The sequence below is a fragment of the Clytia hemisphaerica genome, unplaced genomic scaffold (genome assembly GCF_902728285.1).
Source record: "Clytia hemisphaerica strain Z4C2 unplaced genomic scaffold, Clytia hemisphaerica genome assembly, whole genome shotgun sequence".
NCBI lineage: Eukaryota > Metazoa > Cnidaria > Hydrozoa > Leptothecata > Clytiidae > Clytia > Clytia hemisphaerica.
The window spans coordinates 1,604,375-1,748,553 of record NW_027103286.1 but is presented as its reverse complement, the minus strand read 5'-3'; the positions used below and the strand labels follow the sequence as shown (position 1 = coordinate 1,748,553).

The window sequence follows — 144,179 nt, the reverse complement described above, 5'->3', positions numbered from 1 at the left end:
AAAGTAAATGAGATAAGATAAGATAAAACCTTAAAATCAACCAGAATTTACAACCTTTCGTCCAAAGCAAAAGACATGCTTTTCTCGCCGCCATCTTGAATTTAAAATGAGAATTCTAGAGAATTCCATTCGTTTCCAGCTCCCGTGGTCTTTTTTCATCTAATCAGATCGCGCGATTTCACTTTCGCTTTCTCTTGTCCAATAAGACTGCGGGATTTGAGTCATGTGACTTATCTATTAAAAAACCCGCGCGAAATACAGGGGTCACAAATAGAAATACAGGGGGTCACACTACTGGCTACAGGAACTGAAAGCAAGCAATTAAGGCCAATATTTTTGGTTTTTCTGAAGGACAAAAGGTATAGGAAGCTTTACTGAAGAGGGATAAGGCTGGGACAATCTATTAAAAGATATGGACATAAAAAAAGGCACTTTTTTGGGTGATAATTAAGATTTTACTTAGAAACTTTATTTCTCTTACCCCGTCGCGGGCCCCCCTGATATGAGCAGGGAACCATGATGGCCACCCCTACTGAAAAATTCAGATCAAACAAAACAAGGAATTAATTCCTTAACTCGAAGAAAATTGAAAAAACTGGTTTTTGACTGTTTCTGATCCTAAAGTGCTATTTTTTGGTAAAAGCTATACAATTTATGTTTGGATTTCTAGAAAGCTTACCCATTCATTGTTAATACATTTTTTATTTGAAAGTAATCTCTTCATGGAATAAAAAGATATAGTCAAATCTTGTAGGGTCATTTTCAAATTTTTTTTTGCCAAATTCGATTTTCGCATTTCGCCATTTTACCCTACGCAAACGCACGTGAAAANATTTTTGCAGCTTCCCAACGTCCAAGCTCTCAAACATCACAAGCCGAATGAAATTACTTTCGATTTCCCGTAGAAATTATGCAATTAACAATCCGCATCCGGGCACCGGGGCGGGGTCAATGAATCGACGATCGAACGCAATATCGAACATCAGTCGAACGCAATCGAATATCAATCGAATCTGAAAATTGCGGTAATATTCGATTGAGATTCGATTGCGTTCGACAATCAATTTTAAAACAATTTCAATCGGTCGATTGCGTTCGATTTGGTTCGATCGGCGATTCCGTTCGATTGAGTGAGATCGTCACAGAGAGTGTAGAGTGCAGTGATGATGTGATGATCTAAGATTGAAAAATCATCCTAGAATTTTCCTTGTTTTGACCACTACCATACAACAAAGACACTCTTACTTCACTCACAATTCATCTTTACCTGTTGTTGGGATTCCTTCATTTGGTGTTGTCAGATACCCAAAAAAAATGAAAATACCACTTAAAATTTGGCGCCATTTTGTTTTGTTTTGGCTGACCTGACAGTGATCCTCATACTTTTGGTAGCGCTCGCTGACCCGGGCGGGTGATAGCGGCGTGGCGGGGCGGGTCGGGGCGGAATGTGCTAAATGATTTCGCAAGTAACTGAGCGCACGCTGAGAGTAGACTGGAGTCGTTTATAATGCGTGTAATACTAATAATACCAATACTAATAATAATAAACCAGCTGCGCTGGAAGGTCAGCCCAATAAGCCTAAAACGATGAGAAGGAAGTACAATCAAGAAACCTTATTCGATGTTAAAGCCAAAGAGGTTAAAAAGCTCATTTTGGTTGAACTTCAGACAAAAAAAAAGTTTAACACAAAGTTGAATTTGTCCAAAGCAGACAGAGATGTGATCGGATTATTTCATCCTTGGAATTTCACATAAATCTTTTCGTTAGTATGTCTTAAACCTGCTCTTTATTCTCTGAGAAAGTATCCGAGGCGGCCGCTTTATGATATGTTCACTGCGGCTTTCGTCAGTTTTGTTCACTTTTGGCATTTTTATGTTGATTTATGGCGTGTTGAACTTAGTATAATGTGAATGAATAGGGGCATTTTATATTGAGGAAGCTGCTTAGGAAATTCCGTCCAGTTTCGATAACGCAATCAAAAGTTAGACGATTCTAAGTTTATGTTACGCCACACTTTGACGTTCCTTTCTTACATACAAAAACTCTCCAGACAAGAAAGCCTCAAAACCAATCATAAAAAACTTTCTTTTACACCCTCTATTTATTTACAATACAATAGCTTCTTTCAATTTATTGAATAAACAAAAAAAAATCGTTTTTCACTTTCTTCTTTTTAATTATAGTGTTCTTTTATTATTATGCGCAAATCTTTTAATGAAGTTATGTGTTTCTTTTCTCTTCCAAGAAAAAATATTTTTCGCGCCAAAGTTTTCCCGATAACTTGTTTTCCGAAAATAATCCGAAATCGGATTCAAACTTGAAAGTCTTGACGACGACCTCCGGGAAAAAAATCGTGAAAGGGATTTGAAGGGTCACCGGGGCTGACCAATAATACGGGATTTAGTTTGCATAAACGACTGGAAGAATCCGGTGTTCCAGCCTTATAGATACCCCGGCTAGCTACGCAGAAACTTGCGTAGCGAGAAAACAATTTATCAAGCAACAACAAACTCTCAAAACGAAATCAACTCAAATGAAAAACTTTCAATACACAAATCCACACATATTTTTTTTCTCAAGAATTATTTTGAGCAGGAAAAAATTATAATTGTAATGTTGACACTTTTCTTTTGTTTGGAGTTAGTGCACAAAGGTTTCTAGACGACTAAAATTGTTCCATTCATTACTTTTTGCTTTATTTCTACTATGTATAAATAGTGATCAAGACTGAGATTGATTGAATGTCAATGTGAATATGAGATGCCAGATGCCCTAGATGTTTAATAGAATGTCTAATAAAAACAATAAAATCATCATCAATATTATAAGACTAAGAGTTATATTCAAATCAAAAGAATAAGCAACGATTTTCGATTTCGTTTTATTTTAAATAATAGTTTTTCTTTAAAAATCTTATGGCATTCAATTTCAGTTAGTTCACTGAGTTCATTTGGCATTTTATTCCAAGTTTCCACAGCCTGGTGTGAAAAGGATTTAAGTCCTGTTTCGCGCAACAGAAATGTGTTGCTTTCTACTTCTAGAGGTTAATTGATCATCATCACGAGTGAACATTGATCCGAAGCCCACTGTTGATGGTAAACTCTGTGCATCATACACAGTCAAGGACACCTTCAAATTAGCCTATCATAGGCTGATTAGCCTATCATAGGCTATTTAGACTATTTTATATAGGTTATTTAGCCGAAAATCGATAAAAACCTCAATTTCTGACGAAATATAAATAGTCGCGTCTATTTTTCACCATTACTTCATTGTCCAAAGCCAAAAGAATCTTTTTCACTTAAACTGATATAATATTCAATTTTGGAAACAGAAATATGAATAAATTTATTATCCATCGGCTAACTAAAGTCTGTCCATATATAATTGGCAGTGGAAACAAGAATGCCTGTAACTTTTGATAGTCAAATATAATTATGGAATTTTTTTTTGCTTGTTTTAGAGAATCAAAGGTGCTGTATTTGAATGTATTTTTGGTTGAAAAATTCGCGATTTTTAGCGGTTAAATTTGCGATTGCAAAAATTGAGCTTTTTTTCTACTTATGCTATAACGTTCATTTTTACACCAGTGGTAGTTCAACCTTAGGTTAAGAAGTTTGTTAAATTTCAAGGCAAACAAAAAAGTCCTTCAGAAGATATGGTACCCGAAATACCCCTTGGTAGCACTTTTCTGTGAAATATCAAACTCCAACTTATTACTAAAGTCTGTTCACGATAAGTGTGCACTCTTTTTTCTTTTACCTATAACTTTTGAAGGAATTCTTCAATCTTTATAAGTTTGGTATCATTGGAAAGATGTTAGTAAGTGGAACAATTTGAAATAAAAATGTCTTTAAAAAAATTCTAAAAACGAAGATGAAAATGAAGAAGAAAAAAAGGAAGATCTTGTAGAGAAGTGCTATAACTTTCATTTTTACTGGAGAGATTCTTTGATCTTAGGAGATCATCACTGTGAAGAAATTTCACTAAAATATTTATTCAATATAAAGTTATGATACAAAGTTAATAAGTGATTGACCCCAAAAAACAGCAGAAAACAGCAGAAAACAGCGTTTTTAGACGTCAATCAGCTTATAACTTTGCTTGATATCTTTTGACTGAATGATTATTTTTGAGAAATTTTTTCCCAGTGATGATGTTCGATAATCAAGGATTCACTTCAGTGAAAATGATAGCTATAGCACCTTTCTACAAGATCTTCATTTTTTTCTTCTTCATTTTCATCTTCATTTTTAGAATTTGTTTAAAGATTTTTTTATTTCAAATTGATCCACTCACTAATATCTTTCCAATGATACCAAATTTATAAAGATTGAAGAATTCCTTCAAAAGTTATAGGTAAATGAAAAAAGAGTGCACACTTATCGTGAATAGACTTTAAAAACGGGGGTTATGTTATCTTTTTTGAACAGTGCAATTAAAAGTTGGAAAATGTTAAGTGTTGGTGCATTGGTACTATTGCTATTGGTATCATTTATTATTTCGAAACGAAGTGAAATCACAGTATAATTGTTTTTATTGTTTTTATTGAAAAGATAAGCATGCACTTATATTGCCTTTGTTATTTTTAAGTCTAAAGAACTTTGCTAATTCCCAAAACACTAAACACAGTTTGGCTATGAGGTCATTAAAGAGATCGTAAAATGTGTTATGATCGATAAAACTGTTTTATCAATCATATCACTACCCCCGTTTTAAGTAATAAGTTGGAGATTTGATATTTCACAGAAAAGTGCTACCAAGGGGTATTTCGGGTCCCATATCTTCCGAAGGACTTATCTGTTTGCCTTGAAATTTAACAAACTTCTTAACCTAAGGTTGAACTACCACTGGTGTAAAAATGAACGGTATAGCATAAGTAAAAAAGCTCATTTTTGCATCGCAAATTTAACCGCTTAAAATCGCGAATTTTTCAACCAAAAATACATTCAAATATAGCGCTTTTGATTCTCTAAAACAAGCAAAAAAAATTTCCATAATTATATTTGACTATCAAAAGTTACAGGCATTCTTGTTTCCACTGCCAATTATATCTGGACAGACTTTTTTTTAACCGATTATAGGCTAATTTTCTGATAATAAAGTGCCGTGTACAAAAACACAACATGTTTGTTAAAAAAAATTTTTTTTTTCAAAAAGCCCGATTTCCTTACCCTGCGCATGCGCACGCAGTGGAATATTTCCTAAACCAAAATTGACCCAAAGTCAAAATTTGTCATGAACATTTCTCTGACAATGAGAAACCATATATTCCTTTAGAGAAGATGCGAAGAAGACTATTTATATTTCGTCAGAAATCAAGGTTTTTATCGATTTTCGGCTAAATAGCCTATATAAATTCTAAATAGCCTATGATAGGCTAATTTGAAGGTTGTCCTTGATGTACACAGTAGACGATGTTATCGTCCGCTACAGTGAAAGCAAAGGCGGGGAAAAATGACGGTATGGCATTATGGCGGTATACGGAAAAAGATCAGCGGTAGAGTTTCGAAGAAACGGATGATAACTCTTTGGCATAAAAAAGGTTTTGCAGTTTTGCTTGGACTAACCAGTGAAACTGGTTATTAGTCACTCCGTGGTGAAAACCGTTTAAAGGCCGAGCTTTGGTTCAAACGATCAAAAACACGCTGGTAGAAGAAGACACAAGACGAAAATTACTGTGGTTTTTCTGTGAAAATCCACCTCATTATGGATTCTTTCTTCTTCTTGGTTTATTTGTTTTATTGAGATAACTTAGTTAAAGTAGTTTCCTCAAGTATGCTTCTTCACAAGCTGTTTTAAAATGATTTTGACTGCTTTTGTATTTTTTTGCGCAAAAACCGTATATTCTAATAAGAATGGCAACTTTACCGACTGTAAACCCAGTTTGCAGAGTGTGGCACGTTTGCTCGAGATCTCGAGTGAGTGCACAACTCGGAAAAGGCACCTTGTCCATAGACCAAAATTTATCAGGTGTGCTCTTCCAGTGCAGAACTTGGTATTTCCGAATTTTTTCTTCAAGTGCAGCCTTGCCGCCTTGTCATACTCTGCAAACTGCACAGGAAAAATTTTTCGATTTCCAAGGTTGGAAATTTCAAGTTTTCTTAGTTGGAAAAAAGATAGAATCCAATGGAAAATCCAACCTGAAAATGTGGGACATTCTCCAAGGTTGGAAATTTTGCATTTTCCATGGCTTGGATTTTCGTAATCTAGGTTAAAAAAGCAAAAATCCAAATTTAACAAGGTTGGAATTTTTTAAATTCAGTTGGAAAAAATCCAAATCAAAGCTTAAACAAGTTGGAATTTCGAAAATCAGGTTGAAAAAGCCAATCCAAATTAACCAAGGTTGGATATTTTTAAATTCAGTTGGAAAAACCAAAATCCAAGCTTAAACAAGGTTGGAATTTTCGAAAATGTTGGCAAAGCCAAAAGCCAAAAACAAGGTGGAATTTTCGTAAATCCTAGTCTGAATGAACCTCAAACACAGGTAGTAAAGGATTGCCAATCCTAGTAATCCAGTTGTCAGCCAAAGCCGTACAAGGTTGGAATTTTTTAAATCAGTTGAAAAAAGCCAAAATCAAATTAAACAAGGTTGGAATTTTTAAATCGAAAATCAAGGTTTTCAAAAAGGTTTTGTTTAATATTTGGGAATTTTCGTTGGAAAAAGCCAAAATCAAAATTTAACAAGGTTGGATTTTCGAAAGTCCAAGAGGTGGGAAAAAGCCAAAATCCAAATTTTCCATGGTTGGAATTTTCAAAAATCCCAGGTGAAAAAAGCAAAAATCCAATATTTAACAAGGGGAATTTTTTAAAATTCAGTTGGGAAAAAAGCCAAAAGCAAATTAACAAGGTTGAATTTCAAAAATCCAGGTGGAAAAAGCCAATCCAACCAAACAGGTGGAATTTCGAAAATCCAGGTGGAAAAAGCCGAATGCAAGGTTGGAATTTTTGTAGTCAGTTGGAAAAAGCCAAAAATCAAGCTAAACAAGGTTGGAAATTTTGAAAATCAAGTTGAAAAAGCCAAAATCCTAAAAGTGATGCAGAATGTGGAAAAGATCTTAAACAAGGTTTTTGTTTTTGAACAGTCACGCGCTAGCTAGGCTCGATGGCTCCCGGTCAATCTCTCTTATTGTTCGCACAGATAGTGGTTGATCACTCACACAGCTCAGCAGGGCGCTATTTGAAACTATGACACAAGTACCCTATGTGCTTCACTGTGCGAACTCACTGCGATTGACCGAGGCCGCTCCGAAGAGACGCATCACCTGACGGAAACTTAACAGCGACTGCTCAATTATAGGCTAATATCTGGTTGCTATACATCAAAACAGTTTTGAGCGAAAAACGCTGTGGTTTTCCCAAGGACATGCGCAGAATGGTTAGAAAAACGTAATTTTCACATGATTTTTAAACGTTTTCCAAACTGTTTGAGAGAACACAAATTTCCAACCCAAAAGTCTAGTTTTCCAATCGAAAGAGTTTCATTTCACAAAAATTTAATTTCCACTAAATTTTTAACGTTTTCCAAACTGTTTGGAGAACACAAATTTCCAACCCAAAAAGTCTTTTTCCAAGGAAGGTCTCATCTAGAAAAATGTAATTTCCACATGGATTTTTAACGTTTTCCAAACTGTTTGGGAGAAACACAAATTTCCGACCCAAAAGTCGGTTTTCAACTTGAGGTATCAAATTTACTAAAATATGTATTTTCAATCGATTTGATCTTTTTTTAAATCCCAAACTGTTTGGAAATAAAAATTCCCACCCAAAAAGTCATGTTTTCCAACCAGCCTTGGAAAATTGTCATTTCTACATGGTTTTTTTTTCACTTGATTTTTCAAGGGCATTGGTTTATTCTACAAAACCTATGAGTAATTTACGTTTTCCAAATCAGCTAAAGGTAATCGCTCAAATTTCCAACCTTCAATTATAAAACCAAAATTTTCAACCCAAAAATATTGAATTTCCAACCTTGGAAATCGAAAATTTTTTCCTGTGCTGGCTGCAAACTCTTTTCGCCAATAAAAAATGGTTGGAAAATTTTCGAAATTTTAATAAACGGGGGGGGACCAAATTGCCGGGAGGGTCGGAAATTGTACTCCTGAAAACCCCAAAATAAGGTAAATATAGGCTAAAATCAGGCTTTTTGGAGCAAAATAAGGGGACTTCTTTTTTTTCTGAAAATGTTCTTAAAAATTACTAAACGGGGGGGGGGGGGGCACCCAAGAGTAGACTACTACTACATAATATGAGACTACTACCAGAGCTATAATTGGGGGAGGGGTCACTTCGCAGGGAACCAATTAGTGAAGTGCGCCCGCCAACACACCATCAACGGAATATCAGATATCACTCCTTTCAACTATTGGGCTCTTCCAGAAAAAATCCGTTCATGGAGGGTGGAGGATATATTTTTTTTTTCAAGAATTACCCCTGGACATTTTGATTTTTAACCCCCTGGACACGGGTTTTACCCCTGGACAAACATCAAATCGACCCTGTGGACACAAAAAATTACCCCTAGACATTGGAATTTACCCCCTGGACATTTCAATATTTTGGTGTTTTTTCAATACCCCTGGAAAATCCTCATCCTCCGCCCCCCATGAACGGATTTTTTCTGGAAGAGCCCAATGCAGTTTTGAAGAGTTTTTTTAAATGTGCGAGGTGCACTTCTGGTATACTGATTGAGAAACGACAGAATATGGCCGAATATGGGAGGGAACAGCATCCTCTTTCCCTGCGTATTATCAGCTTTTTGAGGCTTACTGATAGCGCTAGATAATTCTCTGGCGTCTATAAGTAACGTAAATAAAAACCTGGGATACACGAGGACAAGGTTGAGGGAACAGTTTCGGGATTACGGTATGATGTTTGCTTGAAAAGTAGGTCCCTCAGAGATAAAGGGGTGTGAAAGAGTGGTGGGCGGATGCGAGGGCGGATGTATGTGTAACCTAACAAACACTTTTGCACGCATGAACAAGTTTATCATGCAGCAGATAGTAGATCTATCAAATTTCTATAGCTGATTTCAAACAACAGCTCTGTTCAAAAATCATTTTTCAGCTAAAGTAAAAATACTGGATACTGAAGTAAAAAGTGTTTGAATTATATTTTGTTGTTTCAGAATTTTCTATCAGAAGATTCATATGTTGAAAGAAGAGGTTACGTCAAATCTTCTCGCTCCGAGCATGAAACCCCTTCAGCTTCAGGTTTAAAAGGAGCCTGGAACTATCTAGATAGTGAACCATTTTGTGGGTATTTTTGTGCGTTTTTCTGAGAAAATGGGTTTTTAGAGTTTAAAAAGCCTTAAAATGTTCATATCATGTTCTTAATATTTTTGCAGTCGAAACCTGATGTTCTTATTATTGTTTGTTCTTATAAAAACGTGTATATTTTGATTTATTCAACCAAGATATAGAGTGAGAAGCCTTCATTGCAAATTCATTATCCAAATTATTTTTATGTTTTCAGAGGCTGTTTTGTCTGAATGGACACCAGGAAGATAAAAAGGAAGAAAACTTCATTTTCATTCAAATCTTTTGACAATCATTTCATAAACTTTTGTCGATTCTTGATTAATTAGAAGGATCCTACGATGATGGGCTTTATTATGAAAGCAATGAAATTTTTTGTTTTGTATTGCGGGCTTGATGAACGAAGGTCCGGTTAGAAACACCTTTGGAAATTACATTCTAGTAATACGTCTTTTATCATTTTTCTTGAAAAGTTCCATATCAACACCAGTATAATAAACTTCTTAGATGGTTAACATTCGAATACACGCCTTTATTTTTTATAAGAATATCTTCTATAAGAATATCAGGGTGAAAATTGGCCAAATCGTAAGAATACCCTAAGAATACTTAAGAATGGGGTAAATTTCACAGAATTTGATAAGAATACGCAGTCATTTTGTATTTGGTTAACAGAAGAAAACTGCTTCCTTTGTTAGAGATAAATTGAAGCTTTGAGGAAGAAATGTAATTTTAACCCAAATGTTCATACCGTGAAAAGCACAGCTCAAAATCATATATTTACGCTGTGCCGACGAATCGAGATTCTATTCATCGCGCAATCAGCGAAGACAAAAGTAACCATGACGACCATCCAAGATCTTGGATGAGCGTCATAGTCGATATTTTTATTCCCGTCGTTGAAAACACAACTTACAAAAAGTCATCAATGCTTTGTAAAAAGAGTCAGTGATAGAGAATCATAACATAAAGTCTGTCTATTATTTCGATTCAATTAAAGTGACATTTCCATAATTAAAAGTTTAGTAATTACTGTTATACATTTGGGGATCATGTAAAAGATTTCTTTCGAAATAAACTCATTTCAACTACACTTGGAGGTTTCTGGGGAATTCGTAAATAGTAAACTGCATACTGATACAGTCTGCTAGACATTAATATGGTAATATTTGCTCTTCATCTTTGATTTTTTCTACAGTGATTAGATTGACACATGCGCGATAAAATTTCTATTATTTGTCTTCAGAGGTTACTATTTTCTTTGAAAACTTAACATCTGATACTCAGGGTAAAATGTTCACTCAACGAAAGTCCAAAACTCTCAAATTTATCATTTCTCATGTTTGTAAAAAAGACAAATCTAAAAAACTAAGAATACGTTAAGAATATTTCACCCTCAATTTTGGCACTTTCTTAAGAATACTTGACCCTCATCCAAAGTAAACTATTCTTATAAAATAAGCGTGTATAATGAAGTCAAATGAAATTCTTTTTTGACGAGTTAGTGGAAAAAGTGAAAGCGAATTTTTCTTCCATTGTAAAATGAACGAAGTTTGAAGTGGATTGGTGCGTATCTGTTCAAGAAGAAGTTATTCACACAGTCGAGGCGTTGAGGGCTAGCCAGCGAGTTTACAAGACAGTTAGAAGATGAAATTTTTTGCGCTTTGATTTCATTTTCATGCAAATTATCCTGTCACTTTGTACGGTAAACCGGGGGGGGGGTACTCAAGGTAAATGACCTACCAGACGTTCGGCCCTTAAGGGTAGGTTTTTCATAGTTCAGCTAGTGCACTGTAGTAAGGGTAGGAATTTACGAAACTGTACTAAACTGCACTGTAAGGGTAGGACATTGTGATGAAAGGCCAATTTTTTGGTAAAATTGGCACAAAATTGGTCAATTTTGGAGGAAAAATTCTACATTTTCTTGGAAAATTGCAAAAATTTTCGCCCTTTCCGGCGAGAAATTTTGAAAAAGTGCACTGTAAGGGTATGATTTTTCATGGAAATTCACTGCACTGTAAGGGTCCGATTTTAGAAGCCAATTTTGGGCCGAACGCATGGTCATTTTCAGATCGAGTGCCCCCCCCCCTCCCCGGGGCGGCAAACAACACTCACCCGCCCAGGGATGTTTTTATTATTTGCGAAGAATTTACGAAATCAAGAAAAAAGAACAATAATAAAATAATTCAAACTTTTTCAAAATTTTTGACGGAAATCTTGAATTTTGAAGACTACTTTTTTAATCACGTTACACCCGTTCGTCCAAACTTTTTTCTCAACGCAAGCAAAATATATACACGTTTTTTTATATAAGAACAATTTTTGAAGCCTTGGGATGTTCTTAACTTTTTGGGTTTCAAGTATAAAAATGTTCTTAAAATGTTCTTATTTACACCATTTCGTGAGCATGTTTACCCATTTTCTTAAGAAAACGGGTGTTTTTGAGTCCACAAAGCCTTAAAAATGTTCCTAACTTGTTCTTTTGTATGTTCTTATACAGTTTGTTGGTTTGTTTTTATAAAAAAACGTGTATTTTACAGACTGACCATAAAAGCTTTTGTGTATAAAACAAATCCTTAGTCTCGTTGTCTCGTCTGAACGAATGTTTGATCGATGACAGTTATTGTTGGTTTTAGCTCTCAGATTGATTTCAGAATATACAAACGCTCTTTAAGTTAACACGATTTCTGTAAATAATCGAAACACTTTAAATTTTATTAAACTGGATGAATGGTTCGCGATTAAGTCGGAGTGAAGTAGGTTTGTTATGCTGCCAATTGTAAGGTTTTGTTTGATATTTTTCAGTACCGATAGATTCCGCGTAAAATTGAAACATTCGTTATAATGGAGAAAACGATAAGGATATTGGTATCGGAGATTTGATAATTTCGAGTATCAGGCAATCAGACTGGTCACACGGAGAACTGCTGACAGGGTAATTGTGGTTGATTTTGTCTTTTTTAATGAGACTCAGATGTTTTCATTTTTCGGCAAAATTAGTTACAGCAGCACATAGTCTACATGTAGAACTTGTAGACAGCTCTAGACTTTTAGGCCTTAGGAGTTTCTTATACTCGAAACGAAACATCCCTGTGTTTCACAGATCCGCTGGGACGTTCGCAAAATTTTGTCCACGAGAAAAGATAGAGATGAGAAAAATAGCCTACAATTTCGGCCCACTAGGAGTTGAACCTAGATTTCATTCCCATTCGAAATTCAATCTAAAAGATTTGCTCTCCAAAAACATCCCTGCTTGATATTTTAAGATTGAATCAATAGAATTTCTATCCCCATTGGGATTTCATCGAAGTTCCTACCCCTTGTGTGGGAAAACTTCCACCGGGGCTGTGGAAGAGGGCGTAACGAAAGAAGATATGACGTACCTACAGGAGCAACCCTGACAGGAGAGTATTTATTTGAACTAATTTGACCTTTTACACGTTTTTTTATAAAAACAAACTATATAAAAATATAATTCTTCGATGGCCAAAATGCTAAGAACAAGCTAAGAACATTTTAAGGCTTTACAGACTCTAAAACATCAAATTTCTTAGGAAAATGGACTAAAATAATGGCGAAATTAAGAACATATTAAGAACATTTTTAGGCTTAAAACTCTCTAAAAAATGTTAAGAACATCCAAAGGCTTCAAAAAATTTGAATGTTCTTATAAAAACACGTGTACTTAAACTAATTTGACCCCTTTAATTGCCTAAAATAAAATCTACTATTTCAGTTTTTTATCAGGCCTAGCCAGGGTTGTTCTTCCTCTTGAATACATGTCCTCTTATCCCCTACAGCTTCTTGTTTTACGAAATCAAATGAACGATATAACGGACCATAAAGATTATTATATGGATTTAAAAAAGTTGAATATCTTCCTGTCAATATTTGGTTTTGATTAAAAGATGATTTCATATTATAATATTCATATATGTTCGTATGGTTATCAGTTTATTGAGAAAATGAGAAATAAAACCGATCCCTATACACCATAAAGCGTGCTCAAAGCCTAAGCAAACATTGAATACATATACTAAACTAGTAGACTAGTAAATTAAATTCTTCTACACTTTCCGGCCCTTTCTTAACCAAAAAACATAATCGTGGTTACATCTTGGCTGTGAACTAAGGAGCTAAGTTTTGACGAGATGAAAATGTTTTTGGGATAAAGTAAGGGGTAAGAATTTTAATTGTTATTGATAAACCTGACCTGAAAGCAGAGCACTTGTTGTTTTGTTTGTCGTTTGCTACGAATAAGGTTTCGGGTTATGTGGGCTATCGCTTGTGTGTTGAATCTGATTTCTAAAATTTCCTCTTTTTGGATACTAGGGGTGTCAATATCTAGATGATATGGGCGGTCGTGGGTGGGCGGTGTTCCAAATTGCCCACTAATCTTTTGTCTTAGCATCTTAATTACATGTTCTTTTATAAGAACAAACTATATAAGAACATGAGGCTTCGATGGCCAAAATGTTAAAAACAAGTTAAGAACATTTTAAGACTTTTTGGACTCGAGAACACTCAACTTCTTAGGAAAATGGGTAAATATGATCAAGATATTGTGAAAATAAGAAAAAAAGTTAAGAACATCCCAAGGCTTCAAAGATTTTTGATGTTCTTATAAAAAAACGTGTATTCTCGTCAACTAACGTCAATCAGTATGATTATACGGTGATGTCATTTAGTATGAAACTGAACAATTAATTTCCATCATTAATTGAATAAACATATAGACAAAAAATGATAATTGACGAAAGCATCGCAGAACAATTACCTCAGGACATTTAAAATATTTTGGGAAGTTGAAATTCTCTTTATGAATAACGGAAAGAAAATTGAGGAAAATTCTGATATTCAGGAAAGAAAGAATTTAGATGTGTGTTACTGTAAAGTATTAGAGCAGATTTGTTAAGGATTTCTGTGGCGACACTTTTGAAAATTAGTTTTTTAATTCTTTTTGTGTTATTTCAGTGATTTTTCTAAATTGAGCTTCATTTAGTGATTTGTTCGATTAAAAGAAATATTACGTGGGATAAATTCAGATACTGTAGAGATTTATAAAACATTTTGTGATGGAGAGGGTTGATTTCTTTATAAGGAACCTCATGGGAGCATGAAAACTACACCCTTCCTCTTTCATAAACATTGAGATCTTCAATCTGTCCATAATTCGAATATCGAATTTGGCTTGAGGGTTAAAATGGAAAATTATGAACAAAACTCAAGATTTGTAACGGCTTTCATAGGCTTTCGTAAGCAATTTTCGAAAGTAAGTTTTATTAGAGAATTTTTCCTTTTGTTGGTTTTTTCTAAATTGATTTAATTTTCTTCGCAAAGATTTTGTCATAGAAATGAAGTGTACAGTCAATATCTCGAAAATATTTGTTTTTATGAAATGGTTTTCGAGACATCATTTCATTTGGACACGATATATATACTCTTTATTCCAACAGAATTGGTTCCATGATGCTTTTGTATAGTCAAAGTTCAGCATGGGTCTTTGAAGAGATATAAATTAAGAGGAAGTCAATTTAAACATTCATGCGCAATTCTCTCTTAAACTGATTGACATGTTTGGTAAATAGGGCTTTGGTCAGTAGTGAGATTTGAACAGAAAGCAATGTATTGCGTAGACCTATAAAGTCTATATTTCGACTTTACGAGCATTTCAAAAAGTGTCAAGCATGATGAAAAAAGAATATTCTTGGTGTGGTGGCGTAATGAGAGAATATTTTCGGCGTGATTCAACAGGGGCCTCGTAGAAGGAAGAAACCCCTTCTCACAGACCCACTGAAAAATTTGGAGAAAATATCGTCCCCAGTGGAAAATTATGCTCTAATTTTTGTCCCGCTGAAAATAACAAGATAAGCAAATGCTCAAAATATTATGTTATTTTTTCCATCCGCACTGAATTTTTTTGCTATAAAACAATAAAATTCCCATCGCGTTTCGGTCCGTTATCTTTACCCCCACTGACTGATAAAATCCCACCGGGTCTGTGAAAAGGGGACAAATAAGACTTTGGAATTATTCAAAATATTTTGATGAAAAAAGTCGAGCTACTTTAAAGTATCGAATAAAGTTCTCCAAAATTCAACTAACAAACATCTTACTTTTCTGTCCACAGAGTCAAAATACACAACAAAAAGAAAATTGAAGAAGAAGAAGAAGAATGGCAAATGAAGTGGTTATCATTCTTATTTTCACCTCTATCTTGGTAGCATTTCTAAACTTATTTTGCTTGACTATTATGATATACACCAAGCGGCTCCACAAGGCCACTCACATGGCCATCAGTAGCCTGTTGGTCGCTCATTTCTTGCAAGGCATTCTGGTCATCCCGTCATACGCTGTCAAAAGAGCTAAAATATCTACTGATCATCGGATATGTGATGTTTTTCGGTTCACGTACTTTTTAACAAATTATGCATCATGTTTAAGTCTACTAGTCATTTCGCTGGATAGATGTTTTGGCGTGCTGCTACCTTTGAAGTATAAAGTTTTCATCACTCAAAAGCGAATGTTAATTTGGTTATGTGCTGTATGGTGTTATGTGCTCGCCTTATGTTTGATCCCATTCGCACCTAACGACAAGACGAAATGCAAATACCACCCAACAAAGTCCTGGACACTAGCCATGCTTCTTGGACACACCATGGTTCCTTTCTTTATAATCCTATGTTGTTACGTCATCATTTTTAGTAAGATTAAAGATGTTTTACAACAGCGGCGAACGCAATCAGAGCGTTGCATGAGAACGTTAGCGAGACGTAAGCAATGGGATAAATCAAAGACCACAATCATTATTGTAGCTTTTTACATCGTGTGTTGGGGGCCTAGTTTTGTTTATTATACAGCGTTGATGTTGTGTCCGGATAACATGTGTTTCACTGAGAAATATTTGAAATCGGACGCGGAAGAATATGTAACTTTCGTGATGAAACTGTTGACTTTTATTGATGGTATCATCGCCCCTTTACTTTATTGCTTCAATAATGCAAGTTTCAGTAATGCTCGTAAACGATTTGTTCGACAAATGAAATCGAAACTTTTACCAAAAAGTTGGATAAAAAATGATGAACCTTTTGGTGTAACAACTGCTACACCGTTAGGTAATCGTAGACATGTAACTATGGCAACTGAGATGACGTCAGAATCACCCATAGCGACGCATGATAGGAAGGTGATTTTGTCACCAGTCAATAGAGCATATGTACAATCTTCACCTAAAACGTGAACCGATTGACTCATCATACAGTATTTGCGACTGCCAATATTCTCAAAGATTTTACAACTCAGATGTGATGTCATCGAAAATATGTCATTGTAGCAGAATTTCTGTGAACCTTGCATTGACGATTATTGATCGTGATGGCATCTTCGCTTTGTTAATAAACGGAAGATTAGCATTCAGAATGGATGGTAGAGCTGTTATATTCAGTCTATGAAAATTCTAAATTTTAACCTGAAAGCCTTTTTTAAACATTGTGAATAAAAAAAGAAAAAGGAAAGAAACTAGGAACAACATAATCACTTATCTGACTTGCAATTCCTTATTATAAGTCCCTATTACAGCCCCTTCTCACAGACCCGGTAGGATTTCATCAGCCAGGGGGGTAAAAGATAACGGACCAAAACTTGATGGGGATTGATATTCCCATGTTTGTTATGGCTGGGGATTTGAATTCCTTTGTTTTTTAGCTAGAAAATTCAATGGGGATGGAAAGAATAGCAATTTTTAGCAAAATAGTTTGCTTATCTGATTATTTTCAGCGGGGACAAGGTAATCTTCCACTGGGGATGAAATTTTGGCCAATTTTTCCAGTGGGAAGGTCCCTATTAGTCCTGTTATGCTTCCAGACCAAACTTCAAAGTATTTTGCTTTCCCTTAGTTTCCGAAATATTTAACCAGAAAGTTAAGAGAACTGCATAGAAAAAGATTTCCATGGATTTAAAACAAACATAAATTAATATTTCTGCAATGTAAAATATATGATATATACAATCTTAATAAACAAAAAGGGTTAATTTAATAAAAAAACCTGCTTCAAACAAACCTCCCTCTGTGAATCATATTGTGTTCTTGACAATGTGGGCTGCTTCGACGACAGTTTTTTGCGCTGGTTGTCCTTGGACACGAGCATCAACAACTGGTACTCCCAACCTGGCAATGAAAGAAATATAACGATGATCAGAAATGTTTCCTAAACCCGGTCTAAATATTTGTCCTCTACGGGGTCACCCATATAGTAAATAAGCAAAAATTTTCCAAAATATTTGACCCCCCCCCCCCTATTGTACATAGAGAACATTAAAAATGAAGTCATTCAAACAATAGACATACATCTTCTAAACCCCCCCTTTACTTCACTTCATAGATGGTCTATGTTCATTGATGCACTAATGGATTCTCTCGATGACATTGATTCCATTTGGTACCCACAATGCATCAACAATCCACAACAAAATAATCAGATATTGGGTTTTTCGATTTGAGAGGGGTTTATTGGCTTCGAAAACCATATTGGACCTACACTAATATAAAGTCTACTTCTGACTCAACTTTGATATTCAATTATTTTTGAAGATGCTTGATGAGTTTAGTCCTTAATCGCACTATCAAGTCTATAAAAAGCAACAGGAGCAGTGAGACGCTAGAAATCTAATTATTACTGTTGTAAATGGAACAGACACTAGAAACCACTAAGCAGTCAGCTTTCTAAAGTTTCCAAAAATGCTGCATGCAATAAAATAAACGTAAATTTCTTACGTAATGTTGGTTTTGTTGTTGACGATGAAGAGAGGATTGGTTTCGCTCAAAATCTCGTCGCTCACTGAAATTCCTATGCAGTAAAGAGAAACAATTTAATAAAGTTCAACAATATTAAGCTAACTGTCAAGGATGCTGACCAATGAAGTGTACGCCCGAAGGGCTAGAATCGAATCTCCTTGGTAGGATTTGAAGCCAACAAATCCTACCAAAGTTGCGCAGCCTTGAGCGGCTCGCCTGTTTTTTAAACAATCTTAAAACTGAACAGGGCACTGAGACAGGCGTGCTACAAAATAATTCAAAAGCTGCAACAGGGCACTGAAATAGTGATGCTGAAACAGAATTGGCCCCGAAGGGAAAATACAGAAAATATCCTACAATTTCAGCCCCCACTGGGTAGGGAAATTGACTTTGATTTCATCCTCATTTGAAATTCAGTGGAAAAAATGACATTCCACTGGATTTTTGAGCTGGAAACAATAATAGACTTTCCATCCCCACTTTGGGAAAAAGTTTCAACGGGGTACTGACTCACTACTCAGTGAGACAGGGATGTAAATTCTAAAAGAAGAGGTCTTCCATCACAATAAATCTGCACATTGCATTGGTAACACGGAAACTCTCTTGAGCTTCTCTGAGTCTTATAGTTAGTCAGCTTAGATTATTTATTTTGAGGAAAGCCAGCGAGCTTGAAAATCAAGTTTTTGGTAATATGAGATGTGAAAAATTAATTTTTACAAAATCGTATACAAGAAAATACCGTTGTGGTGGGTTTATATCTAACATATCGTTCAATCATGAAAATTGCTAAGAAAATTCGAGTTAAGTTGTCAATCAAACTGAAAAACTGTCAATCAATCTCACGATGTAAATTTTATTTATAAGAATGTCTACTTATGAAAAATACCACGACAGCAGATAGTTTTGTCATCTTGATCTTGATAATTGTGTCAGTCTTACATTTTAGATTACTTGTTACTACAAGTCAATTATCCAATACCTGCTGTTCTAATGAAAACTTCCTGTAGAAACCAGGAGAAGCATTCTTATAAAAGAAATGAAAAAAGACCTACCATCCAAGTATTGTTTCAAAACAGAACGAAGCTGCTGATTTTCTTGAAGAAGATTACCATTCTCTTGATTCAAAGCCAGTTTATCCAACATGACCTGAATGGAGAAAAATGAAAAGTTATGACCACGATGGGACTCGAACCCACAATCTTCCGATTCGAAGTCGGACGCCTTATCCGTTGGGCCAAAAATTTTTTCGGTTCGTCTACCACATTCGGGGAAAGAATAAAATTATTCGGGGAAAGAATAGTGGGTAATGGACCAGTAAAGGCGGTTATTTGACAATGGCGTCTGAAATTTTCGCCGTGGTTTCGAAGGCGCGAAACTACCAATAATGGTACCAAGCAAGATCTGAAGACCAAGGCTGTCCAAACTTGTAGAGTCTAAAGTCTCAGACTAAGCTACATAATTTGGTGTCTGAAGCTTGATCTTTCAGAAACGCCTTCGAGGGCCATTAGCAATTAAAGCAAATACAGAAATTCAGACACTTATGCTTTGTCTAATAACCACTTGTGGCTAATATTCGGCAAGGGGATTTACCTATTGATGCGGGGAAGTTTTGGAAAGACGGACTTTATATTATTTATATTGTTATTTTTTTGTGAATTCTTTTATTAATCTACTGCATAACACCACAAGTAATCATTAAGCATGAATGGTCCATTAAGATAGAAAATAAGATATCATTAGCAGTTAGCCCGGGGGGGGGGGGTACTAGGGCAAAATGGGTTACGGGGATGCTCCGCTGGTCAGGGTACCTTTTTTAACCTCCACGAATCCCAGGTAGGGTCGCAAAAACACCAAAATATAAAAATCAGTCCCTCGTAGGGTGCCTATTTTTGGATAATTTGGGGAAAAGTAGAAAAGAAAATTTGAGAAAATTTTGGAATTTCAGTCCCATTCAGGGTCACCTTTTTCGCAAATTTCGAGTCCCACGTAGGGTCCATTTTTCGAACCTCAGCGGAGCACCCCCGTTGGTCGACAAGGGTAGTACCCCCCCCCCCCCCCGGGGCAGTTAGAAAGAGCTGTTCACTGCCCCATTATGTCGAGAGTATATCTCAGACTCCAGAGTATATCTCAGACTCCAATCTGTCGAGTAGTCTGATTAGATATCTTGCTTAGTCTTCTAAGGCCACGAATACAACGAAAATGAAAAGAACAGTAAAGCTCAGTTATATAAGACAATTAATCAAGGGAATTACTGTAGCCAATTTTTTTTTAGAAGTGATAGATTTTTAACAACAAAGGTTTCCTAATGTTTTTGGAGATTCAAAATAGTAGTTTTTCCTTTGTCTGCAAAGAAAAACACCAAAAGTTGGATGAAAAATATTAGAGAATCAAAGCATGTACATGTAATTGAATGGGTTTATTTTGAACTTAAGAAAATATAATTTATTAGCAATAAAACAGATTCAAAAATTTATTAATTGGCTGATGGCTATCAGATCCCCCAAAAACTTAACTTTTTTTGCATTCTCAGCCATAGCCAGCCATAATGAAACAAAAATATTCCAAGCATTTATAAATTTTCACATGAATTCTTTATTCTAGTACCATATTGAATTCCAGTAACAGTTTGTATATATGAAAAAAGTGATATGTCAAGTTGTCAAAAATTAAAACCACAACCGACAAAACGCCATAAGTCCAGAAAGGATCATTTTCATCCATATCATCATGAAAAATGTTCCAATTTTCTTCAAATTTACACATGAATTGCATTTTAGTATGCTCTAATGAATTCCAGTAACAGTTTGTACAGAAAAAATCTGTGTCAAGTTTGAAAAATCAAAGCGACAACCGACAAAACGCCATAAGTCCAGAAAGGATCATTTTCATTCATATCACCATGAAAAATGCTCCAATTTACTTCAAATTTACACATTGACTGCATTTAAGTATGCTCTAATGAATTCCAGTAACAGTTTGTACAGAAAAAATCTGTGTCAAGTTTGAAAAATCAAAGCGACAACCGACAAAACGCCATAAGTCCAGAAAGGATCAGTTTCATTCATATCACCATGAAAAATGCTCCAATTTACTTCAAATTTACACATTGACTGCATTTAAGTATGCTCTAATGAATTCCAGTAACAGTTTGTACAGAAAAAATCTGTGTCAAGTTTGAAAAATCAAAGCGACAACCGACAAAACGCCATAAGTCCAGAAAGGATCATTTTCATCCATATCATCATGAAAAATGCTCCAATTTACTTCAAATTTACACATTGACTGCATTTAAGTATGCTCTAATGAATTCCAGTAACAGTTTGTACAGAAAAAATCTGTGTCAAGTTTGAAAAATCAAAGCGACAACCGACAAAACGCCATAAGTCCAGAAAGGATCATATTCATCCATATCATCATGAAAAATGCTCCAATTTACTTCAAATTTACACATTGACTGCATTTAAGTATGCTCTAATGAATTCCAGTAACAGTTTGTACAGAAAAAATCTGTGTCAAGTTTCAAAAATCAAAACAACAACCGCCAAAATTGCCAAAGTCAAAAAAGGACAATTTTCATCCATAGCATCATGAAAAATGATCCAATTTTCTTTAAATTCGCAGAGGAGTCATATTTTATGATACAAAGTCTGATTTCATCGTTGGTTCGCTCTAAGGAAGCTCCAATCCTTCTGTAAAATTCAAAGTTTTGGTTTTATGCATCTGGTAGGATAGCCAACTATATGTATGTTTTCAACATGATTAAGAGCAGAAATACTCTTAAAAGTTCCTTCCAAAGCTTTCCATATCAATTAAGAAACATTATTCACCATATACATCGTATATTATGTCCAATATCACCAAGAAATTACCAGTTTTCAGCTCAAATTTAGAGTGTTTTTTTGCTAAGCAGCTTTGCTCCTGTCTGTCGCTTCGGGTAGCCATTTTGTTTCAAAAACGCTTTCGTTTTCTCAGCCAATCAAATCGCAGGATAGTCTCAAATTTCGCACCGACCAATAAGATTGCAGTATAGTCCCAAATTGAAATCAAGCACCAATCAGATTGCAGTATAGTCCCAAATTTGAAATCAGACAATAATTTGACACAGCTCTATTGTTCTAGCAGTCAAATTTGGGAAAATTTGACACAATACGGCAATCTGATTGGACGAGAGTCCCAAATTGAACAAAAGCGCTATTGTTCAAATCGGTCAAATTATGGTAGTCGCATGCGGGGAATATAGGGCCACGCGGCCTTATCACGACGATGACAGCTCTTGTATTGATGACATGATGTCAAAACAACCTTACTTTGATTGACAGGAAGAGATATCCAGTCAGTAGACAGTATCCATGCATCTTAAACAGGGGGGGGGGGGGTCGGTAGTAAAATCTCAGACATAATGACGTTTACTACGGTGGTGGTGTGACGAAAAATCGAAAAAAAATTTTACTATCCAGGGTAGTTAAATACTAAAATGGGTGGTATCTATGTGTTAAATGTTGAAAAAATTTTACTACCTGGGTAGTTAAAACTGGTAAAATTAGCAAATTTTAGCTATTTTTTGTAATTCTTTTAATTTTCTGGATGACTTTTCTTAAAAAATCTGAAAATTTTTATAATTTGAAAAAATTTTCTGTTGGAAAGTTGTTTGCTGCAAACAAAAAATTCTCGAAATTTTTTGTCAATATAAAAAGACTTTAATTCTAAGGGAAAAACATTAATTTTGGCACTACGTGAAAAATGTGTCACAGAAATAATCATTTTTTAGCTTTTTTTGCAAAATCAGTCCGAAAAGCAACCAAAAAATAGGTGGTCTCCATGACAAATTGTCCCAAAAGCTTTTTACTACCAGGGTAGTAAAATACCTCTTCCAAGAGTCTGGGTGGTGGTATGTAAAAATTCGTAAAAATCCTTTTACTACTCATATATGTCTGAGACTTTACTACCGACCCCCCCTGTCTCAAACGTTCGTTTAATGATAGATTGAAACTTAAAGATGAACGCTGTGTACAGAGGCTGGGTATCTCTAGAGGAAGTTTCTGTTACAGCTGATGCTCTAGATTCTTATTGAATAAAGGGAGCGTATCGAATAGTAGAATTAGAGCCATTAGATAGCGTCAAAACTGTAGAAAGGATTTGATGAATAAAGGGAATAAATACCTTGTTGTAGCGTTTCCAAAAGTTTTCCAAAGCTGTATATTCTTGAAAGAGCTGAAAAAGAAGCGGAAAAAAATAAGATTGAATTAGTAAATTGCAAAACTCCTTTCACTCCTTTCTCCCGTCTCATTAACATTCTCCCGGTTAGAAAATTGGCTATAACACGTATCGGTATCCTTGCAGTTCTGGATCTTTCAGGTTGGTACAATCTACACATCAGATAGATCCAGGTAACAAATCACTCTTGTTTGAAACTCATCACATCCCCGCTGGCATACAACGTTGTTTCAATGTTCATCTAACGTTATATGGACGTTGTGAACATTAGATAAACGTTGAAACGACGTTGTGTGCCAGCTGGGAATCATCGAACACCCTGTGATGTAAGATACGTACCTCAGCAAGTGGTTGTTCAGGAGGTTCTTTGATGGCTTGATCAACTTCTCGTTTTTCTAACAAGCTCAATGACGAGGCGTAGAATGGTAACACCTGAATTGAGAATCGCATTGTTTTTATTTGAAAATATGAGCTGGTTCTTTCAAAAAGCACCCTTTTCTCAAAATATTATCTTTTGAGAAGTGGATAAATCTAGGGAAATGAGTGGCGTCCTCTTTGGATAGATAGTTATAGAATACAGCTTATTTCTTCAGCTATCTACCCAAAGATAGGACTATTCCTTCCCATAGATTTCTCCATTTATCAATAGGTAATATTTCTTAAGGCTTTGTCATAATTTACGTAAAAAACACCCCTGTGTCACAAAATTGCACTCCAAACCCATCCCAACTAGATTTTTTAGCCTTGGAATAATAGAATATCTATCCCCATTGGGAATTTTCATCCACACTGAGGAAAAAATGTTCAACGGGGCTGTGAGACAACAGCTCACCGACTTTTGAAATGGCCATCAAGGTATTCATATCACACATGAGAACCTTGCCCTAATTTATTTGAATAAATAGATTGTTGACGGTATTACCTTCTCATCTTCAGTTTCAAACTTTCGACACATCTCAGCCAACTTTAAAATCTTCTCGCCCTGAAAGAGAGAGAGAGGGACAATGGAGTTGAAAAAGTTTGTGGATACTCATCTTATCTTCGTAGAAACGCACTCAATTATTATTCCAAGAAACTAGAAAAAGTCTAACACGAGGAAACTAAATAAGTTCAGTATATACTTTAATCGGATCAATTTAGGCGAGCCAAGAAATTTTCGTTTATTTTCGTGAATTTCGTGTTTAGAAAAATAATTATGCGTGGATCTCTGATGGATCTAATTTCCTGAATTAGCCAAATAAAGTAAAAAGTTGCACTGAAGAGGCCAAAAAAATCGTTAATTTACATCCCATTTTACACAAAAAAAAAATCTGATTTTGAAAATGTCGCGCTGATTTCATTTTGCAAGTCAGCAATCTCATTCGACTTTGAGTTTTACTTTAACAAAGACGGCAAAAACGGCGAAAACCCGAAATTAAATCTTACGAAAATTGATCCGATTGAACTATACAAGTCATCTGTAAAGTACAATTTCGCCCTCAAACCTTACCTTTTCTTTCTTGCGTTGCAATTCTTTGATACTTTTATTACTCTGTAACGTTAGCGTGGTCAAACGACCCCTGATAAAAAGAAAGAGAGCGTGGTCATTACGTATGGCAGGTCCAAAACCAGTTGAAAAACACATCATAACGCGCCCATGGACATACATACCAGAGAGAAAATGGCTTTCTTATTGACTCTGTCTAGAAATTATTGACTGTCTGTTCTTACTTTAGCCCCTATGTTCACTTCAGGCAGTAAAATAGGCTGTTTTAAAACAGATTAGTAGAGGAAAAGACACAACTTAGCTGTTATAACCGCACGGTTTGGTCACATTTTTGCATTCGAATGTTGATTGAGTTGTAACCAACCTTTCTTGTTCTCTTTGTTTGTTCATCTCGTGTTTCAGATTGTGAAACTGCACTGCAATGCCTTCACGTTCCTGAAGATGAAGATTTTAGAATGTCAATTGGATAATAAAGCTGGTCTGGTTGTCGAGTTGTTTTGGATTTTGATATCAATCATGTGATCAAAATAAAATGAAGCTCATCCTTTTTACCCGGGCTTCTTGACCAGGTTGATATTCAATTGGCGTTGTTTTTAAAATATTGTTCTCAATAAGAAGAAATTTTGTTCAATACTACAGACCCTCTTTTCTCTCAGTGCTGTCTACAAACATCACTGAAGATTCTGTGCATTTATATAGACCATGTTCAGACATTACGGTTCCGTATCGTTCCGAAACGAAACGGTTCCGAAACAAGTGTGAGCGTCAAAATTCGAAACGTCAAAAAAGAAGAGACGTTATAAAGTAAAACAGATCGAAACGGTTTCGCTTCAATATTCTCATCGGAACGGAGCTGCTCCGTTTTCTTGCTCCGAAACGTTCCGAAACCAATATGAACACTCTCGAGTCGTAACGGAAACCGTAACGTCTGAGCATGGTCTTAGTATACCAGCTAACTAATACCCCCTAGATAGTGGCCATTCAATAGGTTAAGCAAAAAAGCAACAACAATAAATCTCATCCTTCATAAAGAAAAAGCTCTTAGATAAGCACTACACTTTGAAAAATTTTGATTGTTGACCCTCTACCTCCTTGATGATTCGATTCTTCTCGTCGTATTCTTTGGAGTTTGCAACCATTTTGGATTTCAATTGAGAAATTTTGTCCTGCAAATAACAAGAGAATATGAGCCACATTCTACAAATCTACCAAGCATTTTACAACAGTGAAATATTTTAGCCCGAAAGCACGAAGGTCATTACAATGTTGCGGTAAGACAGACTAGTGTATACGTATAAAATTGCGAAACGATCCAGGCAAGTTACTAAGACAGAAAATAAATCTCATAAAACTTCTATTAATGACACCCCTGTCTCATTAAGTCTTTCACGTCACCAAAAGCAGACCAAAAGCAGACCAAACTTCTGACAAAAATGTTAATACCAACCCTATTGTTCCCAAATAGCAATTGCCCATCATAGTGTCATGGAGTATACTCTCCCCCTCCAGCCTGAACATACGACTGAGTTTATGTATGTGTGTTTTCTGCGATGGAGACGGTAAGGTTCTAATTTGACTAGATCCTGACCAACTGAGGACGACGGTAAATCAGCACTTTTACCGTCCTCAATTTTGCGGGACAGAACTACGGATTTTTCCAGATCGCTTATCCAGTCCCTTTACCTTCCTCAAAAGTGCAAATACATAAACTCGCTATAGTTTCAAACTTGCTGACCTGAATTCGTTGCAACTTTCTCATTTGCATTTCAATTTCTTTGGCGCTCTTTTCATCTTTTGTTTTCAACGTTTCAAACGCCATCTTTCTTTCCTCTGTGGTCTCGTTATAATTCTTCAAAGCCTTCGAGTTCAAAAAAGAAGAATCATGTTAAAAACCATTGTTTTTTCTAAAACAATGATTTCTTGAATTGCTTAAAGGAAAATACACTGGACTTTTGCCGACTTAGAATTCGCCGGGATTAATTTTTAACTTGGCAGTCTATCAAAAGCAAAGCAAAAACCCTGCCATAAGAATAACTATCAAAGAATATTTACCGCCTGAAATTGTTTCCAGAGGTCTTCTACTTGGCTTTCCAACTGAATTCGTAGAGCATGTTTGTCTTCCAAATTCTAAATGAGAGATAAAAACGTTTTCTTCCTTTTATTTGATGTAATGGGCAATTGGGCTATGTTGAGATCTTTTTTAAAAAAGGTGACCCCCTAGATTTTTTTTCAAATTTTTCAGGACCCCCTTGGATTTTTTCTCCCATTTCTTTGGACCACCCTGGATGGATTTTCCAGACCACCATAGGCGTCACACCTCCTCAACATAGGGGGTACAGACTATTTCTAGAAAAGCCGCCCAATGTTGATTGGAGTATCATCTAATAACTTTCTTCTTCTAACTCTAGGAGGAATCTTTTGGGTTTCATCAAAGCTAAGGGCGGTTTATTGCAAGTCTTTCAATGTATTTCGTCTGAAAACTGCTAAGGAATTAGATTTATCTAATTTAAAAATCAATCAACTCAATTTAGTGAAGTTCTAAATGAAGCATAAAAATGACACAGAATTTGGCCAAACGTTAATATCAGAGGAGATGCAGTTTTTATAAGATACTTTAATCATTGTTCATTTGAAGTAATAAAAATGACGTGTTCTTTAGAAAAAGTAACAAAATTGTTTTACTACTGGTTAACGACCAACCAAATCAAATGAAAGGTTGTAAAAACTCCATCTGGTTCTGTTAATATTGCAAACAGCTATTGAATGAACATAAGAAGAGCTGGAAATTTTCGATCCAAAACACCAAACTCCCCTATTCTGGGGGGGGGGGTGCAGACTATGAACATGAGAAGACGAACCTTATTTTTAATTTCATCACGTAAAGAATGGAATTCTTGTCTGGCATCGGCCTCCGCTTCTTCAAATTGTTGTTCCATGGCAAACATGATGTCTTCTATCTCATTCATCTCCTTATGGTGTTGTTGAACTATCAAACTCCTGCAAAATAAATGGATCAATAATTCTCACCTTGTTAGACCACCACAGTTACTAAGTACATGTTTTTTTATAAGAACATTGAGGTTTAAGCCTAAAGATGTTCTTAACATGTTCTTATTTTGACCATTTTGTGAATATTTGTGACCATTTTCCTAAGGAATTGAGTGTTTTTGGACCACAAAGCTTTAAAATGTTCTTAACTTGTTCTTAACATTTTGGCCAGCGAAGCCTTATGTTCTTATATAGTTTGTTCTTATAAAAAAACGTGTAATACACAGTTGTAACATTATGTAACTTATAATTTGGCCAAACAAAAATTTATCATTAAGGAATTACTGATCCACACCAACACTCTGTAAATCAAGCATAAAAAAAGACTTTTTCATTTCCAAAACGTTAACAGACAGACAGCCAATGATTTTAGTAACCAGATTTCTTGAAGAAGCGAGTTAGGATAAAATAGATGTTTAACAAAATAGTTTCGGAAACTTTCAAGACATCCCTGCTGTTAATTTGTTTGAATACATTGTTAATGTATCTTTAAAGTCGAATATAAACAAATGTGTACTAGCTTTAAAAGCTTATAAAAATTAGCTTATGGAAATTTAGGATGGACAGTGATATTTCTTCGAAAATTGGCCGATGAAAAAAGGAGTTTTCAACATTCTTTTACTTTAAAGGCTCAAAACATTTGGGACTCCTAAAAGTGAGGTGAAAGACACGTTAATAATCATGGCCGTGGGGGGGGGGGGGGCAGCCAGGCAAATTAACCGACAGGTATGTGTGGCGGTTAAAGGTATGTTTTCAAAATAGCAGAAATGCACTGTAAGGGTGGACTTCTGATAAATGCACTGTATGGGTGGAAATTTCAGCAAATCTAGGAAAAATTGCTTTTTGCTCTAAAAGATTTTAAAATTTTAAAAAATGCACTGTAAGGGTATAAATTTCACCGATTTTTTCCTGCACTATAAGGATGCGATTCTAAAAGCCGTTTCTTTTGCCGCACATACCGTCAGTTTTGTAAACCCACTGCCCCCTCCCCCCTCGATCATGGCCTGTTCTGGAAGAGATTGAAATATAAACCAAACCAGTTAAAGATTTCATCATTTTACAAACCGTTCGGTATCAAATTCATCTGTGATAGAATCCATTTCCTCATTATATTCGTTGTCAGCTTTTTGTAACCTTTCTTCTTGAAAATCTGTAAGAATAAAAACAAGAAACAAAAATCAAATAACATGCATGATCACCGTAAAGGAAAATGGCTCAAAATTTGAAAAGGAAGCTCATAAAAAGATGCATACGCAGAAAACAAAATAAAAGTATTATGTATGTCCCATTCCTTCTTCTTGAGGGATATTTTTGCTCGCCCCTGTAGAAAAAATTCTTTAGTTGTTCTTTGAGGGTGCCCTTGGTTGGGTTCAAACTATAAATTTACATTGTTATTGGAAAAAGATTAATCAAAACAAGTCCAGATTCAATTTTTTGAAGAGTTTGCTCCCTTTTTACTTTTATTTATGACGTTAATAAACAAGTCTCTAAAAATTCATACATACAACTCTCATTCAACTCATACTTACATACCTAACAGTTTGCGTAAATTTTGTAAATGAGATTTGATAGCAGTTTGATACTGTTCCTCAGCTTCATCCAAGTCCTTCACCAGAGATTTTAAAACCGCATCTTTGCTGTCAATCACCCGCTCAAAGGTTTGACTCAAAATCTCGATGTCTTTACGTAATTCACTTGATTTGGCTAAAAGAAAGCCATATAAGTCCATAGGTATTATTATGAATTCACTGAATTAGTGAGGATCATTTTCAAAGTGAAAAAACATTTTAGCTGATAAACAATAATTTGTTTCATAAGTTTATCTTGAAGGCTTTATACTGAAAATCACAGTTACAGTTAGAGTTAGAGAATTATGATATGAAAATGAACATTATGAACGTGATAGCATAAAAGCAGAGATTGTTTCCACAAAACACAGGTACTAGCCAAAGAGTTTTAAAATTTTATCGCTATTTTGCATAAGATTCCACTTTCGGCACTAAAATTCCACTGTCACTTTTCGATCGGAAAAAGACTAAGACTACAGGTAGTTGAGCAATGAGCTTCGATAAGTTAGGCAGTTGCGTAAGTAAACACAAGATTTCCCATATCTTTAGAAAAAACCCTTTCCAATCTCATACTGGTTACTCCAGAAAAAATAGTACAAAAGTCACGTAAATCTTAGTGCGAGAAGTGGAATCTCATGTAAAACGACGATAGATACAGGAGCGTTCTTTTACTGACCTTCTCTCATCATTACTCTCCATTGGTTCTGTAGTTTCGTTGTATTAAATTTTGTATTACGCTCTTCTTTCCCCAATTTATCTTTCAAGAATTGAGTTAACATTTCTTCCTTTCTACGTCTCATTTCTTCTTCTTCAAGTAGTTTTTGCTCTGCTCGAAGAAGCTTTTCTTCTTCAGTCAACTTGGTTTTCTTCTTCCCACTTTTTTGAGGCATCTTGTATTTTGATTAAACTTGTTTTTAATTTCTATAATATATAAAATAATTTTCATAACATTAATGGTGTACCCAAAGATTTGGCCGATTCATTAGAAATGGAGAGCCAATTGGGGCCCCAAATGGGCTACTTATTGGGGTACCCCTTTTTGCCCTAAATTTTACAAACTGATGCTTGAGTTCATAATAAATTGATACTAAAACCTTCGGATGATCATTTACAAAAATCAGATCTAAGATTGCTATAAGACTCAAGTCGCAAAGCTCTATTGCATACACCATGTGCTTTGAACACATGGTAATATGTACCTTTGAATATCTTCTGCATCATACAATATTTTTTAAATTCAAAACTCCAGGCTTAGCAGATGACTTTCCTTCACAAATTTTCGGTTATTTAATTCTGGTCTGTAAATGAAATGGGTATCCTAATAAGTAGCCCCCAATTTGGGTACCCTACCTTTTAGGAACACCCATCAATGACTAATGACTCTGTCATCAAAGTTTGGGCCAATGTTATAGTCATTTGGGAGAACGCGACGACCTATTGACTCAGTTTTGCATATTAAAGTACTTCATCATTTTGGGCTGGGAATTATCTGCTCGGTATTACAGAAATAAAACCCTAATACTCGAGCTTACTTTATAGGACTTATATGTTATAGCCAATTTGAATAAAACTTATTTATAGGTAATATCTAATTTCCCGCTCGTTTTTGATTACTTTCGATCATATTGACCTTTGATTGTATTGAATATTATGTTTCCTGTAGCAGCGAGTTGGAATCTGAGACCAAGTTTTTCTCGCCTAATACAAACGGGTAAAACCACTTTTGTTTTCTTCAACCAATCAGAATGCACGATATGAGTTACTTGAGGAAACCCAGGGTGAACGTACACAAAATGGCAGGTTAATTACTAAATGTCACTCTTAAAGGGATAATCAGATGGTCGCCAAGATTGAGATATTTCACTACTACAGGAATTAACAAACTGCATTTTCCTTACCCAAAACATTGATAATGTTTCTTAATCTCCAACTCAATTTCTCGGTTTTTAAAATATCTCAAAAAGCAGTTGCCCTGTTTTTTTATGGAGCTCGCACCACACTTTCCAATTTGTTATTGTATACCGAGTTGGCTTACAAACTCAGAAAATTCCGAGAGACAATTGCTTTCACTTTTGCTTCTTTGTTTATGTGGACCGTTGAGGGGCCAATTTTAAGTATCATTGCCATTTAAACGGTTCCGAAGAAAACTTTACTGTCAGGGGGTTTTTAGTGTGTGAATTCCAGCAAAGCATTTGTAAATTATTTCCTTGAATGGGTAACACTTTTATACTTTATTTTATTTTCCTTTTTATGATGTGAACATATAACTATGGTGATTCCTATTTTGAGTCAAGAATGTCCAGTATACATTGCCAATTGCCTTTGAGAAGATTCTACAAGACCCACTGAAATATAACTCTCCTTCGACTAGTCAAACAGACTTCTCTGGGACTTGAAATAAAACAGTGGGACCTCTCATGGACCTCTCATGTTGGAAAGAGCTCAGAAATTGAAATTTTAAAGCGAAATACCACCAGACGGTGTCAATCAAAAAAGTTTAAACGAAAATCACGATCGAACCAATCAAATGTAATTGAATAATTGGAATTGAATTGTCTACCAATTGTAATCAAATATCAATCGAATAGCCAATTCCTGGGTAATATTCTAATCTGAGACGTGGTGGCAAGGATAACATGACTCGTTCATGATCATTGATGATTCGTCCACCAGTCAAGGATGGGATGAGTCTGTGTCGAACTGCTTCATCAACTCTCTTCAGTTCGTTGCTGATTGATGGGATGGTGCGAAGGAAGTATGTCAGCTTGTGTTGGTAGCTGCTAACGTAGGCTGAGTAAGCAGCTTGAGGATACGTTGCTGCAATTTCAGCTAGGAGGTTGATTTCTTGCGTCCAGTCGTCGATCTTCTTGTTGATGTACTGACTTTTATTTTCATCAGTGCCAATCACTGCACCAAGATGTTGTTCGCCTTCTGATGTGATTTTGATCTGAGTTCGAGCAAAGGTTTGACGTGCTTGGTCAAGTTGATCAGAATTGACGATCAGCCATGACTTGGTTGGTTGAGGAAGTAGCCATACGACGGACCGATTTCGAGGAGGTGATCCCACCATTGCTTTAACGCTTCCAAAGTTCCAGCTGCTGTGATATCGTCAGCGAAGGCAACCATTCGATTGTGCTGATTGTTAATACGAAACAGAAGGATGTTCAACATCGGCGTTACACCCAAAGCGTAGATGGCCATACCAAGCGGGTCGCCTTGAGTTGTGCCTTCTTGAGATGATATTTCAAGACCACCAATGACGAAGAGTCTTGCAGGATTCGCGTAGCAATTCGAAACGTATGTTGCGATTTTGGGGCAAGCATACTTTATGTTGTGGATCAGTGCTTCTCTATTAATGTTGTTGAAGGCATTGGCTGCGTCCACAAGGATGACTGCTTCAGTTGAGTCGTTTGAATACATTCGTCTCATTGCATGGATTGCTGCCTCGCTTCCCGAACTTCGACCACACATTTGCGCGTCAGATGATCCACGTACCACATCTTCTGAAAAAGCCGCCATGACGACTTTTCCCATACTTCTTCGTAACACTTCTCCCACTCCTATCGGTCAGAGTCCTGGGTTTTTGTTGAGGGGTACGAGTCGTGAAGCTAAAAGTGGCGCCAGTGATGTGTCTTCAATCTCGACGGTGCATACTTTTCTGATGAGTAATGCGATTGCTTTTCGGAGGTCAGTTCCGGTTTCTCTGTAGTCTCTGGAAACAAGAATTCGTCTCCAGCCATCAGCGTCCAAGCCTGAAGGTCCAGACCCACCACAAGTGATCTTTGCAGCTTCCAAAACCATCAAGTCGACAATGACGTCAAATATAACATTTTCGACGTTTTGGAGTGGACCTTTCATCTTAACGTCTTCTTGAGCTTTACGACCTTCCGGATGTTTGACTTTGAGCAACTCTTTCGTTTGATCGTTTAGCGGCAAAATACCTCCCTCCATTTTCACCATTTTTTGAGTATTTTCTGTCCATTTTCCTAAGAAATTGGGCATTTTTGGGTCCGCAAAGCCTTAAAATGTTCTTAACTTGTTCTTTAACATTTTGAGCATTGAAGTCCTATGTTCTTATATAATAGTTTGTTCTTATAAAAAAACATATACATATGATTGAGATTTGATTATGCTTGATTAGTTTGATTACACTCATATTCGATAATATTGAGTGCAATTGAATTAGCCCACTCCTTTAGATCTTTAGATAGAGCTTTAGTGTGGACAACTGCTAATACGCCATTGGAAAATCAGATAAAGCGAGTGTTTTATTTTAGGCCGATCCTAAAAAATATAAAGTTTCCCGTCCACCGGCTGGGTGAAAAATTTTTTCGCCGTCACCTGGCCGCATTATTTTTTTCGAACTTTTCAACTTTTCCAATTTTTCCAATTTTCCCATTTTAACAAATTCTACACTCAAGTGATCTAAAACAATCGTTCGACAGTCTTCATTCCGCGTTGCGCACTGCTTCAATCCCTGATTTTACCGGTTTCGCTTTTCGAATTTAAATCAGAATTCATAAACATAAAAAATGGTAGACTTGGTGGCGTAATGGGGCTTGCTGTTATGCGTCTATGCAATACATGAATTGAAGTTTTTTAATAACGTTGGTTTTGGCTTTGTTTTTTGAAAGCTTGTTCGTACCTATTCTACTTTGTTTGTACATAAAGTTTACATTTTTATTCATATAAAAGAAGAACTTTATTTACTTAAAGGCAGCTTTAATTTGTGACTGGCTGTATAGTCAGTGCGTCACAAACAGCAATATTTCGATCGCACGGAAGCGTTTCAAAACACCAGCTTTTTTCGAGTTTTGTCTCATTTACCCAAACGCTTCAATCTCGCATAGGCTTAGGGGTCATAACTAGTACCCCCAATACGAAACATTTGCCTGACCGAAAAAAAATCATCAGCATCAATTTTGTTAATTGTCAGAATTGTTTACTCACTGGAAATACGCAAGTTTCGTTTTTTCTCAGTTGTGCTTCATTTTAAAAATAACAAAGAGGAAAAGTTACCATCAATCCTGCGAGTAAAAGAAGGTGTTCCGACTAGTCTACAAAAAGTGCGCTTGCACGGAATAGATTATCTCCCAAATTATTTTATGCATAAAACTGACAAAATCCTTTCTTTTTTATGCTTAAGTGACTTTACCATCGATCCTGACTTGACAATGGAGAACCAAATTTGTCAATGCATAATTATAACAAGCGGCCGGGAAAGTTTGTGTGACGCAAAAATTGCGCGATAAATGAAGCGCTAGAAAAACGCCCACTGAATTTATCCACACTAGGAATTTATTGAATATTTCACTAATGAAGTATCAAACTTTTTGTTTTTTGCAATTATTATAAATTCATCATAGTTTTAAATACTATTTTTTGAATGTCAAAGGACAATTGAAGTGAATTTAAGATGATTGGGTGGATATTGGGCGGACGGGCATTTTGTACTTTTCGAGATTGGAAATCAGACAAGAGTAAAAACATGGGAGTCTTAGTATGTAATATTAATTATTTTTTTATTTTTTTGCAAATGTAAAATGAATTTTTGATTTTTGAATTAAGGAAATATAATATGATATATTATATTTGATTGTCAATGCCAAAATATATTTTCTTTAATTTACGAATATTCTGCTGTGTTGCTTTGCCACTTACCCCCGGATTGTTTTAGTTGAACCCGACTGTGGACTGAACGAAACTGCAATGACATAAATTATTGTGGAAGTGAACGCTTAAGACAAATGTTTGGGAAATCAAAAAGACAACTTTTGTAAGAATGTTGAGTTTTGTTTATATGGCACATTGCGATGGACCAGAGGAATGTAAAGAGATGGAAAACAGCTTCTTGAAAACAATGGAAAAACGGCTCGTCATATACCAGGTCTCTTGCCCTTAAGGGAGTTTATGTCGAGTAAATAGGTTTCTTTTGTTGTTGCTATAAAAAATCTGCATAGTTAGCGTGTTGTGACAAAATTCTTTTGTTTCAAGCCTGATTATGCACAAACTTTTAGGGCCTATATTTTGGGTACACCTCTCCTATACGAAAAGGTACCTCTATATCTTCTTGCTCAGAATTTCCTATCAATTCTTCTGATATAACCACATCATTACCACACCATAATATGGAAAGCTAGAGCTCGAGAAAATTATAACTTCATCTTGATTTTACTCGACTTCTGACAGTTTCACAAGGACCACAATTTAATATCATTGCGTTAAGAATTTCTTTTGCTATACATATTGGTAATAATATTGCTACTATCCTTACTCTTAAAAATTGAACTAGTAATCAGCAAAAAAGGAAAAACAAATTTTCATTTTTATCGTCAAATCATGTAGAAACCTTCCGATTTGAATGGCGAGCCATCTTTTCTGGACACGACCCTCAACATGGCCCGAGAATTCTCAGGCCTCTTCGGGCCATGTTCGGGCCATATGTTATATTAAATGTTAAATTGATTCAGCATGTCCAGTCAAACAAAATAGTACAAAATAAGATTTGTCTGTTATGTTTATATCGCTCAAAAAAACTTTACAAGCTTCCCGTGGACACGCTTCAGTTTAAAACCAGGACCAGTTTACTAGCAAATATTTCCACCCTAAGTATATTTATAACTATGTTTTCATACCAAATAAGACATTTAATATTTATATGAATTTACAACATTCATATATATTTACAGTAATATAAATAAGAGAAACCAAGTTTTTCTCAAAGAAAATGTTAAAAAAATTCAGTCCTGAAATTACACGCCTGTTTAAATCATGTTTTAAAAAATTGGCCCGCGTGTGGCCCGAACACGGCTCGAATTCTCAGGCCAGCTCAGGTCATACTCGGGCTTTACGCGAATTCCAATAAAAGTTTTGGCCCGAGAATTCTCAGGCCATGTCGAGGGTTGTTTCTGGACTTTCATTTAATGACCTAATCAACGTTTTTACAATAGAATTTTCAATAGAAGTGATCGTTGAACTTTGAGTAATCAGAATTAAGCTGTTTTCCCATCTCTTTACATAGACCTTTTTTCAAAGAGGCCACCCTGTTGAATAATTATGTAGTCCAGCAGAAAAACAATGATAAAACCATGCATAATTATTACAATATGCATGATACAGTAATTATGCATGGCTCTATTTCTATTTCTATCTCTATTTGGTTGAGTTGCAGGAGGCTTTGAGGCCTAATTTCGCAACTATAGATGCTTTCAATGAGCGCCCCATCAGCACCTTGGACTGCACCTCTGGCAACAAAAATTTGAAAAAAGTTCTATTCCTCTGGATGGACTGTTTATAGTTTTGATTCCCATTGAAGAATCATATTCTGGTTTTCATGTTATTATAAGCTGTTTTAGAGCTTTAGCTAGAGCTAGCCTGACTAGTTTGGATCGGCCCAAACATCATTAGCAACTCCAGAAGATTTTTCAAGTTTTAATTTTTTTTTCAAAATCTATCCTATCTTGTAGAGCTTTGAAAAAGAAAGAAAATGAGGGGTCATAGGCCTCCAGAGGATTATTGGTTGTAAAGATATTCAAATTTTAGTGTCAAAAATTTGACTAAAAATGTCAAAAAAAAGGTTAGGAAAATAGCTTGGAAAAATAGACCTTTTTTCAAAGAGGACGTCCTGTTGAATAATTATGTAGTCCAGCCATAAAAACAATGATAGAGCCATGAATAATTACTGTATCATGCATATTGTAATAATTATGCATGGTTTTATCATTGTTTTTCTGCTGGACTACATAATTATTCAACAGGGTGGACTCTTTGAAAAAAGGTCTATTCGAAAAATGTGTCAAAACTGGTCAAAATAGAAAAAAAAGAAATTTTCCAGTCATGCTTCTTAAATTTTGCATATCTCTTTTTCTAGTGTAGCTAGAGACCTCAAATTAGGAGGGAGAATTCTTTGATGGTGTTAAAATATTATTATATAAAAATATTTGTAAAATATTTAGTATATTTATCAAAATAACGAAAGATATATCTTTTTTTAAAAAAAGAAGACATTGCATTGTTTTATTTTTGTTTTTGAAGAAAATAGCTTGGAAAAGGTTGAAATGAGTCAAAAAAGGTGGTAGGACCCATTTTCAAGGGGCCTCTGGAAATGGAGGAACAAAAACTTATGAGTAAAGAATAAGTTTTTCTGAAAGGAGAAACCCCAAATGAAAAGAAAATCCATTTCGGCAAAAATAAAAACTTTTTTTTGGGACATTCCCATGTTAAAGAAGCAAAAAAGTTAAAAAAACTACATGAAAATGAAAGAACTAGAATTAGCGATTGTGATTTTTGAATTCCTCACCCTTTTTCTGATAAACATACAAAGTTTCAGCCTCCAAATACATTTTCCTCTGTTTCCAGACACATTTGTTCTTCGATAGTTGCCAATTTTTTTTCTCCCGTCGGCAAACAATTTTCAAAATGTTGCAAAACGTTCGGCATTTTACCAATTTGCCGTCTAGCCCGTGTCCACAGTGTTATATACCGCTGGAAAGCTAAGATCACGGGCTTTCATTTAGTAAAAACCGGAACGCTTTAGCATACATAGAAAAGAAGTTCCAAGGGTTCAAAGTTCACGGAAAAATGAAACATTTGGTTTGACGTCAACGAAAGTTGCATGACTTCTGGAGTCGCTAAATCATGCTGATATGACCCAAAAAAGGTGGCAGCCCTATCTATTAAATCATGAATTACAAGAAAAACACAATGAATAATAGTATTGCTAACATAAAATTTCAAAAACAAGAAAGCATAGTCAATAAAATAATATGAAACACACCTTTCTTTACCTTTTTTTCTGGCTGAGGATTTTGAAGTTCTTGGCTCTGATTTCTCGATTCACCTCTGGCAACAAAAATTTGAAAAAAGGTCTATTCCTCTGGATGGACTGTTTATAGTTTTGATTCCCGTTGAAGAATCATATTCTGGTTTTCATGTTATTATAAGCTGTTTTAGAGCTTTAGCTAGAGCTAGCCTGACTAGTTTGGATCGGCCCAAACATCATGCTGATATGACCCAAAAAAGGTGGCAGCCCTATCTATTAAATCATGAATTACAAGAAAAACACAATGAATAATAGTATTGCTAACATAAAATTTCAAAAACAAGAAAGCATAGTCAATAAAATAATATGAAACACACCTTTCTTTACCTTTTTTTCTGGCTGAGGATTTTGAAGTTCTTGGCTCTGATTTCTCGATTCACCTCTGGCAACAAAAATTTGAAAAAAGGTCTATTCCTCTGGATGGACTGTTTATAGTTTTGATTCCCGTTGAAGAATCATATTCTGGTTTTCATGTTATTATAAGCTGTTTTAGAGCTTTAGCTAGAGCTAGCCTGACTAGTTTGGATCGGCCCAAACATCATGCTGATATGACCCAAAAAAGGTGGCAGCCCTATCTATTAAATCATGAATTACAAGAAAAACACAATGAATAATAGTATGGCTAACATAAAATTTCAAAAACAAGAAAGCATAGTCAATAAAATAACATGAAACACACCTTTCTTTACCTTTTTTTCTGGCTGAGGATTTTGAAGTTCTTGGCTCCGATTTCTCGATTCACCTCTGGCAACAAAAATTTGTTTACATTTTTGGGAAATCGGGAAAAAATCGGGAAAAAGGGTAGCACGAAGAACAAGTTTCTATGAAAAAGGCCGTGTCGCGGTCCGTGGCCCAGGCCGTAGGTCTGGCTTTTATTTATCTGCCAGCGCGAAGAAAGGACAGCACACATGCAAAATTATGAAAATGGAGAATTCAACACGAACCAAAAAGTCAAAAACATCCAATGAGTGGTATTATTTTTGATTATTTGCATTTCATTTTGGTTTTGATTTAATTTCGGGCATATGAATTACGTATCTTCTATATCAAATTAAAAGAAGAGACTTTGATTTATCTCCTGGGAAAGAAATTACTCTTAAAGTTATGGATGTTCCTCAAGCTTCAAAACAAAGTCAGATCTTACTGGCGCATATTCAATCTGTATCGCGGAGCTACTCTCAAATGGAAAAGATCCAGTGTGTTTAAAGGTTAAAAAGGAAAGGGAGATTCTGGAAGGTATCGCTAGTTTCATGGAGTGTGGGGAGCCTTTTATCAATTTATTTGAAAAACGACAAAACATTCCTCGGGAAAAGGTATGTTTTTCATGGTAAGAGCCACTGCATTGTTATTGTCTTGAGCCTGATTACGGAGAGACCATGAAGGAATGTGAAAAGTTTCGAATCTGGTACCACGATGAATGTGAAAGATTAATATCAGATTCAGAGGGGAAAATCACATGCAAAAGATGTAGTAGATTGAAGACGTCAAAAACAACCAACGATAAAGCTTTTATTTTAGCTGAAAGTCGTGATTCAAGACAAAATGCAACTGAAAATGAGCTCGAAATCACTTCCCAACACCAACAAAACCTACAGGAAGCCCTAAGAAGGAGTAAAGAACAATTTGAAATCGAAACGGCATTCATGGAAAGTATAAAAATAATCATGAGGGAAAGAAACTTTAAGGTGACAGATGTCACTCCAGATCAGTCAGGACCTCATTTCACTTTATCGATATTACGCAAACGGCAGTGTGCGCTAAATAATCTTGGTTTCGCTTTCGATTTCAAGGAAAGGTCTTAGCAACAGGGCGCGCGTACATAGCAACGGGGCTGGGTAGAAAAATCTAAACATAGAATTAAAAAAAAATACCGATCATCGTATAGAGCACTAAAAAATACCCCCTTTCTATGTTTAGTTTGTTCTACCTTGGATTATAACTGAAAATATCTTCAAAAAAACCTTCGTCCGCTATCAGCCGCGCGGTAATCTTTGCCCGCTTCAATTCTTAGATAATGAATAAGAGAGTCGGCTTAGCTAAGTCGTGCTCGCGGGCGATAAATTTATGTTTACTTATCTTGTATATTTTAGTGGTATTTATCCAATGAAAAGGATGTTGACAAAATATGCACGGCGCTGACAAAATATGCACGGCATTGATTATGACATCATTAAATATGTCAATGTCGATTCAACGCCCGTTAAAGAAAATAATTCGTAGATAGTTTTTTATATCTTGAAATTTAGAAATACGAGCCAAAAAAGATCAAATTTATTATTTGTTTCCTATCTAGATTATATTAGCGTTAGATTACGGTAAATTTTCACGAAAAATATTTGGCGATGGCGGTACGCCCAATCGCGCCCACGGGAAAGTTCCAATTTTTAATTATCGGGAAATCGGGGAAACCGGTTCACCACGTGGATAAAAACGTACGGAATGAAACCTGACTGAAGGTTTTCAACCAGATTTATTCAGATAAGGATATAAGAGGTTCATTACTTGTGGATTTTAAAACCTACATAACCAAAAACGAAAGTTGTTGGGAAGGAAAGAGTAAACGCAAGACAGAAGGTTTGGTTGTGTTGATCAGGTATGTTTTTATTCTATCCGAACTAATGTTAAAAAAGACCAAAGAGGTCCTGACTGCTCCAGATGGTAACTGTTTTTTCTATGCTCTGTCACTAGAAATGTATGGTACGATTAGGGAAGCTTTTGACAGTGAGGATCTTATCGCGATTCTCAGATTTACGGAAAACACCAGCTTTTTGCTGATTTTTGCCTCGATTGCCCAAAACCCGTAACCTTTTTAGCTTGAGGGAAGAAAAAAATTAGAGTTTTTGGCTTTGCCAAAAAAACGCCTAGTCAAAATTTTTTCATCTTCGCAGGATCCATTCCCAACCTCAAAATACATCTTTTTGTCTAGGGGTTTGTTTGGCAAATTCTTCCTTCGAAGAATATCGATCACTTTCGTTTTCCCCTGAAGACCGCGAGAAAAAAAATATTAGGGCCCGCGCTCTAGGTGGACGGCCTAGACTCGCTTTCGTTTTGTATAATTTTATAATGACGTATAAGGTAGCGTAATTCATGCAAATTAGCATTTCTAGAATTTTGATAATGAAAACTTAAATATATAATGAAGCAAAAAACAAACCATTTCAATTTTATTTATAAGTTTAACCCCCGGAAAAATTATGTATTACCTATTACATAACTTTACATTTTCCGACTCGCTAACTCCCAGAGGAATTCCGATTGTAAACCCGATTGGTTAATTTCGGAACATCTTCATAATGGCAGATAGTTTAGAAGTGTCTAGTGGAAAGGTCGTGTGAATTTTCAGATGTCAGTGGTAATTTTGTTGGTTGATGGCTTGTTGAATCTGGGAAGAAAAAAGTAAACAGGTATAGCTTTTTCTAACCAAGGATCTGAAGGATTTGAGCCACACTGTTTGATTAATCAGCAAATGAAGTAAATACAAGGCCAAACCATGGATGAAGTTGTTCAATCTTTGGAGACTAATAAAACATGGGCCGATAACATGGCTATCGAAGCAGCATCTGATGCTCTGTCAGTCACAATTGAGATTGTAAACTCAGACTGTGTTAGTTATGGCGGTAAAAGAATTGTCATTCCTAGTATATACTGGTAAGAAGTCAGAAAAATATGTGGTTTTAGGTCAACTTGGACAAGCTCACTATGTGGCTGCTCGTCCATTTTTCCAAATTGATTTTCCTAAAAGGGGTGGAGATGTCTATGGACGGAAATTGAAAAACACTGGTACTGTTGACAGGCCACTGTTTTGGTTGATAGCGACTATTGGGTCCAGTCAAAAACTTCAGACATTTCTTGATGAGCTACCCGATGGCTCATCAGTGAGGCTGGAACTTCAATTTTTGAGGATTACAATTTTACCAGCTTTTTAGCAATTTTTGCCTCGCTAACCCAAATCTCGCAACCTCTTTACCTTAGAGGAAGATCGAAAATAGAGTTTTTCAGCGTTCCGAAAAAAACGCAAAGCAAAAATTTTTTCGTCCTCACAGGATCGATTCTCAACAACAAAATACATATTTTGGTCTTTGGGTTTGTTTCTGACGTTTTTCCTTCAAAGAATATCGATCACTTTCCTTTTCCCCTCGAGTGTGCGAGAAAAAAATGATTATCTCGCATTCTCGCACGGGCGAATAAAGATGAGGCGGCAATCTTGCACTGAGGGTGCTACTTAGTTTCCGCCCTATTCTGCGCCCACAATAGAATGGTCCAAATACGGGGGGTATTCCAAATGATAAACTGTTGTTCTGTAAGTGTTTATTTTCTGAGAGATACAAATAGTATATTGAATATTATTAACTTATTTATTTAAGTATTTATGAGCCCAAATTTAAATATCTGGTTAAATAAAAAACAAATGATATCAGTTCTGTTTTTCCTCAAACCCCCGGGAAAAGTTTTTTGGCCGACTTAGCTATTTTACAAATTTCTGAAAAGAACTCCCATAGGAATTCCGATACATAACCCGATTGGTTCATTTCGGAACGGCTTCAAGAAAGTCATAATGGCAGATGATTTTAAAAGTTTCTGAGGAAATGTGTGGAATTTATCGATGTTGATGGCTTGTTGATTCTTTAAAGAGAAAAGATAACAGGTATAGCTTTTTCTAATCCTGGAATATCGAGGTTCCAGCTACACTGCTCATTAATAGAAGTTTTTAAACTTATAAAAGTCATTTTGACGTTAGGTGTGGGAAGAATCAATATGTGAGTGACCCCTTAAGAAAGTAATTGAATAGTCACTTTTTTTTTGAAATTTCGCTACTCGACATTCGATTGTTAATCGATAAGTGGTCGTTCGATTACTTTGATCATTATCGATTATATACTTTGATAATCAAATTTATTGATTGGTACCATCTGGGGTATACTGCCATTGCGGTAGTTTTCATTGGTGGTTAGCCTACAAAGGTTTATAACGGGTACATATAGCACTGGTTGACAAATTTTAAACAAACATCGACTATAAAAATCATACGAAAAGTTTGTCTTTATTAAAGATCCGATCTACGGAAAGAATATTTTGGCTGTGCGTCAATATGATATGGTCAATTATGTACAAAAATTACCTGTTTCCTCCTTGAACGAGATTCAATTCTGTTTTTTGAATAATCTGCAATTGCAGTATATGAAAAATGTAAAAGTGACGTATTGCAGTATACCGCAATTGAGGGATATCCCTGACTGTCAAAGCCAAACCTCTCTTCTCCGTACATTACAGGTGAAAGTAGGTTTTTTGTTATTCAATCCGTACGGGTGAAAATTGTTTATATCGTCAGAGGATCAGTTAGGGTTAGGGTTGGATCTTGAGAGTCAAAAAATAGGGTTGGGAAGATAAAGGATTATAGAGCTCACAAGGTCCATAGGCTTATAAAACTCGAAGGGCTAGATGTTGTGCTTTGGCTGAAAAATGCGCAGATGTTCAGAATTTTTTTCATCTTCACAGGATCGATTTTCAACAACAAAATACATCTTTTGGTCAATGGGTTTTTTCTGAAGTTCCTCCTTCGAAGAATATAGATCACCAGTGATCATTTTGTTTTCCCCTTGAGTGCGCAAGAAAAAAAGCTCGAGTTCTTGGGCAGGTGAATGAAGATGAGGATTTCAATGAAATCTCACCATCTGGCCTGATTTAGTTTCGTTTTCAATGCCAATGGTTTCAGTCTTGATTTCAAGCAAAAATATTAGCAGCAACAGGGTGCTTCACCCATAGTTACAGGGCTTGTTGTGTGCTTGTGTAAAAAATCAAACATAGAAACCTTTCAAACTTCGCCATTTTGATGGGACCAATAAAAAACTAAACTTTTCCATGTCTTATGCAACACATGAGTGTTTTAGTTGCTGATTTCTACATAAACTTCTCACAGGGATTACTTGTCAATCTGTCGCGTCAACATATTGTCAGCATTATTGTTGCAAAGGGAAAGATAGAAGAGGGGAGACTAGTCTAGTTTCTAATCCTAGGTCTTTTAGTCTAGGCTGTCCAATGGATGGAGATCCCTGTGTAAGCAACAGGGATAAAGCCGATCTCAAAATCAAACATTTCTGAAAATACTTTGAAAAGTATTCCTTAGAAATTCATTTAAAATTTCACACCCCCTCTTAGAAAATTAGCATAAATGAAAAATTTAAATTCAAGGAAGATCCCCCCTTAACTGGCAACCCCCCCTTAGTAAAGTCTTAAACACCCCCCCCCCCCTTGCTTTTGGTTCATCAAAACCCAAGACCCCCCCCTAAAACCCAAGACCCCCCCCCCCCCCTAAAAAATGTAGGGGGGTAGAAACTATGAAATATGAATTTTATGAGCCAAATCTCAGTACCACTCAGTCAGCTTTAACTCATAGTGTGCAAGGGGGTTCCAGGTCCCACCTAAAAATTCAGGTCCCACCTTACCCTAAAATTCCCACCCTCAATCCAGACTCCCAGATCCCAGCTAAAAATGCTATCCCCACTTAAAATTATACTAATCTTCTTACAGTATAATAATAAAAAGGAGAAAAGTTTAGTATAGTAAAAAAAATTATTTATAAAGTATAAAATTTAGAAAAAAATTATAATTAAATTGGAATTAAGAATTAAAACTAACATTAACTAACACCAAAAAATTAATTTCCACCTTAACTTGTTTCTCCCACCTAAAACCTGAAAATCTCCAAATCCCTCTCCAAAATATATTTTGTTGAGTGCTATTTTAGAAAAATAATTTTTTCAGTTCAAAAATGCTATTAGAATTAGGCATATTGTTTTGGCCAACTTTATGAAACCTCATCTATGTGAAAACAGGTCAAAATCGCAGCTTTATCAGGGGTAGGTAGATCTCTCAAAAGGGAGAAAGTCACAAAGAGAGCTGCACACTATGGCTAGAAAGTCATGGGTGACTATGTTAAAATTGCAGCTCCATAAGATGCCCTGACTCTTATGCCTGGCAAATTTAAAGCAGTTACATACAACTAGGCTATATATATTCTTACTTTTCTTTATTTCTTTCTAAAAAAAAGAGGTTAAGTGCAACCAAAACATAAATCACTAACTTTCACAATGAGCAGTAGAATGACTCGAGCAAACAACACTGAATCAAGGATATATGTTGGCAATCTTCCGGATGATATTCGAACGCGTGAACTAGAAGATGTTTTCAGCAAGTTTGGAAGAGTTGCTGATATTGAAATTAAAATTCCAAAGTCTGGTAGAGCCCCTGCTTTTGCATTTATCCAATATGAAGACCCAAGGTAATGGAAAGTTTTGTCTACTTGTAGTGATGTAATGAGGTATATCTAATGCCTGAGTACCAGCTGGTGTGTGCAAATCTTAAAGAAGGTTTTTGGTGGAAGTTTCTTTACAGTCCTGTCTCTGTAAAGGGTTCCCCCTGAAGAATATTTTTCTTGGAATTTACTTCTTGCTTTTATCAGAAGAAAACAGCACAATTTTTGAATTCTTTACAACAACAACCAACAAAGATTTACTTCTTCTATCAAAAATTTCCATTTGTTTACCAATCGTTTTCAACATCCTCTAATGATAATATTCATCTTCATTACAGAGATGCTGATGATGCCATCCGAGCTAAAGATGGATCTAATTTTGACGGACAAACGTTGCGTGTTGAATTACCCAGTCCAAAAGGCTCATCTCGTCGGGGTGGTTATGATGGTGGCCGTGGTGGCGGTCGAATGGGTGGTGGTGGATACTCAGGGCGTCCACCTATGTCAGGTTAGTCATGAACCATTAAGTCCACTCTTTCTTGATGTTATGAACATCTTAAAATGATGGCAGTCATTATGAGTAAACATCAATAGCAATTCGTCCTGATTGTTTAATTCGAAACCAACCCATGTATTAAGTTCTCACTTGACAAATGAATTCATATAAATATTTTGCAGGTGGACGTGGAGGACGCGGAGCACCACCACAGCGTTCAGACTATCGAATCATGATTTCTGGATTACCCACATCTGGTAGTTGGCAAGACATTAAAGACCATTGTAGGGATGCAGGTAGGATCATCAATCATGAGAAGAGGGTCCTTATGAAAAAATTCTGGCCTGGAAGCTTATTGTTTTAACTTTTTGTTAGCTTTTTCCTTTGTTATTATCAAAGGCCGAAAATCAATTTGCTCAGTTTTTGATCACGTTACCAAGAATTCCTCTTGGGATTGGTTTACGATTTATTAATCACATGATCAAAAAGTGAGCAAAACAAACTGATTTATCAACGCAAGTTCAAGTGAGAAAGAAAAGGCTTCCAGACCGGGATTTTTTATATGCCTCATTTCTGTTGAAGGATTACCTTGCTATTATCGAGGATGGTCACCTTGTCACTTGTTTGATGAGCAAATAAGTGGATTCGAATCCTACCTAAGAGATTCTACTCCAGCTTTTGGCTATACCTTTTAGTGGTTCATGCTCAAAGTAGTTTTATCTGAAAGGTTGTCAGAATTGTTCAGTTTTATTATTTGGCTCTTCCAGAAAATGTTCTTACATCGGGAGTGGAGGATAGAGTGTCCGGGGGTAGTAAACTAATGCTTGACCGGGATGTTAGACCTACTGTCTGGGGGGGGGGTTAAAAGGCACAATGTCTTGGGGGTAAATTTAAAAAAAATGTCATATCATCCATCCACCCCCCATATTCAATTTTTTTCTGGAAAAGACCATTCTCATATTTTGTATTTTCTTTGATTCACAGGAGAAGTAGTATATGCTGACGTGTTCAGAGATGGTACTGGTATTGTTGAATTTGCTCGACGTAGTGACATGGAATGGGCTGTCGATAACTTGGATGATACTTCTTTTAGATCACACGAGGTAAATATTCGAGCCATTCCTTTTTATAACCATAGAGGGGTGGACGAACTTTTCCAGGGGGTAAACTGAGAAGAATTTCCAGGAGGTCTAACGAAGTGTTTTTCATGTTTCCAGGGGGGGGGGGTAAAAAGCTAGTCTTAAACTTCCAGGGGGTAAACGACTGAGGGTCGTCCAACCTCACTTTAAGAGATGAAAATAATATTTTCCAGGGTCTTTTTTGCAAATTTTGCTATTTTCCAGAGGGTATCCAAACATTTCCAAGCAATTTGTTTTGACTTGAAAAAGTTCGTCCACCCCCCCCCCCCTGTATGGAAATTTTTTGGAACAGCCCATTGGCTTCTCTATTTATCTTTTTTTTTGCTATTTTATTGTTTCTTCCAAAGTTTGCGGGCTCTGGTTTGACTCTCTAGCAATGCCAGTCATGAACAGCTCCAACAAAAACTGATTTTGATGAAAATCCATGAAAATTTGTCTATGTTTTGTACGTAGAATGGAAATGAGTGAATCGACAAACTAACTCTATCTGGATTTTTTTGTCTTTTTTGGTCATAAGTTCAGCCTACTTATCATTCATCCTTCAGTCAAGTTAATAGCTTCTAGCAAATGATTAAGCCTGATTACTATTTTGATAAATGATTTTATAAAAAATTACTTCTTGAAAACTTTTTGAAAATTCCTTTGTTATTCATTTTCAGGGTGAATCATCTCGCGTTCGATTCCGTGTCGATGGAAACGCCCGAGGGCGTTCAAGATCTCGTTCACCCCGTAGGGGCGGAGATAGAGGTGACAGAGGTGACCGAGGCGGTGATCGAGGAGATAGAGGCGGTGATCGAGGAGACAGAGGCGGTGATCGAGGAGACAGAGGCGGTTATTATCGTTAGACGGACTTCCGTTGAATATACTGTGATTGTTGAACTGAATTGTGCTACAAAATGGTTTAAAAGTCTCTAGGTTTGGATGATTTTGATCTTCCCCATAAATAGCTGGTTTTGATGTCTGGATTTTAACCTTTTAATTTTACTTTTCTCTGATTTTTTCCCTACAATCTGGCAACTCGGGCTTCTAAATGTGCAGTAATGCATAGTTTTCTAGAACTAAAAGACATTGAGTTCTTCCTCATTTAGTATAAAGCCTCGTTTCCACGTCTTTACTTCTCTTAGTTTATCATTTCTTTTACCTCAGGAAAACCAAAGTATAAATGTAAATATTTTTTCCAAGGCTTTGCTAGCTTGTTTTTAACATTAGTTTTATTTATACTGAGACGATGAATTTGTCTGAGACGAGCAATTTAGAAAATGAGCATTATGGAGGAGTGTACTTTCCATTCATGTTTCAATAAATAGGATCTCCTCCACAGATCACACTTTACAAACTACTCGTCTATGACGATTTTTCCGTCTCAGTATAGATGGAATTATTGAGAGATAAAGAGACTGGGTCGAACTTTTTTTAAAGAATATTTTACTGACTATCTTTATTTCATGTATTCATAGGTTTGTTTTTGGATCGACCGTGATCGTTATGTGATTTCGGACGAATTTCGGACAGGAATTCGGACGCTTCAGAATAAACGAGAACGGCCCGATTCAATTTTCTGCTACCCCGATCATAGCATTTCAGACATATTTCGGTCACGGCGAAAGCCATTCAGGAGTCGGACGCATCAGAAAAAAGTGATTTTACATAACGTTTCGGACACAATATCGGATGCTTCATTTAACAAAGCGCCTTAAAATGCATTCAATATTCAGGAAACAGGGGAGATTTAACAAACTTCAGGAGTTTAGGTACACCAGGAAAACGAATCACTTGTCAAATGAATCAGGGGGAAACATAAACGTCGCACCATCCTAATATAACGAAAACAGCCTGATTCAATTCCGATCATAGCGAAAGCCTTTCTTTCCAAAGTTGGACGCATCAGAAAAAACAACAAGACCGCCTCGATTCTTATTTTGCGACCAGATCATAACATTTCGGACGTAATATCGGATGCTTCAAAAATAAAACACATTAAAATTCAGGGAAACTCGGGGACGGATTAGTCAAGTGTTAAGGAACATGGAGAGGGTTTTATTTCGTCACCTGATTACTTGTCAAATGCACATCAGGGAAACAAAACGTCGCACAACTCTTACTTACGAGAATGACCTGATTCAATTTTTGCGATCAAATCATAAGATCTCGAACATGATTTCGGTCACGACAAAAGCCTTACTTATGAGTTGGACGCATCAGAAAAAAACGAGACATCATAACGTTCCGGACGTAATATCGGATGCTTCAAAAAACAAAACACATTAAAATACGTTTAAAAGTTCAGGGAAACAGGGGAGATGTACAATCAGGAGTTATGGTGCTTCAGGGGAAACGGGAAGTCGCTCTCGGCAAGTTAACAAAAGTTGCTCATTCACTAATCCAGTTCTCTATCGGTATCAATTCGTAGAAAAGTTAGGAACATGAAAAGGTTTTTGTTCCATTTTCGTCACCGGGTCACTTGTCAAATGCTTCAGGGAAACAAAACATTAACGTCGCACCATCCTAATATAACAAAAACGGCCTGATTCAATTCCGATCATAGTGAAAGTCTTTCTTACAGGATTTGGACGCACCAGAAAAAAACGAAACCAGCTCGATTGTTATTTCGCGATCGGACCATAACGTTTCGGACGAGGTGTGGGATACTTCAAAACAAAACGCTTTAAAAAAACGTAGAATTCAGGGAAACACGGGGAGATATTACAATCATGAGTATGGGGGCACTTCAGGAAAAACGGGAACGGATAAAAGGCAAGCAAGTAACGGAATCAATTCGTAGAAAAGTAAGGAACATGGAAAAGGTTTTACTCCAAAACATTAACGTCGCGCTACCCTAATATGACGAGAACGGCCTGCTTCAAATTTGAGATCAGACATAACGGACATGATTTCTATCAAAGCGAGATTCCTTCAGGAATTTTAAGCTTCGGAAAAACGAGAACGACCTGTTTCAGTTTTCGCGACCCCATTATAACAATTTATGTGATTCCGGTCGAAGCAAGCCACTCTGTTTACAGGAATTGAACGCATCAAGAACCATAACGACCCGATTCTTATTTTACGACCGGTCACAGTGAAAGCCTTACAGGATCGGTTCAAGACACCCTATGCGTAACATTTCGGTCACAACAGGAAAATGAAAGTAGCTCATTCATCTATCAAATGTGCCACCACCAGTGTCACGTCGAAAATTTGGGAAGACGAAAGGGGGTTGGTTCCATTACAACCAAATTTTATTTGAGAATCGGGAAATACGGCTCAAACATTACGTGGGGTAGCCGGAATCAGATGCTTCGGGGAAAAGGGAAGAAAAAACAACCCCCTGCAGCGACCGTGTAGGAACGTCTCAGGAATAATTTCAGATGCAAGCAATTCTTGTTATGGCGGTCGAAGAAAATCCGTACAGAACACAAAAACGCAAAATCACTCATCGAATAGTCAATATATCATAAAGGAAATCTCACAATGGTCAGAAATCGATTTAATTGTTACGAACTGGTCGTAAAATTTACGGCACACTAGCGATTGGAACAGGAAAGCAATAACTCACACCTTAACTAAAAGGGCCGGGAAAAGTTGTCACCGTTGCAAACAGGAATTTAGACGCAACATAAACACGAAAATAATCTGTTTCTTCTTTTTACGAGTCACAGATGATTCTGGAAATGAATTGAAGTACTGATTATGACCGACACGACCGTCAGGGGAATAGGCCTAGTCGATCTTTTGGCTCAATCAGAAAAGAGCTTACAATTCCGATGTCGATCCAAACGATAAGTCCTAGATTAACAAGTCTTTTCTCAATCCTACTTTCAATGCATAAGAATGGTAGGAATAAGCAGAATGGGGAAAGGATTGTAACCTGGCCTTATGCAATTACACATTGAGAGCGGCCTGGTCGATACGTCTTCAACTCAGTCTGAATGTCAATGCTTAGGTATTTACTGGCACTGTCATACATAGGAATGTGGAATTACTTGGAAAACGAAACAGCCTTAGATATGTTCGATTTTTAATCCTTTCGCAAAGATGGAGCATGAATCAGGAACTAATCAAACGGAATCAAATTTGATTTTAACAAATCGTTGTTTAGCCAAGAATTCCATTAGGAGTCGTTAATAACATGCTTTGCTATTTAAAACTCTTAGCAAACAAAAGTTCAACATACACATGTTTTGATGAAAATTTCAGATGCATCGGAGAAATTTAAATACTCGCTTGCGAACTCCACTTCGAATACTATTGACATTATAGAATTTTCGAGCAACATAGGTTGAAACATTGCAACCGTTACAATGCCAAATAAGTTGATTTTACTGACCTAAAGCATTTATTCCATGGAGGAGGAGGGTAAAATCAAAAGCAGTTCGTCTAGTCACCGTAAATGAAGCCTTTCGTAATTGTATAAGCTTAGACGTTAAGTCGATTTCAATAACAACAATCTAAAAACTGCAGCAAACACCTAACGCTTGCGCATAAACTCAGTTACACAGAGCGATTAAAAAGAATAGAAGCATCGAATTCTCAATAATTTTCAGTCAATGTCCATCCCTTTTTGTTTGAAGATATCATATTGGGTGAACGCTAAACGATGTAAAATCGGGCTCGGTATAGTTGATGTCAATCCAATTTCAGATTACTTTTAGATAACAGGATAAATCATCGAATAAACACGTAATTTAGGAAAGTTCTTTTCCGGATATACGCCAACATTGCTGCATGGATCGTCACGTCGTTTTTACGGAACACACACCAAAACCCGACATACGATGGATGCAGATATGTATATCGACCTATCAAGGACGTACCACACGCTGCAGGATTACTTGAAAAATCTCCATATTTCTAAGTACACTGGATTGATGCTTATTTTTTAAACATTAACTGATTCACCAGAAGATGCAATCGTAACTCATCATGACCTATCCACCATTTAGGACACAGGACTGACGCTGTATATTTTTCAACAAGGAACGAATCACGGGAGAGACAACATCGTATAACATTATGACCTATCTATCATTTTGTAAAAATTGGGACACATCTTAGATCGATATCTCTGCGACCGAACTAAAGCCCATTGGTTTGTGCTATCGCTCATGGTTTTACCTCACTAGAGTCGTTGATGCTACGTAACGACTAACGATCTATACAGAACGTATCACGCTGAAAGATCGCATGAAGAAGCCACCATATTTTTAAGTAAAATGGACTGAAGCTTATTATTCCAACATGAACTGAATCACAAAAACACAACATTGTACGTCTATCATTTTATGAATTGGGATACACATGATAGGTTTTTATTTCTGTAATCGAAGAAACTTTTTGGAGTGAATCGTGCAAAGATTGTCGTCTCTTAAAACACCTATTCCATTGGAGACTTTAGCTTAAAGGAGTACCTCGCTGCAGTTCTTGTTGCTACGTAACGACTAACGACAATCACTATGGAAACGTATCAAATGTTTACCTTCAAACTCGCACGTTTTCGTTTTGTGAGTTTTTGTCTTGTTTTTATGCTTCTTGGTTGTGTTAAAAAGTTTTTGAACATTTTTACTTGAATGGAATGAATGGATGTGTTGGTTTTATAGACATTTATCTGGAATCTAAACCAAAGAATTTCTGTGAAAACTGTGAGAACATTATATTGGTTCGAAAAAATAATGATATTTTTGCCAATTTTTACTACATATGTGAAATATTTTTTATACCTCGGATTTTACTAGAGACTTTAGCAGCATTTAGGCGCACATAGGAACATCTTTCTTTAAGTATATGGAAAAGCAAGAGAGTTTATTAAAGGTCATGAATTTCATCAATAGTGTTTTGCAGATGCCATGTACAAAATGAATTATTCATTCTTTCATCATTTGTAACTTCAAAGCATTTCGATTCACATTTCGTTCCCTCATGCAACATTCATTGCAAAAGTTTTGATTTTTTGTCTCTAGACTTTGATTCATATACATAAGTTGAAAAATACCCTAACCTAACCTGTCTTCTAAAGGTTTTAGCTCCGAAATTGCTCTTACTTTTACCTCGACTAGTACCTCGATATTTTGTCTCGATCATCTCAACATTTTTTGTAAGGCTTTGTATGTAAAACTTTGACCACGATTTCTTCTTCAAAAGGACGAAAATTTTTGAATAATTTATGACGTTTACTGTAACAATCTGATTGATGACGTCACACATCATCGTCATATGGTGGAGCGTCTTTGTTTATGACTCTCCATCGCAAGTCTCTCTCCCTGATTGATAGCTGGGAGCAACTCATGCTATAGAATGTGCATTTCTTGATATCTTTTCATGGAGAGTTTTTTGGGGAAAAATATTATTTTTACAGCATCTTAGATGACCAGAGACTCCATAGCTAGCTAAGATAACGTTTTTATTTTATTTTATGCTATGTAAATAGAAATTTTTATCTTTTTTGGAATTATTTGCGATAAAATATATTATGTTTGTGTCGTTCAAACATAGTTTTGATTGAAGAAAGAAGAATTTTTTCCTTATTCGCTAACTTTCATGACCTCAGTTTCAAAGTTTTGCTTTATTTGAAAATATTGAATTTTTCGAGTCTCTCAGAACTCTAGTGAACCAAATTAAAGTTTTATGAGAAGGTTTGGGTACCTATCGAAGTCTTATTCCCAATTTTTCAAATGTTTAGAGATTCACTTGTAGAAACTAACACTTTTGGCTTAAATTAATTTAAACTGACAAATTTTAAAAGTGGCAAGCTCTTAATTATTGGATGCAAAAAATAATAATTTTCTCTCATTTTCTCATTTTTAGGAAGTAAAAAATATGCTAAAATGGAAATGCAATTTCAAGCAAAAATATTGAAAGAAGAAAATGCAATCATCTAATTGGTTATTAATTAACATAATGACTACACAAGACGTTCCTTAACGAGTTAACAAAATTGGTGTGTGTTTGAAAATGATGCATTGATTTGTTTTGGAAAATGTTGGTATGGATATGTTTGCTTTGGTGTATTGTTTGGATTTCCATTTTGTTTACATGTACAATCGGTCTTAAAACCAACCCAATTTTGCTCTTTGCTACCAAGGGTCTTCTACCTGTTCAACTTATAACATAGTTATAACAGCTATAAGCTTCTGATGAATTTTTCCGCTTTCAATGTTTTGTATTTCAAAAAAGATTACAGGGGGCATGGACATTATTTGGGATACCAGACTGATATTGTATTAGGTCTTTCCAACTAATTACTAAGTATTGTATTATATACTGCCTCCAAATTACTTAGAAAGACCTATCGAGCGGGAGGGTGGGAGGACGTTTTACAAGAAAGCCTTTGGAATAAAGAACAGGAATTATATAAAGTACTCAGATATTACAGTATTTTTCATAATAGCCAACAAATTTCTGGTGAGGCTCGGTCGTTCTTATTATTCTGGCATAATATCGAGGTTATGATACCTTATTATTGAATTAACCCTTCGCTTCGTTTCCTAGAGTTATTTTTAATTTTTGACGCTTTTTGAGCTGCGTTGGTCTTATAAAATGGTTCTTATAAAAAAATATTTTGCTCTAATTCTGCTGTATTAGCCTCCTTTTCGAGAATTTTCCACCCAGGCCATTTTTATTCCAACCCCCCCCCCCCCCCCGCTTATTAAGTTTTGAGATTTTTTCTAACACCCCCCCCCCCCCGGGCTATTAGTACCCGAGAGTATATATTAGTAATTCGAAAAATACATAAACACAGAAAAAATATAACAGTTCAACCCCCCCTGCCTACAAGGCACTAAGTGATATCGCTATTGGCATTTTGACCTCTGACTATATTTGGACATACAGTAGAAGGGTAATGACCTATCCTCAAAACAGTGTTCTAACGGTCTGTCATTTACTCTGTGCGCGCAAATACGTTTATTTGTTTGCATGATGAGTCAAAAAGCTAAAAAAGATTACTATGTTTTTATTAGTCAGTTGTTAAATGAAAAAAGTGCCCTTGAAAAGTGCGTTGTCAACCTTTCTTTTATAAGAACATGTATGCAGCTCTTACTTATATCCATTCTTACCATTGAAATCTTCCTCCTACGTTTGAGAGCTTGAAGATCAGAAATCAAGGTGAACCAAAAATCAAACACTTGCACTCTGTCTAAAAGCTTATGCTTAATTTTTAAATACAATCTTCCTTTCGATTTTTTTACTGATTTTGAAAATAAACAAATGCCTAGCCAAACCTTCATTATCAGGAATCAAGGTAAAATTCAAAAATCTATCTTGTCAGATGAGGCTTGAAGTCTTAGCAAGTTAACACGTTCGCTCGAGTCCTGCTCAGAAAATTGAAAATTTACCCTCTTGGAATCGAAAGTTTGAATTTAGGGTCTCCTATGACCTCAGTTTTGCTTCAAATGGCTTCAAATTGTAACGGCAATCGAAGAAAAGTTTTTGTATCAAAAGTTATCGCCCTTCGAAATACTACCGATATTTTGACCCCTCTTAGGAGGAATATTTCAGAATGCACTCTTAGGTTCCAAATAAACGCCCCCCCCCCCCCCCCACCGCTTGTTAATTTTTCGAAAATTTTCCAACCCCCCGGACCTTATTAGGACCCCCCTGTTTAATAATTTTCAAGAATATTTTCAGGTGTCAAGCCTATATATACCTTATTTAAGGGTTTTCAGAAGCACAATTTCCAACCCCCCCCGGCAATTAGCCCCCCCCCCCGGCAATTAGCCCCCTCCCGTTTATTTGGAACCTAAGAGTAACTTTTAATAGAGGTTGTAAGATTCTTATAAAAAAAAGTTGAGAAGTTCATTTTTGTCGTCGTTACAGTAAGAGTATCAAGTTCTTTCCGACGCTCATCATTTTATTTTGATAAATAAACCCCAAATAACGTCTCTTATTTCCAACACATTCACGTACTTAGACTGTATTTTTTTCAAAAGCATATAAATCTAAAGTGGTTGCTCTTAACAATCTCAGTTGTTAGTTCATATGGTTTAATCAGCAAAATCATTAACCTTAACTGCATATAACAGAGATAAACTAATATTCTTTCCTCTTCCTTTTGTTGTATTTCTTCCTTTTAACTTTTTAGCCCACAATTGATTTACCAAAACCTATTCCCCTCAAAACCTTCAAAGCCCAAACCAAAGTTCTTACAGATAACATTTCGCAATCAAATAAAAATCCTCTTAAAACCGATGCTTCATCTTTCACTTAAACGAACGTATGTTTTAAATCTTTTTCTGATTATAACAGTGTATCATTCATTGCTTGAGGAAAACCCACGTTGTGTTAAAAATTACGTTCAGTTGGCTTTGTTCTTGTATGAAATCATGTCTAGTTTTGTTATCTTATGAAAGTTGGGAACTTTATGAATTTCGGTTTGTGAATGTCAGTTTGACTCTTAAAAGCCAAGCGTCGGTGCCTTATTTATGATTCAAAAGTACGTTTTTATTTTACCGTAATTTAAACTCCTCACGAGTGACAATATCCACTAGTTTATCGATTGATAGAAATCGAACAACATTCACAGTTTTTGCTTTTTTCTCAACTACTTTAATCCTGAGGGTAATGCTAACGGTAGAAATTTTAGCGAGACTAATTTTAGCGTATATTAGCGAGTCAGGAAAATTTAGATTTTTTTTGGATTTATCTTAGCGAATCACGATTTAAAAAAATTTTGCGTGGATAAATTTTAGCGATCTGTCGATTCGGCGTGTTTTAGCGAGATTTACTTTAGCGAAAATAGGGAAAACTTGCTAAAACGCTAAATTAGTCTCGCTAAAATCTACAATTAAAGTAGTTCAGTAAATGAAATTGAAGATTGAGTAGAATTGGAAGGATTTTGGGCAAATTTTTCCATGTACCAGACGACAATAGCTTTTCTCTTGAAACAGAATGATAGGAAAATCGATCATTGGGATATGATAGGCGAATTCGTCAACGAAAATTGAATTGTCGGTAAAGCAGACAATGTACATACTTCACAAACTTGTTAGGGTGAAAACTAGACAGACAAGTCGAGAGTTATACGGGATGTATGTATCATTGAATAAAAACAACAAGTTCGAGTAATGTTTCATATCCCACAATCTATGTTATCCAGATATAAATAGCGAAACTAGTTTATGGAAACGGGCCACTAGACAAGACAGGAAATCTAGACTAGAAATCTCATAGAAAAGGGAGCTTAATAATATATTGCGTAAGTGTTGAAGGCATTGGTTTAATCTTCTTAGTATCATTAAACTGTTTCATTTGAACCAATTTTCAGCTTATTAAAACCTTCCGTCCCACTTGATGTGAAAAATCAGACATTATATAGATTGTATGTATTGTAGCTTTGATCTGATGTGTTGGTTGAAGTATTCTCTAAATGAATGATACTGATACAGGGATTTTCAGCTTATTAAAACCTTCCGTCCCACTTGATGTGAAAAATCAGACATTATATAGATTGTATGTATTGTAACTTTGATCTGATGTGTTGGTTGAAGTATCATCTCAATGAATGATACTGATACAGGGATTTTCAGCTTATTAAAACCTTCCGTCCCACTTGATGTGAAAAAATCAGACATTATATAGATTGTATGTATTGTAACTTTGATCTGATGTGTTGGTTGAAGTATCATCTCAATGAATGATACTGATACAGGGATTTTCAGCTTATTAAAACCTTCCGTCCCACTTGATGTGAAAAATCAGACATTATATAGATTGTATGTATTGTAACTTTGATCTGATGTGTTGGTTGAAGTATCATCTCAATGAATGATACTGATACAGGGATTTTCAGCTTATTAAAACCTTCCGTCCCACTTGATGTGAAAAATCAGACATTATATAGATTGTATGTATTGTAACTTTGATCTGATGTGTTGGTTGAAGTATCATCTCAATGAATGATACTGATACAGGGATTTTCAGCTTATTAAAACCTTCCGTCCCACTTGATGTGAAAAATCAGACATTATATAGATTGTATGTATTGTAACTTTGATCTGATGTGTTGGTTGAAGTATCATCTCAATGAATGATACTGATACAGGGATTTTCAGCTTATTAAAACCTTCCGTCCCACTTGATGTGAAAAATCAGACATTATATAGATTGTATGTATTGTAACTTTGATCTGATGTGTGTTGGTTGAAGTATCATCTCAATGAATGATACTGATACAGGGATTTTCAGCTTATTAAACCTTCCGTCCCACTTGATGTGAAAAATCAGACATTATATAGATTGTATGTATTGTAACTTTGATCTGATGTTGTTGGTTGAAGTATCATCTCAATGAATGATACTGATACAGGGATTTTCAGCTTATTAAAACCTTCCGTCCCACTTGATGTGAAAAATCAAACATTACAGGACATTATATAGATTGTATGTATTGTAACTTTTATCTGATGTGTTGGTTGAAGTATCATCTCAATGAATGATACTGATACAGGGATTTTCAGCTTATTAAAACCTTCCGTCCCACTTGATGTGAAAAATCAGACATTACAGGACATTATATAGATTGTATGTATTGTAACTTTTATCTGATGTATTGGTTGAAGTATCATCTCGATGAATGAAAGTTTTCAACTCGGGTACTAATACAGACATGCAATGATTTAGAGGCTGCTCAAATGGAGGCAGGCTGGTCCGGCTAGGTGATTTTCGAAAGTCACGTGATCTATATTTAGCCATTTGATTCGTCAAAAACTGTGACGTAACGTTCGAAAATCCATCTCACCTATCCGGGTCAGCCCGCCTCCATATGAACTCTTAGAATTTACTGTCTTAAAAGTATACTTTTCCTTGGTTTAGTTATCTTTTGAGAATTTGTCTCAATTATTCTCTCTGCTCTCCTTCATGGCCCTCCTTCATCACTGGTTTCTTTACTTTGTTTCTTCCGAAATAATATTTTTTGACTTTTACGCATGCAAGGTTCGTTTCGGGAAATTGTTGGTTCGCCTTGAAACTCCTAAACAAACAATTTTTGTGAATTGAATTTGGCGATCAAAGGCTAAAGCCATTTTTTCCTTACTAAAAACTTTCCTGGTGAAGAATGAAAAGATATTCCGTCTGAACATTAATTAACTAAACAACAACGTTAGATCTTTTTATTTCATTTTTTAGTGATAAACCTTACGTATGTGCCTTATGTTTGCTTCTTAGTATTGATCATTTATATCTCATCCAAAAAACATAGGAAGAGACTTTGAGGTTCATTAAAAAGATATTTTCAGACATTTTAATGAAAACCCGTGGATCTTATCGGATTTTAGTTATTTTCATATTTGTTTGAGAAAAATTGTTATTAATCTCTTAGTGCTAATAACACCCTTTTTGGACGAAGAATTACAAACCTTGTTTAGGTTGCGGGGCAATTTGTGGTTTTTCTACCCATACGAAAAACCATTAATGAGATTCTCTTTCAGTTTAAAAAGTAAAATAATTTCTCACTACAACAACAACAACAATAACGAAATGACAAGCAAGTAAGTGTTGACAAAATTATGTTTCACATTCTAGAAAAAACTTTTCATTGTATATTGTACCGTATTGCTTCTTCAAATTACTCTGTCCATGTTACTTTTATCTGATATTTCGATGGCGGATTGGCGGCCGCCCACACTCTAAAGAAGCTCTAAAGAAGCGGGCCAATTTTCCATCACGTTGTTTCTTATATTTGTACTCCCCCGTAGTGCGCAAGGATATATTAATCCACTCCCTTCTTTCCACCACAGCAACCTTGAATCCTCGGCGGGGGGGGGGGGGGGGTACTAGGGTTGGCGAATGAGGGGTATGTGCGGACGGGACCTCCGAAAACCGACCCTTAGAGAGACTGATTTTTGCTGAAAAGGTGACCGTTAAAGAGACTTTTTTAATTTTTTTTTTCGATTTAGAGAGACTTTATTACAATTTTTTTTTGATTTTTGAAAAAAGTCATACCCTTCGAGAGACCTTATTACAATTTTTTCCCTGGAAATAAAAAAATTTCCTAAAAATCCTGAATTTTCCGACCCTAAGAGAGACTGATTTAAAACTTTCTGATTTTTCCGACCCTTAGAGAGACTTTGAAAGGTGAAAAAACCGACCCTTACCGTCCGCACATACCCATCATCCATTTTTGCCTAAGTACCCCTTCCCTGCGTCTTGAATATGACGGCCACTAAGGATTTCATGCTTCTTAGCCCGAAGGGTGGGCTTGAAAACAAACAAATATCCTCTTGTTGGTTTTGATAACGAAACTGAAGATTTTTTTCTTTACATTACGTCCTTTAATTTATTCCAAAAACATATTTTCCAGAATAAAGATTTCTCGCAATGATGATATCCGCAGAATGTTGGAAGTCAAAGAAATGGCCGAAAAGCGGAAAGATGCCGGATATGCCGGTTCGGATAACGGTAGCGACCGAAGTGATCTTTCAACCCAATCTATGCCACAATATAGCAGTTACAGGTTAGTGTAAACAAAAACTTTTGCCTTTACTTCTAGTGTACTTCTTTCTCGCACTTTGTTTTTTCGAGTCGAAAGCGGCTGAATGATGCTTCTGTGACTCTACTTTATAAATCGTAAGATATTCTAAGTGAGATATATTATTTTTTAATTTCTAGTACCCTTTTTTAGTATCATCGTTCCATCTTACCAAGGAACTTGATCTTACCGAAATGAAAAAACGTTTTCTTTCATTTTTTGTGAAGAAGTGTTTATCCGCATTTTCGCGGCTCTTGTTAAAAGGGCACACATATTAAATTGTTCGCGCGTTTAGGAGTTTTTGTCGCGCTGACAAGATTACCGCCTCCTTCTTCAAAACATATTACAGACCCAAAAAACAAGCAGCCTCACAGGAAAGACGCTCAATCATTTCCAGGTCTGTAAATTGATGCGGGTCAATGTTTTGATTTTTGAGCTTGTGGACAAAAATGTCAGAAGATCAACAAAATTTTCATAGGACAGCCTTCTTTCTGAACAACTTTTTGTAGAATGTCTTAGATTCTTTCTTTATATCAAGTAAGTGTTTTCTTTAGTATTTTTGATCCTCCGTTTGATTTACTTACTTACTGTCTTGACAAAATAAATTTTAATATGACTGGGAGAGCTCTCCAACATGAAGACTACATATATTTCTAGAACTACTTAAATTTATTACTTATTTTAATCTCTAAATACTTATATCACATTATTTTACACATTTATTATTTATTGAATATAATATAATCAATATAATATTTTTTTTTTCCCACAGAAATAACACCAAACCTTATCCCATCTCCTCAAGTTTTGCATGTATAAAAACACTTTGCCTTTGCAGTGGTTGCTTTTACTTTTTCGTTTTTTAGCCTGCAGGTCCACATCAGTTTTTACTGCCAATGTATATGGAATTGTATATAATATATGTATATAATTTTGTATATAGAACCTGACCTGCATTAACAAATAAATTAATAATAATAATAATAAATACTTGGCTTACAGTTTACACCATGATCAGTCAGGAGTTTTTGCGCCATTAGGAAAGTATTTTACGATTTTCCTGGACTTTCTTCCTCTGCGGCGCTGCGGCTCGGTCAGGCCCAATTACTATTGCATTGCATTGATAGTTTGGTTCGTGACCTCTGACTGACTCTAAATATTTGAGAAAAAGTGTTTCATTTTGAGTCGGAAAAATCAATTTTCTTTACCTCCTTTTTTCTTCTATAAACATATCCACTTCACACATAGAAAATGTCCCAGTAAGTGTTAGTCCATACTCTTAAAAAACAAATAGACTATGAAGGACTAAAAGCAGAGAGTCATGGTTTTACCGTATGATTTACCATGATGCTAGCACCGTAAGGGGCCGTCGACAAACGACTTTCCTTTTTTTAACGGCCTGAGGCCGTTAAGGTTCAGACCCCCTCCCCCCCTTCGTCTTAGCGGCCAAAAAAATTCTTCACAAGTAAATACTTTCACTGGTCCATGGCCGCCATGTTCTTTCGATTCGTAATCCTCAAAGTTCTTCTTTTCGCACGGTGAAGGCTTCTTCGTAAAAGCGAAAGACATGTATCTATTTTTCGGATCCGGCATGCGGAAATAGTGTCAGGACCTGCAGGTGACCTGGTAGGGTTGGGTATGGGTGTGGTTTGGGTGTGGGTACGTATCAGATTGGCTAGGAATTTGGTTATTATCAGTTAGGGTTAGGGTTGGAGCTCGAAACAAGCACTCTTAATTGTGATTTTCTCTAAATATAGTCTGGTCTGCAGTTTGTACAATATAAATAGACGTCAGAAGCGTTATGCTGGCATGAATCCATGGCGCAGTTGATAAGGCAATGGGTTTCAAATAATCAGAACTTTGCATTTAGTGGGTTCGAATCCCACCGGTGGCAATCTGTCGGTAAGTCATTCAGTAAGTTAGAAAACATAGAAAATAACTCACATAGAACCAGAAAGTCAGCAAAACTACGAACAAGAGACTGGAAAGTACGAAATAAGTCCAGATCTGTCTTTCGCCTTTACAAAGAAGCCACGACGTTTTCGCACAGAATAAACATGTGGTTTTGAGCCGTGACCTTTCAATTTTGAAACTCCAAGCCCCGCAGCAAGTCAGGGCGGGATGGGTGGAGCAAGGAGTCAACTGAGACGGAGGGAAAAATTGCCGACTTTCGTCACGTGACCAGTCTTTTTTCTCGTTGAAGCATTAATTGGTGATTGGAAATAAGGTGAATGTCGTGTGTTTGCTTTGGTCTTGGCCTTTCTTCACATGTTTCTACTTTTTGGACTGATGTGATGAAATTTGTATAATAAGTGAGACTTTCCCTTTTTTTAAAACTTTTTTAACGGCATTGCAGTGACCCCCTCCCACCCCTTACGGCCAGAAGCCCTTAAAAAAAAGGAAAATTGTTTGTCGACGGCCCCTAAGTTGGTCTAATCTCGACATACATCTTCCAATCTTGACAAATAATCAAAACAAACCTTGAATGGAATTCTTGGTATCATTCAAACTAGAAGTTCAGTAAACATTGCAATCCTTTCAATTAAAAAAACAGCCAAATTATAAGCAGTTTTACGCAACACACACAACGCATGCAAACTTCCCCGTAACTTTCTCGTGTCCATCATTAAAATTTTACAACTTTATTATGCTTCAAGTCACGTGATAAAAATAATTTGCGCGCTTAGTCGACCTGGTTTCGTTAAACTTCTAGGCGCCGCACCTAGCACACCCAGTCTCTTTTTAAACTCGTAAGGAAACTGGGTTCTTTTAATTATTTTCGGTTCACGGTAAAAAGGTCTGCTAAAAAATTTGTTGCGTACAAAATTTTGTTGTGATTTGGGCATCTTCGTTGAAACATGCTAATTAGTTTTTTAGTGATTACTACATCGTTAAAGTGTTCTTTTCAAATATAAGTAATAACAGTTCACATTTCTCATATTATATTACCAATCTGTGACGTAATAGAGAGAGAGTACAATTTAGTGATTGATTGATAACTTTGGTATGTATTTGTTTATGTTTGATTTTTTATTTCGAAGACCAGCCTACAGCTATGTCGAGATTAGAAGACGTATGTCGATATTAGACGATCCTACGGTACGCTGTACTCTGGTCTTTAAAACAAAAAATCAACCAAACAACAAATACCATACAAACAAAGTTACTAATCATCATCATCATCAATCATCAGTAAATTGCGCTCTCCCTGTTACTCCCTGTATTTTTTGAGCACCAGTTTGGTTTTCGTAGATCTCACTCAACCATCCATACCTTACTTAATATTGTTGAACGTATTCGGAAATCTCTTGATGATGGTAACTTTGTGTGTGGTGTTTTTGTTGATTTGCAAAAAGCTTTCGATACTGTTGATCATTCTATTCTAATTTCAAAACTCGACCACTATGGGGTTAGAGGAAAGGCTAATGACTGGTTCAGATCATATTTATCTAACAGATCCCAGTTTGTCTCTATTTCATCTAATAAATCTTCTATTAAAATAATTCCTCATGGTGTTCCACAAGGCTCTGTTCTAGGACCTCTCTTATTTTTAATCTATATTAATGATCTTCACAATGCAATCTTTTCAAGTGAAACTTTTCATTTCGCTGATGATACCCATATTTTACATTTTAATGATGATCTTCTTTCCCTTTGCAACAGAGTCAATCGTGACCTAAGATCCCTCCAAACTTGGCTCAAAGCCAATAAAATATCCCTTAATGCTGGAAAAACTGAATTTTTAATTTTCAGACACTGTCGAAAAATTCTTCCTTTTGTTCCTTTTCTTAAAATTGGAGGTAAGAAAATTTTTCAAAGTTCAAATATCAAATATCTTGGCGTTTTGATTGACATGCACCTCAACTGGAAAGCCCACACCACATCTTTATCAGCTAAACTTGCCAGAGCAAATGGTATTATATCTATAAGCTCAGGCACTATGTTTCAACAAAAACCTTAGTTGACATTTATTATGCTCTTTTTCATTCCCATCTTCAATATGGTTGCCAACTCTGGGGTCTCACTGACAATACCACTTCTAAGCCTATATTTATCCTTCAAAAGAAAGCCTTACGTCTTATTACTTTTAACAACTTTCGATGCCCTTCTTCTCCACTCTTTTCTGACCTCAAAATTCCCAAGATTTTTGACCTTGTCAAATCTCTTAATATATCTTTTGTCCACAGATTCCTAAATAACAAATTACCCTTTGACCTTCTGGAGTTTTTTAACTTTATTCAGCTTGATGCTGAAGACGAAAACACTCAAAGTACCAGAGGAGCATGTTTGAAACTACTTTTTGTTCCCTCCTACAACACCATTACCTTTGGGAACAAATCTTTCTCTAAGTTTTGCATAACACATTGGAACAACATCCAGCGATCTTACCCAAATATTACCCTGAGCTCATCTGATTTCAGTTTTGTTAAATCTCTCGTCCTTACTCACTGTCTTGGGAGATACTGAGCACACCCCTCCCCTACCAAGAAAGTTTAGCAAACTTTATTTTAATTTATTCTTCATTAGATAAAAAATTCTTAAAAAATATAAATATTTATAAATAATTTACAAAGTGTTATAAACGCAATCTGTACTTAGGTGGCCGCATCTATTTGATTAGCTAGATTATAAGGCGGTCTCCCTCCATATATTTTTTGTGCATATCATCACTTGTATCTTTTTTGTAGTGTTAAATGGTAAATAAATACTTACTTACTTACTTCACAGTATATGGGTAAAGGCCACATTTTTGGTACACCTGTCCCTTCCGTTACACTAAAAAATATTTATCCTCAAAAAGCTTCTAAACTTATTTATTTGTATTGTATTAAGTAATGGTTCTACCATGATAATCAATTGCCTGCCCCTCAATAACATTGTTTTATAAAAGGTTTGTAGCTCTAATTGCCACCCTTATCAATAAACCAATGGAGACTAGGTGTTTCTCCCTATATATTGCAATTTCAAGAAAGACATTTATTGAAAAATGCTTCTTCAGAGTTGTTGAATCAATCCCACTGATAAAATTTCAATATATATTTTTCAAGTTGACGGTAGAGTGTATTTTGTGTAACGGAAGGGACAAATTATCAGTTGATGTGTAAATTATTCTGTAATATGTCATTTTTTTAAAATATTTAACTTATTTTTAACAATGGAACATATTTTTTGGTTATAATAGAAGGAAGCTAAACCAAAGGGTCTAACAAATCTACCAAAACCATGAATACTATGATAAATACCATCATAAATGACTAAATGATAAAAGCGTAACGGAAGGGACACTTTTCTGCTTACTTTTCATCAAATGTCATTGAAGTGTTTCAAACCTTTTCAGCTTGAAACACATTGCAATGTCTTCGAATACCTTAGTTTTGAGCAGAAAAAACAAAAAAATCTCAGAATTTTTATTATATTAGCATTTATAAAAAAATGCCGTAACGGAAGGGGCATTCGTTACGGAAGGGACATTCGTTACGGAAGGGACATTCGTTACGGAAGGGACAACAAGATTCACTTCACAGTATCTCCATGAGACAATTTCTAATTCAGAAATGCTTTTGTGAAAATAAGTAGTCCTGAGGGTATAGAAACTACACCAAAGGAAAATGATTCTTGCGAATCAGTTGACTAAATATTCCAAATCATACATGCGTAACGGAAGGGACAAATTTGGTGACAATCTCCCATATCAGGCACAATTTTTGAAAAAACTGAGCTTAGAAATTAGATGAGAGCATGAAAATGGAATCTAGGAACATCCCAATGATAAACTGACAAGGAGAGGCCCAAAAAGTAAACTTGACTAGGTAATTTTGACTAAAAGTAACTAGCGTAACGGAAGGGACAAAATCATGGTATCAAACTGTACATTTTAGAAAAATTTGCTTGCTGGGCAATAGATACACATGATTAAAATAAATTAATCATGATTAAATCAGATGCAAAAGTCTCCTCTTTTGGGGATAATGTGAATGAAGTTAACTTTTTGAGTAGGTTTGCCCTAGATAAAAAAAAATTAAGATCAAGTTCAATTTTCTATTATTTTTTAAAGAAAAATTGAGATATTTGGACTTCAAAGGGACCTCAAAGGTGCAGAAATCATTCACAGATAGTCACATTATATTTTTTAAAGAGGCATCTTATCATAGAACACAAAAAAGTTAAAAGTTTTGAGTACTTTGGCTTGATTTCTTAGTTATGACCGGAATAAGTTTAAAAACGTAACGGAAGGGACAGTGTACCAAAAATGTGGCCTTTACCCATATACACAAATTGTTGATATATGAGAAATGTGAAGTTATTATGTTTGGAAAGAAAACTTTAATAATGTAGTCATCACTAAAAAACTACCGTAACTTGGTGTAATGTCGACACACCTCCTCTTATTCGGACACCCTTTTTATCAGCTGAAATTTATAGAAAGATTGAAACTGTTTTTGTTTTTTTTGCTCATTGGTCAGAGTTTTTTGCTGTTTTTACAACATATGGTAATTAGCATGCTTTCAAAGAAGATATCCAAATCAAGCCAGATGTAATTAATTGAACCAATCGATGTGATCACAAATTTACTTATGTCTGAAAATTGCTTACTTTGCTTCATGTTTTTTATCACTTATAATGATATTTTCTTTTTTTTCAGATCACTTTCTGGCGGATTGTTTGGTCCTTTCGAAAACTCTCCAACCAGGCCAAGTTCAAGATTAAATTCAATATTTCATCGGTCTTCAAAACCAAAAGACATGAGTGGAAGTAAATTGAAAACTCCATCAGCAATTGGTCGCCCTAGAGGTGATAGTATACCTCGTCCAACATCAGCAATGTCTGGTGAGACACCAACTCGACCTGGATTTAGTAGAGAACATTCCGCATCTAAATTGCCTGTGTTTAGACGTGAAACTTCAATGCCTCAGATAAGAAGAGAGTCATCTATACCAAAAATAAAGCGTGAAAAATCAGATATGCATACAGCAAGGACAAATAGTGGGAATGTGAGTAGAATGGCACCACCAACCCCAAGAGGTTCAAAAACAACTATTATGACTCCAACAACGCCAAAAACAGTTGAAGAGCGTAAAGTTTCAGAACGTAATAATGCCGCTAGAGGAACTAGAAGTGGAGTTAGTGGAATCTCAGATACAGTAATCATAGGTGATAATGTTCAAATTATAAGCAGCGGTAAAAAAGGTATTGTTATGTTCGTGGGTGAGACAAGATTTGCAAAAGGAATCTGGATTGGTGTTGTGTTGGAGGACACAACAGGCAAGAACGATGGGTCAGTTGGTGGTGTACGATATTTTACTTGCCCTTCATTGCGTGGGGTTTTTGTACGTGAAGATAAACTTGAAAAAATTGGAGGGTCAAAGAAGCGTACTCCAAGTGCAAATTTACTAAATACTTCGGTTAGTCGAAATGACAGTTCAATGAGCACAGATTCAGGTGTTGAAGATGAGAGTGAATTGAGTATGGGTGATACAGTGTCTATAAGTTCAGCTGCTGGAACACGTATAGGAACTTTAAGATTCATTGGTACAACAGAGTTTGCAAAAGGAACATGGTGTGGTGTTGAACTTGATGAACAGACTGGAAAGAATGACGGTGCTGTAGCTGGAACTAGGTAGGCTGCTTTTCACGTTCATTTCAATCCAATTCATATGCTCTTGTCATGTAAAATTTTCATTTTGTTTATCAGCATTGATTATAATAATCTACAAAATAGAAATGATTGTTTTCTGTATTTTGTAGGTATTTCCAGTGTGAAGCCAAACATGGCATTTTTGCACAAGTTGGAAAAGTCCGTAAACATACATCAACGCCCACGTCAACACTACCCAAAGCTCAATCAATGTCAACTCCATCATTACCAAAGCCTAGGTTACCTTCCCAAGCATACACTGCACCAAAAGAAACGCCAAACAGAAATAGTTTATCAGATTCAAATGATATAAACGAAGCCCTAAAAGCAATGGAAGTATGTTGAAGAATATTTTATTTTTTTTATCATATCTTCCAATTCCAATTGTTCTGTTCTATTTGCAACAAAGATTCTTTTATATAGATAATAATACCAAAGCTGTTAAAGGGAAGTAAAAAAAGCAACCTCTTCCATCCATTTTTTGTAAAGCACATTTTTTTTCTTTTTAGACTTCATTAGCAGATGAGGTGATTTCACCAGATGTCAGTTCAGGCGATTTAAGTGATACAATCACAACAACTTCAACTCCTGCAAATCAAGAATTGCTACAGAGACAGGTAACTGTTCCTTCATGATTTGTATAATTGTTCTCTATCTTCCAAAATTTTCTTTGAATGGAAGTTAAATGAAGAATTTTGATTCTGGCTTGTGGTACAGAGAAAATAGTGAAACAACTCACCGAAACTCTCTTTTTCATTAGTCTTAAAAAAAAATGATTTAGAATTCGAAAGCCCAGTTTATTATGCCATATAGAATGAAATATTTGAAGCTAGACTAAGTAAGTAATCATACTCTGGTCTGGTAGGTGAATAAAATTCTGTTTTCCCTTATATTTTTAGCTGTCATCAGAGCATCAAGAGAACACATTGCGCTTTATGAATCAAATCAAAACATTGGAGAACGAGAAGAAGGATCTTGAAAACAAACTCGGTGATAGCACACAGTAAGTTACTGGATATATGGTCTAATGATTAACGGCATTGCTCTTTGTCTTAGATATTACAATTAATGGTTTAGCCTTTACATAAATTTAACTTTTCTATTCTTCATTCTCTTATATTCTTTTCTTTGTAGAAAGATTGAAGATCTACAATTCCAATTAGAAGAGCAACAAATGTTAACGGATGACGCCAAGGTTTGTTTTGATTATTATTGAAACATGAATAAGGATCTTTATTTAACTAATTTGGCTCATGCTCGATATAGTGTATTATCATTTTGTTGAGTACTACTTATTTTTGAGTTATCAGTTGATTTAACATAAAGAATTGGCAGTCAGTCAAAGTAAGTCTGCGACCACTTGGGGTTGATCCATCAACCTTGCGAACTGTAGCCAGATGCTCTACCACTACACTACGGTTGCTAAAAAGCAGTCAGTCAGGTTGAAAGTCAGGTCATTGAATTGCTTATTTATTATAACATTTACATTCCTTTTCTCAATGTTTAGGAGCAGAGCATCTTGGACCCCTCGAATGCACAAGAAGTTGAAAACTTGAAAAAACAACTGGAAGCAAAAACGAAGTAAGCATGATATATTTTCAATGTAATGGGATTCTCTTTCATTGGTGAGGAACCAGAATAAATCTTCATAGAATACAGCAGGGTTTTCCCTTCAAGTGGGCAGCCAAAAAGAAAAGAAATTAAATCAAACTCTTTATATCAGCGACAAGGCAAAGTGGTTTGTTTTTACATGATGGTGCATGCTAGCCTAGAAAACTAAACTAGTTTGATTCAGTCACTAGGGTAAATCTGATAGTAAGTAGTAACTAAGCCAGTATTCCAAGGAAAACTTAAAATTCGTAAATATGAAAATCTTTAAAGCACCGGAAACGCTATATTCCCATTAGCCGTTCGTCCTAGTCTTGTGAATAACAGGCTTAGTTAACAAGGCTAGGTGCATGCGACCAATCAGGAGAAAGCTCCTCTTTAGTTTAGTAACAGTGTATTTTCAGATGTTTTCTCATTTACTAGTAGTCATGAATTATACTGATAAAGTCATCTACATCTTGTTTTAGAGAAATTGAAGACTTGAACACCAAAATCAAAGATTCACCAACTACAACAACACCAGCACCTTCTGAAGAAATAGCCGTCCAAGATGAAAAAGAAAAGAAATTAAAAGAGGTGTTTATTCAAATCTAAACCTAAACTACCGATATTATTAGTTTGTCTCAACATTGAAAACTTAACTTTTCGTGGAACTGAACTTCTTTTTTCCACCAACTTTTAATAGGAACTTTTAACTCTGAATCAAAAACTTTTGTCTTGTAGGAACTTGATAAAGCAAACGAGAAAGCATCACAGCAATCCACACAGATTGACCAACTCAAAGAGAGTCTGAAGAAAAAGGTATTGTTATTGGTTTTTCCTTCTTGGAACGAAACTTTGCCATAAATCTGTTTACATACATAAAGCCTTAGAAGACTTAATTGTTTTCGATGCCGGACTGTTGGTCGAATTAAGCAGCATATTCTTAAAAATATATATCGATACTATAGAGTGAATGATAAGCTTTCTTGATATAATCCCATCTTTAATATTTGTATAGGAAGAAGAAGTCGAGGAGCTCAAATTCAAGCAAGATGAATTAGAAATTGAAGCAGGAGTAAGTTTGGAGGAAGCTATACCTCTGAAAATCCAAATATTTTTTATAATTTTGGTGAAAAGAAAATTTATTCAATGAAAAATGTCCTCTCTCGAAAATTTTTCCTATAAGACTATACCCTGGAATATAGAATATACCTTATATAGAATATACCCTGGAAGCCACCTAACCCCTTCCAAGTAAAAAAATTCAATTAAACAAAGTGGGAGTACTGGAATCAAAATTCTCCCGCAAGCTCTAAATTCTGAAAAAGCTTTATTAATACTAAACCCAAAACTGCTAGATATATTTTGGCGCTGATTGTAGATACAGTCTATTGTGATTCCCCCCCATCTGTTTGAAGCAGAGAACCTTTCCTAGTTTCTAACTTATCAACACTTGTTGACAGGAATCAAAAACGTTGAAAGAAGAGCTGGACATCAAAACAGAGAAGTGCAAAGAACAAGATTCGAAGCTTGTTTCTTATGAAGCAGAACTCAACAAATTGCGAAATGATCTGAAACTGATCGAAGAGACAAAGAAAACAGAACAACAATTTCTGGTAAAAACACCATTCATTTAGTTTAAAGAAAATGTTTTATTATTTAAAAATTGTTAGTCTGAGACAATGGGCTTTTCCAGAAAAAAAACGTATACCCCCTGTTGAGGAGGTCCATCCCTCTGTGGCTGGAAATGCTGTAACCCCCTGGAATTCAAGGCAACTTAAGGTTTAAAAACCCCTCTGGAATTCTGAATTTTAGTAAAATTAAAAAAGCCACCCCCGTGGAATTCCAGTTATTTTTGACAGATTCTTTATCTCCCTATGGAATTCCGCCACATATCAAACCTTACCCTCTTGGAACGAAAATGGACCTCCTCAACAGGGGGTATAGCCTAATTTAGATTGCGAAGAATTGCATGTTCAAAGATGACTTCATTTATGCCATACTCGTTAAAAGGATTTAAGTTAAATGGTCATAGCTATAGAAAACTATTATTTATTAATTTTTCACAATTGCAGGAGTCAGAATCTCAACTGAAAACTCAAGATTACGAAAAACAAATTTCTGAGCTCAATGATGCATTGAAAAAAGCAGTAAGTGATACTTTGTAAACGTCTTTTCTATGTTTTTTTATGTTTTTCAACACCATCGCAAAACGTTCTCCAAAGCAAGCACAATCCTGGACTTGAATGACAAAGGTTCATTTGTTTATGAGAAATAGCAATTCTTAGTATAGAGGTTTTTTAACTTCCGCCATTATGCATGGAAGCAAATATTCGATTTGCGTAATAGATCGCCTCTACATATTCGAACGTTTGCTTCCATAATGGCGGAAATTACGTACCATGACATGAAGAACCTCAGGGTTTTACCTTTCTCATTTCTAATGCTAATCTTACATGAAAAAGTTTCAGTAGCATTGTCAATTATTTATTTAACAGAACGAACAAAATGAAGAGCTCAAGTTCAAAATGGACGAAATAGAGATTGAAGCTGGGGTATGATATACTTTCTTCTTATGGTATAATGAAATACAGCACTTTTGAGTCGAAAAATTAAGATTATGTTATTATTCTCCTCGTTGAACAAAACTTTAGACGTTTAGACGCCCCATTTTCCACCCTGCTAATTCTAATTGTGAATTAAGGGGGTAGAAAGTTGACTATCTAACGTCATTGTATTTGAATTTTGTTGATTTCAATACAATGACATTTTTCTATTCTTTCCCACGCTGAATTTTAACTGTCAACTTTCTGTCCATATTTTCCCTACTGTAACAATAGGAATAGGCAGGGCAGAAAGTTGGCCATCTAAACTAAAATTAAACTATCATCTAATGTAGTTGTCGGAAATAATTGATGAAGTGCGAATGTTTTTCGTGATTGAAACATGTTTAATCGAAAAAAGTTATCCTTGTTTCTAGCCTTACGACGATCATCGGTTGTGAATGATTTTAAAAGATATAAATTTCAATATTTAAATTGATGCGTGGCTCTACGTTAGTTTATAGAGCACTCTGTCACCACAATTTACAGACATATTGAGAAACATGTTGTATAAAATTTACTTACACTGGCTTTTGTTTCGCTAGGAAAATCTTTACCTATTCCTTAACTCTACATATCTTAGGATGCTGAAAAGTCGCAATCAGAAGTCTCAGAACTGAAAGAGAAAAACAAACAAAACGAAGACAAAGTTACGGCATACGAAAGTGAACTTCAAAAATTGAAAAACGACATGGAAGAATTACAAAAGGCTCGATCGAGTGAGCAACAACAACTGGTAAGCTAGGCTAGAATTCATTTATTGATCAACGAAGGAAGTCATTTAAAAAAAAGAACAGTGAATCTCGCGAAAATACGTTCAATCTCTGGGTCCTTACTACAAATATGTTGAAATTATGTTTTGGTACAAAAACCACTCTAAGCTTATTTTTGGTGAATCTTGCCATCATTTAGTAGCATTTCTAGCTAAATTCCACTTCATTTGTGAATTTGGATCCAGAATATGCAATTTTTTTGGCTCGTATATATTGTCGGAAGAAATATTGCACAAATCAAGCTTGCAATATATTTTGGATATAGTTTCAATTTACAATATACTGCCCCTGACAATATATTGTGTAGTGTAATGAAGACCTAAAGAAATGTAAATGATTACGTCATGAATGTTATGATTGACAACGAATTCTGTCGATTCGAGGATTTCTAAGGATTTTCAAGGATTTTCGGTTCGCCTTTACCAAGCTTTAAATGTTTTTCTCAATTTCCCTGAAGTAAAAAAATATTTGAAAACTTTACGTAAAGTTGTTCAATTCTTTAAAGTTCTCAAGCTCTTATCCAATTAAAAAATAAAGTCAATATTATGGAAATACGTGCTCCTGCTAGGAAATAGACGAGCTTGCTTTCCAACTTTAATAAATCTTCTCTTTTCTCCCATTTAGACAAAAGTGGAAGCCACTTTAAAGGATCTAAACACAGTCGCAAATCAACTGGACACTATCAAATCTGAAAACATTAAATTACAAGAATCCAACAATTCTTTCAAACAAGAAATCGAGGGACTGAACAAAGAGTTGACGAACTTGAAAACAGATAAGGGTTTCATAGAGGATGAATTGAGTATTCACAAACAAGAGAAAACTGAAACATTACAAGAGCTTGAACAACAGAAGAAGCTTGTTGAAGAGAAAGAGACAGCTCTCAAAGAACTTCAACGACAAACTAATGAGACACAGCAACAAATGAAACTCTTGGAGACGGAAAAAGATCATTTGAACACAAAGTGTGAAGAACTCACCAGCGAGGTACTATTAATCATTTTTGGACCTACCACGGAGGTCCTCTAAATTAACCGATGTTCGTCCGTTCGTTCGTCTGTTACTAGCTTTTTTTCTTCTGATATTTTGCACAATGATGCAAAATGGCAATGCCCAAAAGTGAATGTGTAAATGGAGGGCAGAGATTGATGTACCCAGATGATGTTAACCTCCTATATCCCATGAAACAAACGAAAGTTCGTAGATTTGGGGGAAGGGGGGATGAAGTTTGCCACACCCAAACTGCACACTTTGTTAACGTTTTATTAACATTTTCGTTGTTTTTACTATTTCGCCAGCATTTACAAAAATCGAGCGACGAAGTTAGTGAATTATACAAGAAGAACAAAGAACTGGAAGAAAAGTTGTCCACCACAGAACGTGAAGTCATTACATTGCAGTCTGACGTCACTGAGTGGAATGAAAAACACACTGAACAGCAGGTTTGCGATTTTGATTCTGAATGAATTGAAAGTGATGGAAGCTATTGCCATGGAAATAAGTTTTTAGTTTTTGTATTCATTCCTTAATAGTCGTCATGCTGCCATAGTCTTCCTAATAATTTAGCTGAATGAAGTTGTTCTCTCGTTTGTTTAATGTAACTTGTTAAGGTTACAAAGATTTGGAATGAGTGTATATAAGGCATCTAAAATACAGCGAGTGTAATGCAAAGCTAGAGCAAGGTTAAATTCCCGGCTGGGTCAGATCAAAAACTTATACTTAGTACAAAAATGGTACTTGGTGTCTCTCTAACAGAATTATCAAGGGGTAAGTGGAGCAATCCAGGGAGAAAGAGTAGCGCTTTCTCCTACCTTTGGGTTGATAGCTATCGAAAGAGAAGCCTTCGGGTCGACTCGGACTGCTATCGCAGACCACTTATCTAAACTAAGTTTCTAAGGTATTGTTTGTTTACTTTCAGAGAAAAACAGAAGCAGCTGATAAGAAACTATCAGAGAAGACAGAAGAACACGAAAAAACGAAAACAACTCTTTCCGAAGTCAAAACCAAACTTGAAAGCGTGGAAAATGAGAAAGGAAGCACTCTCAAAGAACTTCAAGAGATGAAAACGAAAGTAGAAAACCTTGCAAAAGATACAGAGGTATTCAAAGGTTTCAAAATAGCTTATTATAAATATTTGTCCAGGAGAGATTTTTTTCGAAGTACATTTTGATAACACCTTTCGGCAATCTTTCTATACGCACGAACTTTAATATTGGTCCGATAATTCAAAAGATTTTTGGGCATACAAAAATCCTTTTATAACGGGCTCCCGGGATCTAGGCATCCGCACCGGCCGATCTGTAATGCACGTGTACCACCCTTCCGGAGACTTCCTGGGCTACTTTATTGAACTATTTAACATGACATTATAGGTGCTGAAAAAGGAGAAACAGTCACTGGCTGATGAGAAACAATCTCTAGCTTCCGAGAGAAATACGCTAAACAAACGTAACGAAGAAACAGTCGAGAAAGTGAAAAAGTTGGAGAAAGTTGATTACGAGACGAAACAAGAAATTGAAAAACTCACACAACTGCTTCAGCAGGTTGGGTCGTTTGTTATTTTTTCTGATGTAAAGTTTTGAAACACAATGGTGGGATTCAATAGATCTTATCGGAGTTTTTGATTTTTCTAAAAAAGCGATGCATTGTGGGATTGTTTCGGGAGTATTACAATAGAAATCTCTTAGGAATTCCTCGAGGGAATTCTATTGTAATACTCCCGAAACAATCCCACAATGCATCGCTTTTTTAGAAAAATCAAAATCTCCGATAAGGTCTATTCCTGAATGTCAAATGTCCACTGTTTTGATTAAATTGGATTCTCTACCATCGTGACCGATTTGGTTATAGATCCACTGACCTTTGGAAAATCCTGGACCAAGCTATATCCGCCATCTTTGATCTTTGATCGGAGGTTTTTTTAAAAGTGACAGCCAAATGGTAGCACTACTCGATGTGGGTCAATTCATAACTTTCCGTGAAAAAGATTTTCACCCACATTGAGAAGCGGTAACATTAGGGTACCACTTCCTGATCAAAGATTTGGTTGGCCGGGATCAAGAAACTTTGTCCAGGGTATATAAAGGTCAGTGGTAAGACATCCTTTTTCAGAACAGTTATCATCATAGATTTATAAAGCCCGAAGGGCTAGATGGCGTACTTTTGCTGAAAAGTGTGCCGTGGTTAGGTAGGAAATCCTACCTAGGTCACGTGACATTACAATATAATTTCAGCGCTTGACCAATATTTTTTCCGATATTCACTTTTTTTTGCCTGCGATGGCTTAAAGCACGACATCTAACCCTTCGGGCTTTATAAATCTATGGTTATCATCCATAATCCACCTGACCTCATATTCCTTATTTTTCAGCGAAAAGAGAAGACGTCAGACGAAATGAAAACACTCGAAGAAACGAACACTCAAAAAGACCAAAAAATTCAACAGTTAGAAGAACAAAATAAAACGCTTTCCTTAAACATTGACGAGTTAAATAAAACGAACCAAACTCAAAAGGTGTGTTTTTATAAGAACAAATAGCTTCCATGGCCATAATATTAAGAACAAGCTGAGAACATTTTAAGATTTTGCAGACTCTAAAAAATAAGCTAAGAATATTTTTAGGCTTACAACTCAAAATATTAACAAAAAATCGGATCAGTTGAACTGAACAAATCTAAAGGTTTTATCATCGCATCACGCTACATAATTTTCTCTATTTTCAGGACGAGCTTGATAAAACGCGGAACGATTTGCAAACCAAAGACCAAGAGATCTTAAGCCAAAGTCAAAACGTGCAAGATACTCATTCGAATGTTCAATCACTACAATCCAACATAGACAAATTGACCACGGAGTTAAAACAAACTAATAGTGAAAAAGAAGTTTTGACTACCAGCGTGGACACACTCACTAAGGAACGTGATAGTTTATTAAGCGAGAAAGACACTTTGAACAAACAGATCGTTGACGTCACGGCAAATGTAAGTCAAGGTGATTCGGAGATGAAATCGCTGAAAGAAAAGTTGGAGGATATGCAGAACTCCAACCACGGTTTGGAAGAAAAATGTAAATTGTTGACAGAACAGGTATTCCCTATACATCTTTCTTCATAACTTCCGTGGGTTAATTTCCTCACAGAAGGAGATGTTGATTGAAAACTTTTCGACCATGAGTTTGCAAGTGTGACTCAAAAGAGACAAAAAGGGGTTTGTGAATTTCACTTTCCACGATTATAAAATGGGGATATAGCTTCCATGCATGACGGTAACGGTATAACGGTTGGACGTTAATTTAGTTTCTCTGGATTCAGAATTCTACTTTGCCACAAAGAGTATGGAATCTAGAAGTCTAGCCTAGAATATAATGAGGTACGGAGATGCAAACAAGAGGCTACCGTACTTACCTAAAACAATCCAAAAGAATCACTTTGGTGTGATTTTCGGACAAATATGACGGTCTAAATTGTTGTCATCTTGGCGCGTTTGATTGATTAAGATACTCTAGTTTTCGGCAAGTACGGGACTTAAAAAGGAATTATACGGTGTTATATACACCCGACTCGTCTGAAACTGATGTCAGCAAAATTTTAATAAAAGAGTCCTTTCAAATTTGTAAATAAAAGGAAGAAAAAAATCTTGCTCCACATTTTTCTTTATTCATTACAAAAGATTCTATTTATTTCAATCTGCTGAATCAACATACATTATAACTATGTAAAAGGTCAATGGCTTTAATGCACCAACAAAATCATTTTTTCTCCTGACAAGTTCGTAGAGAAAGAACATGCCCTGGTGAACGTGCACAAAGAATCGAGACTGGCCATCGAAACTGAAAAGAAATTGAGAGACACACTGGAAACGAAAAATACAGAAATGAGCCAGAAATTGCAAGCTGTCGAAAATGATGCCACACAACACAAGACGAAGATACAAGAACTAGAGACAAAGGTATTACTTAATGTTTCCATTTTAGTCCAGAAGAACTTCCGATGTCCAGGGTGAATTTCAAAATGCCGTGACTGAATACAGTTGATGCTCTCTAATTCGAATTTCAAGGGGAATTAGATTTTCAGAGAAAAAGGAAGCGTATCGTTTATGAGGGTTCTTCATTGATGGCGACTTTCAATATATTATCGAATAATGGAGCGTGTCAATAAAAGTGTCGAATTAGAGAGCGTCACTCGTAATTCTGTTGTATTTGTCTGTTAGGGAACTAATTATCATTTCTAACCATTAAAATCACTTTTTTAATCGGGGACCATCACATTCTTGGAACTAAAGTGGGAAAATGAGAACTATTCCGTAACACAGAAATAACTAACTACTCTGTTCCAAAGTACACGCTTGTGCGCATTGTCTTTTTGATAGAATAATTCCCATACGGAAGCCTCTGCGAAGAAGTATGATTTATAAATAGCAACACTTCTCTCGTCGTCTCCCCTCTCTCAACCGCACTCCACTCCGCAGCGGTCAGGTTGAAAAATCTTAAATCAAAAAGACAAATGATAACAGACCCTTTACAGCAATGAATTTTGAAATTTATGATATTCATGACGTAATGTTTTCTACGGAAATACCCCGGTTTTAGCCAGTAGTGGCAAATTTAAATTAGATAAAAGTTGTATAAAATTGGCCACTACTGGCAAAAACCGGGGTCTTTCCATAGAAAACATTACGTCATGAATATCATGAATCAGCCGTAGACACAGAAATAACCTTTTTATCTTTCGTTTCTTTACATTTAGTTGAGAAGGGTAGAAGAACAAAACAATAATCTACAAAATGCTCAAACCACTGGTGATACAGGTGATTATACTTAACCTTTCCAGCGCGCAACTTTTTAAATTTTCACGCTGTCAGCGCGCAACATTTTTTCAGAAAATAGACATGTTCGGTTATTTTATCATAACTCAAGAACTAAGAATCTTTAGAAAAAAAGTAAGGTATCCCTGAAAAGCTAATTAAATTCTACAACTTTTAGACCAAGTACCAATCCAAATAAAATATTCCAACAAAAATGGTAGCCTCACGTAAACCACAGTTTTTTTTCACGTTTTGCGGTAATGTCACTTTTTTTGCATTTTTCACTTCTAGAGCAAAAAAAAGTGGGGGGAAGTTAATTAAAAAATCTGTCTTTGGCTATTCATCAATTTATACATCATTTTGAAGTAATATACCAAAAATCAGCATCCAGAAAAATCTGTATGTGTCACACCAGCCGCCCAAATATCGGTCACTTTTGCCGAAAATCACTATTTTCGGCTAAAAAAATCCAATATATACAATTTTGAAGTATTTTGATGATAATGTGTTTCCAGAAGCAGCTACAACATCAAAAATGGTGTAAAAGTATTCCCCAACTATCTAAGCAACACTTTCAGTCAGTATTCTTAGCTCCTGAAGCTTTTGAAGGGTATCGGCTACCGTGAAACTAGATGGCATAGTCGGCGACAGTTGCAAAGTTTCCAAAAACCGTAAGCCTTTTGAGGCAAACTCGTTGCTCTCAAATCTGGCTTCTTTTGCCCATAAGGAATGTTAAATGTCATAATAATAATTCCATGTGGCTGTTATGTGGTTCTTGCCATCATTTTGATCCATATAAGCTGTAATCAGGACATCGTTATGAGCCAAGAATTTCGGGGATCGATCGACCGTCGCTGGTGGAGTGGAAGAAGTAGTGCAATTCAACATAAATCCAGGCTTTTCAAATTCTTTGGTGCTCCTTTGAAATATATGAGGTGTAGAAAACACTTTTGCATTGAATTTGTCCACTTTCCATGCTCCAACCTGAAGAAAAAGTTAAAAGTACTGTAAGTTTGGGTCGACTCCGATGGTTTGTCGAGAAAAGTGGTCAAAATGACAAATAAATGGAATTTTTATGCTAAAAACAAAACAAAAAATATAAGATATACTTACTGGATGTTTTGCCATTATAAAAACAATGTTTCCATGAAGAAAAGTGGCCTAAACCAGTCAAAAAATCCAAGAACTTTAGCAGTAAGTTTGAAAAACCCATTTCTTGGTCGCCATATTGATTCAGTGTTTTTCTCTACATTTTCTCCGAAATCTGCTGCCTCACCACGTGATCAAAACATTACATCACCATATATCAAAAGAAAGCTTAGAACCTCTACTTTCCGTTTCTCTTTACTTCTACGGCTAGCAAAGAAGCCAATGGGAGAAATATAGCTTAGAAGATCACTATGTCAAAAAAACGACTATACACGTCTGCCGGAACGTATGCTCGACGTGTATGCACGTCTGCCGGGCTGAAAAGGTTAATTGCATTTAAAACCCACATGTTTTCAAATGGGACTTGCCTAAAGACTCGAAGTCTATTTGTTGGTCTAATCTCGACATCTCTCGTGCAATTCCGACACCCTTCTTAGAGATAGGATTAAAAGCCTTTCGATTGTTTTCACGGGGTCCACGGCCTCGGCTATCTATGAACTGAATGGAACATTGGAAGGAGCGGGAGTTCGAACCAAGAACCCCCTATGCCCTAGTATGAGGCACTGTAGCCTTGAGCGCTCTGTCATTTCCTTAAAGAGCCAACCCACTAAATTCTTTACTTTAATGAAACAAAATTGGGATGACGTGACGGCGACTGTGTCAGTGATCGATAAAATTTGAATAGTTTGAATAGAAATTAAATTTGTTACTGAAGAACATTTTTTTCTGATCAACAATACCGTAAATTGGTCTAATTCCGAAACCCTTCCTTAAACATGGGAATAATAGAAAGGTCGGAATCGCTGATCCCTAATTACAGATCCTGTCCTAAAGTCCTAGATTACTGGGCTATCCACGTTTAATATCGGCTTTGTTTCTCCATCTTTCAGTATCTTCATCACATTACCAACAATTGCAGAAAGAATTAACGAAAGTCAAAGCTACCAAAGACGAAAAAGAATCAGAGGTAAACCCCTGAGTTTAGAGAAAAATCTTTAACCTCTCAAGCAAGAAAAAGTGAAACTTTAAGATTTGCGCTACATTTAGAATGACGGGTTGAATCTAGCCCGTCCTTTGTTATCGCGAGACATATTTTTCGAAATCTAGCGATGGATTTTACTTTCAATCCAGCGTTTGTGTTAAAACCACACGGGTCCCGCGTTTTGGATGAGAAATAAATGGCTTCATTTCCCATCCAGGAGTTTCGGGTCTAGTCCCCTCGGGGCTTTGAAGTCAATGGTAAACCCCTCCCCAAGTCACATTCAAGTACCTTGTTAACTACTCCTATCTAGAGAATTGTTCATTTTACCTTACACATAAAAGTAAAAGCGAGTTTGTGGGAAATGAAACTAAAAAAGCGTTCCCTCCTTTCAAATTGATCTTGTTCTAGCTTGCTCTCGATTACTTGAAATATGCCTGAGATTTAATGTCAACTCGCGTCTGCCATTAATGTGTTGTTAAAAGATTCTTTCGTAGCAACACCAACAGATTTATTCACTACTTTTCTAATAATATCTCATTTTAGGTCAACTTTCTAAATTCAATTATCGTGGATTTACAGGTTAGCCTTATTTTCTCTCCTATCTCTTCTAAGTACTTCTTCTTGTTTAACCCAGCAGTGTTAGAACTGTTCCTACTTAACACATCTATCAATTCAAACTCAAAAAGGAGTGTGATCATATTAGGAAAAAGATTCGTCAAACATCTGAACTTCAAATAGGAATAATGGCTTCATTCCTCAATCCTTGTAAATTCTAACCCTTTGCATTGTATGGAATTTTTGACTTAACCCTTAGACGACGAAAGACGTATATATACGTTTTGAAAAGGTCATTTTACCGATACACAATCTTTCGGTCATACATCCTGACCACTTGAGATTCAGAGAAATTTTTTGCTATTTTTTGTAGCTGAGAGAAAGAGCTTTCAAACGATACCAAAGTTGATACCTGAAACATTCGTCCTGGTCAAGAAATGGCCTTTGAAAGAATAAATTTCCAGAAAAAAAAGATGAACTTTTTGGCCTTTTTTAAAAAAGTTAGCGGCTTTGAAAGGTTAAGGATTGGTATTTTAATGGGAAGAAGCCGAATTGCCCCTCTGATATGTTTTGATATAGGGGTAGCATCTTGTATAAAATTCCCATCCGAGAGTTTTCCTAAATTTAGGGTAGCCTGTTTTAATTTTCTTAAAAAGCTTCAGAAATCCAATGATTTTAGCTATTCAAATTTTTAATTTGAATTTATTGAAATTTGAAGATCTCTCAAATAAAACTCTAAGTCTCCAAAACTAAACAACACAAAGGCAGGAATCAATACATATTAGAAGAGATGCGTTAGCCTAAATTGGTAACGGAAGAAGCCGTTATAAGTCGTTGTAAATTCATTCATCCTCCTAAAGTGCTCATAGACTGTAAACTCGTTCGCTTTCTTCCCTCCACAGAAAAAGAATAAAGAACAAGAGGATAAGATCAAGATTTTATCTTTCGGTGATGACCTGACCGCCGACGACATGAATAATACAATGTAAGTGGATTCCCACCCATTCAATGATTCCTGAATCTCATAATATAATCACATCGGTCAATTAATTTGTGTAAATGAGTCCACTTTTGCTACCCTGATCTTAATGGCTAGCAATCCCGAAGGTAAAGTTTCTCTCACTTCGTAAGAGAAATAAAGAGGAATGAACGCTAAAACTTCCCCTGACTTGTGTGCTCGTGAAATATTGCTGCAGGTAGAATCGAGAGACTGTTATTTGAATCCATGAGAAGTCTGTTTTATTAATATAAAGAAAAGCTCCAAATTCACGATATTGACTCTCTAGTTTAAATTTTCCGGGTTGTTTCCGTAGAAACATACCGTCGTGTGCTTCATGGATAAAAGGTATGCTCCCGTGAACAAATAATTCACTTTTCCACCCTTTCTAGGAGTCCACCAAAGGCAGGTTTCAAGACGCGAGCGTTCTGTGACATTTGTGACGTGTTCGATTTGCACGAGACCGAAGACTGCCCGTTACAATCTAACGAAGATGATGGAGGCGGTGTCAAGAATCACGGACAACGAGGTCAAGAACGACCTTATTGTGAGATCTGTGAAAGTAAGTGTCATATTTAGCAGTGGCACATATAAGGGCCCCCCCAGCGGTTTGCGTGAATGCGTGAATGGGCTTTTTTGGTTGCGTGAATGCGTGAAAATCGAAAAAAAATTGCGTGAATGCGTGAATTGAAAAAACTTGCGTGAACGTGAAAATCCATATCTCTATTGCGTGAATGCGTGAATCTGCCCTGTTTTTTGCGTGAACGCGTGAATTTTTCCTTTTCACAGTTTGTAGAAAACCCCAAGGTGCGCACCTATCCCAAATTCAAGGGATGCCAGGTGAAGGTGCACAAAAAATCAGCAACTTTCAAATTCTCTATTTTATTAAACGATTCATGATTTAGATGCGCTTTCTAGCAATCTAGACACCTTAGATTTCCAGATTTTTTCGCTTGGGCCAAACATGTATTGGCCCTCGAATCTTAAATAACTCTAATTTGCCCCCCTTGAAAGTGTTTGTTTAAGATAAAACCATTGTTATGCATGATGAGTGATCCAGGGCCAGGGCCAGAGCCACTGGGGGCAGGAGGCGGCCATGACTTCACCACGTTTTTGCAAATAAAAAGAAACTTATTTCAAAGAAATTTTTACCCATGATGTAGACTTTCGATAACCTGATTTCTTGGCAAAATTAGTCTGAAATGGAGTCGTATTTAAGCACATCAGAGGGTTAAAATAGAAATTTTCTCATGTCGGCGCAAAACATGGTTGCGCCTCCTTAGTCACTATGTTTTCGGCCCCTCCACGTTAGGAAATTAATTTGCGAGCCCTGATTAAAACCTTTCTTTTTAAATTTTTTTTGATCGCTTCGCTCGCAACAAATGTTCATTCTTTTACCTCATTTTACAAGCTATCAAGCGATCGTACCTTGCCTCTAACGAATTTAGACTACATTCTTTTTCAATGGTGTCAAAGAGAGCATTTTTAGCCAAACGCGAGTGACAGAAATGCAAAAATTTCCTCTCTGCGTAAGCCATGGTTGCGCCTCCTTACCCCTGAAGCATCATGGTGTCATACTCGAGTTTGTTTGACCTATTTTTGATAATGTTTAAGCTATTTTTTGTACAAAAATTCGCCTGCGGCGCGTATCTTTTCACTTACTATCGCGATACGTTAACTGCAGAAGCTTCACTATTTCCCCAATTGATCGTGACGTTCGATCGTTAGAAGAATCAAATATTTTGCGTGATGGCATGTGATTAAAGTTGAATAAACCAGCTGCGCTGGAAGGTCGCCTAAATGGAATAGCTTTTTAAAGAGCTTAAAAGTTTGAAAAAAGTAAAAATACGAAAAGCTTAACAGTGCAACACGTGATTTGCGAATGTGCAAAATCATTTTATTCGCATTAATGTCAAAATGGCTGAAATTGATTTTAAGTTAATGTTAGAAAAGATAAAATGAGATTGGAATCAGCCTGAAAAATATTCTTCAGAAACAAATATGCAATATAATATTATTTTTGTCATCCCTAAAATCTTAAAGATTTTCAGAAAGTTATCATTTTTTTAAACTGACATTAGGGATATAGGTGAAAATAGTCTAAATTTGTTCTGAAGGGATAAAAAAATCGTTTGAGTTAAGGACACATTCAAGTTAGGGTTTGAGTTTGAAGACGGTCACTTAATCATATCATGTTTAACTTATATCAATGGATGTTTCTTGTTTGTACAATAAAAAATTGTTGCTAGAAAGTTTCAATAAATTATTATAGTAAATCTACATAATCAATAATAATACAGTTGAAGTAATCTTAACAAAAGTAAAAATTTTGGAGGGAATTTAATATGGCTGCGTGCTTGAAAAATTAAATTTGACGGAAATTTATTTGCCTTAAAATAGATAACATTTGGGGGGAGAAAACAATAATCTAAATTTGGCGTCGAAATGGCAGTAGAAGTTACATTTGGATGATTTTGGCCCAATCCACCAAATTAAGCAGAGCAGCTAAAAAAACACTAATTTTATTGATTCTTAACACAGCTCCGGAGTTCCGGTACAGATCAATTGCCGAAATACGAGGAAAACGACACTTTTTGCCAGGAGGGTCCTAAATAAAATTCCCTCTGAAAAAACTTTTTCGGCCATCCGCCAAATTAAATTCCCGCCAAAATTTCTTCTTTTAATGTAGGTGCAATGTCACGTTGTGTAATTAAAACTCCAGCAAATATCTTGAAAACTCCATGTTTCAATCGATGCCAGGGAAACAACAATAATAATCAAAAGGGCCATTCCAGGGAAAGGATACGTAACGTCACTCTCATTTTTGACTAGATGCCAGTAGTCCCCTACATGGAGACAGTTGTTCAGCCGGGACTCCAAAATGATTGCAGTTGACAACTGGACAATATCTTGAAATGGCCCAAAAAGTGAGCCTGAAATAAAAGAAATAAACTGTGGCTGCCAAACAGCCGACAGTTGTATGTTTGTTCAAGAAAATTTAAGTCAATACTCGCAATGGTTACACAAAATTACTCGTCTTGGAACGGTGAATCATCAATCAAATCTTGCTTTAGCGTTTAGGTGATAAATGTTCTTTTGCTTCACTTCAAATCTGCTAATAATTGTAGCTAAGAAATTCATGGTATAACTTGATCTGGCAATTAATACATTGGTTAGGTTGCCATATGCAGTGAGTGATCTTGGTTGGGACATGCTATCAACTGTTATCATAGATTTCGAGTAATTGAAACAATAATAAACTTCTTCTTATCTAATCTATCTTATTTTTCTTGCCAACAGCAACACAAACACATCCATCTTCCAAAACAAAATTTTACCCTCAAAAGTGATTCTAGTGAGGTTTGTTTTCAACAACATCACGAGTGTGGTAGTTTGAATGGAATAATATCAATGAAGAACCATAAGTTTCAATTTCAATTTTGAAGAATCATTATTGTAGTTGTAGATTTAAAATCTACATCAAGAATTATCTGCTGTTTGCACTTGCGGTAGAAACTTTCGACAATTTTCACGAGGCTTTTAATTATCTCCGTTATTTAGATTTCATAAAACAAGTGCGCTAACTACTACGGAGCTAATTAGAATCTATACACTGCAAATACTATCTGATAAGTTTGCGTGGCGTAATATAACAGAGATAAAACGGATTATGCAAGAATTTACGCGGGAAATAATTTCCCGATTCACCGAGCATTTAATTCCGAATCGGGCGACCAAACTTTCACAAAAAAAGTCGTATGGAGAAAACACCGAATTTAAAGGTCTCCTTCACTTGCGTGAGGCGACCAAAAATTACGTAACGCTTTCTATTTGGGGGCTTCTTATGGCGCTACCAAACACGGTGTTTTATTGTCAGGTCTACAGGAAAAAAATCACTACTTAGTTAAGTTTTTCTCAAGTGCATGACCAGATCCGGTCGAATGATATCTCGAGTACAGCCTTGTCATACTTTTTTATGCAAATCGAACGTTTTACTCCATAATGGCGGAAATTACGTAAATAACGTAACTTAGCGCGAAAATTGCAAGACCTCTATTTTTGACATTTTCCCCGATTTTTTCCGAAAATTTCCCCGATTTCCCAAAAAATTGGGTTTTTGCGTGAAGATCGAGAAAAACTTGCGTGAATGCGTGAATTGCGAAAAAAATTTGCGTGAATGCGTGAAATTTGGGTCCGCTGGGGGGGCCTCATATAAGGAGAGGGTTTCTTTAAGCTTCTTCGTCTAATAAATTGTTGTGTCCTGTTTCTTATAAGGTTTTCAAAACTGTTGTTGACTGCGATTTTCGTTGTCCAAAGCTTATTTTCTGAAGCTTCTATCCAGCTTTGATCGCGAGGTTAACAATGAAGCGACAGTATTTACAACGCGAGTAATCACAATGAGCGATAAAGCATAATCATTCTTAATCCAAGCTATGACGTGAGTTTCGGTGATTTCACGTAATAGATTTCATGTCTTCTAGCCTTATTACGTCGCAAATAGGCAGCGAAAAACTCACGTCATGGATCTTGTACGCCGTAAATAGCTCCATGCTTAAACCTCGCCCATTCTCGCTTTTCTCCATTATTTGAGGCACTAAGTGTAGTTGTTAAAAGAATTTAGTGCTGTACGCTTATTTATAGACTTACAATTAGTTTTTCCCTATCACTACGCGATTACATATAGATTACATAATGCATTGTCAGCAAAAAAAGTCATTACGTGTCATCAATAAGGAATTTGTCATTCGTTGATTATGGTGACGTAATAATTCATTAAGCTGATTACTTAAAAATTTTATTATTTAAAACTACAAAATGAAAGGAGAATTTCTCCCTCGACACACCAAGTAACATTGTAGGAATCATCCATTCAAGCTGTAACACGCTCTTATGATTGCATTGTATATGTTTATATACCTACACGAATATTACTAGGCAAGTATTCAACGGCCTTGAAATTAACACGCAAAAAATTAACACGAATTTTATTTGCTTTTTCAAGGACACCACGGCTGGTTTTAATTAAAGGGGTTTCAATTAACACGAAATTTCTTAATTCGTGTTAATTACGCATGTCTACTTATTTTCGTGTATTAAGGGTAGTTCAGAGACAGTAAATTTATTCAGAGCGTTTTCCTGTCTTGATTTAATACATCCCTGTCTCACAGCCCTGGTGAAACTTTTCCCACAGTGGGGATGAAGTCCATCAAAATCCCAATAGATTATATTTTTCTCAGGTCAAAGGGATTTAGGCAAATGGAGGGTACCTTTTTTGGATTTCCAAAGTCCCGCTAAAGGTCGGAAAATCAAAGGGGCGGCACCCCCCGTCAGCTCTAAATCCCCTGGAGGGATGGTGCAGTTTTCTCTATTGAATCTTATTTAAAATAAGGATGAAAGAAAAAGTCAATTTTCCATTTGTGCTGAAATTGTTGCGTATCTTTTCCACCGGGACGAAATTTTGGCCAAATATTCCAATGGGGCTGGGGTCCCACAGGGTCTGTGACACAGGAGTGTTTTAACAGCGTAAGCTACAGGGGACTTTACTTGTTTTCACGCAATAAAGGTGATTTAATTTATTTTTCTCCCTTTTTAGTTTTCGGACACACATCGGAGAATTGTGACGAGGAAGAGGTAACGTGTTTTCTTTTAAAAAAAATTTTCGCCAAAAAAAGATTGCTTTTACTTCCTCCACAGTAATCATTAGTTACCATGGGATGTTAGACATTCTTGAAAGTAATTTTTTAAATAAATAGCTTTCAATAGAATAGCGGAACTAATATTCAGTATACCAAGTTCTTCCGTCTCAGAGGGATTTTCGTCTCGGCGAGGTCTCTAAATTTAACAAAATTCTACAAAATTTGAAGAATCTTGCATGATTTGTCCCATTTCCGTACAGAAAATAATGTTTTGGCCAATAAAAACTAACAAAAAACATCTCTTGATTTAGCCTGTTTATAATTCGTAAAAACCCAACCCCCGCCTAAGCAAAACAATAACATTTACGAACCAAAAAAGATGAGAATTTTATCCAATAACATTACAATGGACAACAATGCTCTTCATTAATATTAATGCAACGCGCAAAGACTTTCTAAAGGCTGATTAATCCAATAAAGATTTTTTTTCAAACAAAACAAACGCGAAGAAAAGCTTTTTATTAGTTAAACAATATAGAGTTCTTTTTTTGCCCACAAAACAGATATTTCCAGATCTTAGAAGACTGAAGTTTTCTCAATATTACGACAGGGCTCAAATAAAAGAGTTGAATAGACCTTTTCATAAATTACGTCACGAACATCACTTGCCTCGTTTTGAAATTATTGCCATAGTGATCAACTCCCAGCGGATTTTATTAAACTAGTTTCTATTCATAAAAAAATCATTTAATGTCTCAAGGGACATGATCACCATGGAAATTGTTTGAATACGAGGCAAGTGATGTTCATGACGTAATTTATGAAAAGGTCTATTGCAATACAAAATGCCTCTAATTCCAAGCTCGTAGCATCTACTTCAATCCATTGTCTGGTCTATTTCCTAAGGTTCAATAATGATTAAGTTTAGCAGATTTATTAAATTTTCCTGGTTATATCTGTAATTAGTTTAAGACCACGCCCACATATAACGGTTCCGTTTTGCTCCGAAACGAAATCAAGCCATTCTATTGGTTAAAGTCGAGTTTTACGTCACTTCTAACCAATAGAATGACTTTATTTCGTTTCGGAGCAGAACAGAACCTTTAAGTGCGAACATGGTCTAAAGCCAAGCATTTGTTTACGGTTTGGTAAGTGACAGCCACCCTCATAAGAACATTATTGCATGAAAAAAGCTGGTTCTTAAACAAATTTTAAAAGCACTACCATATTAAATGTTAAGATAATCATAAAAATATTTAAAATAAAATCTTATAAAACCAGTTAACCATCACCATCCTAAACAACCATCACCATACCAACCACATTAAACATCTTTCATAGACTGACCACCATTCAGTAAAAAAGACCGCTATTGATTTATCCACAACACAAGTTGACCAACATCACCACCATAGCAAAAAGAATTGGTTTAAACGACATTTCGTTGGGTGGAAACACTCTTTATAAACGCATACACATTCACTCATATTTTCATCCTCCAATCATTGTAAGTCTGTTCACAAGGCAAAGGCTAAAGAGAACAACTCGCCATTCTTTAAATTTACGATAATGATAATTAACTTAACAGAATTTAATGTATTATAATCTTAAGATACACATTAATCCGTACAAGTGAAATGTGGAGGGGTCGTTTTGCGGCATCTTAATTTCACGGCTATTCAACGGAATTGGGCATAATTTTGATCTGAGTCGGGGTTGGTAGGAATTTTCCATGAAATTACCTCAATGAGAAGATCTCAACCATAATTATCTAGTAATTCGAGCCGAGCGAGCTCATGGGGATCCTCCGTAACCTAAAACCTGGACGATATCCCGCGCGCTCGAATGCTCAATACTAAAAAATGACTTCCTTTTATTTTTCAGATGTTTTAGACGTCAAGGCTTCTATCGATGACGTTCTCGAGCATGCTTTTGCCGTTCTCATGCCGAGTTCATCCGCTTAATTCGTAGTAGAAAGACGCTGATTGGCGTGTTATTGGCGTTCTTGGGCGTTTGTGGGCGTATGAACTATGTACGTGGTGGCGGAATGACAATAACGAAAGATTACAACTGGACAACTCAAAGATTTGTATGATAAAGAGCCATTCTTTGGCTGTAAAATCTTTTGGAAAGCTTATCTAAAAAAGATCGTTTATGTACAAGCAAACATTCAATATTGTTGACTCAGCGTTTTCAAGCGTTAACGTTTTCTAGGTTAAATTATTCAGTTTTAACTTATTACTTAGTTAGGGCTTTGTTTTTATTCAAATCATTTTACCGTAACTGTCAGGTATAATTTTTGACAATTTTTATACAACTTATTCAATTTTTTTTTAAATCAGTCCAATTTATTTATTTCGTTGGTGTTTTTCGATGTTGAAATTCTGTTAGTCTACACAATAGACAGCTCCAGGCTTTTATGCCTTACTCTTACTTACGCCTTACTTACGAAGTGTAAGAATTTTACGCTCGAAACGAAGGAAGATACGACGTAGCCTAAAATTCTATAGGATCGTAGGCAATCGTTTCTGGTTTAAGATCCCGAAAGTTGAAGTCTTTTAGGATCGTTAAGAAAAGATATATTAGTGAAAACAAGAAAAACGCCGTGGAACTTTGTCGAAATCTAATACAGTAAAAAGCTTTCTTGATAGAAAGCTATTCAACATATTTTACAACTGCAAGATAGTAAGTGATTGCGACATTCCATATTCCAAAATTCGATAAGGGTTTGTTTACATAACGTATCAAATATCATCATAAATTTGACTGTCCAGATCAAAAGTAGACATTAAGCACTGACCCCCTGAGATGCTTTTCCATTCATGCTCGAAAATGTTTGTTTTACTGACCATCTTACACGTTTTTTTATAAGAACATCTAAAATTTTTGAAGCCTTGGGGTGTTCTTAATTTTTTGGGTTTTAAGCCTAAAAATGTTCTTAACATGCTCTTATTTTCGCCATATTTTCTGAGTATTTTTGTCCATTTTCCGTTTCCGAAGAAATTGGGTGGTTTAGAGTCCACAAAGCCTTAAAATGTTCTTAACTTGTTCTTAATATTTTGCCACGGAAGCCTTATGTTCTTATACTGTTTGTTCTTATAAAAAAAACGTGTACACCAACTTTTTCAACCAAACTCTCGTTCACAAAACATCAACATGCGTTTAAAAAACGAAATTCTCATTGGCGATATTTTTTAGTACTTTTTCCGTTTTTTTTCCTGTTTTTTCTTTTCCTAAAAATCAAATTGTACGATATTGTTATATTAATGCATATTACATAAAATTGTTATATCATTTATATGAAAAAAATACAACGTTTTCATGAAATGGAAAATTTTTTGGAAATACTTGTTTTCTATCCTCACACATTCCTGTACTCTATGTTGCACGACAAGCTAAACAATTTAACTTAACTTCGCTTATACATTGTATGAAATAGCCTCTTCCTACGTTACTCCGATTATCTATTTTGTTTAATAAAAGTTTGAGTCTATCGACCCAGTGATATTCATATTGGAAGTTTATCGTGGCTTGGATCACGAGATTTACGTTTTGCTACGTTTCGATTGATTTACGTTTGGCTACATTGCTCGATGATGGGAGAAGAATGTCTCTCGAAACGTAGCCAGACGTAAATCTCGTGATCCAAGCCACCATAAATTTCCATTAAGTATTTTTTCTGTGTTTGCTTATTATTCGCACGTAATAAACTGCTCTGTACCACCTCACGTTTATCGTTTCGTAATACGGCAATGAATTTTGAAATTAGCCGTAGATATCGGGTCTGTGTACAGACTAGTTATAAACAATAATCTCGCAAAGTTAGAAGTGCGTTGGGAAAAGCCTTTGTTTTGGATATGCTTATCCTTGGCTTATCCGCAACACACCCTAATAAATTGCAAACTTCTTCCCGATGGACAAACAACGGTTTGTAAATCTCCCGCAATTCTCAATTGGACCCTCTGATTGGGGAAGGCCAAAGCAAGAGCCTTCATCCGCGAAAACTACAACTCTGTTTTCCGTTCACTACTTCACTACTTTATCAAGTTTCCCGAAACTCGAAAAAATAATCCTCACACAAATGGAAACTTCTCAAACTCTTACGACATGCCGAGTTAATCCGCGCTGAGCTTGGAGCCGTTCAAAAAGGCGGTCAGATATCGAAAAGTTATTTCCGTCTCTAATTTGTCACAGCTTGGACTACCATCTTTCAATTCAAGAGATATCGAATATTTCGCGTATGAATGGTCACACCTCCTAACCAAGTTACGCTCAAACTCCAAAATTTGATAACCCAAAAATAAGCCCTAAAAGCCTAAATTTTGAAATATTTTGGTTCTTAGTGATAAAAATTATCAGAAATGAAGCTTTTATCAATATGTAAAGATGATAAGATTTGTTTTGATTGATTAATTTGTCAAAAAAAGTCATCGATTTTGGAAGCCTGGGTCTGCCGTGTATGTCACGTGGCAACCTCCCTTATTCTTGCTCTTCGCTGATTGCCAAACCGAAAGAACACCTGAAAGTAGACAACCTAAAATAGAAACAGCCCATTGGAACATCAAGGAGGGGGCTAAATAACTTTATAAATATTGAACTTTTGCCTTGGAACATTGAAATTCTTGGCTTGGAAAATTTGTTTCTCGAAAGAGTCTCTACTCTTGAATAATTAACTTGCTTTTCTTGCTTTGTTGTAAAATTCAAGATGGCGGGTCAACTTTTGCCCATACGATTTCAAGAGCATCTCCAGGTATAATATTACAATGTTTCAATTTTCTATTTTTTGAGTTGATGATGTAGTTTATCATGGAAAGGTAGCTTTTTCTATCCAATATAAATTTGATTTGTGATTTAATTGCCCAGAATCTTGTGAATAAATCAGATCAAAAGAGTAAACAAACTGAACAGCAAGCCATTTTTTGACCAATTCACCCAGTTTAGAAACCCTATCTTAGATAAGTATCCCAGATTCTTTTCAGAAATCAAAGCCATCCACAAGTATTATTTATCGGTCTATGTAAAATTAATCTTGCTATGACATATATCCCAACGACTGCCCAGGAAAGTTTTTCATGCAAACCTTATACTGCTCCTATTTTCCCCATAATCGCAATCAAATTGAATCAATAATCAAACCAAACCAAACGCAGTCAAAACGACAGGTTCAGATTCTATTGCATTCAGTTTTGAACCCCAATTGGCCATAATTTACAGGTCATATTCGACTGAGATATTGTCATTCAACTGCATGGGGAGCCTTCCAGACTCGGACTTGCCGCGGGAAACGTCAAATGGACGCTTAGGGGTGATAGGGGTATAATTTGTTGACGTTCTTTCCTGGCAAAGAAACTTCACCAGAAAAATTTTAGAGAAGTTCATTCCATGCCAAAAATTAACCCATTTCAAACTTGATTTTAGCTTCAAAATGTTGGTATCAATGCTTCAAACATTGGGTTTTCAACCCTTACCATGGAATCAGACAAGTATATCTGTGTTCGAGAAAAAGTTGGGGAACAATCACAAGTTGTTATTATTGATATGGCAGATGCCAACAATCCAACCAGGAGACCAATTTCCGCAGATTCTGCCATCATGAATCCCATCTCTAAAGTCATTGCTTTAAAAGGTTTATTTTTTATTTGTTTTGAGATAATCTGACTCTGTTGTTGGACTTACTGTTTGATTTTGGAATCCAGCTTTCTCTCATTTGGAAAATACAGATTTTTACAATTTTAGTATGCCAGATTCGTAAAAAATATCACCTAAAACAATTTATTTAAAATCAAATCTTTCGATGTCTGTTCCTCTAGATAGGAATATCTGAGGAAAGAAGGAGGAACATGTGGGAATTTCCTGACTCGAGAAACAGATGAGGAGCACTGAAGAATGGAAGAGGGTTGGGAATAGATCAGGACTTGAAATAACGGTCGGACATTTTGTCAGACCCACTTGAAATCGTTATTTTCGAGCCTTGTTATTGGAAATAGTGCCTTTTTATAACATAGAACACAAAGGAAATAATAATATGTTTTACCTTTCAGCTGGCAAAACCTTGCAGATTTTCAATATTGAGATGAAAAGTAAAATGAAAGCACACAATTTGACAGAAGATGTTATCTTTTGGAAATGGATCAACGTCAACACATTAGGTTTAGTGTCAGAATCAGCTGTCTACCATTGGGGTATGGAAGGTGACTCAAGCCCAGTCAAGATGTTTGATAGACATCAGTCTTTGGCTGGATGCCAGATTATTAATTACAAGATTGACCACAGTGGACAGTGGCTTCTTCTGGTTGGTATCTCTGCACAACAGAACAGAGTTGTCGGAGCAATGCAATTATACTCTGTAGAAAGAAAAGTCAGTCAGCCTATTGAAGGGCATGCTGCTACCTTTACTCAATTCAAAGTTCCAGGAAATGCACAACCTTCCAACATATTTTGTTTTTCTGTACGTGGAGCTACTGCTTCTAAAATCCATGTCATTGAAGTAGGCACACCTCCAGCCGGAAACCAACCCTTTCCAAAAAAGGCAGAAAATATTTTATTTCCACCAGAAGCGGACAAGGATTTCCCAGTCGCTATGCAAGCCAGTCAAAAGTATGGAATAGCCTATCTTGTCACAAAGTATGGATACATCCACTTGTATGACATTGAAAGTGCTCAATGCATTTACTCAAATCGTATTAGCGGAGAAACCATTTTTGTAACTGCCTCATACGAACCTACAGAGGGGATTATCGGTGTCAACCGAAAAGGACAGGTAGATCTTTGTTATTTTTATTTTTTGACTTGAAAAATAGAGTAAATTATGACAAATCGGTTGTAAAATAGAGGAAAAGCTTTTCCTATCATGGAATTTTGTTCAACTTTTTTATTATAGGACTAAACTTGACAGAGCATTCTATTTTACTTTAACAGGTTCTATCAGTCAGTGTTGATGAAGATAAGATGGTTCCATTTTTGATTCAAGTTAAACAAAACGGTGAGCTTGCACGGAAACTGGCTGAGCGTTGTAATCTTCCTGGTGCAGATAACTTGTTTGTTCAAGCTTTCAATGAAAAATTTGGGATGGCTCAATACCAAGAAGCGGCCAAGATTGCAGCTAAAGCACCAAAGGTATTTACAATTATTTCAAGCAACATTGCATTTGGTTTGACTTTGGTCAGTTTCCAATGCTTTCACTTTCGTATTTGAATGCAATTTCACTTGGCCTACATAAAGTGTTGTTTCTTTAATAGTGTCTTTGCTTGTCTTAGTATGGACTACCGCTAGGAAACGCACACCTAGGGATTTCAATATTTTGGCTATTTTTCTAATACATTTGAATTTTAGTTTGTTGTTAAATGCAATCTCATTTGGTCAATAAAAAGTTGTTTTTTTTTAACAGTGTCTTTGTTAAAGTAATGAAGATTATTGCTAAATAACACACTTCTAAGATCTGTTAAGTTTGGCATATTTCTTTTATGGTTTAACTTTCTTAAATTTGGCTGATTTTCCAATGCTTTCACTTTCTATTATATTTGAATGCAATTTCACTTGGCCTACATAAAGTTACGATTCTTTAATAGTGTCTTTGTTGATCATAACATGGACTACCGCTAAGGAAACAAACATTATGAAAAATCTTTTCAATATTTCAATATAATTTAACATAGATAATTCCCCTTTCTAACATTTGACTACCACTATGAAATGCAACTTTCACCTGCTTTCACCAATGTTTTAATAATTGTAGTATAAAATGATATAGTCCATTCTCATTCTTAAAAGAATTATGGCCATTTTCCAATGCATTTCAATTTTAATTTGTAGTTTAATGCAATTTCACTTGGCCAATAAAAAGTGTGGTTTTTTGAACAGTGTCTTTGTTTTCAAAGTAATGAAGATTATTGCTAGAAAACACACATCTAAGATTTGTTGAGTCCAGCGTATCTTTTTTATTGTTTAAATTCTCGTAATTTGGCCGATTTTCCAATGCTTTCACTTAGTATTATATTTGAATGCAATTTCACTTGGCCTACATAAAGTTATGATTCTTTAATAGTGTCTTTGTTGATCATAACATGGACTACCGCTAGGAAACAAACATTATAGAAAGTTTTTTCAATATTTTGATATAATTTTTAACATAATTAAATTGCCCCTTCTAACATTTGACTACCTATGAAATGCAACTTTCACCAATGTTTTAATTGTAGTATAAAATGATATAGTACATTCTCATTCTTAAAAGAATTATGGCCATTTTCCAATGCATTTCAATTTTAATTTGTAGTTAAAATGCAATTTCACTTGGCCAATAAAAAGTGTGGTTTTTTGAACAGTGTCTTTGTTTTCAAAGTAATGAAGATTATTGCTAGAAAACACACATCTAAGATTTGTTGAGTCCAGCGTATCTTTTTTATTGTTTAAATTCTCGTAATTTGGCCGATTTTCCAATGCTTTCACTTATATTATATTTGAATGCAATTTCCTTGGCCTACATAAGTTTGATTCTTTTAAAGGTCTGGTGATCATAAGGAACGAAATACCGCTAGGAAACAAACATTATAGAAAAAATTTTTCAATATTTGATATAATTTAACATAATTAAATGCCCCTTCTAACATTTGACTACCTATGAAATGCAACTTTCACCAATGTTTTAATTGTAGTATAAAATGATATAGTACATTCTCATTCTTAAAAGAATTATGGCCATTTTCCAATGCATTTTAATTTGTAGTTTAATGCAATTTCACTTGGCCAATAAAAAGTGTGGTTTTTTGAACAGTGTCTTTGTTTTCAAAGTAATGAAGATTATTGCTAGAAAACACACATCTTAAATCTTTCTACTTGATAAAGTAAGTGTTCAACCAACTCGAAATACAACTCATTTAAAAAAATAACCCTTTGACTCCCCCTCCTCCTTCTCTTCATTTGAAAGGAGAACTATGCTTCATGAATATTGGCCAATTTCCAATGCTTTCACTTTCCACTATATTTGAATGCAATTTCACTTGGCCTACATAAAGTGTTGTTTCTATAATAGTGTCTTTGTTGATCATAATAAGGACTACAGCTAAGAAACACATATTTACACATTCTGATTTATGAAATTTGATATTATTACACCTACTTCATAGTTTAGATACTTATAATAAGTATTTGGCCATTTTTTTCCAATGCACTCAATTCACTCTAATAGTTGATTGCAATTTCACCTGGCCTATAAAAAGTGTGGTCTTTTGAACAGTGCTTTTGTTTTCAAATAGCAAAGGTTATTGCTAAAATACACACATTACTTAAATTTTCATTTGCTCTGGGGATAACAAGAAAAAAGATTTGTATCAGAAAATTATCAGGAATTATTTATTTGCTTATCTCCAGGGTATTTTGAGAACTCCAGAGACAATACAAAGGTTTCAGCAACTCCCATCACAACCTGGGCAGACTTCTCCTTTACTTCAATATTTTGGAATTCTTCTCGACCAAGGACAATTGAACCGATATGAGTCAGTAGAATTGTGTCGTCCAGTACTCATGCAAAGCAGAAAACAATTGATGGAAAAATGGTTGAAAGAAGACAAGGTGAGATAGAAAAAAGAATTTAAAATTCAGAATGACAATTTCATTCAGCTAAATCCTTTTTGCATCTGTTATAATTATTATTCTGTCAAGTATTGTCATGTCATATTGTAACAAAAAATGCATAAACTAACGTAATTTCCACAATCTTATTCTATTATAGCTTGACTGCAGTGAAGAGCTTGGTGACTTGGCGAAACAGTTTGACAGCACATTAGCATTATCTGTTTATCTGAGAGCTAATGTTCCAGACAAGGTAACTTTACATTTGAATTAGCTTCTTTCTGAGATTTTTGTTCCAATGCAATGATGATCATTAACCTTAGGACACCTTCGGAGATCTGAATGATCGGTGAGAGTAATTATGGTGACTGAAGCATTGATTGATAACTGAAGTTGAATGTCCAACTGATCTTTTTAATAGACAAGAGAAACATTTGACACCGTGCCTTTTGATATTTCAGGTTATCATGTGTTTTGCTGAAACTGGGCAATTCCAAAAGATTGTCTTGTATGCCAAGAAAGTTGGACACACTCCTGATTATGTTATGCTTTTGAGAAATGTCATGCGATCCAACCCAGAGGCTGGAGCGCAATTTGCTGGCATGCTCATTCAAGATGATGAGCCTCTTGCTGAGCTCAATGCGGTAACTAATTCTTTCCAGATTTTAGCTGTGTTGCTTGTAAAATAACAATTAATTAAATTGAATTAGATTAAATTCAGAACAAAGTTCATAATCTTTGCAATGTTGGATCCGACACTGATTGAAAACTTTTGATATAACATTTTGATATAAAAACTCGTTGTTGCAGGTTGTTTTGACAAAATGTTGAATTCAAAAACGTCATTTCTTTTGCTAAGTGTTTCTTACACTTTGAGCCTTAAAAGATATTTTTTATTATTCATCTTATGTTTAGATTGTTGATGTATTCATGGAATACAATATGATTCAACAATGTACCTCATTCTTGTTGGATGCCCTGAAGAACAACAGACCATCTGAAGGTCCTCTTCAAACTAGACTCTTGGAAATGAACCTTATGTCTGCTCCTCAAGTAAGTTAAAATAATTTGCATAAGGTTTGGAAAACAAGCTGTCTCCTCCATTTTGATACTTGTGTCTTGAAGCTAAAAAAAGATTTAGTCCGATGCCTTTAGCCCTGAAACTTTATCCAGCCCTTGGTGTATTTAGGAGGGTGCAGATAAGTTCTATTTAGTTAACAACAAGAAAAACAAAATCTGATTCAACAAATTTAGTTTACACTTATATAAGTACTCAAGTTATTGACCCTAATTGGTTACCCTTACGCTACAACTGTGATACAAAATTTGAGCCAAGGTAATTCTCGAAAACCCTGCCTTTCACGTTTTTCAAGTTTTACTATTGGTCTTTTTCTAATTTAGGTTGCTGATGCTATCCTTGGTAACCAAATGGTGACACACTACGACCGTGCACATATTGCTCAACTTTGTGAACAAGCTGGTCTTCTTCAAAGAGCCTTGGAACATTACACTGATATCTATGACATCAAACGAGCTATTGTTCATACACAAGTTTTGAATCCAGAGGTAAATGCTTTGACTCTTCCACAAAATGATTCTTTTTTGAAATGCATTTACTAAAATGGTCATAAAAGTACTTAAAAGTACAGAAATGAAAAATAATGGGATTAAATGACATTAATAAAGAGTTTTGAGATCACTTTTATCACTTTTCAAAAGTTGCCATAAAAGTACAGAGAAAAAGAAAAAAGGAAACAGAACTAGATGAGATCGATTAAGTGTTTTGAGATGAATTTTATTCTGTCTGTTTGACTTTAATCTTTTTAATACCTTTAAACTCTAGTTCAGGCAAATACATCTAACAAAAATCTTCAAATTGTTACCTTTTTAGTGGCTTGTAAACTATTTTGGTACATTATCGGTTGAAGACTCAATTGAGTGCGTCAGGCAAATGTTGACCCATAACATCCGTCAAAACTTGCAAATCTGCGTACAAATTGCATCCAAATACCACGAACAACTTACCACTACAGCCCTCATTGAGATCTTTGAATCATTCAAAAGCTTCGAAGGATTATTCTATTTCCTTGGTTCCATTGTCAACTTTTCTCAAGAAGCAGATGTTCATTTCAAATATATCCAGGTGAGTGGTTTCACCTTGTCGCTCTCCAGAAAGAAGCAAATAATATTTATGGGGCTATCTGTGTTAAGTGGAGGGGTTCCACTCTTAAAGATGTTGGAAGAAGATGATTAATTCAACTTGAATTTTTCTCAAAATTGTTTTTTTTTCAGGCTGCATGCAAGACAGGTCAGATGAAAGAAGTTGAAAGAATTTGCAGAGAAAGTAATTGTTACGATCCGGAACGAGTTAAAAACTTCTTGAAGGAAGCCAAACTGACTGATCAACTTCCATTGATCATTGTCTGTGATCGATTTGATTTTGTTCACGATTTGGTACTGTACCTTTACAAGAACAACTTGCAAAAATACATTGAGATCTACGTGCAAAAGGTAACTATTTCCATTATGCGAAGGTCTTCCTTCTCAAAATTTTACAAAAATCAATAATCTGGGCTAACTTTGGCATAAAATTTATTCCCTGATTTGGCCACTGCACTGTTTGCACAATTTGTGTACAAAAGGCCTTACGTTGCGTCTGCATTTGATGTTTCCAAATATATTATTAGAGAAGAAAAGTAAAGAGAATACAAAAATCTTTTTACTGTCACTTTTTTTCCAGGTAAACCCATCACGTCTGCCCATCGTTGCTGGTGGGCTGTTGGATGTTGACTGCACCGAAGATATCATCAAAAGTCTCATCCTCTCCGTCAAAGGACAATTCTCTACTGACGAACTTGTCGCAGAATGTGAAAAGAGAAACCGTCTTAAACTCCTCCTTCCATGGCTGGAGTCACGCATTCACGAGGGATCTGAAGAACCTGCTACCCATAATGCCTTGGCTAAGATCTACATTGACTCAAACAACAATCCAGAACGATTCCTCAGGTATGTTACCTAATTATTATTAATTAAAGTTAAATTTACAGATGTAGAACGATAAATTTGGTATACATTCTATCACAATCTGAATAAAGCTATCACTGTGTCTCACTAACATTCGGTTGATTGGCAGTGTGAAGGTTTCGATCAATGGACTGTGTTCAAATCCTGAGCATTTCCATGCAGGGTGCTAGGGAAGCATGGTGATAGACTTTCTACATTTACTCAGATGTTAAAGCCTGTAAAGTTGCCCATATACTATCTTTTAACTTGTTACAATTGAATCTCTTTTATTCGATCTTCAAATTTTCTTCGAATTATAGAAAGATTCGAATTGCAGAGAGTAACTTATACCACTCCCCAACTGAGGGGACCATTAATTCAGTTCGAATTACAGCAAGATTCGAATAGTAGAGGTTTGAATTAGAAAGTGTTGATTAAAATAGTTGCTTCAACTTTTGGACCTACCCCGGTGGAGGTCCTATAAATTAACCTTTGTCCGTTCGTTATTAGCTTTCCTCATGATTGGCTCATTAGTTTTTTCGGATACATAACTCGCTTATAGTATTAATCTGCAACGGAAGGTACTATTTAAGTTGACTTGAACCCAACTCTCTAAGACTGATACCTCTGGAAAGTTACTAGTGAAATCCCTCAATTGAATATTCTTGAACATTCATAAAAATAGTGTCTAACTTGTCTGTTTTTGGAAAATAGTTAGATCAAGTAAAAATTGTATCTTAATCTCATAAAAGATCTCGTCTCAACTTTGAAAGAGAAAGTTTAACAGTTTCAGAATTAAAATTCACAGGCGAAAGAGCTTTGTAGAGATTGGTTTCTGGTTCAATGCTGTACTACACCTTTCTGCCAAAGTATTATTTTAGAAATGGAGGTCTAGAGAATATGAAGACGACGACGTTCGCCTCAAAGGGAAGAACTTTTGGCGAAACAGGGTGGAAATTTAATTTTGTAGACAGTTGAAAGAAATCTTTCAGAGGAAATTTAATTTGGCAGATATTTTTCGCCCAAAAATGCTAATAAATAAGTATGTTAAGCATGAACAAATAAACCTGTTTAAGGCCTGAAATAGCAAAAATTTAGGGAATGAATAAAACATTTGGTGTAAATTTAATTCTGCTAAATCCGCCACCAAATTTTCTCTCCACTAAAAATTCTTCCTTTCGGTGAACATTTTGTGAAATATTTTGGATATGTAACATTCCGAACGGGTATGTCCACAATTTTGATTGAAGTTTCGAGTTCGATCTAATTTGTAGTTCCAACCTACTTTAAGAGCATAAACTTTCGCGGGCAGAAACTTTTGCGAGGTGCTGCAAAAATTTACTTTTGGAACGAATTCAGCGAGTATAACAACTATAGTATATACTATCTATAAGAATCACTATTAATAAGCATACATCAATGTTCTTAGCCATATTATTATTATTATTATTTTTATTAGTTTTGTTTAAGATGAAAATGTCACGGTGGAGGGCAATGGTTTGAGTTTTCTAGAAACACTTATTATTTTTTTGGCTGAAAAAAGAATCTTTATCTATAAGAATCACTATTTATAAGCATAGATCAATGTTCTTAGCCATATTACTATTATTATTAGCTTGTTTTTAAGATGAAAATCTCACGGTGGAGGGCAATGGTTTGAGTTTTCTAGAAACACTTATTATTTTTTTGAAAAATGAATCTTTATCACTATTTATAAGCATAGATCAATGTTCTTAGCCAAATTATTATTTTTATTATTATTTTTTCTAAAAGAAGAAAATGTCACGGTAGAGTGCGATGGTTGGAGTTTTCTGGAAACCTTATTTTAGTAGAGTCAGTTAGGTGTCAGATAGGTAACAATTGTGCAAATCGTGACAAAATCGTGACATTTTGCACAGTGGTCCGGAATGGTCTATAGATGAAAATTTTAAGGAGAATTTAATAGCTTTTTTGTTTCTTTTTCAAAAATCTTTTTTAATAGTGTTGATAGTTTCTCTCAATAGACATGCTTTCATTTTCTTTATTTTTTTGTATTTTCAATTTTCATTCATTAGTTTGATAACCAGGTAGGTCCATAAAAGTATCACTTGTTTTACTTGAACTTCCAGGGAGAACCAGTTTTACGACAGTGTGGTTGTTGGCAAATATTGTGAGAAACGAGATCCTCATTTGGCTTGTGTTGCTTACGAACGTGGACAGTGTGATGAAGAGCTTATTCAGGTATTGCGCTTTTTATTATTCCTTCTAAATGTCTTTCTAAATTTCTGCTTCGTTCTTGAAAATATTGAAACTTGCGAAATTTTAACTCATTTTTTCAATATTTACTTGTTTAACTCTTCTTTTATGTACGGATGAGGGGGGTAGTCAAAAAGCTTTGAAATAAATAGATGACTTTCATGTTAAACAATTCATTAACATATGAATGCTTTTACTTTGGTTACATTGATGTTACATTCGCTTTTCTATTAGGTTTGCAACGAGAACTCTTTGTTCAAGAGTTTAGCCAGATACTTGGTGCGTCGAAGGAATCCTGACTTGTGGGCTACAGTCCTCGTCGTTGAAAACCAATACCGAAGACAGCTCATCGATCAGGTAAGTGTTCTATACCAATCAAAATTGAACCCGAAAATCTTTAAGGGGTTAGATTTTCACTTGCCATGTCCTCGTGGTGAGGCAAGAGTTTCCTTCTTTCTCGTCGGTTATCACTAATTTGAACTCAAATTGTAAATTGAAATTGAAATCAGATCGAGCTTCCGGATTATTTGTATCATGCGAAGCCGTTTTACGCTAGTTTTATGTTAGTTAAATTATTATTGAGAGTTTGCTGTATAAAGAGGAAAAGATTTCTATTGAGAGTTTGCTGTATAAAGAGGAAAAGATTTCATGGAAAAATTTAAACCCAAATCTTTCTTCTTCAGGTGGTACAAACTGCCCTCTCAGAGACACAAGACCCTGAAGATGTGTCAGTCACCGTCAAAGCTTTCATGAGTTCTGATTTACCCAACGAACTCATCGAATTATTGGAGAAGATAGTCTTGGAAAACTCTGTCTTTAGCAACCACAGGTACTTATGTTTACAACAAGTTGTATGCCATCTCCTTCTCCCTACCTCCTCTGAAATCATTCTTTCGAAGACTTAGCCCGAGACTTCATATTCTAACATAGATATTTAGATTTTTCTCTTGTTTACCAAATCTTCAAAAAGGTTCAAAAAAATAATAACATTGATATCTAGATTTTACTATTGTTTGTATTGCGTATGAAAGCCGTCCGAATTGGTTCTCCTTACCATATCTTATTCTTTCCTTTAGAAACTTACAAAACTTGTTGATCCTGACGGCCATAAAAGCCGATCGTACCCGCGTCATGGAGTACATCACTCGTTTGGATAACTACGATGCTCCCGACATCGCAAACATCGCTATCGGAAGTGAACTTTTCGAAGAAGCTTTCGCTATTTTCAAGAAATTCGACGTCAACACATCCGCTATCCAAGTCTTGATTGAAAACATCCAAAATCTTGACCGCGCGTACGAATTCGCTGAACGCTGCAACGTACCTGAAGTGTGGAGCATCCTTGGTAAAGCTCAGCTCGATCAAGGTTTGGTCAAAGAAGCCATAGACTCCTACATCAAAGCTGATGATCCTTCTTCGTACCAAGATGTCGTCGACGCCTCCAAGAATGCTGGTATGTTATTTCACTCTAAATTAATCTTGCCTTTCTATTTTTGTTTAGTTCTTTATTTTGATCTGTTAAAGTAAAGTTTTACCAATTTCATTTGTTACACTTTATCGTCAAAGTAATAAAATATTCATGGAAGGTGATCTTTCTCTGTGAACGCAAATAAAATTTTTTCGGTGTCTAACACGGTTTCAATTTCTATTCAAAGTCAAACTGCTTCAAGCTAACTGTCGTTTATTTTCTTCTCTAGGCAACTACGAAGACTTGGTCAAATTCTTACAAATGGCTCGCAAGAAGGCCAAGGAAACCTTCATCGATACCGAACTTATTTTCGCTTTCGCACACACCGGACGACTTGCTGAACTGGAAGAATTCATTTCCACTCCCAACCACGCCAACATCGGACAAGTCGGTGAGCGTTGTTTTGAACAGAAAATGTTCGAGGCTGCTCGCATCCTGTTCAACAACATCTCCAACTTTGCACGATTGGCGTCCACTTTGGTTCACTTGGGTGAATACCAAGCGGCCGTTGATGGGGCGAGAAAAGCTAACAGTACTCGCACATGGAAAGAGGTTTGTAGTTTGGCTCTGTATTACATAAAGATCCTCTCACCCTTTAAAGTCTTACCACTTGAACAGATTCTTTTAGAATTTTAAGATCTAGATTGTAATGCGATGTCAGATTCCATACCCATGTTACTCTTTTATATTCGAAACAAATAGGGGGCTAAAAGGTACCGCACTTATGTTGCCCTGGCCGATTTTATTAGAAACCACTAGGGTGGTATAAGGTATGACTTTTATTAAACTTTTCAACTTTGTCTGTAGGTCTGCTTTGCTTGTGTTGACGGTAAAGAATTCCGATTGGCTCAGATGTGTGGTTTGAACATCGTCGTTCACGCTGACGAGCTCGACGATCTCATCAAATATTATGAAAGTCGTGGTTACTTTGAAGAATTGATCACACTGATGGAAGCTGCTTTAGGTTTGGAACGCGCACACATGGGAATGTTTACAGAATTGTCCATCCTTTATTCTAAATATAAACCAAGCAAGATGAAGGAACATCTCGATCTTTTCTGGTCACGTGTCAATATTCCAAAGGTATGACGTCATTCATTTTACATTTATTCTTAGAATCACTGACCTTTATATAACCCTGGACCAAGCTATATCTGCCATCTTTGATTGGAGTTTTTTGGAATTGGTACCCGAGGAGAAGCCATTGCAGTGTTAAAAATTAACGTCTAACGCCCACTGACCTTTATATACCCTGGACAAAGCTTCTCAATCCCAGCCAAGCAAAATCTTTGATCGGAGTTTTTTGAAAATTGGTACCCTAATGTCGGCACTACTCAATAGCGGTGTAAATGCATCGAGAGCGCTAGGTCTACTTTTCCTCGAAAAGTTTTGATGATATAGCGCCGTTAGACGTTAATTTTTAACATTGCAATGGCTTCTCCTTGGGTACCAATTCTAAAAAAACTCCAATCAAAGATGGCAGATATTGTTTGGTCCAGGGTTATATAAAGGTCAGTGCTAACGCCGCTATATGATCAAAAGAATTTGAGGAAAAGTAGACCTAGCGCTCTCGATGCATTTACACCGCTATCGAGTAGTGCCGCCATTAGGGTACCAATTTTCAAAAATTCCGATCAAAGATTTTGCTTGGCTGGGATTGAGAAGCTTGGTCCAAGGTTATATAAAGGTCAGTGCTTAGAATACCCAAATAAATATTTGATCCCACAAAACACACGATAAGCGCTATTTAGCATCTTTCATTCAAATATTGCGTGCTTAGAGTCTTTATATTGTTTTAAATTCCGTGTAAACACCATATAAATTCATCGAGAACTGAAACAAAATTCTTCAATTTCAAATGCCTGCACACTACCGAGATCCTCTTAGATGAACATATAATAGACGATATCGGCTTTCCATATTCTCCCCGAATGATTACCCATGATGCATTGCGCAAAAAAATTCACGGAAAGCCGATATCGTTTATTTACATAAAACAAACGTCAAAACATCATTCTTTCTTTCGGCAGGTTCTGAGGGCATGCGAACAAGCTCACCTATGGTCAGAGCTCGTTTTCTTATACGACAAATACGAAGAGTACGACAACGCTATTGTTACCATGATGAAACACCCTACGGTCGCTTGGAAAGAAAATCTATTCAAAGATGTAGTTACCAAAGTCGCGAATATTGAACTCTATTACAAAGCATTACAATTCTATTTGGACAATAAACCATTATTAATTAACGATTTACTAGTCGTCTTAACACCAAGGATGGATCATACTCGCGCCGTCAACTTTTTCATCAAAGCTAAACATCTTATGCTGGTCAAACCTTATTTACGATCAGTTCAAAACCATAACAACAAAGCAATCAACGAAGCGCTAAATAATCTTTTAATCGAAGAGGAAGATTATAACGGGTTACGCGCCTCAATCGATGCTTTCGACAATTTCGATAATATTCAATTAGCTCAAACGATGGAGAAGCACGAGTTGATCGAGTTCCGTCGTATCGCTGCTTACCTTTACAAGGGAAATAACAGGTGGAAGCAATCTGTCGAACTTTGTAAGAAAGATCATCTCTACAAGGTAAGTAAAAACTCTTCGCTTTTTTCCAAACTCACCCTCGCCTTGCGTCGCTAGTTGATTAACTCCAACTGACTGTCCTGCTTACTATATAAAAAGATAGGAGCCAAAATTCAAACAGCTTTTTCCAAACTAACCCTCGCCCTGATTAACTCCATCCTGTTACTATTTACGGAAATATTAGGGGCCTTAAATTCTGCTTATTTAAAAAAAATTCGGACACCGTTTTAAATTAAGACACTGAAAAGAATAGACGATATCGGCTTAATGAAAACTCAGATTTGATCCCCGAATATTGCCCACAATGCTTTGTGCGGAAAAAATTTCACCATTGGGGACCAAGATTCAAACAGCTAACAATGAAGTCTAAAATAAGTTGGATTTCAAAGAGTTTCTTTTCGAGCTCGAAATAGATATATATTGTTTGAACAGACTAATTTTGAATTTGTTGTTTTATCCACTATTCATGTTTTTAGGATGCCATGGCTTTCGCTTGTGACTCTCGAGACTCAGAGGTTGCAGAAGGTTTATTGCAATGGTTCTTGGAGATCAACAAGACGGAATGTTTTGCTGCCACTCTCTTCATGTGTTACGATCTCTTGAAGCCTGATGTCGTGTTAGAATTAGCCTGGAGACACAACCTGATCGATTTTGCGATGCCTTACATGATTCAAGTCATGAAAGAATACTTGAACAAGGTTAGACATCTTTACCATTTATTGATATGTACTATTTGGTAAAGGTCTTCGTCATCGAAATGAACATTAACTAGTTGCAGTTAAAATCTTTTGAGGTGGGGCCACTAGCAACTTTTTCATCAAATTAAAATATTATTGCGTACTTCAGTTTTCAAATGTTTCTATTAGATGAAATCGTATCAAGTGGCCTTATACCTTAATTCTTTTGGCGAACGTAAACAAGAACCTATTAAAACCTTCTTGTAATGTTTAAAATCATCATTAATCTGATTCTGATTATTTCTCTTTGTCAGGTTGACAAATTAGCAGAAACGAGCGCCAAACGCGAAGAAGAAAAAGACACACCTGAGCAACCAATCATGGGTAAGCTGACTCTGCACTTTTTCGAAAACAAAGGCATCGGTCTTTCATTAGGGACAAGCTGGAGTTTTTACAAGCTCTTATTTGATTTGGTTGGTCGTCAAGATGTACTTTTTCTAAAGAACGCGTCATCTCTATCACTTTAAATAACCAATTAGTGAAGTATCTTGTAAAAACTCCAAGGCATCTCTTTCATTAGCATTTCGCCGTCTCTGGTGCAGTATGTCCGTTTTTGAAGAAACATCTCTTTGTCTCTTTGTCATTCATTTTGGAAGAGACGGCTCCTTGTAACGACTATTGCTATGTCGCTGTACCTTCGTGCCGCTTCGGCTTCTTTTTTACTTAATGAAACTATTTCTATATCATTCGCAGGTGTTGAACAATTGATGATCACTTCTGGACCAGCCTATCCGCAACAAAACATGTACGCACAACAACCCGGTATGGGAATGCCACCGCAGGGAATGCCACCACAAGGAATGCCAAATATGGGCATGCAACCGGGAATGGGTCAGCCAGGCATGCCACAGGGTGGAATGCAGCAAGGATTTTACTGAGTAGAATAAACAATCAAAATAAGAGATGAGAAATAAAATATGTAGCTAAAATAAAATTTCGTACGCCCCAAAATGATAATAATAGTAGTAATTAATTAAGTTAAAACAAAATTTTTAAAATTTTTTGGCTTTTCGTCGGCGTACATCTTACGTTGTTCGCGCGGGAGCTCGACGTCATATTTTTAGTCCTTTATTTACTCAAGGTATGATCATGAAGAAACTTTTACTTTTAGTCTTGAAATGACGAACTCGCTCGTTCGCAATGTAAAATGTCACACCCATTTTTTTGAAAATGAAATAGTTTTTTTATTTTTCTGAGTTAGCAGTTAATCTAGTAAAATGATCTACCAATCAACACTATCTATTGTACGACTAAAAGGAAACTTCATGCATATATAAAGAAATTCAAGACTGTGATTCATTTTGTTGATTATGACTATTTTGCCGTCGCCGAAAACAAGAAAATAGTATCACGTGATGATAATGTTGTGACGTCAGAATAGATGGACCTTGAATCGTTTTTGAAATGATGGAAGATTATGTTCAATATTTTTTGCTGTATTTTATTCATTTTGCTTTTTACTTGAGACGCAAATTTCCAATGATTTGTAAAATTCATTTCCAACAGTTGATCAATCGTGCCGGTAAAAAAAAACTTCGTTTCCGTACAAAAAAACGTTTCCCGGTCAAGCGATTGGTCAACTATTTTCTTTAATATGTTGTATATTTTTAATTTTTTTGGCTGAATTTTTTGAAATCTTTAATTCTATTTTTTTTTTCTTTCGAAGTTGTGGTAAATTTACGCGCAAATGACTTTTCCACAGCAACTTAATTATTTTCTGGTCGTAAATTTTAGGATCTCCATGTGTAAGTTATTTTAATTAAATCGAACCAAATCATTTGTTAGTTAACGTTCAATTTTTTATAATTTGTGTATTCATTATTATTATTATCGATTAGCGTTTTTTCCTTTTATTTTTTGTTTATTTTTACATCGTAATTTATCACTCCAAAAAATTGCCGTTAAGTATTTTTGTTTCCTTTTTGAAAGCGTACAACTGCGCCATATTGAATGGTAATCTCGTTAGAACAAGTTTCGTACAAGAATCAATCTTATTGGTCGAGCTATTTCGTCTTTTGTTCATCGGCAACCAATCATTTCATTCGTTGATAAAATATTGAACCTTAGGGATTTATATATATAATTGTATGTGTAGGTATGGAACAAAAGACTTTTCTTTTACAAAATTGTCATCAGCCTCAATTTCTTCTTTTTTATCGGGTTGTTTCGTGTGCCAGCCTTCTCGACGCTGAGCCTGATATTAGCCAGTTTATGTATCTGTGTTTCTCTGCGACGGGAACGGTTAGTTTCTGATTTTTTTAGATGCTGATTGACTGAGGACGACGGAAAATCACCACCCTCCTCGATTTTGTCGGTCAGAAAAAATCGCTTCAGTCACGCTCCGCCGTCCTCAAAAATCCAAATACATAAATTCGCTGTTAACTAAAAATGGTCAGGGAATAGACCTTATCGGAGTTTTTGATTTTTCTAAAAAAGCGATGGATTGTGAGATTGTTTCGAGTGTATTACAATAGAAATCTCTTAGGAATTCCTCGAGGGAATCTTATTGTAATACACTCGAAACAATCCCACAATGCATCACTTTTTGAGAAAAATCAAAAACTCCGATAAAGGTCTATTGTGAGGAAATAGCGAAATCTTCTCATGGGATTTTTTCCCTTCCAGTAAGTTGGTCATATAAGACTTTCTAAGAAACCCTAAATAGCTTCAAGATTGCTCCTAAGAGTAAAGGTTTGCAGCTGCTAATTTTGGATGAATTCTTTTTCTAACATTTTTGAAATATCGATATAAAATATGATACTGGAAAAAGAATGTTTCTCATGCGTGAATTAGGTTTTCAGAATTCTTTTCGCGGGATCAACTTTTGCTAGCTTACAATATTTTGCAAATTCTACTCAAAAAATATTTCTTATTATTGGCGATCCAAAAATATTAGCAATCTGATTGGTTAAAAGAGTACAATATATCTTGTAAGAAAAGATGTCGTTGCATCGTAGCAATCTAACGTCTGATACAAAAGTGCCCTGCGCTGTTTGGTTCACCAATAAACCAGTTATCAGACACAAGCTCGTGTACAATACAGAAATATTTTACTTGCTCCGAATCTCGGACCTCGTAAAATATTTATTGTATTGTACTCGCATCTGTCTGATAACTATTACCTACAAGCAAATAACAGTCAGAATAAGTTTGCAATAAGATTATCGTTGAAAATGCATTGGTTGGATCGAATATGTGTTATTTCATCTCTTTAGAGTTTTGAGAAGCGCACGAATAACTCTTTCATCTTTGCCCCATAGTCCTTGAACAGCTCCGGGTTTATCTTTTCGTGTTTCATCCGGCACAACGTCGCCCCATATGCCGGGTGGTCCGATATCTCCGGGTGCTTCCACTTCGCGTCCCCACAATCCAAGAGCGCCCGGACTATTTTGCCGTTTCCTAAACATGTACGAATGCGGAAGTCGAGCTTTGCTTCGCTTCTTTTGAAATATTTTGGATGAAGACATGTGAAAACCATTGCCGGCATCCTGTCCCAGGACTCTTTTCAGTGACGCTTTGAGGCTATCTACACGATGCACATTTTCCAAGACTCGACGTTTTAAAGCCTCCTTTACACGTTGTATTTCATTAACTTGATAATGAGGGTTTGGATGAACTGTTTTGTAAATCCTTCTAACTAGCTCTCTCTCGCTGTTTTGATTGGATGAAGGGTAACAACCAATCTGGTTGACAGATAAAATTACAAATAAACATCCAAAATAGATTTTCATGTTTTGTTCCTGTAAAAAAATTAAAGAATTTGATGAATGGATACTTTTAGCAACCGTGTCCTCGTGTATCCAAGGCTTTATTCGCGTTGCTGATAAACGCCAGGGAGTAAGCATCAAGAAGCCGATAAAACGCAGGGGACGAGGTTGTTCTTTTAAGAATTTAAGAAGGAGACCAACGATCAAAAAGAAATCTATTAATCAACAAAAGTGTATTTCAGTCCGCTTATACCACTTATACATCAATTAAGTAAAGTCGAATCTTACATGTAGGATTTGACGCCACTTGTTTCCTACATAAGTCGCTAAGCCCGCGTCATTTTAGATAGAGTTCGAAAAATGTAAAATGCGAAAACAAAAAAAAGTGCTATATTCAATCTGTCATCCAAAATGGGACACAAATTTTAGAACATCACTTTTTTGTTTGAGAGAGTTGAAGATTTCTCTCTAGCTTTCGGCTTAAAGTCCAAAGTTCAAAGTCCAATGCTTAACATTTTCGTTTTCATTCCAATGAGCCTTCATCAAACGGTTCCACCATACTGTAATACACTAACTGCCCTCACGAAAGTACATCCGAATTTATAGAAACTCTGAAACAGTATTTTATTGTAAAACCTTCTCGCAAGCTCCGCCTCTTCCCTTCACACCTTCGCTACGATGGATAAGGGATTTTCGCGAATAGAAATATAATCACATTGAAGATAAGATAATTAAGGATATTGATAGCGATAGATATAGCATTGTTAGCTTCTCTTTTATCTACATTTTTGTACAATACAATTTTGAAGGAGCCTTGTTTCGTAGCAAATGGGATTTTTGTTGACTCCTTTGAATAAAGATTTCCTGGATAAAAGTGGCCTAAAATGATTAGAGCTTTTAATTCATGCGTGAACAATCAGTAAAAGTGATCGATTCATTTCATAATCTCCCATATAGGACTGATGAGAAACATGTCTTAAAATAGACATTAAGCGGAAAGGCTTCGGTTTTTTACTCGGGTTCCAGACTCGTATACTTTCTAAAGTTTATATACTACCGTATACAATGTATAGCAATGTGCCCTCCCGGTTATTACCATAATGGCTTTATGGCAACTCCTGAACTTGGGCACAGGATGTACGGTTACACATTTTGTGGATTGCATTGTGGAGTCACAAGAGTGCTCAAACTGCGAGCAGCGAGCAATGCATAATGCAAATAGTGAGCGTCTTAAATGAAGACTCTCCACCCAATCCAAGAGTGCTCAAACTACAAAAGCAGTGAGCCAATATACAATGTATAGCAATGTGCCCTCCCGGTTATTACCATACAACCGTATATACTCATAGCAATCCAAAACACAAAACAATGAATTTTGATTGGTCTTTTGGTTTTGGTTCTCTGTTTGTTTTTCTCTAAAAAGGGACTGGATCTAGTGGTATGGATTTGCTACCACCTCCAGCAAAGCCCAAAAATTGAGTTTGCTAAATTACGCCGGGCCACTTATCAGCGCCATCCAGTCTATCAAAAAGCTCTAAGTGGCCCCCAGGCTAGGTCTGGGGTTGGTTAACATTATAGCTCATTTTCTGAAAAACTTGCTTTGACTATCCCCTGATATTATACTTTAAAGGAAGAAATTTTGGCGGGAATTTAATTTGGCGGATGGCCGAAAAAGTTTTTTAGATGGAATTTAATTTGGCGGATGGACGAAAAAACTAAATTTGGCGTTTGCAGAAAAATTTATCCTTAAAATGGCATAAGAACAGCAAAAAAAAGCAAAAACACCTTAAAAGAGATCATATTTTCAAAAAGTTTAATTTGGCGGGAATTTAATTTGGCGGATGGCAGAAAAAAGAAATTTTAGCGGGAACTTAATTTAGCGGATTCTGGCCAAATCCGCCAAATTTTCTTTCTGCCAAAATTTCTTCCTTTAAGGTATCCTATTTATGCTTATTGGGTAAAGGGCTATCGTTTGCCATGCTTAGATTAAAGCAAACTTTACGAGATAGTGAAAAAAAATTGGCTAAATTTAGGGCTGGAGCTTTTAACTTGCAAGTTGTAATAAAGAAAAAAATGTGTATTTCTTTGACAAATTTTCCTCACACAAAGTTTCAACTGTAGACACTGCAGAAGAAGGAAAATGAAGATGACAAAATGTTCTGAATTGCATTCACCAAAAAGTTGATATTTGGATCTTCGTCGAAAACAAATTGATAAAATCTTTCAAAAAAGAAATACTGTAACATAATTTTACAACTTTCTAAGGAGAAATTACAAGGGGGTTAGAAGAATTATTCTGCAAAATTAAACAGTTTTACAAAATTAAGAAAATATTAGAGTTAGAAGCTTAATCCTATTGTATTCATTTCAGTTTTGCCAAGTATTCTTAAAATCTATTGAACAATTTTAAAAACTTTTGAATTTGAGTTTTGCACATTTTCATTGACCGAAAACATTTGTTAGAAAATTTTATGTTATCCGCAAAAAATGTCACTTCAAGATTAGAATATTCTATTGCTAGAGTTCTCTGGTTTGTTTCTATCTTGGAATGATTTTATCGACTCCAAGACATTAGTCTATTGAAACTTTTCGTGTCCATTTTTATCATCAGCCTCCCTTCTGCCCCACATACCAGGGATGGGTCCGTCATTTGAGTCTGCATTTCCAGCTTCACTAGCCTCACGACCCCAAAGACCTGGTGGATTTCCAGGCTGCAATTCACGTCCCCAAAGACCTTTCGGTGCTTGCTGCTGTCGGTGGGTATCGGAAGAGGCGCGTCTGAAATTCGAGTTTGTCTCTTCATTTGAGTCGCTACGTTTTCTGATTTCATCATATAAATGCTCCATGAGGTTTCTGGCGAGTTCTTCAGTAATGCTGTTTGCGCTTTTCTTGGCGTTTTCTTTATCGAGGGCGGATAGAGCGTCACCCGCCTCCTTGCGTTGGACACTCATACATGTGGTAAGGGCGACCCAACAGCATAGTAAGAGCAGAATTGACGATAGTGATTGGTCCATTTTTCTTTTATCGGCGGATCTGATTGGTAAAAAAAAGAAAATGTTATGAACCATAGGAAATAGACTTTCCAGCTAATAATGTAGTTCTCAAAAAAAAGGGTCTTGTCCCGTATCTAAGACCGATACTAGCAAATCCCGGTGAAAGTGTAGATACATACACAATCACAGATTTCGCTCAAATTTGAACGAGAAAACTACAAGTGAGAAAACATAACTTTCTCGTTCGATCTTATCCTATTTTTGTATGTGTGAGATGTTTAAAGTCCTGTATTCTCCAAAAGGACCTGCCCTAACTATTCGGCAGACTGAAATAAAGTCATTTCCTTCATTTCCAAAATATAATACCTTTAGAAAGGGCCTTAAAAGGAAGAAATATTCAAAACAATAGATGATTTAAGCGGAAACTTTGAAGAGTGGAAATCTTCGCAGCTTCTTGATCCCACTCGGAGGTATCAGACTTTAGTGAAGACATTACAATGTAACATCTTGTTTACAAAACAGACGAGAAAGAGGCCTAAAAAATCGTAATGCCTTTTTAATAAACAAGATATCAAGAGCTAAGTATCTTCCGTGGATAATTAGAGTCTAATCATCGTTTAAAACGTTACCAAGAAGTTACATAACTCAAACTCTGCCTGTTATTTAACTCTATCCGTTTTAAGCGTGTGTGTTTCGCATCATGTAGAAACCACACCAGCGTCATTACAATGATTCACCCGAGAGCAGTTTCCATATAGTAGCAAAAAAGAGTGCACACTTAAAGTGAATATAGACTTCAGTGACTGGAATAAAGATTTAAAGATGTCTTTTGCATTCAAGTCCATCCGCTAATAAGCGTGCTTTTTTTTTTACCATGTGGAACCACGTTATGACTTATCCCCTTGAGAGTTGCAAAGACCTTCAAAATGTGATTGAGTGAATGTGAAAAAGACACTAGAACAGTATCAAATCTCTAAGATATCTTATGCATTCAAAATTCTAGAAAACCTTTCCCAAGTTCATCAAGTAATTTGAAATAAAGCAGAAATTAAATGTTCCAAAGACTTCAATGATAGCCCCAGAGAAAACTGCTATCAAATAAATTCATGTTTGGAACTTGGAAAATTCATTTTGAAAGATGTAATATCAATGACATGGCGGGACATCGTCATCGTAAAAAGATTTGATTCTGAGATAAATTTCGATAAATTTCGATGTGAGAAAAAAAATTAGTACCTGAAGATTCGTTTTGTACAATTTTCTTTCTTGATTAGTTCAGTTCTTCAATTTTGAATTTAATGATATTTTTCTGAGACTAGTTGATGATTATATACTAGTCCTCTCAGAGTTGAAAACGAGGGACTCTTTTTTGTTTAGCCTCTGATGGCATGTGTTTTTGAGCAATGACCGGAACCTTTTTATCTCTCAAATTCAATTTCAAGTAAAAATATTTTACACTATTTTTTTCATCGTCAAGTGACATGTTTTTTTGTTTTTGAATCATTTTTAATATAAAAAAATGTCATTTGGGATGGGTATAACATATTTTTTGTTTTCCATAAATTTCATGAAAAACTTTCCTAATCCTATTTTATTTTTCGAAATTTACTCATCAGAGAAAAACGTCATTTAAATTTCCGACTTCCGAGCGAACGCAAACTGTCAGGTTTGGTAACAGGGAAATGACGTCTTTTTAAGATGACGTCAGTTAAATACTAGACGACAATTTCTAAATAGGCCATTTCACAGTCGCAAAGCGTAATGGGTAGTCAGGACCACTGCGCGTTAATAACGACTTACTATCGGTCAAAAGTTTTGAAATTTTTTGAAGATTTTTGCGTTATGGAGGCACAATCAATCCTGATTACCCATGATTCATTTCGACTGTGAAATGGACTAGGGGATGTGACTACCAGAATTCCAAAATTAATTTTATTATTTATCGTTGGAAAGATATTTCAAAAGGACGAAGAAAAATCAGCTTATGCTTCCCACGACACTCATAAGGGCTCATTCATTTCCATAATGGAAATAAAATACGACACTGGAAGAACAAGAAATCCCACTAAAACATTGGATGCAAGCATAAAAAGTTTCCATTTAAGAGGGGGTGGGGGATTGAAGATAACGCTAAATTATTTTGAGCATGTGCCTATGGCAATGTCTCAAATAAATCAAATTAAAACGAGAAACCGATAGAATCATCGATATCCAAGGTAAAGCAATTAAAATTTGAAAAATAATTTTTATTAGCAATGTAAATATAGCTCACCTTAAAAACTTCCTTTTTCAGTTCATAAACTTTCACTAATTGATTTGCTAAATTACACGTTAACGACAAATTTATAGCCGTTTTAAGCAACTTGAAATTAAATATTTAAGCCCATAATATTGGGCTTGAACCGAGCCTTATCAATATCAAAAAACTCGATTTTTCTCGGAAACAATAAACTTCAAGCGTGCTTACGAGACCTCGTTAATACAGATGAGTCAGATTGAACCATGGGAACGCCCCTTCTTAATCACAAATTTCATTAAACCCCATATCACAGAACCGGTGGGACTTCCCCGACCCATCGTTCTGAGAATGGGTTGCGACACTTGACTTTCCCTTACGCGATCCTCCCTACAACTTTTATCACAGTGCTAAGCATAACTTTAGGAAGGCATCGGAAGAGCGAAAAATGTGATTGAATACTTTTTGTAGAGCTAGCAGCTCGGCTTTTTTTGATTTTTTTTGGCACTTCGAGCCACAAATTGTTAAAGTTTAGGAAGCCATTTTTCACAACTTTTTATTTGCATAAACTTCAGTTATCCTAGGATCATGGTTATTCTTAGATGGTTTTTATTTGGATCACTTCGTTCTTTTACGAGTGCTAAGCATGCTGTTCTATGTATGTTTTTTAGAAAATAAAGGTTAATCGCATTTTCAAAAGATTTCAAAAAGGTGGTATATTGTAATTAAATCTAAGTACTAGGGTATCTTATTTTTTTACCCTTCCAACAAAATTAATTATGTAAGCATTTTAGTGGGTGGTGAAATTTCAAAATTCGTATCACTTAAAGATGAGTTTTTTGTTTGAAAAATCCCAACATATTTTCAAGCCCCTCAATTTCATCAGGAACAAAAAGCTTATTGTTCGAAATTTTGATATTTTTTTTCAACCGCGTTTAACATACTTTCATGTTAGGGAAAATATCATCCATTATTTATCACACCTTCTTCCTTCTCTTATAGACCTTAAAAGGGAGATAATATTGTTTTCTGGACTAAAGTAATCTAATTGTTGTCTTTTGTAAGTTAGAGGTTAAAAAAATTTATTGGGTTTATTCAACGTACTCATAAATTCTTATAATAGAAATTCTTTTGTTCGAAGTGTTAACTTGATTATTTTTTATCAAAGATGAAGCATAACAAAGGAAGAAGACAAAAAGAAGAGTTGAGAGGAAACCTGCTACCAATAGATGAACAAGACAGAACTTGTCTGTAAAATTAAGTATAAGGAATTTCTATTTGAAGATTTCAATTCTTTTATAAGAACAAACTATCAGACTTCTATGGCTGAAATACTCGTGTAAAATAATGCATGTCCCAGAATTGCATTAATTTTTCCGCCCCAGTTCCAGTTCCTAAACCATAACAAACTATACATTTTTGGAAGCATATTTGGATGTAGAATACCATATTCGGTGTAACTTAAAACTCAAAAAATTAAGAACATTCGAAGGCTTCAAATATTTTGGATGTTTTAATATAAAAAAAATGTAACTTAACTCAAGTCTTGTTTAAACTAATTTAGCAGCGAGTCTTTACATCAAATTATATTCTTTCATAAAGTTTATACTCAAAGGATAGGATATTCTTATAAAATCATCTTGTTATAGGATGTGATATCGAAAGACTCGTGGGTGGAGTCCTTTCATGAAATTTCCACAAACACGTTTTTTATCAACAAAAAATTATCATTGTTTGGAAAATTCTTATCAAATATCGAAAGGAATAAATCAAGGTGACGAATCAATCAATCAATCAATCAATCAATCAATCAATCAATCAATCAATCAATCAATCAATCAATCAATCAATCAATCAATCAATCAATCAATCAATCAATCAATCAATCAATCAATCAATCAATCAATCAATCAATCAATCAATCAATGGTGCATACCTTATTTATCGAGTTTTCTTGCCACCAACCAATGTCTTTTGAACTTTCCCAAAGTTTGATTTCTAGAAGAAGAATAAGAGCGAGTTTACGAGATTCCAAAATCATAAAAACTAAAAGATCCGGAAGGAAAGAAAAAGTAAGATGCCGTGATGAAGTAAGGATGGAAACTTGGGAATAGAAACAAGACTAATCTAGCGAAAAAGGCCGTGGTTACATTACATTAATTTATTTCTAAATGTCTGAAATTTTTTAATCAAGTCTTTATGATTAAAAAATTTACAAGTGTAACAGCCCTCTTTTAAAGAAAATAAAGACCTATAAATTATTGAAAAAGAAATTATTTCTTGCGATTCTTTACCATTTTTTTGGTAAAGAGTTTAAAGTTTTTTTCTTCACTTCTCTCGAGATCAAAGCCACCGACATGATAGTTCTGTACATCTTTTTCGATGAATGGATTTTCTAGCGTTTGGAAGAGATAGGGGTGAAAGATAGGATAAGTTCTAAATAAGATATAAATTCTTCTTGGTCACGTATGTTGTTGTAGGCACTTTTTTCGTTCCTCAACTTTAACCACTAGGCTTACCTAGCAAGATCTTTTAGCTCGACTTTTCTTTTTCGAATATTTCCTCTGAAATTTCCGTTTCATAAGCATAGTTCGGACGCCCTTTTTTAAGGGGGGGATGACACCTTCCAAAAAAGTGAAGAAGGGGGATCATAGATTTTCATTAAAAAGGAGGGATAGCAAGGATGGGGGATCATTTAAGAAGGGGGGGGGGCTTACATATATCTTAGATTATTTTCCAGCACTGTTATGAAATCTGTTCTGCATGAAAGGAAGTTTTTCTGTTTGAGTAGTCAACAAGAAGCAAGTTATCATTACGGGGTAGCAGCGAGAAGGGGATTATCGGATCGCACTATACACTATATATTTTCGAAAATTTAGCCCAAAACCCTTGGGGGATAGACATCTTTAACGGTTGGGGGATTCCAAGAAGGGGGGATCATTTAAGAAGGGGGTATCAGACCCCTTTCCGCACTATGATACGAATAAACACAATACGTGCAGCTGCCTTCCTCCTTCCACTCATGTCGTTTGTTGAGTGAGAAAATGAGTTGAGAAAAAACGATTGAAGATTTGATACAGCAAAAAAATTTCAAAAAGACTTTAAAGAAAATAGTTAATTTCTTTAATGTATTTTTGATTAAAAAATTTCAAAAATTTTAAAGATATTAATGTAGTGTAACCACGGCATTACAAAAACAGGTCATCTTAGGGGATAAGAAACTATTAAATAAATACTTTTCCAGTAACAATAAATCTATTGCCACGTAAGTAAAAAAGCTGCATGTTTGTTGGAACAAAACAACGAGACGGAAAGGAATTTAGTTCCTGTTGCTTGTTATTCATAAAAATATGCAATCACCCTTAAAAAGAGTCTAACTATGTGTGACTTTTTTGCCAAGAAATGCCCTTTTGACAGATTGAAGCTATTTTTTCATGAATTATTTTCAAATTGTCTCCAAATAAAATTTCAGTTTCAACGATAAATAACAATTCCACAAGCAAAAACGCTTCAAACTTGAGATATTGAATTCTGCCTACAGGCTAGACAGGTTATTTTTCAATATTTTTTTCACTTTATCTCAGAATTGGTTTTAAAATTCTATTAGCCCCTTTAAATAGAAAAAAATTAAAATAGATTGACCTTACAGTATCTCATGGCTGACAGATGCTCTGAGGAAAAGGATTGACAAGTGATTCCTTGCTAATTTTGTCCATTATTTTGATCTGAAAAAAAAATCAAAAAGAAAAAGAATCTGAATTTGTCACAAGTTTTCAAGGCGTCTCAAGAAAATGGAGCTCTATGGAGAAAAACCGACAACAAGATCTCAATTCAGCTTTACAGTGATATGGAGGAGATACCAAACGAAAAATTGAATTCGGTAATCAAATCCACCATAGCTTCTCTGAACTTCAATCAGTTGTTTTGCATCTTTTTCTACCTAGAAGAAAATTGAACATAAAATCAGGTTAATAAAAACAATTTGACGAATTCTATAACTCAATATTACTCATTCATTATAAACAAATTGATAAAAACACAACCTAAACGCAACCATTAAATATCTGATAACCAAAAAGTTGGAAGTATTCTAGATTTCATTTACAGTGAAACAAATACCTATAGCAATAGACACAACAGACTTTATCAACAAAACCAAAGATTTACATATACCAGCACACGCAATACTTGTAACCATGGATGTGTCGGCATTATATACCAACATCCCGAATGTCGAAGGCATAGCCTCCATTCGTAAATCATTAACAAACGTCGAGTCGTCCATTAAACACATGACAGTAATTTTAACATTCTTACGCCTCATCCTCACCCTTAATAACTTCATATTCAACGACAAACACTATCTCCAAATCAAAGGATGCGCAATGGGTACTAAATGTGCCCCATCGTATGCAAACATTTTTATGGGAGAGTTCGAAGAACGAGAAATCTATCCACGCATAACTAACAACATCATAAAATACCTCAGATTCATTGATGACATATTTTTTATATGGAAAGGCACCGAAAGTGATCTAAAAGAATTTTTCACAATCATCAACACAGTTCACCCATCAATTAAATTCACGACGGAATACTCTCATAGCGAGATCAACTTCCTGGACACAACGATAACCATAAAGAACAATCGACTAGATTACAAGATCTTCAAAAAACCAACGGATCGGTCATCATACCTCCATAATACCTCATACCACCCAAACAACCTAAAAAACAACATCCCATACGGTCAAGCACTAAGGATAAAAAAGATTTGCTCCAACCCCGAAGAATACAACCAATCCCTCCTCCAAATGAAAGATGCATTCATCAGAAGAGGATACAAAGCTGAAAACCTCAATAAACAGTTCGACAAAGTTAAGATTAAGAACCGGGAAGATCTCCTAAAATACAACAACACCAAGAATAAACAACAAATCGCCTTCATCACTACCTTCAACAAAAACTTACCACCTATCCGCACCTTACTGGAAAAGCACTGGGATATCCTAAACATCAACGAACGGTTTCAAGATACCTTCCAACAAACACCAGTCATTGCGTATAGACGCAACAAAAACTTGAAAGATCTACTTGGACAAACATCAATATCCAACAACAAAGTCTCAAGAAAACAACAAAAACTGAAAGGAAAGTGCCAGCCTTGCTTAACAAGGACAGGAAACCTTTGCTGTAAACAAATAATGTCAACCTCAACCTTCACCAGTCAACAAACCAAAAGGACGTACCAGATCTTCCACAACGTTAACTGCAAAAGCACTCGCATCATCTACCTCCTGGAATGCAACAAATGTCACATCCAATATATTGGAAAAAGCGAGACCCCCCAATTCAATCAAAGACTCAATAACCATAGAAGTAATGCATACAGACCACGACAAGAGACAATCCCAGCGTGTAAACATTTCCACCAAACCAACCACGATTTCAACAGAGACGCAAAGTTCACCATCATCGAACAGATCAACGAGACAGATATAGAAAGAATGAAAAGGATAATACTACAGAGAGAAAACTTCTGGATCAAAGAACTGAGAACCCTCGCACCTCATGGGTTGAACCAAGAACTCAATCTTCTCCAACCGAGCGCCTAAGTCTGATTTACACGTTCATTTTAGACCAAATTCAACTTATCAGATGGCCCCATTTACACCAACCCATTTTCAAGCCGAAATCGCCTAAAATGACGTATTTGTCCAATTTGACGTCAAATAATTTTGTATAAAAACGCTTTTTTTTCTATAGAAATATCATTCCCTTGAGAACGGACCGAGTCCGAAACATGTCGGGAAAAATCAAAATATAATAGCCGCATTCTTTTTCACCGTCCAACATATAGCAATAGGTATAGACCTTCGGAGAATTTTTCTAAAACAGCGATACATTGTGGGATTGTTTCGGGTGTATTACAATAGAATTCCCTCGAGAAATTCCTAAGAGATTTCTATTGTAATACCTCCGAAACAATCCCACAATGCATCGCTTTTTTAGAAAAATCAAAAACACCGATAAGATCTATTGAGAAAAATGATAATAAAAAAATGCAAAAAAACGTGAAAAAAATGTCATCTCATTTTGTTAATTTTCACTTAAAAAACGTAACAGATTCTTTGATAAAAATTTTTTTCTTAAAATGATTCATTAAAAAATTAATTTCATTTGCTATCAATTGTCAAGCTCTAGTATCGATTTGTCGCAATCGTTCATTCGAAGATGTCAACTCATCTTTGTGTTGAATGCTTGGTTAATCGCTGCGTGAAATGCACCCTGAAAATGAAAAGAATGTATTTTGCAGACCAGATAAGTCAAGTTCTAAGGGATTCAATTAATCAGCTAATCCAGCGGAAGGGGTACGTTTTGTAACGCTCATTTTTGACAGAGCAGCCCCAGTAGGGCCTTAGACCGCATAGTTCATAGCACCCTTAGAGGCGGTCCAATCGGGCATATGCTATCTCGAATAGTGTAAGAAAATTTCACGGAATGGCCTTAATATGAAAACCGTGAAAACAACTCATAGTTCAATCCACTAGTGCACTACCACAGCCCAGATAACACAACCATCGTAGAAGAAGAAAAGATGAGTTGTATTCAGTAGTCAGCAGGGACGATTCAGTCTTTTTTGCGAGGGAGGGAGCCAAAGTACTACTTGAATCACTAATTTTGGCACTCCTTTTCTCTTTAGACCCCCAAAAAGCAGTTTCTAGCAGAAAAAAAACAAAAACATAATCATAAATTTCGGGTACCTGTTTTTTGTCCACCGTATTCGATAACTGTGAGCTGAAAAGGTTAGAAAAGATTAAAAGGTGAAATTTGCAGAAGAATTTTGTCTCTTCGTCTATTTCACCGAGGCGGAAATCCATCTACTTTTACAACTGGAATAAATGAATATTTTATTCATGCTGATGCTGATTTGATCCTCTATCCATGAAACTTCAACTTTTCTTTCGCCAACAAAATTATAAACAAAATTATCGCTTTTGACTTTTTCTATTACTTGGGCGGGGTCAAAAAGGTCCAAACCTGCAAAAATAGTCGATTGATCTGATCATGAAGGATAGATGGAGAGTCAATGCCTTTTGTTCTATTCTGATTTATCATCGGAAGCAAACAGCTGTTTGGTTGCTTTGGGAATAATATGATTAATTTTGGGTATAGTCGTGGGAATATTTAAGATGAATGAAAAGACAAATGTATTTTTAACAAGTATATTGAAATATAATAGCCTTGACATGAAAATTAAAAAAAACTTCACATGATAAGCACAATACTCGGAATTTCTAGGGGAAGCTGCCCATAAAGCCATCGATAGATTTAAAAAAAAATTACGTGTTACGATTAGGAACCTTGTATCGATCATTTTGTCAGAGTATGAAAACCACTGCCTACTTAGACGTGAAGATTTTAAGATAAGAAACTTTCAATGATAATGTGTTGCATTTCTCAATGTTAACAAAATGCCAGCCCAAAAATGTGTCACTATGAAATTAATATACTCTTTTAGTCTTACATCAGCTGAAACTAGTTCGAATCGCATTTTAACAAGGATTTTCGGCAAAATTAAGTTTTTCAAAATCAACCAAACAGTCTCTTTATGTTCTTATAAAGTTAAAAATTTATGTTTTTTGCTTCCAATGATGGTACATCAAAGAAAAGCCGCTTTGAATAGATTTATAAAAGGTTTCAACGACCATTTAGGTCATTACCGAGACGTTTTCTCTCCATCTGTTTTTTTATTACCTTCATGATCTGATAGATATGATACCAGTGGTACCTTATGAGTTAAGAGACCTGGGGCGAGAAAATATACAACCCTCATTACCTTTTCTCATTAAACTTTCGCTTAGCGTTGTGTGGAGAATCAAACTCGTTAACATTTGATTGGTTTGCACTGAAAAACAAAGGAAGATAAATTTGAAACATTATGGTGCGTGAACTATGCTGTCAAATAAAGGGCTTTTCCAGAAAACAAGTGATACTTTGATGGACCTACCTGGATTATACATTTAACACGTTTATAGTTGATATCTACGTGACGTGACCATTAAACAATCATTCAGAACACAAATAGTGACGATCTATTAAAATTAGTCGTTTGTTTCTTATAAAAAAACGTTTAGAAACCAAAATTTCATGCTCTTGAAATGTTCTTTCATATTCAAGACTTCGTGAGCAAAAAAACATCTCCAAATGTATGCTTATTAATAGTGATTCTTATAGATAAACATGCGTTTTTTGAGCCATCAAAATTTTTTTGCAAAAATCTGCTTAAGCCATCTTTTACCTATGATGGTACCCTACTTTAATGCAAAAAATTTGAAAAAATTAATGATCCAATTTTTCACAAAGTCCAAAAAACCTGTTTTTTAACCGTTTTTTGGCCCAAATTTGCCCAAAAACATTTTTTTCAAAAATCGGGTTCTGTCACATTCAAGGGTTTATAGTTATGCATCTTTATGTAAAAAATCATAAAGAATGAAAGAGCCAATCTCGAGAAAAGCCAATACCTAAGTAATTGATAATGTGCTTATAAAAAAATATCGAATTTGGCCAGTTTTTCTATAAAAACACGCCAAGCAACCCAAATTTCCTGTCTAAACACACCATATTCTTCAAAAGTAAGTCCTCTTGAGCAGAAAAGAAAAAAAAACATCTATCTCATAAAAAAAATTGAGTAATTTGACTAAGAACATCGATGTTATGCTTATTAATAGTGATTCTTATAGATAAACATGCGTTTTTTGAGCCAACAAAATTTTTTTGCAAAAATCTGCTTGAGCCATCTTATACCTATGATGGTACCCTACTTTCATGCAAAAAATCAGAAAAAATTAATGATCCAATTTTTCACAAAGTCCAAAAAACCCGTTTTTTAGCCGTTTTTTGGCCCAAATTTGCCCCAAAACATTTTTTCTCGAAAATCGGGTTCTGTCACATTCAAGGGTTTATAGTTATGCATCTTTGTGTAAAAAATCATAAAGAATGAAAGAGCCAATCTCGAGAAAAGCCAATACCTAAGTAATTGATAATGTGCTTATAAAAAAATATCGAATTTGGCCAGTTTTTCTATAAAAACACGCCAAGCAACCCAAATTTCCTGTCTAAACACACATATTCTTCATAAATGAGCCCTCTTGAGCAGAAAAAACATCTATCTCATAAAAAAATTGAGTAATTTGACTAAGAACATCGATGTATGCTTATTAATAGTGATTCTTATAGATAAACATGCGTTTTTTGGGCCAACAAAATTTTTTTGCAAAAATCTGCTTGAGCCATCTTTTACCTATGATAGTACCCTACTTTCGTGCAAAAAATCAGAAAAAATTAATGATCCAATTTTTCACAAAGTCCAAAAAACCCGTTTTTTAGCCGTTTTTTGGCCCAAATTTGCCCCCAAATTTTTTTTTTCGAAAATCGGGCTCCGTCACATTTTGGGCATTGCCATTTTGCATCATTGTGCAAAAAATCAGAAAAAACTAATGAGTCAATCTCGAGAAAAGCTGGTAACTAACGGACGGACGGACAGACGGACAAAGGTTAATTTATAGGACCTCCACCGGGGTAGGTCCAAAAATTGAATATGGGGGGTGGAGGATATAACGATTTTCAGTGATTTACCCCCGGACAAAGTGACTTTTGGCCCCCCGGACAGCGGGTTTAATCCCCCGGACAAGCATCAGTTGACCCCCGGAGAACCCAAATTACCCCCGGACAGAGCAAATTTACCCCTCGGACAAGGCAAATTTTGATGATTTTTCGCTACCCCCCCCCCCGGACAATATATATGACACTCCCCATGTACGGACATTTTCTGGAAGAGCCCAAACTGATTGTTGGTAAGTTGCTTGAGCCGCAAGGGGCAATTCGATTTTCAATTTTGTATAGGAGTTATCCGAGCCTTTTCCAAAATCAAGCAATCCGCTTGTACAATGGAATCCATTTGGAAGATAGCCGAACTATAAAAGCACACTATTAGTATTTGGTGCATGTGAGGTGTCATTGATGTATTACACTGTTTCTTTATAGGAACAAAGGCTCTAAAGTCCGAAAAGTAAGAAGAGCCGAGCCTAATCTAAATATTACTTGCTCTTACAAAAAAAAGAGAGTACACCTTATTTATCAGATAATTGGACTTACCTGTGCGATGATCGCAGGGTAGGTGTTTCGTCACTTTCGTCTAAAAATAACATTATAAAATCACAACCAACTCAAAATTAATACTAAGAGATGTTGTCAGAATTCGCATCAGAAAAAATAAAAACACCCTTCAAAAAATAGCAACAACCAGCAAGTTGAATTAATCAACGTAAAAGGGGTTGCAGAACGAGCGTTCCGATGCTCAACCCTCTCGCACGTTATCTGATATTCCGATGGCGGATTGGCGGCCGCCCACGCTAAAGCTCTAAAGGAGCGGTCCAATTTCCCATCGGAGAGGAATGATAGTCGGCCTTTGATGTAACGCATCATCAGTTGGGTTCAACAGCCCTTGCGCGTAAACCCATTAATATTTCAGTTGGACCCGTCAATCCCCAAAACGAGGGCTGGGTTACCAGACCTCCCGCTGCAAAATTCTTGACGCGGTTTCGTAAAATTCCGTAATGTAAACCTTCCAGATGTTGAAAATTTTCCCGACCTTCAGAGCTTTAGCGTGTCGGATGAAAATTTCACCATCTGTGTGCCAGATAACTCGCACGCTTAAATGGTCGTTCCACGAGCTTCCATTTGCAATAGATCAATTTTTGGGGTTATACAAAACTTGAACAAACTGATAATTCATCTAACCTTTGCGTAGAGGGAAGAAACTTTCCGTTTGTGCTTTTTCTTGTCCCGTATATACAGATGTAGAAAAAGGATGACCCACTCGTATTCGCACGCTTAAATGACCGTTCCACAAATTTCGGTTTGCAATAGATCGATTTTTGGGGTTAAACAAAACTTGAACAAACTGATAATTCATCTAACCTTTGCGTAGAGGGAAGAAACTTTCCGTTTGTGCTTTTTCTTGTCCCGTATATGCAGATGTAGAAAAAGGATGACCCACTCGTATTCGCACGCTTAAATGACCGTTCCACAAATTTCGGTTTACAATAGATCGATTTTTGGGGATAAACAAAATTTGAACAAACTGATACAGTTGACGCTCTCTAATTCGACGTTTTACTATTCGATAGGCTCCCTTATTCGATGAAATTTAAAGTCCCCGTCAACAAGAAACTCTCATAAACAACGCTCCCTTATTCGATGAAAATCTAATTCCCCTTGAATTAGGGAGCGTCAACTGTAGTTCATCTAACCTTTGCGTAGGGGGAAGAAACTTTCCGTTTGCGCTTTACGTTTCATGGCGGCGATTTGTTGCGGCGTTTGCCGTTGTGACGCTTTCTGATTGGCTAGATTGATGTTCTGTTGAAGTAGAGCTTTTTCTTGTAACTCTTTCAAACGTCGCTCTTTCTCTTCGATTTGGTTTTGTAGACGAGCTCGCATCTCAGTTTCTGTCTCTATGATGAGTGAAACAAAGAAAAACTAATGGAGATTCCAAATTTTTTTTAAGAACACGATAATGCTGAAAATTTGCCAATGCATAAGAACAAAATTAAGAACAATCCTAAGCCTCAGATTCCAGAAATTCCATAAAAAGTACTGATTTTAACAGATTTTAAACCCATTCTAAGTTTTTAAAGTAAAGAACCTATGTGTATCAAGAACATCGTAAGAACATTTAAGCCTGAAAATTTCCAAAAATTAAGAACAGCTCAGCCGAAATTTACTCGTGTTTTTAAAAAAGCATGTACACGTTTATTAAAAATGTTGACAGAATCAGCTAACCCACAATTTGAGAAACGTCGACTGAATGATGTTGTAATCTCTTCACTCTCGGGTACCCGAATGGCTATTATAGGTACCCGAATGGCTATTATAGGTACCCGAATGGCTATTATAGGTACCCGAATGGCTATCGGGTACCTAATGGCTTATAGGTACCCGAGAGTACAGGATAAAGGTTTAATACGAAATTTAAAAAGACAGCAGAAACCAACATACCTTTATTCGGCTTAAACCCTGTGTTGGTCTCGTTCCCAGGCCCCTCTTCATCTTCATCATCATCGTCGTCATCATTTTGATTAAAGATGGCTGCCATGTTGCCATGACTACCTGACTTTGTTTTGACAGTTCCTGTTTTGTTGGTGGTCTTCAAACCGAATTTTACTTTCAAATTCTTTTTGCGTTCCATTTCTTGAAAAAAGAAAAAATGATCAAAATTTTCACTCGTGAATAATATTAGGTATTGGTAAATTTTGGATAGTTTTTGGATGAAATTTCATAAGTAAAACTTTCGCAAATTGATCAAAATGTCCATTTTTGGCAACAAAATTTAACAAAATGCAGTAAAAAGTTGATCGGAAGAGAAAAAAACATTTGTGATTTTCAGGTTTTGCTTTTCGTGAAAGTTTCTGCCCTTACGGTAATTTGCATGATGCACAAATGTTTACTTTATCAAAAAAAATAAATCTGATTGAATACCTTTTTGTTTCTCTACTTCTTGATCTTCAAGCGCTTTCGTTTTGCGCTGTAAATAATATCCGTGGTAGACATTCCAATTGTTCAAGAAGTCGAACCTCGGGTCTTTCTTCTCTCTTATCCCCGTCTCAAACTCGTCCCCATTCTTCGCTACGTATTGCGCAAGTCGTTCAATGACCGGTTGTAAGTCGGCGCTTGGTTCAACGATCGGTGGATCCGACGAAATGTTCGGCTGAACGGGTGATTCAGTCGTCGGAACCGAGGGAGCTGGTTCCACTTTTTGTTGAAGAAACTTTAGCGATTCTGATAGCTTCGCGAACGGAGAAACGGGAGGCTCGGTAGCTGCTGGGTAGGAAGGGGGTTGTCGAGGTGGAAGTGCTCTGTGTTGTGGCCCCAGGTACTCAGTTCGTGGTGGCTGTTCTCTATAACCTTCATGTTGAGAAGGCAGATGTCCTCTGTAATCTTCTCCTCCAGTCGGGCCTCTATAGTCTTCTGGGGGTGGTGGGCCCTGATTGTTGTATTCTTGATGAGGTGGTTGGTCTCTATATTCTCTTCTCGGTGGAGACCTCCTATAGTCCTCTGTTGGAGGTTCATCTCGAGGGTACTGGGGCCTAGAGCCCTCCTGAGGGTGCTGATGACCTCTGAAATCATCTCTAGGTGGATACTCCCTGTGTTCCTCTTGGTAAGCATCTCTTGGCGTGTCGTACTGTTGCTGGTTCCTTCCAGGTGGTGGATAGCTACCTCCTCGCTCACTTCTGTAGACATCATGTGCTTCTTCCCGGCGGTAAGGGGGAGATGGTTGACGAGGAGAATGACGGTAGTCGGCATGTCGTTGTGGGGAGTCGTACCCTCTACCTCTGAAAGGTTGGTCATATTCATCACGATGGCGATCGGAGGAATCATAACCATTACCTCTCGGTCTCGTATTGTAGTCGCGACGATTCGTCGGAGAGTCATACCCTCCTCGTCTTGAAGCTGTACTGTAATCATCTTGATCACGTCTGAGAGAATCGTGCGATCTTCTTGATGTTGTATCATAATCGTTGCGATCACGCCTTGGAGATTCGTAACGACGCCGATCGGTAGATTCATAGTCGCGATCACGATCATTGATCGGAGATCGGGAAGCCTCGTCGTCACTGTATTGCGACAATCGATCAAGTGGATTGGATGAAGTATTGTCCACGTGATCCGGACTTTGTGGTCGCGATCGGTCTCTCGAATCAACTGACGGGCTCTTTTCCGGACTTTCGTCTGCGTATGATGAAGAGACAATACCCATGCCAGTCGATTTCAAGATACTCGAAAGTTTCGATGACGGTCGATAACGATCTCCTTCCGATTTGCTTCTCGGTGTTTCTCGTTCTTCATCTCGTACTGCGATCGGTTGACGCCGAGAATCGTCGGGTTTGTGGTCGCTTTTCGGCGAGCTAATCGAAGTCTCTCGCTTTATTTCAGGTTTGTCATGAGATTCTTCATTTTTAGGTTTTCCTATAACGGCAGCCTTGTCAATGTCTGCGATGCTGGGCGCCATAGGTAACACTGGCGGAGGCGGAAGGGAATCAACGCCAGGGGGCGGAGGTTCAGGGGAATCACTAAACTCTTGAGGAGGTTCTCTTTGTGGTCCAAGAGTTGACTGTGGAGGCCGAGGGGCCGGTTGAGGGCCGATTGGACCTGTTGGACGAGTGGGGTAACCGCCTGCTGCCATGCTTGGTCTCATCGGAGTTGGTTGATGGAATGGACCTAAGAATATAAATTAGATTCTTATTAACAATTAATCTTCTAATGATTAAAAGTTCAGAGCATAGAATTCTTGAAATATTTTCTAGGACTCTGCCACATACTGCCATTTCGAAAGTCTTTCCAGCGAGGTTTCTACTGCGGCCTGAAGACTTAAAACCGATGGGTAACAATTGACGATTTTGAAAAGTCAAACCAAACATGTAAGTTGAAACCATCAAAAAGGAACGAAGTTGAGCATATTTTATGAGCATAAAAGTATACCACAACAAGCCGCAAACATTTGAGGTTCGTTACGATTACCGTATTACTTGAAGGGGCGTTTAAAAGAAGGGTCGTTTATTAAATAGTTTACAACCGAGGTCACTTTAATAATGTGAATGGGAACCTTATTTTGCCCATTTTTATTTTCATTTCAGTTTAAATATGTCAATTAAGCGATGAAGAAATGGGTCGTAATCAGTTCGAATACTAACAGAATAGAATTATTAACGTATAGCTAAGTTTCATCTATGTTATACTTCTTTCCAGCTACTTGTTTCAAATAAACTTTTTTCTTAAAGGAGGGGCGTTTATTCGAAGTAATACGGGAAATCTTGTCTAAAAAATCAGATTGGTTAAACCTGATGAAAAACTGTTCAAATCGGTTTACAACTTTTGCTATAAAAAAAAAAGATTCATAAAAGTGAAACTAAAGATTTCCAGATCATGGTTTTTATACGGACAACGCTTAGGTAAGAATTGTAAAAGGAGTGTCTACCTTGTTGTGGCATGCTATCATGTGGTGGCCCTTGGAAGCCTTGAAACTGCATCTGATGGCTCCCTGGTCCTGGAGGAGGAGGAATCCCCATTCTTGGAGGTAACGGTCCACCACCAAAAGGTGGGAAGCCTTCCATACGTGGTGGTGGTCCGGAGGGAGGGAACCTCATTCCTGGAGGTCCTTGTCCTGGTGGTGGAGGGTACATCATACCCTGCATTGGTGGGACCATACCTTGATGATGAGGAGGCGCTTGAGGGTGTGGTCGAAAGTTGTTCCCAACAAAGGGTGGAGGCGGCCCTCCCATCTGCTGGTTGAAGCCAGGTGGTGGTGGAGGAAAAGGTTGGTGATGCTGGAAGCCTCCTGGGGGAGGCGGTTGAGTCTCCATTCCTTGTTGGAAAGGTGGTCTATGTTGATGATGGAAGTTGCCCTGATGAGGTGGGGGTGGCCCAGCAGCACCTGGTTGCATCAATCTTTCAGAGGTAGTTGGTGGCTGGGATCCTACCTCCTCTAGTTCAGGCTCAGGGTTTGACTTGTATTTCATGGACATGTAAATCTTTGCCATGTCTTCCGGACGAGCTGCTGGCTTCTTGACTGGAGCTTCCTTCAAGGGTGTAGACTCTGTAGGTTTGGGTTTAGGAGGGACAGGTTTAGTGACGGGTCTTCGATGAGCTTGAAGCAATGGATGAAGTTCTCCTTCTCCTTCCGAATCTGAATCCGAGTCACTTTCACTTTCGTTTTTCTCTTTTGATGGCGGTGGAGGAGGCGGGGGTGGTTTTTTTACTTCTTCAGTTGCTTGCTTTTCATGTTCTTCTTTACCATCTCCTTGTGCAGGTTCTAATATTGAAAAAAAAAAGATTCTTCTTCGAATAATTCCTTGAATATTACGTTACAACATTTAACAGTGCACTTCAATTTGCGATCTTTTGAATATAGAGTAAATCAGAGTAAATATCTCCAAATATCCATACAGAGCAACAAGTTAATAAGCAATCACAGTGTCTCACTAACATTCTGTCAATTGGAAGTGCGAAGGTTTCAATAGCAGACTGCCACCACAATGGACTGTGTTAGAATTCCAAGTAGGGTATTAAGGAGGCATGTTGATGTACTTTCTGCTTTCACTGATAGAGCAACAAATGTTTCACATGAAAGAATCGTTTAAGATATTTTGAGCATTGACTTTTCAAAACTACAACGTGGTTAATAGCGTAGACGAGAGGTGCCCAAAATTTGTGTAAGAGAGCAGATTTCTAAGAAACAGCAATTTCTTTTATTATTATGAATAGATAATTAATTACCCCCTTCTCACAGACCCAAAAGGATTTTTTCCATGTTTTTATGGCTTGTGTTATCAAAGATTTATTATACACTGGATAAACGACTCATAAAACGGTGGAGAGCGATCATTGTATTTCCATTGTTTCAGAAAACAATTGATGTTCTAGCTTTGTCCGCAAACTGTCATGGCGGCTAGAAGATGTCTGATTTTTAAAAATGTTTATCAGTCTTAATTTTAAAAAGTTCTCTAGCTCTTTCTTTTTGCACATTTGCAGAAAAAAAAGTTTGAAAATAAGGCTAGCATACCAAGCCGGATACATTTGTGAAATCTAGTGTGAGAAAATCATCATTAGACAAGAAATTCAGACAAAATGCTTATAGTGACACGAAATTTTCAATTGGAAATATCTTTCCAAGACTGTCCCCGGAAGAGCTGAAATTAACAAACATAAGACTTGAGTGTCTTGGTTCCACTGTGGTATGAAAATCTTTTGGTGGCACGTGGTGGCAAGGTTGTTTTTTTTATGTTGAAGTTTGAAAATTTCCGGTTTCAACATTCAATTTCTTATACACAACACGTCTTTGCATCTTTCTCACAGCTTGAAACGTCATAGCAACTTATAATTAGCAATTAAGTAGAAGAATCTGACTCTCACAGGAAGGTTTTAAGTCCCTTTTGGGAATTGGATGAGTGATTTTCGATAAGAAATGCAATAAAAATGCTTCGAAAAATCATTTAATGAGGGAAGGAGAGTGAACAATAATATCATTACTGTGGACATAGCTAGAACATGAGAAATCGGCAAAAATCTGTTACTTGTATATCCAGTGTATAACAAATCCTTGGTGCTATGAATTCCACTGTTTTTTAACAGGAAAATTCCCAGGGGATGGAAAATTAGCACATTATTTTGCAGTGAGGACTTGCTTATCTGGTTATTTTCAGAGGGAATAAAGTAATTGAGGGGATAAAATAATTTCTACTGGGTACAATATTTCGGCCAATTTTTCCAGTGGGAAGGGGTCCCAGTGGGTCTGTGAGAAGAGGCGTAATCAAGTGTCATAAAAACTGCCCTCCTACACAAATTCTGTACTCCTCTAGTCTACACTATTGGTGGTTCAAAAGAAAACTAACGATTGTCACCATTTTGTTTTTGAGCTTCCTTTTTTGGTTCATCTTTAGTCCCTTCAAGGTTGGGTGTGTAGCTGCCATCTTTGATCTTGGCCAATATGAACTTGTAAAAAGCATTAAGGTAGTGGTCGTAATTGAGGAAACCAAACTGTGGATTGCCAGATTGTTTTGTTTTGAGAACGATTTCCATTTGACTGTTTTGTTTGCTCAGAAACGAGGCTGTCTTCTCGATTATAGCTTGCATTCTTCGTGTCTCAGGCTAAATGAGAAATGAAAAGATTGTGTCAATGAGACAGGGATGGAAAAATGAATTGTTAATGAGAAGTATCTGTCATGTTTTAAAAGAATTTTGATAGAGTTCTGGTGAAAGTAGTACAGAGAAATCAGGTTAGAATAAGAAAAAGAAAACATATTTGGAAATGATGCTGATTTTAATCTGATAAAAAGGCATACGGATTTATAAGGGTAATCAGGGGGGGGGTCAAGCAGTTAGTACAAGACACTATGCCGGTTAGTACTGTGGTGATGTGCCATGTGAATTGGATTAAATCACTTAGTACTCAGGTGTACTAACTGCAAAAAAGGGTGGCCCCTATGCTAGAAAATTGCCCCATTTTTTAACTAACTGCGTAAAAAATGAAATTTTGTGAAGACATTTTCAAAAAAAACATCGTATTTTATAAACATTTTCTAGGAATTTTTTCCCCAAATTTTAAAAAAGTTTTTTTTTTTAAATGTTAAAAACGATTAGTAGATTGTCATAGAAATTCCATATTCTAAAATATTCAAAAGTGTTGTAATTTCCTATTGAAAAATGGAAAATTGAAACATTTAAGACAGTTTAAGATAATATTAGATTTTGTTTTATCCAATTTTGTTGCTTTTATGGTGGTCAAAAAGCCATTTTCAAGGGTGGTGTATGTAAATTTGACCCCAAATTCAGTTAGTACTAACTGTATTAAGTGTACAAAGGATGGTGGTGTTACTAACTTCTTGCAAAAAAGCAGTTAGTAGGCATAGTGTCTTGTAATAACTGCTTGACCCCCTTGGGTAATAAATAAAGATTTTTAATGACAAATTTCGAGTTGATAAACATACTTACGATAAAAAAATTTGCAAAGCAAAAACCAAGAGATTGCTTTGCTCACAATGAAGGTCAAACCTCCATTTATGAACAAGTTTTATCAAATTTTACTTAATGGTCACAACAAATAACAGTAGAAAAAGATGACTTTGCCCAAAGTAGGAAATTGAATGTCCCAAAAATCGGCATTAAAAGGATTGAAATTATGTTTGTTTGACAATATTCCTTAAATTACTAAAGTCAATTTGATCCCATTGAGAAGAAAGTGCGTTATCTGCTAAAAAGTTTGTAAACAAAGGCAGCTTAATTCATATGGATGCTATAAATCGCTTTTAAAAGGCTTTGTAGAGTTTTTCTGGGTATATTGGACCTATCATAAAATTTGAGGCTACTAAATTTCCCAATGCATTTTACTAAAAACTGAAAAATGCAGAGTTGGAAGCAGTGCGATAAATAAACTTGTTTGGTAAGCCTTGATTTTGAAAAGGATTTTTTAAAAAATACAACTTAATTTTTCCACAAAAATGGCAAGAAATAATATCTTTCTTTGAAAATTTGAATTAAGATGGACAATTTTAATAAAAAATTATAGAAATGTAATTCGTTTAATTGAAAATTAATCCAAAAATAAATTCAACAGCTAAAATATAAATATATACAGAGGAGTCCCATCAAAGAATGAGCTCAAAGTTCGTGATTACATCCATCATATAGAAAGAATCATAGAATCTTTATTTGACAAAGTCACCAAAACTCTTCTTTAACTTATCCATGTCCGAGCTTTCATATAAGCGATGCTCTCAGTATGATATGAGAGAGTCGTCGAGATTTTTTAAGTAATTCAACTTGTCAAATTCAATTTTCTTTGTCTTCAAACTTCGTTTCCACGATTCATTGGTTCGACGTTGAAATGAATGATTAACATAAAGATTTGCAAAACAACAACAACAAATACAGGACAATGTGGGAAAGCTTCGTATAAATCATCTTTGGTGCACGTATGATTATAACCAAAGATTCTATCCATTGTGATGGTGAAACATCTAAATAAGAGAAAAAAAAATCAATATTTCAAAAGAAGTTCAGACAGGTGATGATAAAGAACTACAATCAACAATGAAAAAAAAAGGTTTCATACCAACAACCATGGTGCTGCAGTATACCAAACCTTCAATATGGTGCTTCAATTGTTGCATTCCAAATGTCAAATAAACCCACTTGGCCAAATTAAATGGAATATGTATGAGAAAACAGCAGACAAACAGTCAGAAAAAAAGATACAAAAAGGTACTAACCTCTAACACTAATGCTCCTTCAGATTGATCTTGAGTTCAACATCCCAAATTGTTACGTGAGGTGAGTCAGAACTTTCAGACTGGTCCAATTTTCTTGTTCCAGAAGACAAACAATTTTGTAGATTGTTTAGATTATTGTTTGTAGCACTGTATTGCCCAGTCATCCAATATTTCTCACTGACTTGAACCATATCTGCCCCATATTTAGTCTGCTCAACAGATTGTTGTTATGGATATACCAAAGATATTAGCAATCTCTTCCAAAAACTACTTAAATATGTAATCAGAAAATTGAACCAGAGGCGAGAAAGATTAGGATGTAATGATTGGAAACGTACCAACTGTATCTCCTTTGGTATCTCAATTCCTTCTGGTGGTAGGAATGGTTCTGGCTTTCCCTCATCTTGTGTTGCCGGCTTCATAGAAGCAGCCTCTGATGATGGGTTTGAAGGTGCACTGGTTGGTGGATTGGGCGGTGGTGGTGGGCGGTTACTTTCATATTGTTGTTGTCTTTGATATGCTGCAAAAATAAAATTTTCATTTCAACAAATTTTGCCAGTCATGGTTCAATCTTGTACTAACAGTAACCAAAGTATTGAAAAGTTTAATTGAACACAATATTCAGATAGTTTCAAGACATTAGATCTGTAAATTTCTTACCAAAAGTCACGAGCAAAACCTCAAAATCTTTTTGTCTCACTATTTTCAAAGTAAAGATATGAAAGTTTAAAATATCCTAGCACAGGTTCTTGCACAGTCCTTATGTGGACAATTGTTTTTATGCCTAAAGTCAAAAACTTGTAACTTGAAAATCTCAACCATGGAAAAAGTTGGGCCAAAAGATATGATAGCTTTACTCAGGACCATAAACAGAATCTACAAAATATCATAATAATAATTTAAGACCATGTTCGCATAGTTCTGTTTCGCTCTCAAACGAAATGAAGCTATTCTATTGGTTAGAAGGGAGGTAAAACCTGAATTTAACCAATAGAATAGCTTCATTTCGTTTCGTAGCGAAACAGAACCGTAGCGTGTGAGCGTGGTCTTAGAAATATCTTAAAATCTAAATAATGAATGCGATATTCTTTTCTATTGATGTAAACTACCCTGGTATTTAAATCAAGGACAAAACTAAGTACACTATGGGTGTGCTTGATTATCCCTAAATTTTTAAGAGTAATGAAAAAAAAAGGTATAGGACAATCTGGAGCAGCCCAATCTTATAAAATCTAAGCTAAGTACGATCAAGGACAACTTTGGATAGAGTTTTCTTAATCAAGTACAATTCCAGTACATTCCAATTTATCCCTGATATCCAGGGATTTTTGCTCCCAAGGTGTACTTGGTTTTTTTTTTGATTAGCCCAAAGGATTGTCCTTGATTTGAATACCAGGCTAAAACCAAGGTAAATTGTTAGAGTATTTAAAACCACTTTTTGAATAACTTAAATCAGGTTTAATACCTTCAAAGTAAGATTTGACAGCTTGGTCTTTTTTATCATATCCATAGTACAGACAGTATTGGTCAAAGAGTTCTCGACTTTCTTTGTTCATATCAGAGATACTTTTCCCATCAGCGTTGCTGTCATCGTAAGAAAAACTGATGGATTGGTATGCAGTCTTCTGGTCATATAAAGCTTTACTCCTTTTCTCAGCTTCCTCTAAATATTTAAAAAGAAAAACAACACCATACGTTAAATAGTAAGATGAAGGCGACATGCAAGTTAAGAAATTCTAATGTAAAACTATTTAATCTGTTTCTTAGAGATTTTTAGATGTTAAATCATCAGGCAAAAATATCTAAAGGTACAAAATTATAGTATGAGAAACAAAACATAAGTGAAAATTTAATAACTATTGAACCTTCCAGAATTTCATCTTCTGCAGTATCTCTGTTTAAATCCAGATATCTTTCTTCATCCAAAATACTTTCAATGTCCAGCTCTTCTGTGGAGAGTTTTGACGATTTGGCACCCGGATTGTTAGTGAAATCAAAGTTATCCAATTTGTAAAGGTGTCCACGACAATCATATCTAAAATGGATCATTTTGTTTTTAAAGCTTTCTGACAAAGGATTTTTCTGGTCATACAAAGCTTTTGGATTATTGAGATTACATGTTTTTTATAGGCACACAAAAATTTGAAAACAGGCTTGTGGAGATGCATATGCTTAAATTTTGCCATACCTGAGCCTAGATATGCTTTTGAGTGTAATGCTTATAAAAGAAAAAACATGTTGCTTGACAGATGATTATTGTGAAGAAACAATTATCTGAATCGTCTATGATGTCTACTATGACTAGAAAAATCAACTAAGGTATTTCAAATGAAAACAATCATGAAAAGTCACCTGTCAATCATCAAGTCTTTACTTCCCATCCACGGTATCAATGTTTTGCCAGTGTTAACAGCATTTGCTGTTTCATCATCTCTGAAGAACTTGCACTGGTATCCAAATACCGAGATATCCTCATAGTTCTTGGTACTTGATGAGCTCCCTGAAGACTGTTTACTTTTGTTACGTTGCTTTTGAAATGGTGTTTCACCGGGCCCAAACAATATGGACATCACCGCAACAAACAATTTTTAATTATTTCTTGAATTTCTTGAGAAAATCTATGGCAATGGAGACATATTAGATGAGACAGAGTGAAAAAAAAAATATCCAAGTTTTTTGAAAATAACAACACAAGGATGAAGTCTGTCTCTATATAATCTGCAATATAGACAAAAAAAGCTGTAAGTATCTTCCTCATTCCTTGACTTTTAAAAGCAAATATCAAGTATCTAATAAGGTTGGTCAATCAATGAGAGGTTTTTGCAAGTCGCGCGGGTGGGAGAATGCTCTTTTAATGAACTAAACTTACCTTGCAAAACCAAGTGGATATTCAATGAGATTAAAAGGTATATACTGAGGTAACCATATTTGTTGAATTTGTCAAAAAAACAAATAAAAAATGGCCAAGAACCAATAAGCCATCTCTGTAGATTTTTCTTTCTGTTTTGATTTGTTTTGGTTGAATAAGGCTCTCTTATTTTGCTAGCAACTTGCGAAGGTGGAGTCTGGATCGCTTCGCAACCCTTATATACAATACGGCTAGTTTAAGTCCAGTCCCACTGCTGTTCCCCTCAGGCAAAATCGTCGATTCTGTAGAGGTCATGAAATTGCCGAGTACAGACGTCGAAAAAAAAATTCAAAATGGCTGCCGAGCGAGCACTGACAAAAACAAAAATTCAGGAGTTTTCAATTGCCTACTACAGCAGGATAAGACAGAGAAATGCAGTAAAATAAAAAGTAAACAAACCTTGAACCTTTTGTTTGTCAAAATAAAGAAAATTTTATAGCTGCAGTAATGTTTATATTCAGAAATAAATCCATTTTCCACCAGACCTACAACAACCACCAGCAAGGTTTCAAACCACGCTGCGGCATTACTGGCAATGAATTCTGACTTAAAAAATGTTGGTCCAGTTCCCTGGAAAGGGTATGATTACACTTCCAAATGACTTTTCTTTACAATAACATTTGTCTTCTCACAAATCCAAAAAGATAGGCTATAAAACCAACACAGGTGTCAATTTTTTTTACAACATAATGTCAGATCAAACTTTATAAAGATCAACAATGTAAATGCCACTTGTTTTTGCGACGGGTACAAAATGCATAAAACATAATGCATAATGCATAATAGTATTGTGTAATTTACAGAGCGATTTTATATTTTCTAAAACTCTCCTTTGTAGAGGCTAAAACCGCGAAATCCTCTTTAGAGAAGAGTTTCTTAAGTATACATTCTAATCAGAGGGATTTCCCCAGACATGATATTTACTTTTTTAATCCGAACAAAAGAGAAAACATTCAAATCATAACAACAGAGGGTTTTCCTAAGCATAAATAATAAGAAGATACAACAGATACAGATCAGAAAGGTTTTCCCATTCTTCTTTCTCAAACAAAGGTAAACACATAAACATTCGGATGTAAAAACATTCGAAGTTTATTTTCTTTGATCTAGCTTTCGCATGAAGCTCTTTAATAAAACATTCACATGGTTTATGCTTTGTAAGAGGGAAAACCCGTTAAAATTTATTAGCAATTGTTCGAAAAGATCTCCGAGAAGATCTTGCTATGAAATTTACGTTTTCGAGTTAGAAAAGTAAAATACGGAGGAGATATTTTCGTGTTTTTTCTACTATAGTACTACGTTCTGTAAAATACAACTTTGAAAATCAAAATGGCGACAAGCATTTTCAGTCGATCATGGATTTTCTTCATCATCCAAAATTCAAATTTACAGCTTTCTAACCTTTATTTTCTGGTAGAAAATGGGCAGGTCTAAAACGCCTAATACCTACTACTTAATACTTACTACCTAATACTTAATATTTACCGTATATACCTCAAAATTGCTCGAAAATACCTTTAAAATAATCAGCATGCCCAATTCGACCTAATCCGAAAATTTGGTGTTAAAAAAATTTCAACTTTTTGTCTTACAGTCTTTTGAAGACATGAAAATATTTTCTCTCTTTTTTGCTCTTCACTTTATTTTCCCGCACTTTTTCTATAAAGTTTACAGACTACACATATTTTGTCGAGACACACTTTTTCGTAGGAGAAAAATATTTCGTTTGCTCATATTAGCTTTATTTATTAGAATCAGTCGATCTGAAAATTTAAAATAAGTAAGTATGCCCCTGTTTCATTGGAGCAGGCGTAACTGAAGTACAGTAGATGGCAGAGAATATTTAAACATGACTTGATTTTACTACAAACCTGATTTACAAACGGTTGGTTCGAAACGCAGGAGACAGGACGCAGGAGACAGGACACAGGACACAGGACGCAGGTCATACAAACTACAGACCGGAAAATTATAACATACACTCGTAATATATAATGTATAAAATGTTTCTAAAAACATTATACGTAAATTATGTAAATGATGACGCTAGCACAAAATACAAGGTGTGTACATCAGTTTACAACAAAATGTTTTTTCATGCTCAATAGGATGCTGATGGTGCAAGTAGATATAGATTTATATATTTTGAAAACATTAAATGCTCCAAGGGAGCTGTTTTAGAGATATGAAAATAGTGACGTCATTTTCATCAAAAATACGAGGTAGGGAATGAAAATATTGATATATTAATAAAATACATACCTTTGACGCTATTTTAGTCAATTTTTGTTATCATACCTAAGGTGATGCAGGAGATATAATGAGATATGATATAGCGATTGTGAAATAGCTATTTTCCTGTTGGGGCTGTTTAAAGATGAGATTAATATTTTTAACACATGTATTTTGTGTATAACATATATGTCACATGTCAATGACATTGAAAAGATAACTGCTACTATACATGCGTGATTTATGTGTAATATATAATACAAGTATTACAGGTCCGTGTTATACACGGCACAGAATGCAAAAGCACGTGGCAAGTATGTGGGTAGATTTTGACCTTTAAAAAGGTTCTAGACCAATAAAATACCTTCAGAATGATATTTCTAACAATTACAAGTGTTTTTCAAACATTTTCTTTGTCTTTTACAGCAATTAAAGCTGACCTGTCAGCACTGTCCTGTGTCCTGTGTCCTGCCTCCTGGGTCCTGTGTCCTGCGTTTCGAACCAACCGATTTACAAATGACCCTTTCGTGCCAGAATATTGACAGGGTCATTAATATGGCCTTTTTAAACTTCATTATAATAGGAATTATTAATGTGCTGAATAAGATGCTTTAAATATATCACTAGATAGAAATTTCTAGTAGAAAATGCTGAAAGAGAGATTTTTGGAGGTGCTCATTGAACTTTTGCCTATTATTGACAAAGTGACATTATTTGACAAAAATATTATTATAGTTATTGAATATAAAGCCCTACGAACCAATCTCAAGAAGTACTATGACACTGCTCCATATGATGCAGATAATACAAAAGGATACAATTAATGACCTATATTTAATTTCGAAGAGCGTTTAAATAACGTTTTAGCCGATTGGATCTTTATTAAGGAGACAGGGGTGTATAAGAATAATTGATTTGAATATTTACATATGTTTTCTTATAATTAGATCAAAGTCATAAGAGAGAGCAGGAAAAAGAAAAAAACTAAGATAATGACCTTTTGCTTTGTACTTATATGGGGGGAAGAAAATATTTACTTTGATGCAACTATTTAAATATTCTTTTAGATAACACATCGAAAGACTTTAGGTAAATACGAAAGCATCCACCGAAGAGGGACTTCAAAATATCTGTTCTGAAGGCACGTTCCAGCTGGATATGGCGGTCTGTTCTTAGCGAGCTAAAGAAAAAAGTCTGCTGGAAAAAAGTGGTCTGTTCTACTGAAGATTGGGACCAGCTGGAAAATTATGATCTGTTCTACTGAAGATTGGGACTAGCTGGAAAAATATGATCTGTTCTTATGAAAAAATAGTTTGATACTATCCAAAAAATAAGGTGTCTAAGAATTTCCTATCTGTTCTGAGGGAATTTCAAAAAACGTCAAAAAGTCTTTGAGATCTGTTCTTTTCCTTCTGAATGTGGTTGCCTGGAGTGGCAGCTTGGAGTGACAGCTGAAAATTCTCCATCAGTGTAGAACATCTGGAAATTGTCGATCTGTTCGCACAGATATTTAAACTGTTCGCTGGAAATTAAGTTTCTGTTCTTAAAAGTCCTTCAGTCGAGCTGGAATTTAGCGATCTGTTTTTATAAGATTTTGTCAGCCCTGGTAGATAAGAACAGTTAACTCGCATAAAATTAATCGCCTGGTAATTTCGTACCTGTTCCGAAAGTTTTTTTACCTCCTAGCTGGAAAAATAAAACTGTTCTGAAGTAAAAATTTCTCCCCTGGAAAACGAGGAACTGTTCTTAATTTCGAGGAAATCCTTCCAGCTGGCAAATCAGAACAGATATTTGCAAATTTTAGGTCGGTGGCTGCTTCTGTAAATATAAAGCAAAGACTTATGTGTTGACATTCAAATTTCACGAAAAGAGATTTCGAACATACGAAGGAGTGTCAGGGCCTGGAAGTTCTGGTCTGTAAAGTATCCAAACGGATTAGGTAGTCAGTATTAAGTATTAAGTAGTAAGTATTAAGTAGTAGGTATTAGGCGTTTTAGACCTGCCCGGTAGAAAATGGTATATATGTTTTGTCGAAAGTATTATCTTTCAAATTCTCCTTATTATAGCCTCTAAAATTGACATTTTTCAAATATTATGCATTATGCAATACGCATTATGTTTTATGCATTATGTACCCGTCGCTTATTTTTGTGATATTTGAATAATATTAAAACCTTTTTGCCTATACTTGGTTCTTGAAAACCATTTCCCTTTCCCGCCTGCAGCAGGCTTTTTAAGTTCATGTTGACTCTCATTTTTTTGCGCGGTAATCTAGAAAGGCCTTAAGTGCGGTATAAACAAATGATTTCATTGGTTTAAAAAAGTCAAAACATCAAGCTATATCACGTGTTAAGAATCATGATCGGACTTCGGAGTGAACAGAAGCCGTGGTCATACGTCATATGATATTTTCGCGCG

The 144,179-nt window shown here is 35.8% G+C and overlaps 8 protein-coding genes across 13 annotated transcripts; 4 read left to right on the top strand and 4 right to left on the bottom strand.

Annotated features, from left to right (window-relative positions):
- The first annotated feature begins 15,292 nt into the window (after positions 1 to 15,292).
- On the top strand, positions 15,293 to 16,798 carry LOC136806480 (alpha-1A adrenergic receptor-like). Its single transcript, XM_067063062.1, has one exon. It carries the CDS (start codon positions 15,434 to 15,436, stop codon positions 16,496 to 16,498), a length of 1,065 nt encoding a protein of 354 aa, XP_066919163.1. The 5' UTR covers positions 15,293 to 15,433; the 3' UTR covers positions 16,499 to 16,798.
- A 413-nt stretch (positions 16,799 to 17,211) lies between these two features.
- Positions 17,212 to 30,290, bottom strand: LOC136806467 (dynein regulatory complex subunit 2-like). The gene is made up of 15 exons (XM_067063052.1): positions 30,045 to 30,290; positions 29,334 to 29,504; positions 28,866 to 28,950; positions 27,611 to 27,749; positions 26,805 to 26,879; positions 26,488 to 26,610; positions 25,841 to 25,918; positions 25,117 to 25,187; positions 24,756 to 24,825; positions 24,189 to 24,248; positions 23,606 to 23,698; positions 23,213 to 23,263; positions 19,105 to 19,198; positions 18,032 to 18,104; positions 17,212 to 17,425 (listed from the first exon to the last, which is right to left on the bottom strand). The coding sequence occupies exons 1-15, from the start codon at positions 30,256 to 30,258 to the stop codon at positions 17,332 to 17,334; spliced, it is 1,491 nt and encodes a 496-aa protein (XP_066919153.1). The 5' UTR covers positions 30,259 to 30,290; the 3' UTR covers positions 17,212 to 17,331.
- A 14,615-nt stretch (positions 30,291 to 44,905) lies between these two features.
- LOC136806453 (serine/arginine-rich splicing factor 1A-like) lies at positions 44,906 to 48,497 on the top strand. Of its 2 annotated transcripts, XM_067063043.1 has the most exons (6): positions 45,237 to 45,468; positions 45,780 to 45,949; positions 46,120 to 46,233; positions 46,922 to 47,040; positions 47,736 to 47,832; positions 47,884 to 48,060. In XM_067063043.1, exons 1-6 carry the CDS (start codon positions 45,278 to 45,280, stop codon positions 47,919 to 47,921), a joined length of 729 nt encoding a protein of 242 aa, XP_066919144.1. In that variant the 5' UTR covers positions 45,237 to 45,277; the 3' UTR covers positions 47,922 to 48,060. The 2 variants fall into 2 exon arrangements, with proteins under 2 accessions (XP_066919137.1, XP_066919144.1); XM_067063036.1 differs by having other exon boundaries at positions 44,906 to 45,468; positions 47,736 to 48,497.
- A 12,443-nt stretch (positions 48,498 to 60,940) lies between these two features.
- On the top strand, positions 60,941 to 90,856 carry LOC136806607 (CAP-Gly domain-containing linker protein 1-like). Its single transcript, XM_067063200.1, has 28 exons — positions 60,941 to 61,069; positions 67,176 to 68,150; positions 68,279 to 68,504; positions 68,678 to 68,785; positions 69,068 to 69,171; positions 69,303 to 69,363; positions 69,676 to 69,749; positions 70,244 to 70,352; positions 70,500 to 70,577; positions 70,777 to 70,833; positions 71,222 to 71,374; positions 71,834 to 71,908; positions 72,257 to 72,313; positions 72,945 to 73,097; positions 73,759 to 74,121; positions 74,433 to 74,576; positions 75,053 to 75,232; positions 75,507 to 75,677; positions 76,505 to 76,648; positions 76,858 to 77,220; positions 77,902 to 78,081; positions 78,879 to 78,939; positions 80,976 to 81,052; positions 81,611 to 81,646; positions 82,525 to 82,607; positions 83,012 to 83,181; positions 88,213 to 88,250; positions 90,140 to 90,856. Exons 2-28 carry the CDS (start codon positions 67,276 to 67,278, stop codon positions 90,146 to 90,148), a joined length of 4,149 nt encoding a protein of 1,382 aa, XP_066919301.1. The 5' UTR covers positions 60,941 to 61,069; positions 67,176 to 67,275; the 3' UTR covers positions 90,149 to 90,856.
- A 1,880-nt stretch (positions 90,857 to 92,736) lies between these two features.
- LOC136806443 (clathrin heavy chain 1-like) lies at positions 92,737 to 109,985 on the top strand. Its single transcript, XM_067063024.1, has 22 exons — positions 92,737 to 93,005; positions 93,674 to 93,881; positions 94,297 to 95,015; positions 95,174 to 95,371; positions 97,625 to 97,825; positions 97,986 to 98,078; positions 98,287 to 98,469; positions 98,741 to 98,878; positions 99,227 to 99,391; positions 99,717 to 99,968; positions 100,118 to 100,336; positions 100,566 to 100,831; positions 102,937 to 103,048; positions 103,298 to 103,420; positions 103,747 to 103,892; positions 104,140 to 104,516; positions 104,761 to 105,083; positions 105,339 to 105,614; positions 106,562 to 107,125; positions 107,599 to 107,820; positions 108,114 to 108,183; positions 108,553 to 109,985. The coding sequence occupies exons 1-22, from the start codon at positions 92,961 to 92,963 to the stop codon at positions 108,735 to 108,737; spliced, it is 5,085 nt and encodes a 1,694-aa protein (XP_066919125.1). The 5' UTR covers positions 92,737 to 92,960; the 3' UTR covers positions 108,738 to 109,985.
- Positions 109,986 to 110,648: 663 nt separating this feature from the next.
- Positions 110,649 to 111,596, bottom strand: LOC136805753 (uncharacterized). The gene has a single exon (XM_067062300.1). The coding sequence runs from the start codon at positions 111,588 to 111,590 to the stop codon at positions 111,063 to 111,065; it is 528 nt and encodes a 175-aa protein (XP_066918401.1). The 5' UTR covers positions 111,591 to 111,596; the 3' UTR covers positions 110,649 to 111,062.
- A 2,134-nt stretch (positions 111,597 to 113,730) lies between these two features.
- Positions 113,731 to 118,789, bottom strand: LOC136806421 (LWamide neuropeptides-like). Of its 3 annotated transcripts, none has more exons than XM_067063013.1 (2): positions 118,732 to 118,789; positions 113,731 to 114,599 (listed from the first exon to the last, which is right to left on the bottom strand). In XM_067063013.1, the coding sequence occupies exon 2, from the start codon at positions 114,578 to 114,580 to the stop codon at positions 114,143 to 114,145; it is 438 nt and encodes a 145-aa protein (XP_066919114.1). In that variant the 5' UTR covers positions 114,581 to 114,599; positions 118,732 to 118,789; the 3' UTR covers positions 113,731 to 114,142. The 3 variants fall into 3 exon arrangements, with proteins under 3 accessions (XP_066919114.1, XP_066919106.1, XP_066919097.1); XM_067063005.1 differs by lacking the exon at positions 118,732 to 118,789 and adding an exon at positions 116,832 to 116,898; XM_067062996.1 differs by lacking the exon at positions 118,732 to 118,789 and adding an exon at positions 115,796 to 115,902.
- A 3,980-nt stretch (positions 118,790 to 122,769) lies between these two features.
- On the bottom strand, positions 122,770 to 139,238 carry LOC136806400 (uncharacterized). 3 transcript variants are annotated; one of them, XM_067062985.1, is made up of 13 exons: positions 138,974 to 139,238; positions 138,487 to 138,656; positions 138,087 to 138,284; positions 136,960 to 137,141; positions 134,255 to 134,501; positions 131,833 to 132,651; positions 129,336 to 131,075; positions 128,856 to 129,047; positions 128,111 to 128,311; positions 126,954 to 126,993; positions 124,636 to 124,704; positions 123,560 to 123,593; positions 122,770 to 123,083 (listed from the first exon to the last, which is right to left on the bottom strand). In XM_067062985.1, exons 1-13 carry the CDS (start codon positions 139,189 to 139,191, stop codon positions 123,033 to 123,035), a joined length of 4,161 nt encoding a protein of 1,386 aa, XP_066919086.1. In that variant the 5' UTR covers positions 139,192 to 139,238; the 3' UTR covers positions 122,770 to 123,032. The 3 variants fall into 3 exon arrangements, with proteins under 3 accessions (XP_066919086.1, XP_066919078.1, XP_066919071.1); XM_067062977.1 differs by having other exon boundaries at positions 122,886 to 123,083; positions 131,833 to 132,666; XM_067062970.1 differs by having other exon boundaries at positions 122,898 to 123,083; positions 131,833 to 132,666; positions 134,246 to 134,501.
- Between the last annotated feature and the right edge of the window lie 4,941 nt (positions 139,239 to 144,179).

What these genes read in the sequence shown, in the direction of transcription:
- LOC136806467 (XM_067063052.1), bottom strand. Translation starts at nt 30,258, where the DNA reads ATGCCTCAAAAAAGTGGGAAGAAGAAAACCAAGTTGACTGAAGAAGAA. An exon ending in TCTGGAAACAATTTCAGGCG is followed by an intron (nt 26,611 to 26,804) that starts GTAAATATTCTT and finishes TTGAACTCGAAG; the next exon opens with GCTTTGAAGAATTATAACGA. An exon ending in AACAACAAAACCAACATTAC is followed by an intron (nt 17,426 to 18,031) that starts GTAAGAAATTTA and finishes TTTCATTGCCAG; the next exon opens with GTTGGGAGTACCAGTTGTTG.
- LOC136806443 (XM_067063024.1), top strand. Translation starts at nt 92,961, where the DNA reads ATGGCGGGTCAACTTTTGCCCATACGATTTCAAGAGCATCTCCAG. An exon ending in CGACGCCTCCAAGAATGCTG is followed by an intron (nt 104,517 to 104,760) that starts GTATGTTATTTC and finishes TTTCTTCTCTAG; the next exon opens with GCAACTACGAAGACTTGGTC. An exon ending in TGAAAGAATACTTGAACAAG is followed by an intron (nt 107,821 to 108,113) that starts GTTAGACATCTT and finishes TCTCTTTGTCAG; the next exon opens with GTTGACAAATTAGCAGAAAC.
- LOC136806607 (XM_067063200.1), top strand. Translation starts at nt 67,276, where the DNA reads ATGAGTGGAAGTAAATTGAAAACTCCATCAGCAATTGGTCGCCCTAGA. An exon ending in ACCTTGCAAAAGATACAGAG is followed by an intron (nt 75,233 to 75,506) that starts GTATTCAAAGGT and finishes ATGACATTATAG; the next exon opens with GTGCTGAAAAAGGAGAAACA. An exon ending in TTATTGTGAGATCTGTGAAA is followed by an intron (nt 83,182 to 88,212) that starts GTAAGTGTCATA and finishes CTCCCTTTTTAG; the next exon opens with TTTTCGGACACACATCGGAG.
- LOC136805753 (XM_067062300.1), bottom strand. Translation starts at nt 111,590, where the DNA reads ATGAAAATCTATTTTGGATGTTTATTTGTAATTTTATCTGTCAACCAG.
- LOC136806400 (XM_067062970.1), bottom strand. Translation starts at nt 139,191, where the DNA reads ATGTCCATATTGTTTGGGCCCGGTGAAACACCATTTCAAAAGCAACGT. An exon ending in TGATAGCATGCCACAACAAG is followed by an intron (nt 131,076 to 131,832) that starts GTAGACACTCCT and finishes TTATATTCTTAG; the next exon opens with GTCCATTCCATCAACCAACT. An exon ending in AGAAGTAGAGAAACAAAAAG is followed by an intron (nt 129,048 to 129,335) that starts GTATTCAATCAG and finishes TCTTTTTTCAAG; the next exon opens with AAATGGAACGCAAAAAGAAT.
- LOC136806421 (XM_067063013.1), bottom strand. Translation starts at nt 114,580, where the DNA reads ATGGACCAATCACTATCGTCAATTCTGCTCTTACTATGCTGTTGGGTC.
- LOC136806453 (XM_067063036.1), top strand. Translation starts at nt 45,278, where the DNA reads ATGAGCAGTAGAATGACTCGAGCAAACAACACTGAATCAAGGATATAT. An exon ending in AGGGCGTCCACCTATGTCAG is followed by an intron (nt 45,950 to 46,119) that starts GTTAGTCATGAA and finishes AATATTTTGCAG; the next exon opens with GTGGACGTGGAGGACGCGGA. An exon ending in AGACCATTGTAGGGATGCAG is followed by an intron (nt 46,234 to 46,921) that starts GTAGGATCATCA and finishes TTTGATTCACAG; the next exon opens with GAGAAGTAGTATATGCTGAC.
- LOC136806480 (XM_067063062.1), top strand. Translation starts at nt 15,434, where the DNA reads ATGGCAAATGAAGTGGTTATCATTCTTATTTTCACCTCTATCTTGGTA.